Below are 144,179 nucleotides of genomic sequence, written 5' to 3' on the forward strand. Positions count from 1 at the left end.
GCAATCATCTCCTCAATTGTCCAAACCAAATTATCAAAATGTTTCATAAGCACAGCCATGTTAAATGTAACTAGAGAAGTCAATCCATCACTGCAAGCTGCAGATCTGGAAGTGGTGGTCTCACCAACTGCACAGAGGACAGGATGACCATCAGTCCAGAGGTACACGGTATCCAAGCAACAGACACGAATTTGCAACAGTTACAATGGCAGCAGCACTCATCACAGGAATAGCACTCCCATAAACCATAAGAGATAGGAGCAGAATTAGGCCATTTGGCCCATCAAGTTCGCTCTACCACTTAATCATGGCTGAGATGTTGCTCAGCACCATTCCCCTACGTTGGAAAGGCTTTCTGAACCATTCCCACCTCCAGGGTACATTCCCTGGGCTGGCTCTCCATTCCATGGGGACTCCATTGGCAGGCCATTTTGCTACCTACCTTTTCCAAAGCTCTATGTGGAAGCAATTAACTCCCATGAAATAGTGCCCCAGCAGAAAATCAGGGGACCACTGTAGCCTGACTCTCTATAGCCCAATGACAGTACAATGGTGATGGAATACCACAGCCACCTTGCTTTCACATATTGTAGAAGGGGGTTTTCTCTTCCAAACCAATTTTCTAACAGCTTCTTCAATAATTAAATCTGTGGTACAGGCAATTGTTCTTAAAGAGTTAATGTTGAAGTATCATTAGCTCCACCCAATCTGATGGCATTACACACAGTCTTTGAGTGGACACAGGAGATAGCAGATAGACAGCTGATTTTGTATGGTGATCCCAAATAATCAGGTTTGACTCATAATGTAACTTGTACTCATTGCTGTTACTCAATAAACCATCCTATGAATGAAGACCAGTGCCTTTCCTGTTTAGACTCAACAGAGCTCGATGCAGCAAATTATCATCAAACAACCTTTGTCTGAGTTTCATGATTGGAGAAATGGCAAATACCACAAGGTGCCAGGAGAAGCAATCAGGGTAAATACCACGAATACTATGTAGATATCTGACTGCACCCTTAGGGTCACCTGTGTGTCTGCTATCACAGCTCCTCTTACAACTATTGAGCCTCCAGCCTTGCAGGTCCTCCTACCATCCTTAATAGCGAGCACAGACTTGCACAATTATATGGTCATCTCCCAATGGGTTGTATCAGTGAGCACACCGATACTGTCGACAGACATGGGGTCCCTATGTATGCCACAAAGTCCATCCGATTAAACTAAAGGATTATTTTGAAGATGAGCAACAAGGTAGCCTCAGTGCTCTGGTTGATATTTAATCCCTTAGTCAACATTCCTAAACAAATTATCTCACTATTATCTCACTGCGATTTGCTGTAGACAATTGGCTGCCACATTGCCTTCATTATGACAGTGGCTGCACATCAAGAGTATTTAATTGACTGTAAAGTGCTCTTAAATATGCTGAGGCCATGAAAAGTGCTATATAAACGCAAGTCTTTCTTTACCTTTTGCTAGGCCTGAGTTTCACTTGCTGCAAGTCTTCAATAAGAAGTGATCATCTCTTGTAAAACCCAAAGTTAGTCTCTTCATCTGCTACATTCCAATGTTGGCAAGCAGTGTCATTGAACATACGATAACACTGTACTACCATAATCCAAAGCCACTACTTCATGCCAAGATGTTTTATGCATTGTCTGTACTTGCATACTCACTGTGTGAATTACAACTTGATGAGAACACTGCACAATTTGTTTACATGCAAGTCATAATTCAATCATTGCACATTCCTCATGGCTGGCTTTTAAAATCAATTCTCTAAAAGTATAATACTGTATTCAAACAGAAGAAATACACATTTTAGTGATTTATGTATGGTATGGTCTCCTGTTTGGTGAGAGATATATGTTGCATTTGATTTAATTACTTTCTAAGAACCAATGTAAAGGTCAAAACATTTGCAACTGTAATTTGTTCACAGTTATCCATTTTCCCCACTGTTTGACAATTATTTTTTTCCCACACAGCTAGAGTTACTAATTCTCCACCAAAGGACAGAAGCAAAGGAAGATGTTAAAACAGAATTGCTGGAAAAGCTCAGCAGGTCTGGCAGCATCTGTGAAGAGAAATCAGAGTTAATATTTCCAGCCTGGGGTGACCTTTTCTCAGATAAAAGGAAGATGTTGTTTGGCAATCGAACAATATGCAAGCACAGTATATAAAAATACCTCCAACAAACTATTTACAACATACATAGCAATCCCTCCCTCACTTCCAGTCTCTAACTGGGCTGGGCTGGCAAAAAGGAGGGTCATTTTTACGCTTGATAGTAACAGACATGGGAGGTAGTGGATATACCACCCATCCAAATCACCCAATTGACATAACCAGATGATCTCTTTGATTTTGTGACAAAATAGCCGATCGTGAATAGCCAGGCTCCTTTGCCTGTCTGCCCACTTTCCCTTTCACAAGATGTAAGAAGTAGGAAGGGTGTAAGTCAGGCTAGCAACTTACTATTACCTGTTTTATACCATCACAAAAAATCAAAATGATCCCACTCTGTGTGTGATTTTTCAACAATGACAATGGTTAGTCACTCCAAAGAAAATAATCATTCATAACAGGTTAACTTCACAATTCAAATCTGAATTATGTTCTTTCAATGTCTTTTTAAATTTTCTCAATTTGGAGTCTCATATCTTCACCTATTTCCTCTTCCCCTCCTTCATGCATTATTCAAGGGTACTGGCTCATAAATGGCAAAAGGCTAAGGGTCATTGATTTCATGATAAATCATTTAAGGCATTGCTTATATGCAAGATTAGGACCAACTCTTATTTTGCATGCCTCCTCTTATCCCATACCATTTACAGATTGAGTTAGGGAGAGTGAAACACATTTTCATTACAGCACTGGTGCTAAATTTGCCAAAGAATTACGAATCAGAGCTCATTTGTCTCTTCTTTGCCAACATTGTTTCTTGAGAACAGGCCTCAGTTTTCCCTATTGACTTTTAAAAATGTCACTCAAACTCAAAGGCTCAAAATAGTACACCAGGCTGAACAAGAATTTGATAAGCAACAGATGTAAAGGTTAATTAAAATGCAGCTTTGCAATGATCTTTGATAATCTTTACTACATTCTTACAACTCTTCAAGCTGAACAATGTAAGCCTCATGCAAAGACTGAGTGAAAATTGTTAAAGTGGTTACATTGTGCACCATGTATAATTTATCTTCTAAAGGTTCAGGGAGCAATGCTCCATCAAATATTAATTCTTACAACCTGAATTGGCACATTTTGGAGTAGACTTTTTCATATGTATGAAAATATTCTCTGCTGTGTATATTCATTTACAAAAGGGTACACTCCACAAAATGGGATCAAGAATTAGAACTACAAATCATACAGATTGTGCTAATTAGTTAAGAGTTGGAATGGTCCAGACTTTACTGTCAGCAACAGACAAATGTTGTTCAAAACTCATTAAAGTTCACACTTGACCACATATTTTGCATGGATGTGATGAGAGTGTTACTTTTCGGCTGGAGAGTTGGCAAAAAGTCCTGAAACATCTCCTTTGGGAAAAGCCCTCAGAAGGTAGGTGTATTGTATGTTTTGGATAGAAGTGAAATACTGTAACTACTTGTCCTTTCTGTCTTGTCAAACCCATGTGGCCCTTACCAAGAGGCACTGACTGAGGGCATGTATCTTTGGCCAATTTCAATAAAGACACAATACAGACAACAAGGTAAGCGATTGAACACATAACATAGAGTCAGCAGTGTAGCTGAGACTGAGTATTGCGTAACTGCACAGAAAAAGTGATGCGAGAATGCTCAGAGTTGTGAAAGCTGGTAAAAGCCACTTAAACACACTGACAGGGAACAAAGGAGATGGCCACAACTGAAACACTTATTGAGACACAACAATGGCTGCAACTTTCCTCACCCAGTGCTGGCTGAAATGAAAAGTGGTAGGAAACAGGACTGGCAGTTTTCCTACTTCGGATGGCAAAATTTGTAATAGATCCAATTAACACACCACAGCAGCTCTGAGTTGCGATACTCATCACACTGGGGAGGGGGAGGGGGAAGAGTCTTTCAAAAGGTATTCCACCCTAAATCTCTCTAAAGAAAAGGAAAACTGCAATGTTTGAATAAATTGTGTCCAATATTAGAGTCCAAAGTGAAAAAAAAGTCCATTAATCAATACATGACTGCATTAACAGCTCACAGAACCTTCTGCATTTGTACAACTGACAGAAGATCTAACTCAAAGCTAAAAATCACACAACCACCTGATGAAGGAGCAGCGGTCCAAAAGCTAGTGCTCCTTATTAAACCTATTGACTAAAACATGTTGTGTGATTTTTACATTTTTACACCCCAGACCAACACCGGCATCTCCAAATCATGATAACTCAAAGCAGTATTTTCAGGACACCAGGGATCCAGCAGAAAGAATACGTCTCCAGAGCAAGCAGTAATATTAGGAAAGTGATCAACATGCGTACCATGCTGAGGGTGTAAATCAGTGATTAGATCATACTCGTGACAAAACAGGCTAGCCTTTGCATTATACAGATGAACATTTCTGGCAAGAGGGCAGAACACCATAATCTTCACAGACCAGTGTGAAGTGGCTCAACACAGCAGTACAGAAATAAAACTCTTGAAAGTAAGACTGAGGCTATGCGAATTCAGCATATAAATACTGCAGAGAACATCATGCAAAAGAGAATAAGGCATATCCAGGATGCGAAAAGCAATTTTCTCATTGCAAGAAGCTGAAACAATTTGCACATGAGTGCATAGGCCAGAAGGAAGCACAAACAAAATGCAAATACAGATTGCCACTGGAGAGAAATCAGCAGAAGATTTTATCTAATTACTCTTCAACATACAGCAGGTTGACTTAGTCAGGTTGGAAGGTGATATGTGGCTCGTCAAAGTTGGAATGGTGTCTGCAGAACGTCATCTGCTCAACATAAACTGTCAGATGTATACCGCTTCATTATGCAACACCATAACCTTCACAGACCTGTGTGAAGTGGCTCAACACAGCAGTACAGAAATAAAACTCTTGAAAGTAAGACTGAGGCTGTGCAAAGCCACCAGATTTGTGCCGAGAGGACAGATTGCTGTGACAGCCCATTTCAGAAACAAGACCAAAGACGAGGAGTTCCAAATCATAGACAACAAGAAATCTCCATGTATCTCAGCTGAAGCAAGCTAACATTTGGATTAGTAACACTCAATGTGCCAAAAGAAATCTGCAATGAGCTTCAGCTCAATGAGTCATTGACCACATAACAGACTATACAGGAGTATATTGTTGTGTTAAGATGTTTAAGAAGTTTCCTGAAGAATAACATTCTGAATTTAATGAAAATGTTAGGCCAATTTAATATCTACAGAGGAATGTTCCTGCTGCCCTCAAGACCAAAGAATTTCTTTGGCAAATAGAATTAAGGAGAATCCAAAGAGTTTTTACATATAGATTAAGGACAAAAAGGCAACTAGGGAGAGAATAGGGCCCCCAAAGATCAGCAAGGCAGCCTTTGTGTGGAGCCACAGAAAATGGGGGAGGTAATAAATGAGTATATTGCATCAGCATTTACTGTGGAAAAGGATATGGAAGATATAGACTGTAGGGAAATAGGTGGTGACATCTTGCAAAATGTCCACATTACTTAGGAAGAAGTGCTAGATGTCTTGAAACGGGTAAAGGTGGATAAATCCCCAGGACCTGATCAGGTGTACCCAAGAACTCTGTGGGAAGCTAGAGAAGTGATTGCTGAGCCTCTTGCTGAGATATTTGTATTATCGATACTCACAGGTGAGGTGCCAGAAGACTGGAAGTTGGCTAACGTGGTGCCACTGTTTAAGAAGGATGGTAAGGACAAGCCAGGGAACTATAGACCAGTGAGCCTGACGTCGGTGGTGGGCAAGTTGTTGGAGGGAATCCTGAGGGACAGGATATACATGTATTTGGAAAGGCAAGGACTGATTAGAGATAGTCAACATGGCTTTGTGTGTGGGAAATCATGTCTCACAAACTTGATTGAGGTTTTTGAAGAAGTAACAAAGAGGATTGATGAGGGCAGAGCAATAGATGTGATCTGTACGGACTCCAGTAAGGCGTTCGACAAGGTTACCCATGGGAGACTGATTAGCAAGGTTAGGTCTCACGGAATACAGGGAGAACTAGCCATTTGGATACAGAACTGGCTCAAAGGAAAAGACAGAGGGTGGTGGTGGAGGGTTGTTTTTCAGACTGGAGGCCTGTGACCAGTGGAATGCCACAAGGATCGGTGCTGGGCCCTCTACTTTTTGTCATTTACATAAATTATTTGGATGCGAGCATAAGAGGTACAGTTAGTAAGGTTGCAGATGACACCAAAATTGGAGGTGTAGTAGACAGCGAAGAGGATTACCTCAGATCACAATAGGATCTGGACCAGATAGGCCAATGGGCTGAGAAGTGGCAGATGGAGTTTAATTCAGATAAATGCGAGGTGCTGCATTTTGGGAAAGCAAATCTTAGCAGGACTTATACACTTCATGGTAAGGTCCTAGGGAGTGTTGCTGAACAAAGAGACCTTGGAGTGGAGATTCATAGCTCTTTGAAAGTGGAGTCGCAGGTAGATAGGATAGTGAAGAAGGCATTAGGTATGCTTTCCTTTATTGGTCAGACTATTGAGTACAGGAGTTGGGAGGTCATGTTGCGGCTGTACAGGACATTGGTTAGGCTACTGTTGGAATATTGCATGCAATTCTGGTCTCCTTCCTATCGGAAAGATGTTGTGAAACTTGAAACATTTACAAGGATGTTGCCAGGGTTGGAGGATTTGAGCTGTAGGGAAAGGCTGAACAGGCTGGGGCTGTTTTCCCTGGAGCATCGGAGGCTGAATGGTGACCTTATAGAGGTTTACAAAATTATGAGAGGCATGTATAGGATAAATAGACAAAGTCTTTTCCCTGGGGTCAGGGAGTCCAGAACTAGAGGTCATAGGTTTAGGGTGAAGGGCAATGATATAAAAGAGACCTACGGGGCAACCTTTTCACACAGAGAGTAGTATGGAATGAGCTGCCAGAGGAAGTGGTGGAGGCTGTTACAATTGTAACATTTAAAAGGCATTTGTATGGGTTTATGAATAGGAAGGGTTTGGAGGGATATGGGCCAGGTGCTGACAGGTGGGACTAGATTGGGTTGGGATATCTGGTTGGCATGGACGGGTTGGACCGAAAGGTCTGTTTCCATGCTGTACATCTCTATGACTCTATGACCAGCCTAAAATTGTTGGAAGAGTTGAAGGAAAAGGGACTAACCAAGTCAGAGACAACCCCCAGAGAATGGATTAGCAGATTGGCAGCTGTGAAATCATGTGGAAAGCTGAGAGAATGTATTTACCTGAAGGATCTAAAAGAAAAATCTCTGAGGTCTCATTGCCCCATGCTAACCATTGAAAAAATTTTGCCATAACAGGCAAAATAAAAAGATCTCATCACCCTAGATGCAAGGATAGGTACTGGTGAATAAAGATGGGTGAAAGCAGCTACTTTCTAATTATTTTCGGGGCAATGGTTGAGAGACACAATGAATGATCTGCTTGTTTAACACTGCAGACATACAAAGGAAAAAAAAAATTGCTGAACCTGATTAAAACCTGGTTCCAAATGCTAAGCAGACATTTCCTGATGAACCTAAATCTCAACAAGAGCAATTGCAAATGGACAAGGTCACAAGTGGTGTTATCACTAGAGACCCAGGTAATATTCTGGGACTCAAGTTCAAATCGCGCCATGGCAGATGGTGGTTTTGAATTCAATAAAAGTTAAGAGTCTAATGATGACCATGAAACTATTGCCGATTGTTGGACAAAACCCATCTGATTCACTTATCTCCTTTAGGGAAATCCACCAGTCTGGCCAACATGTGTCTCCATCCTTCTGGGCAATCAGGGATGGGCAACGAATACTGGTCAGGCAAGCAATGTCTACGTCCTGTGAATGAATTAAAAAATTAAAATTATCTAAAATCACGTGCATATGTTATATACTGACATAAGAAAGTCATTGCCCAAATCCCAAAAAACTGCGTGCTGTAACGGAGATGCAGTGACTGAGAGATATAAAGAGTGCAATGATTTGTTGGATTTATCAACTGTTTATAAAATCATTGCCCAATTTGTTGTTAGCTTGCAAACCATTAGGCCAACACACTCCAAGACATAGACAGGTTTTAGTGTATGGAACAAAAAGCAGCATGCATTAAAATCAAGCAACTGGTGATTCATGATGGAAATAATGAAATGTTGAATAAAAGGCAAACAATGTGCCTGATTTTGCTGCCTGTTTAGTGGATATCTGGAGGTTAAGTACTACAACTTTATGCCTATCATATGCTTGAATGTCTCATCTCTTAGTAAGATAGTGATGTTTGTAAAACTTATGGAGGAGCTGGGCAAATAAGAAAAAAAAAGCTTTCTGATTTTCACATTTTACTGTGCACGGGTACAGTTGCCAAAACAATTGCTGTCCAGTTTATTCCTTAATAACAGTGTGTACTTTCAACTTCATTACTTTCCTGATCATGTTACTAATATAAAATCTGAGCCCAGATATATTTGCTTTTTTAACATTTGATTCTGGTTATCTTTTTATACATTTTGAGATGACCCTAGTAAGATATTTCGGAGTTAATTTTAAAAGGTTAAGCTGTCCATTAAGAATTGGACAGATAAATATGATGTGACTGTAAGAACTGTGCATTCATTTCCATTTTCAACAGTAATTTCTAGCCTTTGCTGTCAATGTGAATCATTTATAATAACAGATTTTTTAAAAAGCTTGTTATTATTTAATTATAACAATTGAGCTTTACAATATTCATTGGACAATGACTAACTATTTGACTTCATCTTTCCTTGAGCTTTTTGAGCCAGGAACTAAAATGCTTATTCAGACATTGTAAAAGAGGCAATGGTCTATTCATGTTCATCAGCATGAAACTTGCCATGCTAGAAATGATCAGCTCAGTTCTCCTTGCCTCTGAGATCATATTAATTCGGCCTCCTCATTAATAATTGACTGCTCTAAATTGGTTTCAAAATTAAAACTTTGTGGATGGATCAATACTCTGTCATTTCTTCTCAAACAAATCTGAACTGAGAATCATGTCTTTCAACAAAACTGACATGGAATGAGATGTACCTAAATCAGTAATTAAATGTCACATTTGAGCAATAGGTAAGGGTAAATTATTTTTTGCCTCAATCCAACAATCCATTGATAGGTTAGGATTATTTGGTTTGAGAGTCTGGTGGTTATTAGCAATGAACTAGTTACATAGAGGTTTGTGAAATTAATTTCTGTCATTACATCCTATGAAACTTGTAAAAATACCATTGGTTTATTAGTGTCTATTAATTTTCCTTATAAGGAAAATTCTGCAAGATGATTACGGCTCTCCCTCACTGTTAATCACCAGTTGTTTCTCCTTGACCTCATATACCAGCATTTACATTAAAGATATCATTGAACCTATTTATGATTAAATCTTCTGAATCTGAAGGCGACAGGTCCAGAGGTGTGAAGTGAATCTTGTTGAGTGCCAGAACTCCATCATCTTCCCACCATCACCTAAATTAGCTTCTGCGTAGGAAGAATAAAGCTTCACTTTCCTGCCCCCACTGCCAATTAAGGCCCTTAAGTAGGCAATTAAATGAAATTATTTCAGCTCTGGACAGGTTGAGAAAGAACCGTGTTGTGAAAAGTGATAGTTCTGAAAGGGTTAATGTTGAACTCTACTCAATCTAATGATGTCATACTGCCAGAGACCATCTTGGATCTCAAGAGCGAAGACTGAGATCCACAGGTCTCCCCACAGTCTTAGTGACAATATTTATCTTTCTAAAGTAACAGATTGCTGGAAGAGTCTGTTTTTGTTAAGACTCAGTTGGTGACAGAAAGCTACCACCATTACAACCTGCCTTTGGTCAGGCTTTCCATACCACATTTGACATCAGGGATCAGAGGTGGCCAATGATTTGAAATCCAGTAGACCCAAGAGCCGTGAATTTCAGTGGGCCCAGGAGCAGTACTGAACGTTTAACTCCCTGATAACTTTATGGCATTTAGAAATGCTAATACAGCCAGTTAGCAGCTGAAAAGTGAACCAACTGTATAGTAGAGCAGCCTGCAGAGCAAACCATGGAAAAATTAGCAAGGGCGAAAAAAGACTTACCGATGAAGACTCTATTTCAAACCTGGTAAGAAGCAGGGAAGCAAACGTGAGCTTGGTGCTAGTCACAATGGCTGTTACAGATTTTGTCAGAAATGAGAATCTGAATTTATAGGAGCAATTCTGAGCAGAGATTTCGCTAGGAAACAAATAAGCATTGGATCTCCATGTGCAAGATTAAAAATCTTTGCTGAACGTAGGGATAAACTTCTAATGAACAGAACTGAACAGCCTGAGAAGTTTATAAGTTAAAAGGTAGTACTTACAATTCATGACAAATTGTGCTGCCAAAGTGGGCAAACATTACAAAGCATGGCCACAGAGTGCAAATAAAGGGCCATGGAAGTAATTAAAATGAAGGTTGCAGCATTGGTAATGTTACATTAAAGGTAACAAGAGACTATTTAAAAGCTAAGACAGTCAGCATCTAACAGGACAAGATGGTATGAAGAATATTGACGCTGTGATAAAGGTGGGTGAGACATTAGTTAAATCATGGTTCAGGCATTATTCAGACTGTAGGCACTAGGCTATATTTTGGAAAGTCATGGAATAGGATCAGCATTGTTTTAAGGACAAGCAAGGCAAACAATTGCCTTTTTTTTGCCACGGAAAGCTGTTGCATTGATCGCAAATATGTCAGAAAACTCCGAGTGAGCAGTACGGAAGTTTAGAATTGTTCTATTGCAGAATTTTAAAGTCGGACAGGTAGGGATGATCATACAGGGTGAATTTATTGTAGGATTAAATATGTTAAAGCAAGGAAAATAAAATAGTATATACAGAATTAAAAAGCTTTGAACTTAAAATAACAAATAATCACAATAGACAGAAATAGCAGGAGAAATAATGCCTAACAGATTTAACTTCAGAGTTGGGCCAAATAAATCATAGGATTGGGCATCTTGGAATAAACTTCTTAAGATACAGAATTGTTTCGAAGATCAATACTAAATCATAAACTGGAAAAAGAAACATGACAATCTACTCAATAGGACCTGTAGTATTACAACTCACCAAAATATAAAAGGAAGGGACAGATAATTTTGTTGAAGTTCTACAAGATTTTGACAATTACTTTAATCTGAGAAAAAAAATAAGATTCATGAAGAAGCAAAATTCAACACAAGAGTTAGAACTACAGTAGAATCTGTTGATAATCTAATTAATGATCTCTACAGATTTGTGGAAAATGTGACTGTTGAGCTTTAAAATCAGAATTCATAAGAGATTGCATTATTTTGGAAATACTGATGTATCTTTAGAATAAGTAAAATAATGCAGATGCTGGAAATCAGAAACAAACACAGAGAATGCTGGATAAACTCAACAGGTCTAGCAGCATCTATGGAGAGAAAAACAGAATGAACATTTCAAGTCCAATGTGACCTCTAAGTCCGAGTTCTGAAGAAGATTCATACTGGAATCCAAATGTTAATTGTGCTTCCCTTTCCACAGATGCTGCCAGAACTGTTGAGTCTCTCCAGCATTCTCTGTGTTTGTTACTGATGTATTATTATGCAAATAAGAATGAACTTTGGAGAACTCGATTCAGATTTTGCAGGAAGGAAAAGCAGGAAGAATCACAGAGAAATCTGTAATCTGAATTTTTTCATCCCAAGTCCTAATATCAGTAGAAAACCTGCCAGCAACCAGTTAGCTACCTGATTACCAGCACCATGGGCAATTTAGCATGGCCCATTCACCTGACCTGCACAGCTTTGGCCTGCGGGAGGAAACCAGAGCACCCGGAGGAAACCTACACAGAGAGATTCAGCAAACTCCACACAGACAGTTGCCCGAGGCTGGAATCGAACCTGGGACTCTGGTGCTGTGAAGTAGCAGTGCTAACTACTGAGCCACTGTGCCACCCCTAAAAAGGCCTCTCAATGCCCTTTAACCTCTGTACCAAACCAATCTAATCAGAGCCCATCTAGTCCTCACCGGCCCACCCAAACAAATTCCCGTCCCTCCCTCCCTAATCCTGTAACTTTGCATTTCTAATGGCTAATTCATCTACCTGCACATCTTTGTGACTGTGGGAGGTTAATCTAATAGCCAAAAAAAGCTAAAATAAGTGAAGAGGGCATTCATTGGATTGCATAACTTTGTCACGATTTGTTAAAACAACATTATCATAAATCCAATGATTGTACCTTCTCAATATCTGCTTCTTTAATTCAGTAAATATCCCATGAGACACTGGGACTCTGCATTTTAGTAGACAGATTCATTGCTTCTACGTGCTATCCTGCTGATTATAATGAGCCTTTATTATTTCAAAAGCTGTAATTCTCTTCACATCGGATTTATTGAGGGCTCAGCTCTTGCTCCCATACAGCACAAGTTTCCATGTGAGTGATCTTCCAAATTGCTTGTCCAAGTGCAGGCTGATGTTGGACATCCTCCATACTTGGATGACAAGGCGTACAGCAGGCAAATGATAGCCTTGTCTTCATTTCAGCGTTGCTAACTCCATTTGTGGTCACTTTCTCTCCCAGAAACTGAAATCGATCTACTTTCAACGTGGTTACAATTGAAACAGCAAAATGTACTTACCTAAATTGCCATCAAGGCAGCTTTGCTGTTAATGCTCAATCCAGAATTCAGACTTGACCTTCTCAGATATTCAGCTACCATGTTTAGTTATTTTTGCCATTTGGATTGTGTTTTCAGTACATCAAATGTTCCAGATGTTGTGGTCATAAAAACTAGCCCCCAAGATCTTTTGGATGATTTCTCTTTTATCTTTTTTATGCCTGTGATACTTGTAAACAGTGCAAAGGCCTCTGAATTAGCCCGACACGCAGACCAAAAGCCTGAGCTGGTTTGGAGCACCACATCACTTTAATCTGGCCTATTCAAACAGGCAAATGGCGTGGTGCATGTCCTTGGAGATAAGAGAAAACTATACAATTCCAGCAAAGGAGTCAGCCAAGGCTATCTGCTTCCAGCACGATTTTCCCAGAGCTGAGCAACATACTCAACGGTAAGTAGCCAAGGCAATCATACCCTAATGAGATGCAAAGAGCTTATTGAACAGCTGCAGGAAATTAGTGGAGCCTTTAAATTAGTAAATGTGGGGAGTGAAGTAACGAAAGTAATCACTTTTAATGAGGTGCAAAGAGCTTATCTAACAGCTGGGTCTGCCCAGTATAGCTGGCTCCTTTATTACATTCGATGCAGCACCTTTGCGATTAAGTACTATGGTGATGGGATATGGTGAGTTGTAATTGTCCATCTATGAATGGTTGGTGGCCCAAAGTCTGGGTAATGTCAGTGGAGAGGATTGGATGTAAATTTGAATCATACAGAGCATATTGTGATAATGATCTGGTTGCAATATGATTGAAAGATATTGGCTGGACATTTGTTCCTCAAAGAGCATCTGAGGAAAAGGTGCCCTGTTTGACTTGAAGGGGGTGTGCGAACATAGAACATAGGACAGTACAACAAAGTACAGGCCCTTTGACCCTTCGGTGTTATGCTGCCCTCTTATCCTACTCTAAGATCAGACTAAGCTACATACCCTTCATTGTACGATCTTCCATGTGCCTATCCAAGATCTATGGACATGGACCCCAAAATCACTCTGTTCCTCCACACTGCCAAGGATCCTGCCTTTAATCCTGTATTCTGCATTCAACTTTAACCTTTCAAAGTGAATCACTACACTTTTTGAGGTTGAACTCCATCTGCCATTTCTCAGCCCAGCTCTGTATCCTGTCAATGTACCGTTGTAACCTACAACAGCACTCCAAAGCATCTACCACTTCACCAAACTTTGTGTCATCGGTAAACCTACTAACCTACTCTTTCACTTCCTCATCCCAGTTATTTATAAAAATCACAAAGAGTAGAGGTCCCAGAAGAGATCTGTGCAGAACACCACTGGTCACCGAACTCCAGGCTAAATACTTTCCATTTACTATCACCCTCTGTCTTCTATGGGCCCGACAGACAGCCAGATTTCCCTGTATCCCATACCTACCTACTGTCTGAATGAGCCTACCATGAGGAACCTTATCAAGCACCTTGCTAATATCCATGTACACCACATCCACGGCTCTACCTTCATTATTGTGTTTTGTCACATCCTCAAGGGATTCAATAAGGTTTGTGAGGCATAGACCACCCTCACAAAGCCATGCTGACTATCTATAATCAAACTATGGTTTTCCAAGTAATCATAAATTCTGTCTCAGACTCCTCTCCAATACTTTGCCCACCACAGACATGAGACTGACTGGTTTGTAATTCCCAGGATTATCCTTAGTCCCTTTCTTGAACAAGAGAATAATATTTGCTATCCTCCAATCATCTGGCACTACTCCAGTAGTCAGCAAGGATGCAAAAATCATTGCCAAAGGCACAGCAATATCTTCCCTCACTTCCTGTAGTAACCTAGGGTATTTCCCGTCTGGCCCAGATGATCTATCTCTCATTAAGATTTTCAAAGTTTTCAGCACATCCTCCTACTTAACATCAACCTTTACAAACATATCAGTCTGTTTCATACTGTCCTCACAAATGTCAAAGTCCCTTTCAACAGTGAATACTGAAGCAAAGTATTCATTAAGGACCTCCCCTACTTCCTCCAACTCCAGGCACAAGTTCCCTCCACTACCCCTAATCGGCCCTACACTCACTCTGACCATCCTCTTGTTCCTCACATAAGTGTAGAAACCTGAATAAAGTGGCTGCAGGGAATGCCAAGTTGCAAATTGGACTGTTTTAAGGCCAACCTTAGTATTCTCGCACAAGTTCCCTTTGTTTTGTTCAATATTGTTTCCCTTCATCTTCAACCTCCTATTCCATCAACTGTCTCATTCCCATGCCTTGGTGCTTTCACAAGATTCTCCAAATGTGGTGAGAAAACTAGGTCTGTGCCCAACCCAAACTTAAATGACCAGTATTGACCTGCCAATCACTCAAGATAAGCTCTGCTGGACTGAATGTGTCATAATTTGCATGACTAACACCAGAATCCCTAGCTATTTGCTCTACTTGGTTATAACTGGAGTTTCTCAGGGGGAACGGCAAAAGTATTTCAGAGATGTTCATAAAACAGCCCTGGAGATATCAAGCACCCCAGCCAACTCCTGAGATATACTGGCTTGTGACTAATCAAAATGGAGAATGCTCAATATATTGAGAGAAATGAAACTATTGCAAGACTTCATGAGAAGACAGAGGATGAAGTGAGGCATCAGAGGGACTGCCTCAGAAGAGAAGTGTGTCTGTAGGATCTGGTAATGAGCATTCATTGTAAAACAGAATTAATGAAATTCCAGGGTCAGGTAAAGAGGGAATTCAGCACCAAATTCCTCAGAGCACAGCTGATACACATTTCAAGTTTCTCCCTCCAACTTGAAATGCCACAATTTGCATTCCAGTAAGATCTGGTATTTTTTATTACACCCTTTATAGCATTGATAAGGAATACTGGTGGCACTTGGAAGAGAACGTTCCAAGGTTACGTCAGAACGTCCATTCAGCTGATCACTGGCCAGGCCCAATGGGACATGGGCTTTCGAAGGGCTTAAGAAGATGTCAGGAAAGCTGTAAAGGAAGATAAATTGATCTCAAGAAAATTGACATAGGAACATAAGAAAGAGCAGGGATAGGTCATTCAGCCCCTCAGGTCTGTCCTGCCATTCTGTACGATCATGCCTGATCTGCCTGTAGGGTATTTCTGATCATGTGAGGGTCAGTCAGGCTTGCTGGTCTCATCCATACTCACTTGTTTATAGTCAAAGGTCTGGGCTGACCTTCACGAATCATAATGAAAGATGATGAAGAATGCAATCATCTCACATTTTGAATTTTGAATTATGAGTATGTTTAATATTTATAAAGTAAATCTCAATGCGGGACAATCATTGCTAAACTAAACTGATAAATCATAACATACCATGGATTACTTCCCATTGGATGTCATTAAACTCGCATAGTTACCTATGATTTGGTCTGGACTTGAATGGCAACTTTCTACACAGTGGTAGGTTGAATATTCTGCAAGCTATGGATGAAAGATTAAACCTGTGGGATGTTGGCTGCTGAGTTGTGTGTTCTCTTTGTTAAAGTTCTTGAATCCAGACCTGTTCCTTGGATCGTACGGCTTCCTTCAGTCATGACTGTAGAGATAGACAGAGAGAGAGAAGTAGTGCTCTGGTGTACCGATCTTTTAGAATTGTGTTCCTTATATTTATTCCTTCTTTTCCCTGCAGTTTGAAGCCTTTCCTTTCTGAGGTTATCTCAGTTGTATGGCTTTCTGATGGATCTACTGTGATTGCAAAAAGATACAAAAATTGTCCTGTTTTGTTCCCTGAACAGAAAGCTTTGATTGAATGCTTATTTTTTCCCATCTCTCGTCTAGCTGGTAATGGGGAACAATGAGAACTCCTAATCTTGAATCCTATGCAGTAGTTTAAGTGCCTTTGGATGGGCTCAGTTATCTCCTTGATTCTACTTTCAAAAGCTGATTTGGGGGCAGATGTTGACAGATAAAGGGATGGGTGGAAAATGGGAAGCATTTAGAAATGAGAGAAGGAGAGTCCAGAGACAGTATGTTCCTGTTAAGGTGAAAGGAAAGACTGGTAGATTGAATGACTAGGGAAATTGAGGATTTGGCTCAGAAAAAGAAGGAAACATTTGTCAGGTATAGACAGGATAGATCGAGTGAATCCCCAGAAGAGTATAAAGGCAGTAGGTGTATGCTTAAGAGGGAAATCAGGAGAGCAAAAAGGGGCCATGGAATACCTTTGGCAAGGAGAATCCAAAGGGTTCTTGCAAATACACTAAGGACAAAAAGGTAACGAGGGAGAAAATAGGGTCCCTCAAAGATCAGCAAGGCAGCCTTTCTGTGAAACTGCAGGAGATGGGGGAGTTACTAAATGAATATTTTGCATCAGTGTTTACCATGGAGAAGGACATGGAAGATTTGGAGTATCAGGAAATAGATAGTGACATCTTGAAAAATGTCCATATTGCAGAGGAGGAAGTGTTGGATGTCTTGAAATGCATAAAGGTGGATAAATCCCCAGGGTGATCAGGTGTACCCTTGAACTCTGTGGGAAGCTAGCGAAATGATTGCCGGGCTGCTTGCTGAGATATTTGTATCATCGATAGTCACAGGTGAGGTGCTGGATGACTGGAGGTTGGCTAACATGATGCCACTATGGAAGAAAGGTGGGAAGGACGCCAGGGAACAATAGACCAGTGAGTCTGACAACGGTGGTGGACAAGTTGTTGGAGGGAATCTGATGGATAGGATGTACATGTATTTGGAAAGGCAAGGACTGATTAGAAATAGTCAACATGGCTTTGTGCATGGGAAATCATGTTTCACAAAATTGATTGAGTTCTTTGAGGAAGTAACAAAGAGGGCAGAGTGGTAGATATGATCTATATGGACTTTAGTGAAGTGTTCGACAAGGTTCCCCATGGGAGACTGGTTAGCAAGGTTAGATCTCATGGAATATAGGGAAAACTAGCCATTTGGATACAGAACTGGCTTGAAGGTAGAAGACAGAGGGTGGTGGTGGAGGTTGCTTTTCCGACTGGAGGCCTGTGACCAGTGGAGTGCCACAAGGATCGGTGCTGGGTCCACTAGTTTTTGTCATTTATATAAATGATTTGAATAAGAGCATAAGAGGTATATTTGTAAGTTTGCAGATAACAGCAAAACTGGAGGTGTAGTAGACAGCAAAGAAGGTTATCTAAGGTTACAATGGGATCTTGATGAAATGGGCCCATGGGCCGAGGAGTGACAGATGGAGTTTAATTCAGATAAATGCGAGGTGCTACATTTTGAGAAAGCAAATCAGCGCAGGACTTATTCACTTAATGGGAAGGTCCTAGGGAGTGTTGCTGAACAAAGAGACCTTGGAGTGCAGGTTCATAGCTCCTTGAAAGTAGTGTCACAGGTAGATAGGATAGTGAAGAAGGCATCTGGTATGCTTTCCCTAATTGGTCAGAGTATTGAGTATAGGAGTTGGGAGGTCATGTTGTGGCTGTAGAGGGCATTGGTTAGACCACTTTTGGAATATTGAGTGCAATTCTGATCTCCATCTTATTGGAAGGATGTTGTGAAACCTGAAAGTGTTCAGAAAAGATTTACAAGAATGTTGCCCAGGATGGAAGATTTGAGTATTAAAGAGAGAATGAATAGGCTGGGGCAGTTTTCCCTGGAGCGTAGGAGGCTAAGGGGTGACCTTATAGAGGTTTACAAAATCATGAGGGGCATGGATAGGATCAATAGACAAAGTCTTTTCCCTGGGGTAGGGAGTCCAGAATTACAGGATATAGGTTTAGGGTGAGAGGGGAAAGATATAAAAGAGACCTAAGGGGCAACGTTTTCATGCAGAGGGTCATACATGAATGGAATAAGCTGCCAGGTGAAGTGGTGGAAGCTAGCAAATCTGCAACATTGAAAAGGCACAAGCCTTGGCCAGACTCTTGCATCCACATAAAACATCAAACAATGCAGCTCTCCTCCATCAGTGCTGTTCAGAAATGCCAGTCAGCTCAGGGTCTGGGCCTTCCAGTCTCCAAGACTAATGAAGTACTGATCAATCCACATGCATTCTTTTTGAGAAGAAGTAGGGGGTCTTGTTGAAACCTATAAAATCCTAAATCTTGACATGGTAAATGCAGGAAAAATGTTCCAAATGACTGGAGAGCTCAGAACAAGGACTCACAATGTAAATATATGAGGAAGGCCATTTAGGACTGAGACAATGAGATTTTTATTCAGCCAGAGTGTGGTGAACCTGTGAAGTTCTCTGCCTTGGAAGGTGTTTGCGGTCAAAACATTGAATGTTTTCAAAAAGGAGTGAGATATAGTTCTTTGGGCTGAAACGATCAAAGAGGATAGGGTGAAAACAGGAGCAAACACTAAGTTAGAAGCTGTGGTTCTGTTCGCTGAGCTGGAAGTTTTTGTTGCAAACGTTTCGTCCCCTGGCTAGGCGACATCATCAGTGCTTGGGAGCCTCCTGCAAAGCGCTTCTTTGATGTTTCCTCCGGTGTTTATAGTGGTCTGTCCCTGCCGCTTCCGGTTGTCAGTTTCAGCTGTCCGTTGTAGTGGTTGATATATTGGGTCCAGGTCGATGTGTTTGTTGATGGAGTTTGTGGATGAATGCCATGCCTCTAGGAATTCCCTGGCTGTTCTCTGTCTGGCTTGCTCTATGATAGTAGTGTTGTCCCAGTCGAATTCATGTTGCTTGTTGTCTGTGTGTGTGGCTACTAAGGATAGCTGGTCGTGTCATTTCGTGGCTAGTTGATGTTCATGTATGCGGATTGTTAGCTGTCTTCCTGTTTGTCCTATATAGTGTTTAGTGCAGTCCTTGCATGGTATTTTGTACACTACATTCGTCTTGCTCATGTTGGGTATCGGGTCCTTCGTTCTGGTGAGTTGTTGTCTGAGCGTGGCTGTTGGTTTGTGTGCTGTTATGAGTCCTAGGGGTAAGTTAGAAGTCCTAAGTTAGAAGATCATTCATGGTCATATTGAATGCCAGAGCAAACTTGAAGGGCTGAAACGACCTAGTCTTGCTTCTATTTTCTATCTTTCAAGTGCAAATTTGCCTCATTACATTTTCTCCCCCTTTGGAAAACCTAATTTTGGGCATATGATTTTTAATCCTTATTGACACAATCATACCTACAAATGTATATTTGTTACACTCAACATCATACCCTAAACTTATTCATGGTTAACATTGAGGAAGCAAATAGCGCAGTTCAAATCTGCTTTGATGAATAATAAATCATAAAATTCACAGGACCACAAGTTAAATATATGGTAAACAAACAAATTGCAGCCAGCTTAGGGAGCCCTGGCATAGAATTATTTGCCAATCATTTAGCCTATTGTTGGTTCCATATTTTACACTTTAAAGGCATTCATTGTCCCTAAAGACATTACATTTTGCCCATACACGTGGCCCTAAAATGGAATTATACACAGCTGTAAATTTCTATGCAGCTATATTATTCTGTCTTCCTTCAATTTAGAAACCTTGACCTCTCCTTTCAAAATACTGACATAAAGCTTTTGACATACAAATTGTTTTGTTTATGATTGTGACTAGCATTTCCAATAAAGGCATAAATATTTTTCACACAAAAAAAATCACTTGTCACATTTGCTTCCAAAATGGTTGCAAATTTATATTCTGATTCACACTCCAGTCAGGCAGTTTGTTGCTGTTGAATATGATGCTGTCAGCTTTGTTTCTGACTACATAAGACCATAAGACCATAAGACATAGGAGCGGAAGTAAGGCCATTCGGCCCATCGGGTCCACTCCGCCATTCAATCATGGCTGATGGGCATTTCAACTCCACTTACCCGCATTCTCCCCGTAGCCCTTAATTCCTTGTGACATCAAGAATTTATCAATCTCTGCCTTGAAGACATTTAGCGTCCCAGCCTCCACTGCACTCCGCAGCAATGAATTCTACAGGCCCACCACTCTCTGGCTGAAGAAGTATCTCCGCATTTCTGTTCTGAATTTACCCCCTCTAATTCTAAGGCTGTGTCCACGGGTCCTATCTCCTCGCCTAACGGAAACAATTTCTGAGCGTCCACCCTCTCCAAGCCATGTATTATCTTGTAAGTTTCTATTAGATCGCCCCTTAATCTTCTAAACTCCAATGAATACAATCCCAGGATCCTCAGCCGTTCCTCATATGTTAGACCTACCATTCCAGGGATCATCCGTGTGAATCTCCGCTGGACACGCTCCAGTGCCAGTATGTCCTTCCTGAGGTGTAGGGACCAAAACTGGACACAGTACTCCAAATGGGGCCTAATCAGAGCTTTATAAAGTCTCAGTAGCACAACAGTGCTTTTATATTCCAACCCTCTTGAGATAATTGACAACATTGCATTCGCTTTCTTAATCACGGACTCAACCTGCATGTTTACCTTTAGAGAATCCTCAACTAGCACTCCCAGATCCCTCTGTAGTTTGGCTTTACGAATTTTCTCACCGTTTAGAAAGTAATCCATGCTTCTATTCTTTTTCCCAAAGTGCAAGACCTCGCATTTGCTCACATTGAATTCCATCAACCATTTCCTGGACCACTCCTCCAAACTGTCTAGATCCTTCTGCAGCCTCCCCACTTCCTCAGTACTACTTGCCTGTCCACCTAACTTCGTATCAATGACAAACTTCGCTAGAATGCCCCCAGTCCCTTCATCCAGATCATTAATATATAATGTGAACAGCTGCGGCCCCAACACTGAACCTTGCGGGACACCGCTTGTCACCGGCTGCCATTCCGAAAAAGAACCTTTTATCCCAACTCTCTGCCTTCTGTCAGACAGCCAATCCTCAATCCATACCAGTAGCTCACCTCGAACACCATGGGCCCTCACCTTGCTCAGCAGCCTCCCATATATGCAAGACAGTTAACAATTTCAGCCTGAAGTTTCATATAGAAAAAATATATTTTTTAAATGTTTCAGTAAGAACTAATGCAGGATTAAGTTTAAAAGTTAAGAGCAAAAGGTACTGAAAATCTTCAGCAGATCAGATAGGTTTAGGGAGAGAACTTGAGTTAGAAGGATGAATTTTCCCAATACATAGTGAAAGGTAGATGACAGTAAATTTCATGAAGGATTTCCATGAGGTCTGTTGACTTTTCTGACGTAATTCTTCCCTCATTAAGTTTACAGGGTGTAAATCCCACACAATCCTCAATAAGCAGATGAAGAAATGCCCACTGATGATGGGACCTTGCAGTGTTTATGCTCTGAAGCCTTATTCAAACCTGACAGAGTCACCATTTCAAACATCCTTAATGTGCTGCTAAGTAATTCTAATTGATCTAGCTATATGAGAGAGGTAAGCTGGCAACCCCTTTCGTAAACAGGGACTTGGAGATTCTAGTGAATGGGATGGTAATTTGCTTTGATTTGATTTGACTTACTCTTGTCACATGTACCAAGATACAATGAAAAGTATTGTGCACTGTCCAGACAAATCACACCTTGCATCAGTGTATCAGGGTAATAGAACAGAATGCAGAATATAATGAAACAGCTACACAGAAAGTGCAGGTTTAAAAGTGCAGAGAAATATCAACTCTAGTATATGATGGGCCATCTCTCTCCTTAGGAACACCAGAGGAGACCTTAGAGTCAGATGCTAACAGCCAAGTCTGAAGTAACCAGTGTGGTGTTGATAGTCTGGAGGAACTTCACAATGCTACCAGAAGGTTAATAACCTTTTGTTCTCTGTAAGAATAAGTGCCACATCTCTCTGCCAACTCACACTCTAATTGCAGCCACTTCCCTCCAAGGCTCATGATTTATTGCTTCACTATTCCATGCAACATCCTCCCTTCATCCACTCCACCCCTCCATTTGTCCTCCCTCTTCCACTTCCTACTTTCCAATTTGGGACACTTCACCACCTAAATTGGAGGACCAGCCCCTGACTGAACATAACCTCCTCCTTTCACTGGACTGAAGACATGGGCATTTCGTTGAAGTACATGTCATGTTTGCTGCAGGCAGATATGATAGATCTGACATTGATTTGGTATGATACTGTATGCCAACTTGTCTGCTCCTTGACTGCCCAATGCTGGCACGTTCCAATGTGCAATAATGAATTGATGAACTGCATTGTAGGTTAGTCTGAGATGCTCCACAATGATTTGAGAAGGTTGGTGATTTCCTGGCGCTGACCTCCATGGGTGGAAGGTGCAGGGGAGGTCAGAGAGTCATAGAGATGTACAGTATGGAAACAGACCCTTCGGTCCAAACGGTCCATGCCAACCAGATATCCTAACCCAATTTAGTCCCACCTGCCAGCACCTGGCCCATATCCATCCAAACCCTTCCTATTCATATACCCATCCAAATGCCTCTTAAATGTTGCAATTGTACCAGCCTCCACCACTTCTGCTGGCAGCTCATTCCATACACGCAGCACCTCTGTGTGAAAAAGTTGCCCCTTAGGTCTCTTTTATATCTTTCCCCTCTCACCCTAAACCCATGCCCTCTAGTTCTGGACACCCTCACCCCAGGGAAAAGACTTCGTCTATTTATCCTATCCATGCCCCTCATCATTTTGTAAACCTCTATAAAGTCATTCTTCAGCCTCCGACACTCCAGGGAAAACAGCCCCAGCCTGTTCAGCCTCTCCCTATAGCTCAAATCCTCCAACCTTGGCAACATCCTTATAGATCTTTTCTGATCCCTTTCAAGTTTCACAACATTTTTCCGATACTAAGGAGACCAGAACTGCATGCAATATTCCAACAGTGGCCTAACCAATGTCCTGTACGGCCGCAACATGACCTCTCAACTCCTGTACTCAATACTCTGACCAATAAAGGAAAGCATACCAAACGCCTTCTTCACTATTCTATCTACCTGCGACTCCACTTTCAAGGAGCTATGAACCTGCACTCCAAGGTTTCTTTGTTCAGCAACACTCCCTAGAACCTTACCAGGTGATGGCTTAGCTGCATTATCACTGGACTAGTCATCCAGAAACCTGGGCAATATTCTTGGGAGTGAGATTCAAATCTTGCCAAGACAGCTGGAGCAATTTGAATTCAATAAAAACCTGACTAATGTTGATCGTGACACTGTTGTTAATTGTTGAAAACTTCCTCTGGTTCACTAAGGTTCTTTCGAGAAGTTCAAGAAGTTCACTAATGTTCTTTCTGGAGTCCTACATGTGACTCCAGACCCATAGCAATGTGGTTGAGTCTTAAGTGGCCACATTAGGGATGGGCAATAAATGCTGGCCTAGTCAATGACAACCATGTCCTATGAATGAATATTAAAGGACGATTTTCCCATGGAGTGGGGCTTGAGTTGTTGGGGAATACTGGCCAGTATTAGGGAGGGGCCAGAGGTTACTGCTCGAACCTTTAATTGGAAAAGTGATACTGTCTAGCTCCTCACTGGGATCTAGGAGAGGGATGACTTACATGTAAATAAGGGGAAATTAAATGGTTATTCAATGTTAATTTCCAACAATTGCTTTTCCAACAATTCCTGGTTTTGTTTGTGTTTGAGGTTCTTATTAAAATCGTCAGGGAAAAATTTGACTTATTTTTCCCGACATCGAGAAACTCAGTTTCTCATTCTCGCCGTATTCTCCTAAGGTCGTAATTTGAAATGTCTGCTCACAGTTTCAGGTTGAGTGACCTTTTATCGAACTGGGAGAAAGAAAGAAAGAAAAGTGAGAGGAAGCTACGCAAAGACCAAAAGTGAAAGTCTGCGACAGGTCGGAGGGCAGGAGATATTGAATAATCCTGCATGATTTCAGGATAAAGTTTCTAGCAATTGTTGCCCCCCTGCTCTGCCAAAATATGCAGGAGATAGACTATGAGCTTTCTATGAGCTGAATGCTAAACCATATCTCGATGTCAACCAGCTCCATCTCTCTGTTTCCCATATCAAACAGTGCTTTTTCTTGGTGTTATAGAGTCATAGAGGCATAGGGATGTACACCACAGAAACAGATCCTTCAGTGTGGACCAAATATCCTAAATTGATCTCGTTGGTTTGCCAGAATTTAGCGTATATCCTTCTAAACTCTCCCTATTCAAGTCCCCTTCCAGTTGCCTTTTAAATGTCACTATTGTGTCAACCTCCACTACATCTTCTGGCTCATTCCATACATGCTCCACACCCTATGTGATACAGTTGCCCCTTAGATCCCTTTTAAATCTTTTCCCTCTCACCTTAAACCTATGCCATCTAGTTTTGGACTCCCCCAACCTGGGAAAAATCTTGGCTATTCACCCTATTCATGCCCCACATGATATTATAAACCTCTATAAGGTCACGCCTCAGCCTCCGAAACTCCAGGGGAAATAGCCCAGCCTATTCAGCCTCTCCCTATAGCTCAAACCTTCCAAAGCTGGCAGCATCCTTGTAGATCATTTCTGCATCCTTTCAAATTTCACAACATCTTTCAGATAGCAAGGAGACCAGATTTGCACACAGTATTCCAAAAGTGGTCTAACCAATGTCCTGTACAGATGAACAAGTTGAAAATGGTGCTACCAAACACCATTCCACACTCAAACTTTCCTGGTCATGAATCACTGTCCGAAAACCTCAAATTTGTCTGGAACTCCACAACTATCAGCTCAGTGACACACCTGTTTTTCCACTAAGACTTGTGTTCCCATTGCACTCAAATAGGATGTATAAATGTCATTCTTTGTCAGCACTGAGTTGATACATTGGTCATCTCTCATTAGCAGCACTTCATCAAGTTGACTGCAAAGATTCGTAATGGATGCAACCAACATCTTTTTAACGGCAACTTAAGCTGAGGGGTAAAGACCCCTGAAATAAAAGCAAAACACCATGGATGCTGAAAACCTGTATTACAGACAGAAAATGCTGGAGAAACTCATCCAGTATGGCAGCATCCATGGAGAAATAAAAAGAGTTAAAGCTTTGAGCCAGATTTGAATGTTAGAGAGATATCCAGCACAGAAACAGACACTTTAGTCAAACTCACCCATGCTGACCAAATATCCTATATAAATCTAGTCCCATTTGCCAGCACATGGCCCATATCCCTTTAAACACTTCCTATTCATATACCCATCCAGTTGCTTATTAAATGTTGTAATGAACCAGCCTCTACCACTTGCTCTGGCAGCTAATTTCATACATGTATTACCCTCTGCATGAAAAAGTTGCCCTTAATGTCCCTTTTAAATCTTTCCCCTCTTACCTTAAATCTATGCCCCCTTGTTTTAGACTCCCCCATCCCAGAGAAAAAGACCTTGCCTATTTACCCTATTTATGACACACATGATTTTATAAACCTCCATAAGATCACCCCTGAGCCTGTGATGCTCCAGGGAAAGTAGCCCCAGCCTATTCTGCCCTGCTCAAACCCTACAACTCTGTCAAAATCCTAGTATATCTTTTCTGAACCCTTTCAAGTTTCACAACATCCTTTCTATGGGAGGGACTCATAGAGTCACAGAGTCATAGAGATGTACAGCATGGAAACAGACCCTTCGGTCCAACCCGCCCATGCCAACCAGATATCCCAACCCAATCTAGTCCCACCTGCCAGCACCCGGCCAATATCCCTCCAAACCCTTCCTATTCATATACTCATAAATGTTGCCTTTTAAATGTTGCAATTGTACCAGCCTCCACCACTTCATCTGGCGGCTCATTCCATACACGTACCACCCTCTGCATGAAAAAGTTGCCCCTTAGGTCTCTTTTATATCTTTCCCCTCTCACCCTAAACCTATGCCCTCTAGTTCTGGACTCCCCCACCCCAGGGAAAAGATTTTGTCTCTTTATCCTAGCCATGCCTCTCATAATTTTGTAAACCTCTATAAGGTCACCCCTCAGCCTCCGATGCTCCAGGGAAAACAGCCCCAGTCTGTTCAGCATCTCCCTATAACTCAAATCCTCCAACCCTGGCAACATTCTTGTAAATCTGTTCTGAACCCTTTCAAGTTTCACAACATCTTTCCGATAGGAAGGAGACCAGAATTTCACGCAGTATTCCAACAGTAGCCTAACCAATGTCCTATACAACCGCAACATGACCTCCCAACTCCTGTACTCAATGCTCTGACCAATAAAGGAAAGCATACCAAACGCCTTCTTCACTATCCTATCTACCTGCGACTCCAATTTCAAAGTGCTATGAACTTGCACTCCAATGTTCAGCAGTATTCCCTAGGACCTTACCATTAAGTGTATAAGTCCTGCTAGGATTTGCTTTCCCAAAATACAGCACCTCATATTTATCTGAATTAAACTCCATCTGCCACATCTCAGCCCATTGGCCCATCTGATCAAGATCCTGTTGTTATCTGAGGTAATCCTCTTCGTTGTCCACTACACCTCCAATTTTGGTGTCATCTGCAAACTTATTAACTGTACCTCTTATGCTCGCATCCAAATAATTTATATCAATGACAAAAAGTAGAGGACCCAGCACTGATCCTTGTGGCACACCACCGGTCACAGGCCTCCAGTCTGTAAAAGAACCCTCCACCACCACCCTCTGTCTTCTACCTTTGAGCCAGTTCTGTATCCAAATGGCTAGTTCTGCCTGCATTCCATGAAATCTAACCTTGCTACCCAGTCTCCCATGGGGAGCCTTGTCGAACGCCTTACTGAAGTCCACATAGATCACATCTACTGCTCTGCCCTCATCAATCCTCTTTGTTGCTTCTTCAAAAAACTCAATCAAGTTTGTGAGACATGATTTCCCATACACAAAGCCATATTCACTATCCCTAATCAGTACTTGCCTTTCCAAATACGTGTACATCCTGTCCCTCAGGATTCCTTCCAACAACTTGCCCACCACTGACTTGCAATACTTCAGAAGTGGACTAACCAATGTCCTGTTCAGCCACAACATGATCTCCCAACTCCTATACTCAATGCATTGATCAATAAAGGCAAGCTTACCAAACATTTTCTTCACTATTGTGTCTAACTGTTATTCCAATTTCAAGGGACGATGAACCTGTTCTCCAAGATGTCTTTGTTCAGCAACAATCCCCCAGGACTTATCATTAAGTGTAAACATCCTGCTCTGATTTGCCTTTCTAAAATACAACACTTCATGTTTCTCTAAATTAAACTCCATCTGCCACTCCTCAGCCCATTGGCCCATCTGATCAAGGTCCTGGTGTACTTTGAGGTAACCTTCTTCGCGGTCTACTCCACATCCAATTTTAATGTCATCTGCAAACTTACTAATTATACTTCCTACTTCTTCAGAACTAGATCAGAACGTCAGAACCCTTTGTGTACTTTCAGCCAGTTCTGAAAGAGATTCATGCCAGGCTTGAAACCGGTTTCACTCTCCACAGATGCTGCCAGCCCTGCAGAATTTATCCTGAATTATCTGAGTGTGTTTGAAAAGAAATCCTGACCTTGTCAGCAACATTAATTCCCTGAAAATCTTAGAAGAACATCACAAACAACAGGTTTAGTTTAATTGATGGACATGTCCCAGATATTATGGGAAATGCGAGCATCACAGTAATGATGATGCTCGCCATACAGAGTCTCAGGTCATTTGATGGTTGGAATTTAAATTAAGTAAATCAAATCCAGATTTGAAAGTTGGTTTCTGTAATGGTAACTGTGAAACTGTCATTGATTATTGCACAATCATATTTGGTTTATCAATGCCCTTTAGAAAAGGCTATTCTTACATAAAACTGTAGATGCTGGAAATCTGAAACAAAAACAGAAATTATTGGAGAAACTCAGCAGGATTGGCAGCACTAATTCCTTGGAACTGAAAATAGCTGGTAAAGAATGGTATGTATGCTGGTACAGGAGGGGTTGGGTGGACGAGTGAATAGAATAAATGGATACAGTGCCCAGAGAGAGAGAGAGAGAATTGAATTGAATTTATTGTCATGTGTACCGAGACACAGTGAATAGCTTTGTCTCGCAAGCACTACAGGCAGATCACAGAGTTAAGAAGAATAGATAAGTAAATAATAGGTAAACACTGGCAAAAACAAAAACACAGGTACAGGTGGATGTTAAGAGTTTGTGAGTCCATTCAGTATTCTAACAACAGTATGGGAGAAACTTGTGTAAGGGAGAAACGTGTGTTCAGCCTTCTGTACCTTTTCCCCGATGGTGGAGGTTGTATAAAAACATTGCCAGGGTGGGATGGATCTCTGAGAATGCAGGCAGCCTTTCCTTAACATCGGCAAGATTAGAGTGGTGCTGGAAAAGCACAGCAGGTCAGGCAGCATCCAAGGGGGAGGAATATCAACGTTTCAGGCAAAAGCCCTTCATTTCTGATGAAGGGCTTTTGCCCGAAACATCGATTTTCGTGCTCCTCGGATGCTGCCTGACTTGCTGTGCTTTTCCATCACCACTCTAATCTTGACTCTGATTTCCAGCATCTGTAGTCCTCACTTTCACCTTTTTCCTTAACAGTGGGCCTGGTAGATGGATTCTATAGATGGGAGGTTGGCCTTTGTGATTGTCTGGGCCAAGTTCACCACCCTCTGTAACCAATCTTGAATTGCCATACCAGGTAGTGAGGCATCCAGACAGAATGCTCCCGATGGCGCACCTATAAAAGTTGGCAAGGCTAAGCGCCGTCATACCAAGTTTCCTCAGCTGAGGACAAAGAGACGTTGTTGGGCCTTTGTAACCAGTGCATCCACATGAAGAGTCCAAGAAAGCTTGTTGTGAATGACCACTCCTAGAAGCTTGCCACTCTCCACTTGTTCCACCTCTGTGCTCTTGACGTGTAGGGGGCATGAGTAACATCTTGCCGAAAGTCAATAATGAATTGGTTTTGCTAGCATTAAGGGCTAAGTTTTTCCAGGTCTTCCACCTCCCGTCTGTATCTGTTTCATCACCATCTGAGATTCGACCGACTATAGTGGTGTCATCAGTGAACTTGTAAATGGCATTAGTCTGGTATTTGGCGATGCAGTCATGAGTATTCAGTGAGTATAATAGAGGGCTGAATACGCACCCCTGGGGGCTCCAGTGTTCAGTGCTAGTGAGGATGAAATATTGTCCCCAATTTTCACTGACTGTGGCCTGTGGGTCAGGAAACTAAGGATCCCGTTGCAGAGAGTGGGGCTTAGTCTGAGATCACTAAGCTTAGTAATCAGTCTCAAGGGGATAATAGTGTTGAAGGCTGAGCTGTAGTCAATAGTAGGCTTCTTATGTTGCTGTTCTTGGTGTCAAGATGTTCTTCGGAGGAGTGAAGCGCAAGTGGCATGGCATCTGACATGGATCAGTTGGTCCGATAGGCAAATTAGAGTGAGTCAAGAGTAGTGTGGAGGCTGGAGTTGATTAATGCCATGACCAGCCTTTCAAAGCACTTAGGGTCACTGGGCAGTAGTCATTGAGACATGCTGCAGAAGACCTCTTAGGCATAGGGATGATGTTGGCCCTCTTGAAAGAGGCAGGGACAGAATCTGCTGCAGGGAAAGGTTGAAGATGTCCGAGAAGACCTCTACCAGTTGACCTGTGCATGCTCTGAGTGCACGGCCTGTACTCCATCTGGTCCCATCGCTTTTCTTGGATTCACACGAAAGAAAACTGATTTGACCTCTAATACAGTGCGATAGGTTCATCAAGATTTGTCAGAATAAGTGTTACCTTCTGCTGGAATTCTGCTCAAAGTGAGCATAGAAAACATTGATACGATCTGGGAGGGATGTGTTATCGTCTGCTATCTTGAGAGACAATGAAAATAGATAAGCAAACAAAGAGATTATTGATGATAAGCTGAGAGAGATAAATGTTGGGTAGGGTGCTGATGAGAAATGTAAATTGTTGGAAGTGGGTAATCTGTACTGGGAGCAAACCATAGAAACAAGACCTATAGGTGTGGCAGAATGGGGGAAGACTAACAAACATTGAGGGAGGCATTCACATTTTGAAATTGTTAAAGTCAATGTTGAGGGTTGTAAGGTAGCTAGACATGAGATAAGTTGTTGTTCCTCCAGCTGAACTAGTCCAAATGTGACTCCAGATCCAGAAAAATGTGATTGACTCTTAACAGCCCTTTGAAAAGGCCCAGCAATCTATTCTGTACAAGGTGACAGTTTGGCAACATCCACGGAGAGAGAAACAGCTAACGCTTCGAGACTGACATGACTTCTTCAGAATTGGGTCAGAACTTTAGAATTTTTCAAGATTGGACCATTGAATGACCATCCCTTCACCACTCCCCACCCACCGCCCACCCAGACAGGAATCAAGTCATTTCCCCGACCCTGACAAACTGCGGAAGAATAATGAGATCAATTTGAGATAGAACACAAATGTTGGCTTGAATCAAGTGCATGAAAGAGTATCCTTTGAAAGAATAATTTTTAAAAAGTTTACTCTAGTGCTAGGAGGTAAATTTGTTTGTTGAACAGTCAGCCTGTCATCTCTACGAATTCTACCTCCTTCCTATTTTTGAATGATATACATTTTCCAGCAGGAGAAGTGCTATTTTGCCAAGTTTTCCTGCATAAATAAATAAATCAAAGTAAACCGGCTGTTTCTGAATCATTAGCCCCAGAGGAATCGTGTGACAATTGGCTAGAATCCACCTTCCCTTGTAAAATGGAAAAGTACATTTCTGAACATGACATCCACTTGGACTTTTACTCAATGAAAAAAGTTGAACTCTTTATTTTTGTCATTTTCTTGTGATAAGTATATTTTCTACTGTAAATCAGCTTGAAATCAGTTTTCATTGACAAGCCCATCTCATCGTTCTCAATAAAGCTGTTTCCACTGAAATTCAGAAAAAGCGAATCACTCTGCCTGTGAGTCTCACTTCCTTACATCCACGTCCCCCCATTCCTCCTCCAGCAAGTTGGAGGAGCCATCACAAGTTGGGCTTCCCCAGATTGTCTTTGTTCAAAATACATAGATAAAATTCTCTTCATCTTGCAAATCCCTCCACCTACTACTCAAAAAACCATTACACCAGGCATGGGATGATTTTATAACTGATTGCTGTTACATATATTGTTTCCAACTGCCAATATTAAATAATTGAAGAAATGGATATAATAACAGAATGCATATTCGTCCTCTAAAATATTCATTGTGAGGAAAATGCTGCAACACAATTCTCTGTCTGTTTTAGATGACAATGTAGCAAGCTGGCATCAGCAAATCATTTATATGCTTTGTAACAAAATTAAATTAGAATTGGGCAGCTTGGTTTGGCGCAGTGTCTGTTATAGGAGCAGCTCTGAGAAAGTGATTACTTAACATAAGTAGGTTTCCTTATCTTGTCCACAGATTCAGTTTATAAAATGACTTATAAATCACCTTGTAGTGCAATAAGAAGATCCCATTAGACTGACACTGCAATATGCAAATATTTGGCATGTGGCATTTTAACCATCATTTCTTGTGGCACTGGTAGATAAGCATGTTTAAAATTAATTTGGAACTTATGATTTCAATTCAACTAAAAAAACCTAATCTTTAAACATTGCTTTCTTTTGTTACTCGAACTTTTTTTTTTGCATTTCTAAAACTAACACTTCAGATGTAATTGGATTTTGTGTCATTTTAGTATTCATTTTAACCTCCCTACCAGCAAATACAATCATGGATCTGTAAGTTCTTTCCAATAATTATAATAGATGTTAATAATCACTTTATACACATAACGTCTTCTTAACTATTTAAGAGAGAAGCACAATATTTTTTAAAATCTTTTCTTTATGCTAATATTTCCTATCAGAATTAGCAGCTCATCGAATGGTCATCGAATGTAGACACTGGAAAATAATAGGATTGCACATGTTGTTTAGTAAAGCAGTATGATAGCCGACAAATCCTATTGCTTCAGTTCCTATCACAAGATTCACTTCAGATAATCTAAAACCACTTCAAAATTCCTCAGCATTGAACTTTCTCTGTATTTCCCCCATTCTTCTAGAGTTTTGGCAGTCCCAAATAAATTACCCTCTTCCAATCCCACGTGAAGACACATTCTTTCCCGACCAGTAAAAAAATCTAATGCTTTGAGTAATGGGATGGAACAGTTATTCACTGTTTTCCTACAAGTGAGTCTGACCTAAGAGAAAGATGTTATATCCAGCCTATTGATTCACCAGCCTCTACGTCAACTCAATTCACTGTACCACTCACTCAACTGCCTAGAATCTTTGACATTCAGGTTTCTAACGCCTAATGGACATGACCTTCACCTGATCCTCATACACTGCTGCAGACCTCAAGCAATACACACTGACAGCTATTCACCTCACCCAAACACATTGCGCCATCTTTGCTGATGGGTAAATATCATGAATGGTTGGTCACTATGGCACTCCACATGTCTTGGAGCCTTCCTACTCTCTGTTTCTTGTCGACCAATTCTCAATCCTTGCCAGTATATTACCACCAAGCCCATGAATTTTGATTTTCTACAATAACTTCCCGTGTGGGGCTTTATCTGAAAATCCGAATCTAATCCACAACCAATGCTTCTCCCTCATCTATTCTACTAGTTACATCCACAAAAGAACTCCAGTAAGTTTATCTATCATAAATTTGTACTGACTTGGTGTAACATCATTGGCATTTTTTAAGTGTCAGAGGCTGAGGGGTGATCTTATAGAGGTATATAAAAACATGAGGGGCATGGATGATGTAAATAGACAAGGTCTTTTCCCTGGGGTGGAGGAGTCCAGAACTCGAGGCATAGGTTTAGGGTGAGAGGGGAAAGATATAAAAGGGACCTAAAGGGCAACTTCTTCATGCAAAGGGTGGTCTGTGTATGGAATGAGCTGCCAGAGGAAGTGGTGGAGGCTTGTACAATTACAACATTTAAAAGGCATCTGGATGGGTAAATGAATAGGAAGGGTTTTGAGAGATATGGGCCAAGTACTGGTAAATAGGACTAGCTTATGGATGAGTTGGACCGAAGCATCTGTTTCCATGCTGTACATCTCAATGACTCTATAACTATCTGCCCTACTATCATGTCTTGACTAATAGACTCGAGCATTTTCCATACTTCTGATATTAGGCTATCCAGTGCAGAATTCCTGCTTTTTCTCTCCCTTCTTTCTTTTACTTTAAACAGTAGGATTACATTTACACTGTCCAATCTGCCAGGACTGTTCCCGAAATGATAGAATCTTGAAAGATGATAACGGACACATGCATCATTTCCACATCTCTCTCCTTTAATAAGCTGGCATGTAAATTATCAGGTCCTGGGGATTTATCAACATTCAATCCCATTAATTTCTCCAGCACTATTTTTTTTTACGAAAACTAATTTCCTTCAATTCCTCTTTCCCAAAAAAACCTTTCATTCCCAAGCACTTAGAACATAGAACATAGAACATTACAGCGCAGTACAGGCCCTTCGGCCCTCAATGTTGCGCCGACCTGTCATACCAATCTGAAGCCCATCTAACCTACACTATTCCACGTACGTCCATATGCTTGTCCAATGACGACTTAAATGTACGTAAAGTTGGCCAATCTACTACCGTTGCAGGCAAAGCATTCCATACCCTTACTACTCTCTGAGTAAAGAAACTACCTCTGACATCTGTCTTATGCCTATCTCCCTGCACTTTAAAGTTGTGTCCCCTCGTGTTTGCCGTTTCCATACTTGGAAAAAGGCTCTCCCTGTCCACCCTATCTAACCCTCTGATTATCTTGTATGTCTCTATTAAGTCACCTGAGATGGAAATGTGTTGCTGGAAAAGCGCAGCAGGTCAGGCAGCATCTAGGGAACAGGAGAATCGACGTTTCGGGCATTAGCCCTTCTTCAGGAATGCCCGAAACGTCGATTCTCCTGTTCCCTAGATGCTGCCTGACCTGCTGTGCTTTTCCAGCAACACATTTCCATCTCTGATCTCCAGCATCTGCAGACCTCACTTTCTCCTCTATTAAGTCACCTCTCAACCTTCTTCTCTCTAACGAGAACAGCCTCAAGTCCCTCAGCCTTTCCTCGTAAAACATTCCTTCCATACCAAGCTAACATCCTAGTAAATCTCCTTTCCAAAGCTTCCACATCCTTCGGTGACCAGAACTGTACACAATACTCCTAGTGTGGCCGTACCAGAGCTTTGTACAGCTGCAGCATAACCTCCTGCTTTGGGAACTCAATTCCTCTATTAATAAAGGCCAAAACACTGTATGCGTTCTTAACAACCCTGAACTGAAAATGTGTTGCTGGAAAAGCACAGCAGGTCAGGCAGCATCCAGGGAACTTTTCCAGCAACACATTTTCAGCTCTGATCTCCAGCATCTGCAGACTTCACTTTCTCCTCAAAGATTTCAACCTACTGCGAATCCTCTTACAAGGATGCCTTCCTTGAAGAAGCTCTCTTCCTCCCTCTACAAAGATTTCAGTGAGTCCCTCTCTCACTGCACCCCCCAGGTCATCTCCTCTGCACAGAAGCTCTTCAGCCACATTCTCAAACAGACTCGCTACCACAGCCATATCTCCTTCCTCAGGACCTGCCTACGGAAACCTCTTTCCACCTATCACATTTCCGATGCCCCTCCCCCAAGTCCCACCTCCCTACCTTTTATCTTAGCCTGCTGGACAAACTTTCCTCATTCCTGAAGAAGGGCTTATGCCCGAAACGTCGATTCTCCTGTTCCCTGGATGCTGCCTGACCTGCTGCGCTTTTCCAGCAACACATTTTCAGCTCTGATCTCCAGCATCTGCAGACCTCACTTTCTCCTTCTTAACAACCCTGTCAATGTGGGTGACAACTTTCAGGGATCTGTGTACATGGACACCGAGATCTCTCCGCTCATCTGCACTCCCAAGAATCTTACCATTAGCCCAGTACTTTGCATTCCGATTACTTCGTCCAAAGTGTATCACCTCACACTTGTCCACATTAAACTCCATTTGCCTCCTCTCAGCCCAGCTCTGCATCCTATCTATGTCTCTCTGCAACCTACTACATCCTTCGTCACTATCCACAACTCCACCGACCTTAGTGTCATTCGCAAATTTGCTAACCCACCCTTCTAAGCCCTCATCCAGGTCATTTATAAAAATGACTAACACCGACCCTTGCGGTATGCCGCTAGTAACTGGACACCAAAATGAACATATTCCATCAACTACAACCCTCTGTTTTCTTTCAGCAAGCCAATTACTGATCCAAACTGCTATGTCTTCCACAATCCCATTCCTCCGCATTTTGTGTAATAGCCTACTGTGGGGAACCTTATCGAACACCTTGCTGAAATCCATATACACCACATCAACCGGTTTACTCTCATCTACCTACTTGGTCACTTTGTCAAAAACTCAATAAGATTCGTTAGGCACGACCTATCCTTCACAAAACCATGCTGACTGTCCCTGATCAAATTATTATTTTCTAGATGGTTATAAATCCTATCTGTTGTCTCCAACACTTTACCAACAACTGAAATAAGGCTCACTGATCTGTAATTACCAGGGTTGTCTCTACTACTCTTTTTGAACAAGGGAACCACATTTGCTATCCTCCAGTCCTCAGGCACTATTCCTGTAGACAATGATGATTTGAAGATCAATGCCAAAGGCTCGGCAATCTCTTGCCTTGCTTTCCAGAGGATCCTAGGATAGATCCCATCCAGCCCAGAGGACTTGTCTATTTTCACACTTTGTAGTATTTCTAATACCTCTTCCTTGTGAACCTCAATCTCTTCTAGTCTGGATGCAAGTACCTCTGTATCTTCCTCACCAACATTTTCATTTTCTATAGTGAACACTGTCGAAAAAAAATTATTTAGTGCTTCCCCTATCTCCTCTGACTCCACACACAACTTCCCACTATTATCCTTGATTGGCCCCAATTTAACTCTCGTAATTCTTTTATTCATGACATACCTATGGAAAGCCTTAGGGTTAACCCTGATCCTATCTGCCAACAAATTCTCATGTCTCCTCCTGGCTCTTCTGAGCTCTCTTTTTAGGTCTTTCTTAATTTCCTTGTACCCTCAAGTGCCCTGAGTTTTCACATTTTGTCCTAACATAAGCCTTCTTCTTCTTCTTGACCAGGGATTCCACTTCCTTAGTAAACCACAGCTCAAGCGTTCTATATCTTCCTCCCTGCCTGACAGGTACATACTTATCTAGGACACACAGGAGCTTTTCCTTGAATAAGTTCCATGTTTTTAATGTGCTCATCCCCTGCAGTTGTCTTCCCCATTCTATGCTTCCTAAATCTTTCCTAATTGCATCGTAATTTCCCTTCTCCCAGCTGTAACTCTTGCTCGGTGGAGTACACCTATCCCTTTCCATTACTAAAGTAAACCTGACAGAATTGTGATCGCTGTCTCCAAAGTGCTCACCTACTTCCAAATCTAACACCTGGCCAGGCTCGTTACCCAGTATTAAATCTAAAGTGGCTTCGCCCCTTGTTGACCTTGTCTACATACTGTGTCAGGAAGCCCTCCTGCACACACTGGACAAATACTGACCCATCTATAGTACTCGTACTGTAGTGATCCCAGTCAATATTTGGATAGTTGAAGTCCACCATGACAACTACACTGCCTCTCTCACTCGTATCGAGAATGATCTTTGCTATCCTTTCCTCTACATCGCTGGGACTATTCTCGGAAGTTACTTGTGTCTTCTTCTGTGAAAACTGAGCTAAAATGCATGTTGAATTGTTCATCTAATACTTCTTCTCTATTATCAATTCTCCCTTTTCAGACTATAAGGGGTCTATGTTTGTTTTCACTAAACTTTTTCTTTTCACGTTCTTATAAAAGCTCTTAGAGATTATTCTTACTTTGGATTGAAAGAAGCCAATTGTTACCTGCATCCCAAACCTGATGATGTCCTGATCATTGTTCCCTAAATTCTCCCCCACTGCCACTTGAGGTCATTCCAAAGAACCAATCCAGCAGCACCCCCTTTCTTGTCAGGGTGGACACATACTGCTGTAAGAAATTCTCCTGAACACAATCAAGGAATATTTGACCTTTGCTATTCCTGACACTACCATCACAGCTAATTAAAGACTCTCATTAAAACTGTTGTGTGATGTTTACACCTCTCTGTAATTTCCTCACAGATTTATTCCTCTTCATCTTCCCACTGGGTGGTAATCTATATATTACACCAAGCAATGGAATTGTATTTTTCTTCTTCCCTATCTTGAGCCAAATTGATTCTGTCCCTGAACTCGCTGATATATCTCTTTCTTCACTACCGCAATATTTTCCTTAACCGGAAGTGATACCCCTTTTTTCATTTCCCTTCTTATCTTCTCTAAACATTCCGTAACCAGGAATATTTGACTCCCAGAGTTGCCTTTCCATGAGCCAGATCTCTGTTATCATCAGAACATTACAATTCCACATCACAATCACCACTCCCCAATCTTATTCACTACGCTCCCTGCATTGACATCCATACAGTCAAACCCTGATTTTTCTTTATTACTTTTGCCCTTACTCTGAATCTATGTATTAATTTATTTTCTTTATTTTAGTGCTGTCTTCTTCTCCCAGCTTTTTGTGCAGCTCGTACTTACTGTCTTGCTCCCTGCTGAAATAGTTTAAACCCTTAGGTTTCAGTTTCAGTTTAACCTACAAAAATATTGCACTTAATATATAGAAGTTCAAGATGTCCAGCTCAGCAGAGTTACATCGCCTGCTCAGTCATTAATGAAGAGGGAAATAGAACTATAAAATGTGAAGAGTTGTTCTGTCTGATCTTCAACTGAATTGTTTGAAAATTTATGTCTCAAATACACCTTACAGAAATAATTAAAACAGTGGGTAAGAAAGTGAAAGGATACCCAGAATAATAACTTTTAATGCACCAGACAATTGAATAAGGTAGGTTTGGGTCAGATTCTTGGAAGCATTGCTTTGCGCTGATGGTGATAAATTGCTGGAGTACGTTGCCAGGAAATGTGGCTGAGGCCAGAGACATGGGTCTCATTTCAGAAACAGATGCTGTAATGAAAAAATGATAGCATTGATATTCCAGGAGAATGAAACATGTGGGCTGTCTTCATCCGTTACCATCTTGTGATTTTTTTGCACACATTTTCCTGCGTAGATGCTGATTATTTTCCTGGCTGTAGTAGTATCTGGAGACTGAAACAAGCACAGGGAATGCTGGAGAATCTCAGCAGATTCTGAGCAAGACTTGGAATGTTAGTGCTGTTTCTCTCTCTCCAAAGGTGCCACCAGGCCTGCTGAGTTTCTCCACCATTCTCTACATTTTTCTTTCCTCTGTCTAGAGGTGACTCTTGACAGATGAAGCTTTGGAAGAATATCAGGAATGGAAGACCAATCTGAAACAAGGAATTAATAGGACTGAAAGGGGTCATGAGATATCTTTAGCAAACAGGATTAAGGAAAATCCCAAAGCCTTTTATTCATATATAAGGAGCAAGAGGGTAATTAGAGAAAGGGTTGGTCTACTCAAGGATAAAGGTGAAAAGTTATGCATGGAGTCAGAGAAAATGGGTGAGATTCTTAACAAATATTTTGCATCGGTATTCACCGAGGAGAGGGACATGATAGCTGTTGAGGTTAGGGACAGATGTTTGATTGCTCTCGGTCAAGTAGGCATAAGGAGGGAGGAGGTGTTGGGTATTCTAAAGGCAGTAAGGTAGACAAGTACCCAGGTCCGGATGGGATCTATCCCAGCTTACTGAGGGAAGTGAGAGAGGAAATAGCTGGGGCCTTTACAGATATCTTCGCAGCATTCTTGAACATGGGTGAGGTCCCAGTGGACTGGACAATTGCAAATGATGTCCCCTTGTTTAAGAAGGGTAGCAGGTATATTATAGGCTGGTGAGCCTGACGTCAATGTTAGGGAAGCTGCTGGAGAAGATACTGAGGGATAGGATCTATTTAGATTTGGAAAAAAATGAGCTTATCAGTGATAGGCAACATTTGTGCAGGGAAGGTCATGTCCTACCAACTTCATATAATTCTTTGAGGATATGACAAGGTTGATTGATGAGGGAAGGGTTGTAGATGGCATATACATGGACTTCAGTAAGACTTCATAAGGTTCCCCATTGTAGGCTGGTGGAGAAAGTGAGGTCGCATGGGGTCCAGGGTGTACTAGCTAGAAGGATATAGAACTGGCTGGGCAACAGGAGACAGAGTAGTAGTGGAATGGAGTTTCTCAAAATGGAGAACCGTGACCAGTGGTGTTCCACAGGGATCCGTGTTGGGACCATTGTTGTTTGTGATATACATAAATGATTTGGAGTTTGCAGATGTCATTAAGATTGGTGGAGTAGCAGATAGTGAAGGGGACTGTCAGAGAATGCAGCAGAATATAGATAGATTGGAGAGTTGGGCAGAGAAATGGCAGATGGAGTTCAATCCGGGCAAATGCGAGATGATACATTTTGGAAGATCCAATTCAAGAGCAAACTATAAGTAAATGGAAAAGCCCTGGGGAATATTGATGTACAGAAAGATCTGGGTTATTCAGGTTCATTGTTCCCTGAAGGTGGTAACGCAGGTTGATAGAGTGGTCAAGAAGGCATAAGGCATGCTTTCCTTCATCGAATAGGGTATTGAGTACAAGAGTTGGCAGGTCATGTTATAGATGTATACAACTTTGGTTTGGCCACATTTGGAATACTGCATACAGTTCTGGTCACCATACTATCAAAGATGTGAATGCTTTGGAGAGGGTGCAGAGGAGGTTCACCAGGATGCTGCCTGGTATGAATGTACTAGCTATAAAGAGATGTTGAGTAGATTAGGATTATTTTTGTTAGAAAGTTGGAGATTGAGGGGGGACCCTGATTAAGGTTTACAAAATTGTAAGTGGCATAGACAGGGTAGATAGCAAGAAACTTTTTCCCAGAGTGGGGGACTCAATTACTGGGGGTCATGAGTTCAAAGTGAGAGGGGACAAGTTTAGGAGAGATATGCATGGCAAGTTCTTTACGCAGAGGGTGATGGGTGCCTGGAATGTATTGCCAGTGGAGGTGGTAGAGGGAGGAATGATAGCGTCATTTAAGATGCATCTAGACAGATACGTGAATGGGCAGGGGACAGAGGGATACAGCCCCTTCAACAGGTTTAGAAAGACGATTTGGATTGGCGCAGGTTTGGAGGGCCGTCGGGCCTGTTCCTGTGCTGTAACGTTCTTTGTTCTTTGTTCTTATTTCCAGCATCCACAGTATTTTGGTTTTATCTGGATCCTATGACCCTGGATTCAGAGCCAGCCAATCAGAAAGGCCCCCCTCCCCCCCTGTAAAGTTGCTGGGCAAGTAAGTTCAGGCTCGGTGCCTACACTTGTTTCTGATGTCGGGGGCCCCAACATCTCCTCTAAAAGCTGGAGTCATAACAAAACCACAAGCAGGCTAAATGTATTGGGTCAATAGCAGAAGGTTACATTAAATGTGTTCAATTATGTCCATCATACTGGATATGTTTATGTTAAATCCAATTAGTATGCTGCACAAGGGATGAGAAAATTAATTTAGAAGTTACTCATGTCACATGCAAATGAAACCCCATCACTTTTCTTCCAATTATTCACTATTGTTGGCATTGCGTAAGTCACATCCCTAAAAGGCATAAACCCAAATACAATTTAGTTGAATAGAAAACAACAGTATTTCCCGGAGGATGTCTAAAGAAATCAATTCTTCTCCAAGTAGCAACTTTAATTATTTCCATCAACAGAATGCTTACTAACAAGTGTTTACTGTACTGTGAACCCAATAACTCATAAAGGAAGCAGTGTAAAATGTTTCTCTAATGACTACTAGCGAATTCACGTGACCCTAGGAATAAATGATACAGGTTTAACAAACAATGGCCCAGATTTTGCAGTAGGTGGTGATCTGAGTGGTCTTGCTGTTGACCTCAAAGAAAGCATAAGAACATAACAGATAGCAGCTAAATTAGGACTTGATGGGCCAAATGGCTTGCTTCCACACTGTAGAGAGTCTATAATTCATTGAGCTTTGTGGGATCACTGCAGCAGGTCTCAGGCAGGCCTCTGAGCATGCACCTCTGTTTAGCAAGTTTCTGGATGAACTTTGACCACATTTCCTGCAATACTTCAGTATCCCTTAATTTCCTTCGTATCATAAGATCTATTGACCTGAATCTTGGATATTATAATTTCTGCGACCCGTGCTATGAAAATAATGAAATAGAAAATGCCAATCTTAAGTTTCAATGGCTGTCTCACAAGTTATTTTTTAATGGACATTAAGATGGCTGGCAGAAATATCTATGACATCAAGTTTGTCAATACCTGGATGTATCTAAACTAGATTACAAAAGGCTTTATCTGGATGACCCTAGGAATTTTCACTCTTGCTATTATCATGAAGAGAAAACAGAGTTAATATTTCAAGTCCAGTGATTATTCTTCAGAACTAGAAGAAGCTAGGAAAATGTAATAGTTGTGCTAATGTTGGGGGGAGCGGTGGAAAGGAGTGAGCAAATTAGTGGAGAGGAACCCAGAGAAAGAGAGAGAAAAGTGGTAGGCAGAAAAGGAATTATTGTTATTAGGCCAGGAAAGGAGAGAAGCTGGATAGGTGAGAAGGGGGACCATAAATGGGTTGGCTGTGCTGAGAGTAACCTATGTCATGACAGGACTGGGTTGTGGAGGTTGATAATAAACAAAGGCGGAGGTATTCATCCTCTGAAATTGTTACACTCAATGTTGAGTCCTGAAGGGTATAAAGGTGCCTAAGAGAATGATGAGGTATTGTTCCTCCAGCTTGCATTGAGCTTAGCTGGAACACTGCAGCAGGCTTAAGTCAGAAATGTTGATAGGGAATATAATGGGGAATTAAAGTGGCAGGCAAAGCAGCCATCCAGTCTGCGAGAACCCATTTTCTGATATCAACTCAATGCTATGTGGCTGAAAATCAAATGATACTTTAATTATGAGAAAATGAAGATCAAAATAAAGAACAAAATGAATTGGCTCATGATTGGGAACTGGGGTGGGTTAGGGGTTGTGTCCGTGAAGAAACCTAGTTTTATGTGATTGCCGTGATGAATTGCTTGAGACTATGACATTGCAGCTTAAAAGCCAATCACATGACAACAGCCAGATTGGTTGCCAAGAATAGAAAATGTTATGGAGCACACAGTGTAAATAATTTGGCTTCTACTTTAACAAACATAGAAAATGCTGGAGAAACTCAACAAGTCTGACAACATTTTTCTCATCCTCTCGTGGCACATGGGCATCACTGGCTGGTCAACATCTTTGCTTCTCCCTAGTTACCCTGGAGAAGATGGTGATGAGCTGCCGCTACCTTCTTGAATGACTCACGTCCTGGTGTCGGTAGTCCCACCATACCCACGGGAGAGAATCTGTAGAAAGAGGTGAAGGGAGGGAGAGAGAGATAGACAGACAGACAGACAGACAGACAGAGACAGAGACAGTTCAGGTTTCAAGTCTGATCTGGCTCTTCAGAACCAGGCTGAGCAGCATCCTCTTCAAAGAAGTGTCACATTAGACTCAAAGCTTTAACCCTGTTTCTGTCTATACAAATGCTGCCTGCTAAATTTCTCCTGCATTTTCTGTGTTTGATTCAGATTTCCAACATCTGCAGTATTTTGCATTTATTTCATTTCCACTGTGTGTTTATTGAACTGGATGTGAGATGAATACCTCCAATCAGTACCTCAGGGTAGACATTACGTGGTTATTATAGACAAAGAAATGGTAATATAATATAGAACTTCTATTCAAAACATATGAAAATAAATACATGCATTATTAATCACACTGTGAGATCCTTAAAGTGTTTACTATGCTCACAACTATTCTCATGCATGAGTAGCTTGAATTCTCATCAGCCTCTAGGTACACATTTTGCATACAGCCTTTAAATCATGCCAGCCTCTTAATGATATGCACACACATTGTCATTGGCTGTTCATCTGAGAAATGCCGAGTCTCAGTTTGTTGTTGCCATGTTATGTATTTTTATTTCATTTTTATTTCATTTGTCCTGCTATGGACATCTGGAACTGATAGTTGATCTGTGATCTTTACAGATGATGTGCTCATATCTTTTGAACTGGCAGCTGCAGTTGTGGAGCAGTGTATCCAGTTGTGTATCTGCAGCAATGGTAGATGAAGCTGTCCATATCCATGGTGTACTATCAAGATGACAACCACACTTCACAGCTTACAACTTACTACTTGGGATGATGTCTTTGAGAGTGTTGAAAGTTTGCACTCTGACTTGCTCTTTCTCTTTGGCAATGGCCTGGCAGTACTGTCAAATAAAATTTGCCCTTCTTTTTCACCTCGGCTTTATCTCTTATGCTACTTCTGGTTTCAGTAGTTTTCTTTGTGATCAGAAGGCAAGTTTGGTTGTGGTGTGACATTTGCCTTGGACTAATTTCCAAACTTCTAGATGTTCACACTCGGCCAACAAATTGGGCAAGAGTTTTGCTAAATAATTGATAAATCCAACAAATCACTGTGTTGAATGTACAACTGTAGGCTACTGCATCACTGATCCAGCTATCACCATTTGAGATCTGGGCAATGACATTTTTCTGTCAGTACATGAGCACCGAATGTCACTTCAAGCATCTTTAACAGCAACAATTTTTTGTTCAGCTTCAGGTTCACTAAATTAGTTCTCCCAGTCACACTAAATTTTAATCATGATCAACAATGGCTTCTTCTACTGTATCTGCATAAATAAACTGGCGCATCATCAGCTATCACGTCCAATCCTGCATGAGACTGTCTCATTCTACCTGCATTGATTTTCCTTTGGATTTGTGGAAACATTGAAAGGTATCTGCTTCCATCTGTATCTCCCAAATGGTGTCCAGATTGCAGTTAGGAAACTTGTTTTCATCCATCTTCTCTTCCCAGTTAACGTCCTTCACATTGAGGTGAAGAGGATTTTTTTCATCACAAATTGTGGCAAAATTCCTTCAATGGTTGGCATGGGGCAGGGAAACCTCTTCAGAGGTTTACAGCTTGTTCTGTTATCATATTCTGTTTCACCAACACAAGTTGGCTATAACGAGATTGATGAATTGTGGATACTGTTTAAATAATGGGAACTTTCGATTGAATAGGTATAGCAATTTTCCAGAGTGCTGGAACTCCATATCTTGATTCTTGTCATTGCACTTGTCCTATCTGCCTATCTTCTCATAGAACAAGTCTGATGCCATCATATTACCGCAAATTTATCTTTGTGGGCTTCAATTTTGGATTACCATGTTGAGTCATCAGACATGTCTGTGAAACTAATTATGTTGCATGATCCACCAGTGTTTATCTCACACTATATGTTGATCTGATGTTCACTTTCTGCTGTTACTATTCCAGAAGTCACAACCGTTTACCACCTAGCAACATTATGGAATAAACTTGCTTTACGGTGTAGAATGATTCATGAGAATATTTAGCTGATATCTGTGCCATGGCCATCTGTACCTGCTTATTGTGCTCCATTCTAACACTGAACATGTGCAGAACAATTTGGCTTCTTTTAGTGAGAACATTGGTTTCCCCAAGCAGTCATGTGTGACACCTTACAAAGTATTTGCATCAGCCCTTTGTCCCTGATCATTTTGCACTTTTGCCCTGGAAGGTCTGTCAGTGTAATGCTAGTTCTGTATTAGTGGTGCTGGAAGAGCACAGCAGTTCAGGCAGCATCCGAGGAGCAGTAAAATCGACATTTCGGGCAAAAGCCCTTCATCGGGAATAAAGGCAGAGAGCCTGAAGCGTGGAGAGATAAGCTAGAGGAGGGTGGGGGTGGGAGAAAGTAGCATAGAGTACAATGGGTGAGTGGGGGAGGGGATGAAGGTGATAGGTCGGGGGCGGGGGGGAGGGTGGAGTGAATAGGTGGAAAAGAAGATAGGCAGGTAGGACAAGTCATGGGGACAGTGCTGAGCTGGAAGTTTGGAACTAGGGTGAGGTGGGGGAAGGGGAAATGAGGTAACTGTTGAAGTCCACATTGATGCCCTGGGGTTGAAGTGTTCTGAGGCGGAAGATGAGGCGTTCTTCCTCCAGGCGTCTGGTGGTGAGGGAGCGGCGGTGAAGGAGGCCCAGGACCTCCATGTCCTCGGTAGACTGGGAGGGGGAGTTGAAATGTTGTGCCACAGGGCAGTGTGATTGATTGGTGTGGGTGTCCCGGAGATGTTTCCGAAAGTGCTCTGCTAGGAGGCATCCAGTCTCCCCAATGTAGAGGAGACAGCATCGGGAGCAATGGATACAATAAATGATATTGGTGGATGTGCAGGTAAAACTTTGATGGATGTGGAAAGCTCCTTTAGGGCTTTGGATGGAGGTGAGGGAGAAGGTGTGGGCGCAGGTTTTGCAGTTCCTGCGGTGGCAGGGGAAGGTGCCAGGATGGGAGGGTGGGTCGTAGGGGGGCGTGGACCTGACCAGGTAGTCATGGAGGAAACGGTCTTTGCGGAAGGCGGAAAGGGGTGGGGAGGGAAATATATCCCTGGTGGTGGGGTCTTTTTGGAGGTGGCAGAAATGTTGGCGGATGATTTGGTTTATGCGAAGGTTGTTAGGGTGGAAGGTGAGCACCAGGGGCATTCTGTCCTTGAGGAGAAAGTGAGGTCTGCAGATGCTGGAGATCAGAGATGGAAATGTGTTGCTGGAAAAGCGCAGCAGGTCAGGCAGCATCTAGGGAACAGGAGAATCGACGTTTCGGGCATTAGCCCTTCTTCTGTCCTTGTTATGGTTGGAGGGGTGGAGTCTGAGGACGGAGGTGCGGGATGTGGATGAGATGCGTTGGAGGGCATCTTTAACCACGTGGGAAGGGAAATTGTGGTCTCTAAAGAAGCAGGCCATCTGGTGTGTTCTGTGGTGGAACTGGTCCTCCTGGGAGCAGATACGACGGAGGCGGAGGAATTGGGAATACGGGATGGCATTTTTGCAAGAGGTAGGGTGGGAAGAGGTGTAATCCAGGTAGCTGTGGGAGTCAGTGGGTTTGTAAAAAAATGTCAGTGTCAAGTCGGTCGTCATTAATGGAGATGGAGAGGTCCAGGAAGGGGAGGGAGGTGTCAGAGACCTGGATTACACCTCTTCCCACCCTACCTCTTGCAAAAATGCAATCCTGTAGTCCCAATTCCTCCGCCTCCGCCATATCTGCTTATCTCTCCACGCTTCAGGCTCTCTGCCTTTATTCCTGATGAAGGGCTTTTGCCCGAAACGTCGATTTTACTGCTCCTCGGGTGCTGCCTGAACTGCTGTGCTCTTCCAGCACCACTAACCCAGAATCTGGTTTCCAGCATCTGCAGTCATTGTTTTACCCAGTGTAATGCAAGGTCTGGTCTATTCTACTTTGAAGAGTCTGTAGCTGCTGATTTGTCAGCTCATCCACATACATTGATCACTATCATCAGAGTTAGGTTTCTCTTCACTGACAAATTTCCCATGCCTAATACAATCTTTAAGTTGATCATCTCTCTGTTGTACAAATTCACAGGATTCCGTAACTGTGCATAGTGATTGACGGGTTCATTTTCAACTTAAGCCCCAACATGTGCCTCCATAAATTATGATCATTTGGAGTTCAAAGCTTGCCTTCATGGCCTTCAAAATTTCTTCTGTCTGATTTTTCTGTTCTTCAAAGAGATTTCGGATGGAATACTTTTTGAAATAGCCTCTGCCTGATGGTGATAAAAGTGTAGCTACTCATAGCTGATCTAGATTGCTTATTAAGGTAAAAACAATGACTGCAGATGCTGGAAACCAGATTCTGGATTAGTGGTGCTGGAAGAGCACAGCAGTTCAGGCAGCATCCGAGGAGCAGTAAAATCAAGTCTGTCAAAATTTTATAGCTTTGCCAAAACTGTCAGTTCTGTTTCATATCACCTTTTCTTTCTCTCAGCACCAAGGCAGGAGATGTTTCAGACATCATGCCTTACCCAGTGTATGAGGATTGGCTAGTTTAGTTGGCTTGACAGTTTGTTTGCAGTGCAGCGTAATAACAGCAGCGTAATAATAACAATTGCTGCGCTTGTTAAAGTTACCATGAAGGAGTCTCCCTCTTAACCCCTGCCCATGCCTGAGGTACAGTCACCATCAGGTTAAACCACGACCAGTTATCTGTCTCTAACAAGAGAACAACCCTATTGTCAAAAGGGACTATACCAACTTTACTATTTTTTTACTAAACAAAAAAATCCAAAAGAACCGTGGATACTGGAAATCAAAAACCGAAACATCAATTGCTGTAAAAGCTCAACTGGTCTGGCAGCACCTAGAGTCATAGAGTCATAGGGATGTACAGCATGGAAATAGACCCTTCGGTCCAACCCGTCCATGCCGACCAGAAATCCCAACCCAATCTAGTTCCACCTGCCAGCACCCGCCCCATATCCCTCCAAACCCTCCCTATTCATATACCCATCCAAATGCCTCTTAAATGTTGCAATTGTACCAGCCTCCACCACATCCTCTGGCAGCTCATTCCATACACGCACCACCCTCTCCGTGAAAAAGTTGCCCCTTAGGTCTCTTTTATATTTTTCCCCTCTCACCCTAAACCTATGCCCTCTAGTTCTGGACTTCCCGAACCCAGGGAAAAGACTTTGCCTATTTACCCTATCCATGCCCCTCATCATTTTGCAAACCTCTATAAGGTCACCCCTCAGCCTCCGACGCTCCAGGGAAAACAGCCCCAGCCTGTTCAGCCTCTCCTTGTAGCTCAGATCCTCCAACCCTGGCAACATCCTTGTAAATCTTTTCTGAACCCTTTCAAGTTTCACAACATTTTTCCGATACTAAGGAGACCAGAATTGCACGTAATATTCCAACAGTGGCCTAACCAACATCCTGTATAGCCACAACATGACCTCCCAACTCCTGTACTCAATACTCTGACCAATAATGGAAAGCATACCAAACGCCTTCTTCACTATCCTATCTACCTGCGACTCCACATTCAAGGAGCTATGAACCTGCACTCCAAGGTCTCTTTGTTCAGCAACACTCCCTAGGACCTTACCATAAAGTGTATAAGTCCTGCAAAGATTTGCTTTCCCAAAATGCAGCACCTCGCATTTATCTGAATTAAACTCCATCTGCCACTTCTCAGCTCATTGGCCCATCTGGTCCAGATCCTGTTGTAATCTGAGGTAACCCTCTTCGCTGTCCACTACACCTCCAATTTTGGTGTCATCTGCAATCTTACTAACTGTACCTCTTAAGCTCACATCCAAGTCATTTATGTAAATGACAAAAAGTAGAGGGCCCAGCACCGATCCTTGTGGCACTCCACTGGTCACAGGCCTCCAGTCTGAAAAACAACCCTCCACCACCACCCTCTGTCTTCTACCTTTGAGCCAGTTCTGTATCCAAATGGCTAGTTCTCCCTGTATTCCGTGAGACCTAACCTTGCTAATCAGTCTCCCATGGGTAACCTTGTCGAACGCCTTACTGGAGTCCGTACAGATCACATCTACTGCTCTGCCCTCATCAATCTTCTTTGTTACTTCATCAAAAAACTCAATCAAGTTTGTGAGACATGATTTCCCATGCACAACGCCATGCTGACTATCCCGAATCAGTCCTTGCCTTTCCAAATACATGTACATCCTGTCCCTCAGGATTCCCTCCAACAATTTATGGAGAAAAATCAGAGTTAACACTTTGAGTCCAGTAATCCTCCATGTGAACTCAAAGATGGAAGGCAACAGGACCCAAAATGCTAACTCTGATTTCTGTCCACAGATGCTGCCAGACCTGCTGAGGTTTTCCAGCAATTTCCATTTCTATTTTGTTTCATCCCAATGTTTCAGCTGTGACCTGCTTCTTTGTTCCTTTTCCATGACTTTAACCAACTTTCAGCTCTTCTGAGCATTACAGCATCCCTCTTTCAGTATTCTATTTAGCTCTACAATACTCAATCATAATTCCATCCTGACACCATGTTACAAGCTCACATTATGACCAGTTCAGCTTCCACTGTGTCTTTTATTGAATTAACTGTAAGATGGATGCCTCCAGTCATTGCCTCCTGGTGAAGGTCATATGACTATGGCAAGCCAGGAAGCAAACTAGCACAATCCCAAATAGAAAATGCAGAAACAGCTGCTGTAGAAAAGGAACATCACAGCTCCAGAATCATCTTGAAACATCATGACAGGTTGATACATTCCTTTCTGAAAGCTCTCTCAAATTTGCACTCTGTATTTGGCAACCCACTGGGAGCATAGCTGCTGCACTCTAAGATTTTTATAGAAAGATGTCAAACCAGCACTACCTTTCCTCGGTGAACAACCCAAATGAAATAGCCGAATGTTTAAACCGGTACCACGGATCATTTCCCTTATGAATTTTAGCCTTTACCAAATTACCTTTGATTATCCTGTAATGTTATTTGTGTGTGTGCATTGCAGAAGTCATAAGAATGTACTATACCTTTATCTGAATGAGTTTTATTTAAAAAGCTAGCCTTTAACTGATATAACTTAGAAAGGTCTCAATTGGTGGTGGGATCTGGAAGGACACCCCGGGACATCCCAACCTGAAGTAAATAGTGAAGAGACAGGAGGTAGGTGGATTCAGGTTCCACACCTTCCCATCTAACTAAGATGCCTTTCCATCTCCAAACACACCACCTCTAGAAGCACAAAATATGACCCACTGTCTCGATCTAGAAGTCCAGAAATGGGTCATCGATTGTTCAAATGTTAACACAACCTTGTCAGATAAACTGAAAGTAACTTCTAACTTTAATTAATTGTCTGAATTGCATTCACTTCAGGATTTTTAACTGTTTTCATCTCGAATTGAGTGCACATTTAACACTTTAACCTGCAGCATGAAAGTTATGTTCCTAAAACTGAAAATTATATTCCTAAAACTGAAAGTTATATTTTAAAATAGATGCCTCACAAACTAACAACACCCTTGATTGCAGTCTGAGGGAATTTCATGAATATACCGCCTAGTGCAGCCTAGAATCACTGACAACAACTTTTGCATTTCCCTGTTGGTCTACACATGTCCATTCTCCGGATGTTGCTGTCATTTTCAATGGAGTAATGATGGTGAATTCTGACAATTTCAGTGCCATTACAACTGCAAAACGAGGACTATAAATGCTCTTACAAACCATAATAGCAATCTATTTCCTACTGGCCAGTAAACAAGTAGCTTTTATCTTCCTGCTTTCAAGGAGAAAATAACTGCTCTCAGAAACCATAAGCAGTTGAACATAAGAAAGAAAAAAAGATAAAGGTTTTATTTTCCCCAAGCTGAAGATAATAATAGAACAAGCACTAAGATTACTTTGGGCAATATTACTAACAGTTTTTATTAGCCATTGTAGGAAATTACATGACACAAATGCACTTAAAAAAAAATCAACGCAACTAATTATTCACAGACAAACTCAATTGAGTGAATACACAATTTCAGATCCACTGGCTGACTTTTCCAAACAGCAGATTTTAACTTAGCCATGAGGCCTTTCAAATAATTTCTCTGTCTACATTTTGAACGTCAACAATGGTAACTTGTTTCAGAAAGAGTTAATAACTAGTGGCAGTCAGAACCCAAAGGATGCATTTAATGCCTTCAGGAGGGGAAGAGGAGGATTAGTGAAGCAAATGAGGTTGAAAAACAGGCATTATTTGGAATGCCACATTCTGTTTATCACTGGAAATGTATTAAATATTAACCTTTGTTTTTTAACTTTAAATTACAAAGCATACCTTCTGCATAATGAGATAACCTAACGAGTGAAATCTTCTTCATGGGTTGGTACTGCAGGTCAGCATTGCCTCAGCCACAGAACAAGATGCTGCACCTGAAATCACATTTAACGACCTTGGAAAAATTGATGGATACATTAATGATGCATTTTGCAATTAACCAATACTCTGGTAGATTTTGTTTTCTATTCACTCATGGGATGTGGGTATTGCTGGCTGGGCCAAAATTTATTGCCTGTCCTGACTTGCCCTTGAGAAGGCAGTGGTGAGTTGCCTTCTTGAACTGCTGCAGTCAATGTGCTTTAGGTAAACCATGAAATACATACACTGAAGTAGCCAAAGGAGAATCATAATTGCAGAAAGTGCTGAAGAAACTCAGCAGGTCTAGCAACATCTGTGAGGATTATTAAAGTTTTGAGTCCAATAAGACTGTTCTTTCAGCTGTTTCCCTCTCCACAGATGTTGTCAGACCTGCTAAGTTCTCCAGCCCTTTCTGTTTTTATTTCAGCATCTGCAGTATTTTGCCTTTATTTGAGAAAACAACAATAGACTCGGCATACTGATACCGAATTTCACCTCTTTTGCTTCTACTTCTGGGAAGGAGATAGTGAAGATCTACAACAGTGTGTTTGATGCTTAACCTTTCTTGAAAATGGCCTTGTACGCCATTCCGTTCAAGGGCAATTGACCTTGCCACCAAATAGTTAAGTTTGCACATTCTCCCTGTGTCTGCGCAGGTTTCCTCCAGGTGCTCCGGTCTCCTACCACAATCCAAATATGTGCAGGTCAGGTGAATTGGCCTTGCTAATTTGCCCATAGTGTGAGGTGCATTAGTCAGGGGTAAATGTAGAGTAATCAGGGTGGGTTACTCTTCAGAGGGTCGGTGTGGACTTGTTGGGCCAAATGGCCTGTTTACACACTGTAGGGAATCTAATCTAAGAGCAGAGACTGAGGTACAATTTGCTGGTAAGAATTTGACTGTCACCATGGTGGTATAGGTAGGGTATAAGTGGGAAATAGAGCCATGGGTAGTAAGATACAATAAAGAGAAAGTTGTGATAATATGGACCAGGTCTCAGTGAAAGCCAAGATAGCAATACATCCTACAAAAGGATATTCTGGTGTGAAACGTCCAGGGGTAGCAAATATTAATTCACAAAGTGCAAGTGAGTAATAGCAGGTTGAATAAGGTAAGATCCGAGCAGAACATCTTGGTACAAATGTGGAAAAGGGCAGCTGGGGTTACTAGACCTAAAGAGCTGTTAATGGCTGCCTCAATACTCTCCTTAAATAATACCAACCAGGTCCATTAAATTTATTAGTTTATTGGCTTTATTAGATTAGATTACTTACAGTGTGGAAACAGGCCCTTCGGCCCAACAAGTCCACACCGACCCTCCAAAGAGCAACCCACCCAGACCCATTCCCCTACACCTAACACTATGGGTAATTTAGCATGGCCAATTCACCTAACCTGCACATCTTTGGACCATGGGAAAAAACCAGAGCAAACCCACACAGACACGGGGAGAATGTGCAAACTCCACACAGACAGTTGCCTGAGGCGGGAATTGAACTCAAGTCTCTGGTGCTGTGAGGCAGCAATGCTAACCACCGTGCCACCCATATATAGGCTTGTATAGGATAGTTGGGAAGGAGTGATATGTTAGAACAGAGATGGGGGTGGGTAGTAAATATAAAAAGAGATTAAAGTTTGGTATGAACTTCCTGGTAAAATAGTGGAGGCACAAATCCAGGAATCATTCCAGATCCAGTAATGTTCTGTTACAGGGTCACATATAATTCTATGTATGGGTGACTTAGGTTGGCCGAAGAATTGATTCATCAATAATTGTATTTACCCTTCTAATAAATTCAGGACTTGATCTCACTAGTTGTTCCTTCATTCTTTTCTCAACATCATTGTTGAAATAATATGCTTTTGAACTGAATACTAGACCATCTCCAAGGGACAATTAGCATCATAGGTCTGGAGTCATGTGTAGGCCAGGACAATAGACTTTCTTCCCTGAAGGGAATTTGTAAATCAGACCAGTTATTACACCAATCAAAGAAGATTGGAATGGAGTAGCTTTATATTCTAGATTCATTAGTTGGGTTTTTAAATTGCTTCGGATGCTGTGGTGGGATTTGAAACCACATCCCCACAGCATTAGCCTGAGCTTCTAAACAACTAGATCAGTGACATTATCACTACAACAGCATCTCCACTGTATGGTAAGTGGATTGACACAATGCTCAAATGTTTTCAATTATACCACGAGACCAAAAGTCCAAAGATAATGAGTTTAAGTCCTACCTTGGCAGGCTGTGAAATTGAATTCAATACATGTAATCAATTGTACACTGATAACACAAAATAAAAATTGCCATGAAATTGCAATTGTCATAGAATCCCAACCACTTTGTTAATGCTTTTCAGGGAATAATTCATTCTTTGACAAAGGGTCAGTTAGACTCGAAACGTCAGCTCTTTTCTCTCCTTACAGATGCTGCCAGACCTGCTGAGATTTTCCAGCATTTTCTCTTTTGGTTTTACATTCTATCCTTGCCTAGTCTAACCTGCAGATGACTGCTAAATGTGTCTTAATGTTCTTAAAAGTTGTATATTGCATTAATTCTTGGTACAACAAAAGGATGGGCAATAGATACGTGAAAAATATTTTTAAATGTATCCATTTTAATGGTTTCTAAGCAACATTTTAATGCGACTGAAACAAATACATTCCCTCAATTCCCCACCCCTACCCTCCTCTAGCTTATCTCTCCAAGCTTCAGGCTCTCTGCCTTTATTCCTGATGAAGGGCTTTTGCCCAAAACGTCGATTTCGAAGCCCCTTGGATGCTGCCTGAACTGCTGTGCTCTTCCAGCACCACTGATCCAGAATCCTTACTGAATATCTGGTGACTGCCAATAACACCATAATTCTTATGTGAGTGATTTGCACCTGGTTTGGCAGAGATAGGCCAAAGACACTGGAGCACTCAGTTATAAGTGAGGTCTAGATTGACTGGCTGTTTCTTGGCATGCCATCCGTGCAAGTGCTAGTCTCTCAATTCTGGGGGACTGATCGTTATCATAATGACCCTTTTGCTAATTTTCTAATGGCTGCACCAACATAGCTGGATAATGGTCATTTACAAATGGAGCCAAAAAGCACATTTTCAAAGCAAGTAATCCTGACTGTGTAAGGTAATGCTGAAGTAGTGATTGCAGATGCATAAGATATAAAGGAAATGATATAATTCAGGTATAACAGAGTAAAAAGGGAAAGAACTGTATTTGGGTAAGTCATGATTTTATTTTTTCAAATATTTGAAAGGGGAATTAAAGAAAATATCACAAAAAGACAATTGTTAAAAAATATCTTGTAATATTACTTTCACTTGTCTCCGAAGGAAACAAATATATTTTTGAAGTTCTTTTTTCAGCATGATATAGATCTTTTTTATTTAACCAGGGTTTTTTGCTAGTAATTAATGCATTCATTCATTAATTTTATGTAAACATTATTTGACCAAATTTAATTCTTGTGCTTGAAATAATCAATTTTCCTCTATTATCAGATTGACAACATTTCAGGAGCACTTAATCAGCTGAAAAGTAATTCAGATTTCTCTAACGTGCTGTGTAAGTGTAAATGAATTTCTTTCTTTTATGAAGTCTAGCATTTTGCTTTCATTGACATTCTTGACCCCTCCCTCCTTGACTTTAGAAGAAAACTTCACCCATTTAAAATAAATGGGCTAATCTCTCAATAAAATAGCAAACACAAATTTTGATGGGATTTTGATGACATATGTGAATAATAAGATGGATCTAAAGTGCATACTCTTTATAAACTGGAATTGTGCCGCCTGCATCTCTATGTGGGCAAAACATTAGGTGTTCATGACCTGTGTCTGAACTAAGTATTAGGTCCTTTATAATGTGAATAAGCATTAGTGAACTCTTTATGGGTGCTCAATAAGTAGCCACTATAAATCACATTTATGACAATGGGGGTCAGGTTTGATAGGTGTGCCTCAGGCCTATCCATTCAGGGATCAAAATTGTACCTCTTCCTCCATCTTCCCACCTGATGTTCAGGCTCAAACTCATTTTTGTCTCACTAAGTGTTTGTCAATTGCTATCATATGCTGTAATTTTCAAGTTTTTTTTTGCTTGTGCTCTCTCCTCACACATTTCTACAAATTCTTCCGGGTAGGGGGCATTAATCAGTTAACATTTTGCAACAGTCTTTGTCTGGAAAGATGCAAATTTTCTGACTTTTGATCTTCAAATGTTGTGACAGTTGGTAATCTGTTATTTTCCATTTTATATAATTGTTGTTCTGCATTACCAGAATCTAATGTAATCATCTGGTTCAATTAGGAAATCTGTGGGGGATTGTTTTGTAAAGGAGCAGAGTAGTGGCCATTTATGTTAATAGTCTGCTGATAGAGAATTTTCACCTCAAAAAAAGATTTACTTTAATTCAGTGTAATTGAACAGCTTTGCGCTACATCATATCTTGTTCATTTTCATGAGTAACAATAGTTTAGGCTAGCAATCTGTCAAAAGGAGATTAAACAACAAAAGTAAAATGATTTTACTTTCATGCTGTACAGTAATTTGGAACTCTAAAATAAAATGCTTGGTGAGGGCATTCTGCGGCTGTAATATGCCTCATCAGGATATTTTACTAGTTATTGTTTGCAGACTGAAAAAAAAACTGATCGTCGTTTAATTCCCTGTGAGCCAACCCTGGTTTGTTTGCAAATGTATTAATCTCCATTACTGGAAGAGTTCCGAGACAGTCACAAGGCCTGATGACTCACAGGTCACTGGAACAGCTTAGATTGAAGCAAAAGGGCTATCAGTAATAGGTGCTGCTTTACTGTACAATAATTTTGTTATACAAAACAGTCTTCAAAGCAAGATTATTCTTTATAATAAAAATGCACCTTTCTAGGAATATATAATGGAACATAATAAAAGGTTAGTTTTCCTATTTATAAACATTTTTAGAATAATAGGCACCGTGCAACCCATTTAATATCTGATTCCTGTTAAGAGTGAAGTGACTCAACCTATTAGTCTCGATGCAGTTCTGTTTCAGATAAAGTCACAACCCTGTTAATCATTTCCTATCTTTCCTTACTCGCAATTTATTTTAAGCTTGCCTTTAAAAATCGCAAGTTTAGTTATTCATCACCGATACAAAAAAAATCCTCATGATGATTTTCGGGGTAAAATTGGGCTGGGAAGAAGAAGGGCTTGGAGATCAAAATGCAGGATGAGCCCAGGCGGGTTACTTCTGAACCAGGAAGTAAGCAATCTTCTGCTGCCTGCCAGGTTAAATGATTGCAGCCTACCGTTATTGGTAAGCACCCTGTTGAGTGGCTGCATGCTTAAGCAGAGGGCATAAAATCATGGGAGGTAAGCAAAAATTGAAATTAGCCTGCACCACTAAAAGTCAATTTTAAAGGGGAGCTGTACTGTGGCTAAAACGAGTGCATCAAGTTATTATGAATGTGATTTTGGTCTGTAGAATTTCATCAAATAGCCTCCAAGGTTTTCAAGGAGAAAGTGAGGTCTGCAGATGCTGGAGATCAGAGCTGAAAATGTGTTGCTGGAAAAGCGCAACAGGTCAGGCAGCATCCAGGGAACAGGAGAATCGACGTTTCGGGCATAAGCCCTTCTTCCTGAAACGTCAATTCTCCTGTTCCCTGGATGCTGCCTGACCTGCTGCGCTTTTCCAGCAACACATTTTCAGCTCCAAGGTTTTCAAACAAAGCACTAGAGGCCGTGGCACTAGATCTGGAGAATAAACCATGTTCAACAGTTAAAGTGTCAAAGAGTCCTCCACACAAATTTGGAAAGGAAACTGGGGAAGGTAGCTTTGACTGTTAATGCCAGATGTCATACCCTGAGGATCTGGATGCAGTGCAGCAGAAAGTTCAGTAAACTCTGCACTTGCTAATCAATGTCATAATGTAATGTTACCAACGGTAACATTACATTCAGGTATTGCTCAATGCACCACACCTACATCACTCAGCGAGCAATAATCTATATCAGTCATGACACAGACCTAAAATCATACCTTTGCCTCATCATCAGACAATTTGCCAGGTTTGCACCCACGCCTTACAGCTTATACATTGTTGGATATTCAGTCACACAGCAGGCATATCATTGAAACACAATTCACTATCACACAATGCATACTTTCTTGCAGGGGACCAGTTGAGTCACAACCAGAGGCATTAAGAGCTATGAGAATGGGGACAAGTGTTGTTGCACATCCTGAAGGAGATGTCAGTGCTTGCTGACATTTGAATGTTGAAAGGTAAGCTCATAGCCAGCAGGGGCATAAGAAAATAAAGAAAACAACTTTAATCTTAATTACAGTTAAGATTACTGTAATCTTAAATTACACTTAATCTTACTTATCACATCTCGTTTTCCCCTCATGCCACATCTCTTCTGAATTATAAGTTGCAGATAATGTATGCACGCTTATCTTAGTTTCCCCTCCTTTGGCTACAATACTCTGTGTCTTTCTATTTTTACTGGTCAGCCATTGGTGGAGGAGGAAGTAGACAATAATGGTGAAGCCACACATTACTCCATTTCAAATTCACAACTTCTGCCTCAGAAATTGAAACTGCACATAACACAAAGAATGTAATAAAAGTCTGATTCTGTGAGGGCAAGAGGCAAGAATTGTGCAGATGTTAAGGCAGAAGGCAAAAGGCCACACATGAGTTCTACTGCAGAGTTCTCAGATGGGGACATCATTGGCACAGGGTACATAAGATGACAAATGGATATTCCTATCACTTGGTGAGAAGGAAGCTCTTTCTCTACATCTCATTTGACCAGAACAGCCTTTCCTTTGGAAGAAAGACAAAATAATACAAATTCTGCAAATCTGTGGCAAGTACAGGGAATGCTGGAGAAACTTAGCCGGAAACTGGCAGCATCTGTGGAAAGAGAAACAGGGTTAACATTTCTCTCTCCACAGATGCAGACAGACCAGGTTATTTTCTGCAACATTCTTTGTGTTTCTTTTTCTTTTTGAAAGGAGGTGCTTACCAATTCAGTGAGTTGTTAATTTTGCACGCGCTATGACACTAAAAGACATAAGTTCTTTTAAAGGAGAGGCAAACAGTATTAATTGGACTTAAACAAAGCAGAAAATGCTGGAGAAACTTAGCAGGTGTAGCAGCATCTATAGAGAGGGAAATAGAGTTAATGTTTTGACTCCAGTGACCCTTCATCAGAAGTGAAAATAGCGAGGAAAATGTGGTATTAATGCTGATGACATGTTGGAGGAAGTGAAGAGAATACATGGAGATGTGATTCGGAGAAAGGGAGAGAGAAAAGGATAAGTGAACAAAGAGAATGCTCATGGTAGGCCAAGAGTGTGTGTGTGTGTGTGTGTGTGGAGGAAGGTGCTTATGTTCTGAAATAGTTAAAACTCACTGCTAAACCTAAAGGCAGTAAGATGGCTTTGCATAGCCAAGATGATTGCCTAATTGTGGAGGAACTGCCTCCCATTCATACTTTTCCATTTCAATGACTTTGGAATGTAGAAGGTAAATGATACAAAAGTTCAGCCATCTTTGTGGTTGCAATTTCAACTCGTGAGAATACAGCCTCAGATTTTTAAAACTTCAGTGAAAGGGTTTCCAGCCATTACATTTCAAGGAATCGCTTCTGACCAAGCCATGGTTTGATGACAATGTACACAATGAAATTCTTGGTGTATTTGCACTTCTATCAGAAAGTGTGCAACGTTTCGGAACACTGAGGCATCCAGCATTTATTTTGCATAGGGTTATGCACAGAGCTTCATCTTTCCTGAACTGCATGTATGCACTGTGGCTGTCATTTTAGATCTCCAGTAATGTTGACAAAACAGGAACTACTCATCCAAATCTTGCAGCTTTCGGATTTTATTAAGCATGCACCTTATCTCCCCTTTGGTTGTGTTGTTTTTAAGTATCGAAATGAAGACTAGTGCATATCTCTACAATTAGCGTATCACACTTATTAACCTAAGCAATAATTCCTGCATATTTTAATACTGTAAAATCAAAATTATTTTCCCCTTCTCAAATGACCCACTTTTTCTTATCTGTATTGTACAATTAGGACCAGATTTGATTTGATTTGAGACAGGGTAACTAGACCTGAAAGATGAATTGATTTCCCTTCCCAGATGCTGCTAGACCTGCTGAGCTTTTCCAGCAATTTCTGCTTGTATCTCAGTGAAAAGGACTGTTTTGTGTGCTAACCAGACAAATCATACCATACATAAGTAAATCAGAACAGAATGCAGAATATAGGGTTACAGCTGCAGAAAAGGTACAGAGAAAGACCAGTTAGTACAGAGTCATAGAAATGTGCAACATGGAAACAGACCTTTCAGTCCAACGTGTCCATGCCGACCAGATATCCTAACCTAATCTTGTCCCATTAGCCAGCTCTTGGCCCATATCACTCTAAACCCTTCCTATTCATGTACCCATCCAGATGCCTTTTAAATGCTGTAATTGTACCAGCCTCCATCACTTTCTCTGGCAGCTCATTCTATACGCACACCACCCTCTACATGAAAAAGTTGCCTCTTAGGTCCCTTTTATATGTTTCCCCTCTCACCTTATGCCTTTGCCCTCTAGTTCTGGACTCCCCCACCCCAAGGAAGAGACTTTGTCTATTTATCCTATCCATGCCCCTCATGATTTTATAAACCTCTATAAGGTCACTTCTCAGCCTCTGACGCTCCAGGGAAAACAACCCCAGCCTGTTCAGCCTTTCCCTAAAGCTCAAATCCTCCAACTCTGGTGACATCTTTGTAAATCTTTTCTGAACCCTTTCATGTTTCACGACATCTTTCCAATAGGAAGGAGACCAGAATTGCATGCAAAATTCCAAAAGTGAAATAATCAATGCCCTATACAGTTGCAACATGACCTCCCAATTCCTGTACTCAATACTCTGCCCAATAAAGGAAAGCATACCAAATGTCTTCTTCACTCCTCTATCTACCTGTGACTCTACTTTCTAGGAACTATGAACCTATACTCCAAGGTCTCTTTGTTCAGCAATATTCCCCAGGACCTTATCATTAAGTGTATGAGTCTGCGCTGATTTACTTTTCCAAAATGCAGCACCTCACATTTATCTTAATTAAACGCCATCTGCCACTCCTCAGCCCATTTGTCCATCTGATCAAGTTCCCATTGTATTCTGAAGTAACTTTCTTCACTGTCCACTACACCTCCAATTATGGTGTCATCTGCAAACTTACTAAATATATCTCCTATGTTCATATCCAATTCATTTATCTAAATGATGAAAAGTAATGGACCCAGCACCGATCCTTGTGGCACTCCACTAGTCACAGGCCTCCAGTCTGAACAGCAACCCTCCACCACCACCCTCTGTCTTCTACCTTTGAGCCAGTTCTGTATCCAAATGGTTAGTTCTCCCTGTATTCCATGAGATCTAACCAGTCTTCCATGGGAACCTTGTCGAACACCTTACTGAAGTTCACATAGATCACGTCTATTGCTCTGTCCTCATCAATCCTCTTTGTTATTTCTTCAAAAAGCTCAATCAAGTTTGTGAGACATGATTTCCCACGCACAAAGCCATGCTGACTATCCATAATCAGTCCTTGCCTTTCCAAATACATGTCAATATATGAGAGGTCCATTCATTAGTCTGAAAATAGGGCGGAAGAAGCTGTTCTTCAATCTGCTGGTAACTGCCTTCAAATTTTTGTATCTTCTGCTGATGGAAGAGGGTAGATGAGAGTATAACTAAGGTGGGAGGGATCTTTGATTATGTTGACTGCTTTCCTAAGGTAGCAGGAAGTGTAGACAGAGTCAATGAAAGGAAGGCTGGTTTTCATGATGAACTGGCTGCGTTCACAACTCTTTTTAATTTCCTATTGGAAGGATGTTGTGAAACTTGAAAGGGTTCAGAAAAGATTTACAAGGATGTTGCCAGGGTTGGAGGTTTTGAGCTACAGGAAGAGGTTGAATAGGCTGTAGCTGTTTTTCCTGGAGCGTTGGAGGCTGAGGGGTGACCTTGTAGAGGTTTATAAAATCATGAGGAGCATGGATAGGATAAGTAGACAAAGTCTTTTCCCTGGGTGGGGGAGTTCAGAACTAGAGGGCATTGGTTTAGGGTGAGAGGGGAAAGATATAAAAGAGACCTAAGGGGCAACTTTTTCACGCAGAGGGTGGTATGCATGTAGAATGAACTGCCAGAGGATGTGGTGGAGGCTAGTACAATTGCAACATTTAAAAGGCATCTGGATGGGTAAATGAATAGGAAGGGTTTGGAGGGATATGGGCCGGGTGCTGGCACCTGGGACTGGATGTGTTGGGATATCTGATTTGCATGGACGGGTTAGACCAAAAGGTCTGTTTCCATGCTGTACATCTTTATGACTATGAGTCCAGGACTCTTGTAGTCCTGGGCAGAGCAATTGCCGTACCAAGCTATGATGCTTCTGGATAGGATGCTTTCTGTGGTACATTGATAAAAATTGGTAAGATTCATTGTGGACATGCCAAATTTCCTTAGCTTTCTGAGGAGGCAGAGGTGCTTTTGTGCTTTCTTGACTTAAGCATCAACATGGATGAACCAGAATAGATTGTTGGTGATATTTACTCCTAGGAACTTGAAGCTCTTGACCACTTGTATCTTAGCATCAGTGATACAGACAGGGATGTGTCCTCCACTCTGCTTCCTGAAGTCCATGATCAGGTCCTTCATTTTGCTGACGTTGTGGGAGAGGTTATCTTTATACAATCCCACTAAGCTTCACCTACATTTCTACCTACACTTCTCAATGTCTCAGAGAAGTGAGAAATATTATCAAAAACCCCTCCCACCCAGTTATAATCTCTTCCAAACTCTTTCATCAGGCAGAAGATACAAAAGATTAAACGCACATAGCAACAGGTTCAAGAACAGCTTCTTCCCCACCGTTAGTAGACTTCTAAGTGAACCTCTCAAATTTCAAATCTAAGGTTGATCTTGTTTTTGTGCACCTTCTTCGGAGCCATAACTTTGTATTCATCGCTGTACTCAATCACTCTATGCATGTCGTATGCTATGATCTGCCTGTACTATGTGCAAAACAAAAACTTTTCACTGTACTTAGTACCTATGACAATAATAAATCAAATCAAAAGCTGTCTATCTCCTTCCTGCACTCAGTCTCATAGTTGTTTAAGATCTGACTCACTACAGTGGTGTCATCAGCAAATTTGTAAATGGAAGCAGGACTAAATTTGGCCACACTGTCATGAATGTATAGGGTGTATAAGGGGGCTGAGTATGCAGCCTTGCAGAGCATTGGTGTTAAGGATTACTGTGGAGGAGGTGTTGTCACCACATAGATTACAAATCATAGATTACAGAGTACTATTAAATGGATCCCAAGTCAGACAGTAAGGAATCCTTTTCTTGATATCCAGTTTATTTGCAATACTTATGTCTACCTTTTCCCTATTATCCCATTCTTCCAGCAGTTTAATATGTTCTCGGTACTTACTCAAACAATGTCTGTTTTTCTGTGTACTTAAACAATATTATTAGCATGCAATTACCACTTACAATCTACTAGTAAAGGCATTTCACATTGAATAAATGAACTGAAACAAAACCAATCCATGTCAGATTCACAAATTTGTTTCAATAGCTTGACTTAGAGTGTTGGCAGCTTCTGGATCTACCCAAGGAGTGGTAAAATATTCAACTTTATTAACACCAGTTGTCTTTATATCTTGGATTCAAAGCTGTAACCACTGTGAGGAAACCAGAAACATACCACGAGTGAAAAGAAATAAGACAATGTCATAGATGCACAGCAACCACTGAGTCAGCAGGAAGAGAGCACATACAGTAATTTTAACCGAATCCACAAGGTAGGAAATGGCATCATCAAATCAGCTGCTGTTGAAGTCAAATGAAAGTAAAATTTGGGCAGTGTGTGCAAAACCTCAGACCAAACCAAAAATATCACCTTATAAAGTTGTTGTCCTGGTCTCCTGAAGATAGGAGACCTTGAAATACTCTATCGGTCTGCAAAGTTCAAGCTAGAACTGAAAATTCATAAAAATCTATCTCGTAGGCACCAATTGTTCAACACAAAATCAGCATGGCTCCTCTATTTCTATGTGAGATTACTCTGACCAGCTAATAGAAAATGGCCTGAAGTTTTCCAATGATGAAAAGCCTTTTATTTTTCACCGTGAAAATGGCTCAAGCTCAAGTGAATCCAGAAACGCCAGTGCCCATCATGACACTGACAATAATCTTGGGGATGTTGGGAGTGAGAGGTGGAGGCGGGAGGGTTAAAGGAGAGAGGATTGCAGGGAGGACTTGGGGCACCTCCCAAGTTGCTCTCCTATGGTTCATGGTAGCAGCTGCCCATGTGAACTGGCAGCTCTCATGCCAAACCCCAGCCTGATTTTCACCAAACAAATTGTGCAGATTGAACCAGTGAAGTTTGTGGAGTTCCTTGATTAGGCAGTGTACCCCTTTAGCGAGAATAGGTACCTTTTCCGCTATTGTCCTGTGACACTTCTGAGGGAGGTAAACTTCCCTTTTGGATTGCTAAAATGTGTATAAAAAGTGCATAAGCTATTGGAACAGTCAAGATCATTCAAACTGTTAAAAGGAATTGTCAAAAGGAATCATCAAGCTGTCAATGCATTTAAACTCCTGCCCCTTTCATATTTGAAAATAAAATGCGTGCAGTTTTCGAAAACAAAATTAATGCTTACTATTTCATTCTGCCTGAGAGTTATCATTGCTGGATTAGTGCAGCATGACTATTCTTACAACCTTCATTTATCACAGCAGGGGTCCTCTAAGTTAACATTTGATTGACAATTCTAAGTGTTTAGTAACTCTATGGAGTACAGCCATCAAATCGAATACTTGGTTTAAAAGGGGTCTAAAGGAAGTTAAAAGGACCGAATGGACCAGAGAGACTACAAGGTCTAAAAGATGGCTTCGGGACATGGCGACATTTTGTGAACTGTCTACACCGGATCCTATTCTTGCATATTTTATTATTGTTCTGCTCTTCTAAACCTCGATTCTGGTCTATCAGAATTACTAACACTGTTCTCCTAAATCTACTTTCAGGTTTAAAGATTCTATAACCAATGGGCATCGATTACCTGATGCTGGAACATTAAGACTGGGGAACCATAGGCCAACAGGCTTCCCGTGAGCCTGAACTCCTCGTGGAAACCTGGAACTGAGGCCTGACCAATGCCAGAACAAGACCTAACCCCACAGTGACCCGACAGCAAAGAGGCCTGATGAGACCAATTGTAAGACCCTTTGGAGTGCTTGTGATCAAGACTAGTGCCCAGGACCCCACCGAACACCTTGCCAATACTGGGACTACAAATCCAGAGGCCTTCCTACTTCCCACAGGCCCAACCTCATTGAAACCCAGAACCGAGGCCTGACCAGTGCTGGAACAAGGAACATGGTGACCTGACATTGAGGAGGCCTAACTGAACCAGCCACAAGATTCCCCGTAATGTTCAAGACTGCAACAGGTAGTCAAGACCCCATTGGGAGCACACATGTTTGGAGCAGTAGACCTCACTCACCGATGTTGGGGATCAAGTAGGAGCAGCTACCTCCCAGGAAACATGGGAGATGTGCTGGACTTCAGGTGAGACTGAAACTCCCCTCAAGTCCCCCTCTCCCCAGCCTACTCTCCCCTCCCCCAACCTTACCCCAGTTCCAACCTTCCAGTTCAGCACCATCCTCATGACCTGTACTACTTGCCAATCTTCCTTCCCACCTATCCATTCCACCCTCCTCTCTGACCTATCACCTTCATCTCCACCTCCATCCACCCATTGTACTTTTGGCTACCTTCTCCCAGCCCCAACCCCTCCCATTTATCTCTCCACCCTGGAGGATCCCTGCCTTCATTCCTGCTCCTTGGATGCTGCCTGACCTTCTGTGGTTTTCTAGCACCATTCTAATCTAGACTTCAACACACCACCCTGTTCCCTGGCCAACATCTCTGTCTCAGGTTTGCTTGTGTGCTCCAGCGAAGCTCAGTACAAGCTAGAAGAACAGCACCTCATTTTCTGCTTGGGAACCTTGGACCCTTCTGGGCTTAATATCAAGTTGAACAATTTTAGGGCTTGAGCTCCTTTCCCTGTCCTTTCCCCTAACCCCCATACACCAGACTTTGTCATTACATAGGCTGGTACCAAACACTACCCATTGTCTGCCACTAATAGTACCCATGATCACTTATTCATTCCCCCAGACTGATCTTTAATCTTCGTCTGTCCAACCATTTTTCTTTCTCATTGGACTCGATCTCTACCTATCGTTTATCTACACCCACCCATCCTCTGTCTAAAAACCATCCGTTCCCTAGCTACCATCTGTTCTGAAGAAGGATCACTGGTTCTGAAATGTTAACTCTGATTTCTCTCCTGGTGCTGCCAGACCTGCTGAGATTTTCCAGCAATTTTTGCTTTTGTTTCTTAGTATTTGAGGTACGGCCTCATTGAAGCCTTGTACAATTGCAGCAAGACATCCCTGTCCCTATAGTCGAATCCTTTTGCTATGAAGACCAACATAGTTTCCCTGCTGCACCAGTGCATTGACCTTCAGTGACTGGTGTCCGAGGACATCCATGGATGACATGATGTGGAGGAGCTGGTATTGGATCTACCTGATGAAGGAGCAGTGCTCTGAAAGCAAGTGCTTCCAAATAAACCTGTTGGACTATGACCTGGTGTTTTGTGATTTTTAACTTTATCCATGGATGAGGCATTGGGAGCATATGGGGGCTGTGAGGTGTGAGGGCTGGAATGCTGTTTTATGTTTTATATCTTTTTATTAAAATTGGCAAAGTGTTGCTGCACCAAAGCAGGCTGTCCACCCAGCTCTGCCCCAGCACACTGCAGCATCTACATTCTTTCTAGGTTCACTCCCTGAGAGCCCCAATAATCTATGATCAAAAATCAGAAGTTCCAAGGCACTTTCCTCTGTATCAGGTTTGTAATCCACAAAAAGTCTATATTCCCAAATCAGGAGCAACAATTCAGATCAGGGAGACTGACCGACTTAGTTAAGATCCGCCTAGTAGTCAGTTGAATGCATATAAACAGGCAAATATAACATCTAACCTCTAAAGAATGTGTATTCGGAAATATTCACTTAAAGATTAAATTGTCAGTATTTTGATTCATGTCCACCACTTGCCAACAGACACATACTCTCTACCAGACAATGAAGATGAACGGAGACTGCAAAATGCATTTGTGAAATATGGAAGCATTTCTGAATGAAGAAAAAGCAAAAATATCCTCTGAGGAGCTATCTACTTGCATTGTTGATGTACCTGGGCAATGTGAAATATGGTATTACATTTAAGCATATACACATTTTAAGAAGAAGAAAATACATTTCAATCTAAAACTGCCTGAAATGGAGATAAATTTAGATTCTACTGAATGGATCTGAATCAGCCCAATCTGTTGGATCCATTTCTCATGCTCAACCAGTATGCCAATAGTCTGCTACTGTGATAGAGAAATACCATTGCTAAGCTTCTAATTATTAGAAGACAATTAATCTTGGTCCGAATGGGAAACTTAGCCATTTGGCAATTTATCAGCACTTTCCTGGTATCCCTAGTATTTCATGTATTGTTTCGTCGGAGCCAACAAAACCTTCAGGGACATTTAAATGATGGCCACATCTCAAAAGCTAATCAACTAAAGGCTAAACCTACTCCTGGCTAACCTTTTCTCTGATCTACGATTGTGGTATCATTTGTAAATCTGTAATACACTGATGCAAAATAAATTAAAACTCGCCCAACCCAATAGTAATGATACTAAAGGCTGGGGCTATTTTCCCTGGAGTGTCAGAGGCTGAGGGGTGACCATATAGAAGGTCCTAAAACCATGTGGGGCATGATAATGTGAATGTCTAAGGTCTTTTCCCAAGGATAGGGAGTCCAAAACTAGAGGGTATAGGTTTATGGTGGGGGGGAGGGAGGGAAGATATAAAAGGGATCTCAGGGGCAACGTTTTCATGCAGAGGATGGTGTGTGTATGGAATGAGCTGCCAGCCGAAGTGTTGGAGGCTTCTTCAATTACAACATTTAAAGTGTCTGGATGGATACATGAATAGGAAGGGTTTTGAAGGATATCAACCAAATGCTGGCAAATGGAACTAGATTAATTTAGGATATCTGGTTGGCATGGATAGATTGTATTGAAAGGTGTATTTCTGTGCTCTGTGACTTTAAATCAAAGCTCCAAAATTCAGACCAAACAGTATTTTGAAGATTTTCAGTATAAAAAGGCAGGTCATTGCTGTTACTAAGGAAATCTCTTGCCAACCAGTTTCAGGGACATTTCTCAAAATTTATTTGAGATTTGGCTCACGCATGGGTTATATTGGGTGACTAAATTGTTAAGTGCAAAATACAATAGTACAGAGAGTCACGAAAAATAATTTTCAAATGTAATAAAGTAACAAGAATAATCTTAGTGATAACCTGCTCACTGACATTTAATTCAGGTTCCACTCGGGCCACTCAGTTCCTGAGCTCACTCCTGGTGTCATAGCTAATAGTTATCAATTAACATTTCAAAAACAGATTATTATTATGGCAATACTGTTTGCTGAATCCAAATTGTGTGCCACGAATCCAAGATTTCAGCAATAACTAATAATTCAAGTGGTACCTCATTGTCTGTAAATTGTTTTGAGATACCTCGTGGGCAGGAAAGGCATTATATAAGTGCAAGACTTCTCTTTGTAAGTAGAAAAACAGTCAACTTTCTCATGCCGCTGATTGAGAGCTTAATGTTTACCAGGAGGGATTGGAATAAATGAATGTTTGATGAATAGTGCAGACTGGATGGACCAAAAATACCGAAAAATGTATTGCCAAGAGTGGACAAGGGATAATCAGTAAGGTTTTGGATCATTACCTAGTCTTCCAGTTGGTTCGAAGTCAAGCTTGCTTCCATTATTCAACAGGTAAGTCTGCAACATGGCTGATTTTAGAACAAGAATTGAGCTTGTTACACTTTATTTTAGTGTCAGATTATCCATTGTAAGTCCTTCATTCTCTCGGGTAATGTACATGTGTTTTCCATTTTCCATGCTATTGAAAGCTCTTTGACTCTCTGACAATGGAAAATTCTTCTTGAAGTATCCCAAAAGACCTTTCATACCCACTCCAACAGAATGATTGTAACATTTATTGTTCTTATCCAAAAGACAGCACACCGCACTCGTTTGGTGTTTCCCTGATGATCAATCCAGCTACGTCCAATAGCCAATGGCCCATTGCCTCAGCTGGAGTGAATGTTGCCACACATTAACCTGCTTTTTCTCCCCAGATACTGCCTCACCTGCTTCATATCTCTAGCATCTTCTGTGTTTATTTCAGTCTTCGAGCATCTGCAGTATTTTGCTTTCGCTCAATTTTATGGAGTGATGGATTGGAAGTAGATGCATTTTTATCATCAATTCTAAAGGGAGTAAAGGCCTAGATTCAATATATGGCAATAAATTAGCATTGATAGAAACTTAATTAATGGACAGGATGCAAAGAGCAGGGCATAACTGGGGCATTTTCAAACTGGCATGCAACGAGTATTGAAGTGCCATAAAGATTAATGCTGGGGCCACAGCTAGTTACAATCTATATTATTGAATTTGTTGAAGAGAAAATGATGATACAATAAGAGGTGCAAATATCAGCTGTGACGGGAACACAGAGAGGCTGATAAGAGATATAGACAAGAATCTGGGCAACAAATTGGCAGATATAAAGGGAAATGAGAAGTCTTATGGCTTTGGTCATGAAAATAGAAAAGCAGATTTCTTTTTAAAAGGCTTGCAACTATTAAGTGGTGGTGTGTGCAGAGAGTTGGGTGCACCTGTAAAAGCAACACTGAAAGTTAGCATGCAGATACAGCAAGCAATTAGGAAGATTAATGATATGCTGACCAGCTGATTATATACAGGAATAAAAAAATCTTGATTCAATTGTACAGAGTTTTGGTGAGAGCATCTGGAATACCGTTTGCAGTTTGGTCTCCATGTTTAAGGAAAGATATATTTGCATTACTGGCAGTATAACAAAGTTTCACGAAGTTGGTCCCTGGAAAAAGGGTTGTTCTATTGTAACAGGATTAAAGCACACAGAATGGGAAAACAACATACAGTTATCTTTAATTCCATTGATATCTGTGACATACTATAACTTTAACAGGTGTATTTTGTCCTGTTTTTCTTAAGAAACAAGGCTGTGACAGAGATATTGAGTGGTCTGCTCAAAGCCAGTAAAATACACAGCTTGTGAGGCTTTGGGTTTTTTTTAAAGTGGTAACAATAGAAGCAGGCTGAATGAGTGGGGTCAAGCTCCCACAGAACCAGGAGTTTTAGTTTTAGCTTTCAGCAGTTGCTGGGATCTTGAAGCTAGATGTGGCAACTCCTATTCCTCCCTCCATTACAACTAAAAGCTGGGGTTCTCTTCCCACTACTAGAATTGTATGAAGGACAATATATGTTATTGATTTTGCCTTTGCCAAGTGTGTGTTTATGGGATGTTACTTTATTGGATCAGTTAATGTAATAGCTTATTTAGATATGTTAGTTTGATAAGAATTTCAAAAGAGTTATAGTTAAGTCAAACTTTTTTTTTGTTATTTTATCTCTATTTTAATTGTAGTGCAAAAATAGCATTTGCTTTTCTTAAAGCTGAGTAGTTTGACCAATCAAATTGTATCTGGAATGCAACATCTTACATTTATCTTAAAAATAAGAAAAAGTTAGGGTTTAATCCATCTTCTTAAAATATCTTGAGATGGTTTGGTTTGATCCATAAACCATCACAGCTATAAGTGTACCTTATTCTAAAGGATAAACTATTTACAATGGACCACCATGGCCTGACCAGCTTGGTTCTAGAGTTGAGAGGTAGGAAAGATTGAGTAGACTGGCACTATACTCAATGGAAATTTGAAGAATGGGAAGGGGGTCTCTTAAAGAAAAATATAGAACCATTAAAAGAACAGATAAGATAGAAGCAGGGAGGTTTTTTCCACTGGTAGGTGAAACCAGAGCCAGGAGCCAAAGCCTCAAATTAAGGGGGGAGCAGCTTTAGGACTGTATTAAGAAGGAACGTCTTCACCCAAAGGGTTGTGAACCTTTGATATTCCTGACCCAGATAAGCAGTTGAGGATGAAGGCAAAGATAGATTTCTGAACAGTAAAGGAATTAAGGGTTATGGTGAGCAGGCAGGTAAGTGGAGCTGAGTCCACAAAAAGATCTTATTGAATGGCGGAGCAGACTTGACGGGCCAGATGGCCTACTCCTGCTCGCATTTCTTATGTTCTTATGTCTTTATGACTGTAATGAACACGGAAGCAAGATTCATTTTCAACTAGCAGGAAGAATAGTCGATAGTTTAGAGGGCTACTGCAGGCTGCAGCGCGACATAGACAGGATGCAGAGCTGGGCTAAGAAATGGCAGATGTAGTTCAACCTGGAGAAATGCGAAGTAATGCATTTTGGAAGGTTGAATTCGAATGCTGAATATAGGATTAAAGACAGGATTCTTGGCAGTGTGGAGGAACAGAGGGATCTGGGTGTGCAAGTACATAGATCCCTCATAGTTGCCACTCAAGTGGATAGGGTTGTTAAGAAAGCATATGGTGTTTTGGCTTTCATCAACAGGGGTATTGAGTTTTAGAGCTGCGAGGTTTTACTGCAGCTCTACAAGTCCCTGGTGAGACCACACTTGGAATATTGTGTCCAGTTCTGGTCACCCGACTATGGGAAAGATACAGAGGCTTTGGAGAGAGTGCAAAGAAGTTTACCAGGATGCTGCCTGGACTGGAGGGCTTGCCTTATGAAGAAAGATTCAATAAGCTCAGACTTTTCTCTCTGGAGAGGAGGAGGAAGAGAGGAGACCTGTTCGAGATGTACAAAATAATGAGAGGAATAGATAGAGTCAATAGCCAGAGACTTTTCCCGAGGACAGGATTGGCTGATACGACAAGTCATAGTTTGAAGATATTAGGAGGAAGGCATAAAGGAGATGTCAGAGGTACGTTTTTTACATGAAGAGTTGTGAATGCATGGAATGCGTTGCCAGCTAAGGTGGTGGGAGCGAAGTCAGTGGGGACATTTAAGCGACTGCTGGACATGGATAGCAGTGAGTTGAGGGGTGCGTAGGTTAAGTAACTATATTTTACATTACGATTAAGTTTCGGCACAACATCATGGGCCTAATGGCCTGTTCTGTGCTGTACTTTTCTATGTTCTATGTTCTAATAGGTAGTGATCCCAAACCTCACTGGTTGAGCCCCAGTCCCACTCTTGGTATTACATTTTTCAGTGTTTAAATTAGACTTGAAGTGCAGTAAAGAGACAAGCTGAAGAGCCTGCTCAGTTAAGGCACTCTTGTTAATCCCCCTCGAATATGTCAGGAAGATTATTATGTCATCAAGATCACAGACAGGATCTTCTGCACCTCAAGGCTTCTCAAGGCAGGATTCACCACGCAGACCTACACAGCTAAAAACGTTAGAAGTCAAGGCCCAGTGCAAAATCCCTGCTACACTGTAATAAGAAAGTGAGAGAATTGAGCCCATTTCTTCCTGAGCTTAGGAGAATGAGAGGTGATCTTATTGAAACATATAAGATTCTAAAGGGGATCGAAAGAATAGATATGCAGTGATCATTTCAAATGGAATCAAAAACACAGGGACCTAGTCTCCAGATAAGGAATTGATAATTGAGGAATGAGTTGAAGAGATATTATGTTTCTCAAAGGTTGCATTTCTGTAGAAATCTCAACTCTAGAGGGATATGGAGGTTTACAAAATTATGAGGGGCATGGATAGGATAAATAGACAAAGTATTTTCACTGGGATCGGGGAGTCCAGAACTTGAGGGCATAGGTTTAGGGTGAGAGGGGAAAGATATAAAAGAGACCTAAGGGACAACTTTTTCACGCAGAGGGTGGTACGGGTATGGAATGAGCTGCCAGAGGATGTGATGGAAGCTGGTACAATTGCAACATTTAAGAGGCATTTGGATGGGTATATGAATAGGAAGGGTTTGGAGGGATATGGGCCGGGTGCTGGCAGGTGGGACTAGATTGGGTTGGGATATCTGGTCGGCATGGATGGATTGGACCGAAGGGTCTGTTTCCATGCTGTACATCTCTATGGCTATGACTCTATGGTATTGCAGGTTGCCATTGAAAGATTTTGCAAAGCATCAGAGGATATGAGGAATGAATGAGAAATGGAATTGAAGGTAAAGAAAAGCCATGGACATATTGAACGGTGGTGCAGGCTTGACAGGTGGTACGGTCTACTGCTGCTCCTCTTTCTTGTTTTCATGTCAACGTTAGAGAAGCAGTGTGATAAGTTAGAAACAGTGGAGGAGGTGAACAGAACGGAACCTGGCATTTGGCATGAACAGATTGCAAAATCGGGCACATGACATTTAATGCCCAGTTTGTGGTGCCAGCACGTTTGTGATATCTCATTTATGGGGGCAGATGGAAGCTACAATACAGACAAGCACAAGCTTCATTTAAATGCAACTTGATAATCATATCCAATGCTAAGTTGCATGAAGTCGCACATGGGACATTACACAGCTCAGCTGAATGGATTGCGCTACTTTGGGGAAGCATTTAAAGCAAGTTGCAGTGTGTTCCATTACATGTCTTTATATTCTACCATTTTTCTTCTGATTCATTTAAAAATTTGACACATTTTTTATTCTTTTAGATTAGATCATTGTTGCTAAACCCTTTGTTGCTAAGCAACATACCTCAGCAGTCTCGGTACTGAGTTGGAAGTTTCAACCGATAATGTGAATCCCTTTGGCTATTCCTTTCGCGCTCCACAAAATAGATGAAGAGGAATTCATGAGGGGCCTATACCTTCAGAGCCATTGATACCTTAGGCAGTGTGTGTACTTCTGTTCATAAGCAAGGAGACCTATTTATAGATCCTCCCAGTCCCACCTATATTTGTCCGACTGTCTTTGCCAACTTCACTTTATTGTAAAGGCAATGACAGGAAAGCTGAAGAAATTATGTTCTTGAACTATGTAAGGACTCCACTTCTTTTAAATACCAACATTGCTCGCAGTACTCCAAGTAAATTAATGTTTGATGCTTAAGGGCAGGACAACCATTTTCGCAACTTACAAGTGATGAGTAGCAAACAAAATTAGATTCCTTTCCCCAAAATTTCTCCATCCAACCTTGCCCCAGATGAAGATTGTCTCAAGTCTTGAAAATGACTTGTTGTGCAAGGTGATGTTTGCCACTATACTTCCAACAGCAAACTGATAGCTGCGATTTAAAGATCATCAGGCAATTGCTTGGCTTGGGGTAAGACATCCATCACCACTGGGAGGAAGGCCTGCTTCCAAGAGCTGCCAGCCAAACAAATAGCTGGCAGTTCTCCAGTCACAGCACTGCCACTTGAATCGGTGGCCACTAATGGAACTGCAGGCCATTTCAATAGAAGGGACGCCATGGAATTTGCCTTAAAGGTGAGTCTGGAGTTTCACCAGGATGTCATGTCACAGTAAGGTGAAACCCACTGAGTGAATAAAAGAAGCCTGGCCCACCTCTTCGTGTATGAGTTGCTGAATTGCTGATCACCCAACATTCCTTATTGGTTCCTGTGTTCGTTGAAATTTTGAATGGTTTTCTCTCTTCAACAACTAACAATTCTCCTTCTAATCACCTGTCATCAACCACCTCCTCAAAACTCTTCACCATTCCAGCTTCGAAACCGACCACCTCCATTTCCAACCTACTTTTCCACTTCAAAATCCTGGAACATGTTGTTGCCTCCATGACTATCATCCCCCAAAAGCTCTGTGTCAAACATTTCATTTCAATCACCCAAATGTCAATGTATGTGACTGCGACAAAATTAATTTGCCTTTTCTACCTGTTTGCAGCCTTCCTAGAGTTATTGAGCTGTATGGTGTAGAAATAGACTCTTCAGTCCAACTCGTCCATGCTGACCAGATATCCTAAATTAATCTAGTCCCATTTGGTAGTATTTGGCCCATATCCCTCTAAACCATTCCTATTCATATATCCATCCAGATGCCTTTCAAATGTAATTGTACCAGCCTCCACCATGTCCTCTGGGAGCTCATTCCACACACAAACCAGACTCTGCGTGAAAACAGTTGCCTCTTAGGTCTCTATTGAATCTTTCTCCTCTCACTTTATATCTCTGCGTTCTTGTTTTGGACTGCTTTATTCTGGGGAAAAGACCTTGTCTATTACCCTATTCATGCACCCGATGATTTTATAAACCTCTATAAGGTGACCCCTCAGCCTCTGATGCTTCAGAGAAAACAGCCCCAGCCTATTCAGCCTCTCCCTATAAGCTTAAACCCTCTAACCCTGGCAACATCATCATAAATCTTTTTTGAATCCTTCCAAGTTTCACAACATCTTTCCTATAGCAGAGAGATCAGAATTAAATGCAATATTCCAAAAGTGGCCGAACCAATGTCCTGTACAGCCGCAACATGACCTCTCAATTCCTATACTCAGTGCTCTGACCAATAAAGGCAAGCATACCGAATGCCTTCTTCATTATCCTGTCTACCTGTGACTCTACTTTCAAGGAACTATGAACCTGCACTGCAAGGTCTCCTTGTTCAGCAACACTCCCCAGGGCCTCACCATTAAGTATATAAGTCCTGTCCTGATTTCCTTTCCAAAATGCAGCATCTCACATTTATCTGAAATAAACTCCATCTGCAGATTCTCAACTCACCAGCCCATCTGATCAAGATCCTGTTGTACTCTGAGGTAGTCTTCTTGGCTGTCCACTACACCTCCAACTTTGGTGTCATCTGCAATCTTGCTAACTATACCTCCTATGTTCACATAATGATGAAAAATCTTTGGACCCAGCATTGATCCTTGTGGCACACCATTGATCACAGGCTTCCGATCTGGAAAACAACTCTCCACCACCACCCTCTGTCTTCTTTCTTTGAGTCAGTTCTGTATCCAAATGGCTAGTTCTCCCTGTATTCCATGTGAGTTAACCTTGTTAACCAGTCTACCATGCAGAACCTTGTCAAATGCCTTACTGAAGTCCATATAGATTATGCCCACCCGTCTACCTTCATAGATTCTCTTTGTTACTTCTTCAAGAAACTCAATTAAGTTAGTGAGATGATTTACCACACACAAAATCATGTTGACTATCCCTAATCAGTCCTTCTCTTTCCAAATACATTAAATCCTATCCCTCAGGATCCACTCCCACCACTGATGTCAGGCTGACCTGTCTATAGTTCCCTGGTTTTTCCTTACTACCGTTTTTAAATAGTGGCACCATATCAGCCAACATCCAATCTTCCAGCACCTCTGGACTATCTGTGGTACATATATCTCGGCAAGGAGCCTAGCAATCTTTTTCCTAGCTTCCCACAGAATTCCAGGGTACGCCTGATCAGGTCCCGGGGATTTATCCAAATGTATGCATTTTAAGACATTCAACATCTCCTCCTCTGTAATATGGACATTTTTTAAGATGTCACAATTTATTTCCTCAAGTTCTCTAGCTTCCATATCCTTTTCCACAGTCATCACTGTTGGAAAATATTCATTTATTATCTGCCCTATCTCCTGCGGTTCCACACATAGGTGACCTTGCTGATTTTTAAGGAGCCCTATTCTCTCCTTCATTGCCTCTTTGTCTTTAATGCATTTGTAGAATCCCTTTGGATTCTCCTTAATCCCATTTGCCTAAGTTGTCTCATGTCCCCTTTTGGCACTCCTGATTTCCCTCTTTAGTATACTTGTATTGCCATTATACTCTTTCATGAAATCACTCATAGAACATGGAACGTAGAACATAGAACATTACAGCGAGTACAGGCCCTTCAGCTGTTGATGTTGCGCTAACCTATGAAATCAATCTGAAGCCTACCTATCTTACACTATTGCATTTTCATCCATATGTTTATCCAATGATCATTTAAGTGCCCTTAAAGTTGGCATGTCTACTACTGTAAAAAGTAGTGCTTTCCACACCATTAATACTCTCTGAGTAAAGAAACTACGTCTGATATCTGTCTTTCATCTACCACAAAATAAAATGTGCACATTCTCCCTGTGTTGGGGTGGGTTTTCTCCAGGTGCTCCGGTTTCCACCCACAGTCCAAACATGTGCAGATTAGGGTGGATTAACCATGCTACATTGTCCATAGTATCCAGGGACCTGCAGATTAGGGTGGATTGGCCATGTTAAATTGTCCCATACTGTCCAGGGACCTGCAGGTTAGGGTGGATTGGCCATGTTAAATTGTCCCATAGTGTCCAGGGACCTGCAGGTTAGGGTGGATTGGCCATGTTAAATTTTTCCATAGTGTCCAGGGACCTGCAGGTTAGAGTGGATTGGCCATGTTAAATTGTCCCATAGTGTCCAGGGACCTGCAGGTTAGAGTGGATTGGCCATGTTAAATTGTCCCATAGTGTCCAGGGACCTGCAGGTTAGAGTGGATTGGCCAGGTTAATTTGTCCCATACTGTCCAGGGACCTGCAGGTTAGGGTGGATTGGCCATGTTAAATTGTCCCATAGTGTCCAGGGACCTGCAGGTTAGGGTGGATTGGCCATGTTAAATTTTTCCATAGTGTCCAGGGACCTGCAGGTTAGAGTGGATTGGCCATGTTAAATTGTCCCATACTGTCCAGGGACCTGCAGGTTAGAGTGGATTGGCCATGTTAAATTGTCCCATACTGTCCAGGGATCTGCAGGTTAGGGTGGATTGGCCATGTTAAATTGTCCCATTGTGTCCAGGGACCTGCAGGTTAGGGTGGATTGGCCATGTTAAATTGTCCCATAGTGTCCAGGGACCTGTAGTTTAGAGTGGATTGACCATGTTAAATTGTCCCATAGTGTGCAGGTGAATGTTCGGATGGATCCCTGCTGTCTTTCCCTGATATATGCTTCCTTCTTTTCTCTTGACCAAAACCTCAATTTCTCTCATCATCCAGTATTCCCTGCACCTACCAGTCAAAATGCTTGATCACACCACCCTTTTTAATGCTTCTTCACTTTCATCCAGTAATAGCCAGAGAATTATAGTTTCCTCTGACATCCATAAGAATCTATCTCTGACCCCCTGCTATATCCTATCTATACCCAGCAATACCATCCAAAAACACAGCACTGATTTCCATGTGTATCCTGATGACACCCACCTCCATCTCACACCACCTTGCTCAATCCTTGCACTGTTTCGAAACTGTCAGACTGTTTGAGACAACTGTCTGAGGCTGAATTAGAGCTTGATTCCAAAACTGAGGTCCTGATCATGTATTCATCCCATTGTAACACCTTCATAACAATTCTACCCTGTTTAGATTGTATCGGTTTATGTGCTCTCAAACTTGCATCTGTGCCTTTGTTACCTTTAGATTTGACTATCCCATGCACTTCTGGCTGGCTTCCCGTGTCCAATGGTTGTCTAAGGTAGTTAGTGTCTGAAATGGTTAAATAATACACAGAGATAAGCTCTCCCCATCAGTATGTAAGTGACTGCTCCTGAGAACTGAAAAATGTGTTGCTGGAAAAGCACAACAGGTCAGGCAGCATCCAAGCAGCAGGAGAATTGACATTTTGGGCATAAGCCCTTCTTCAGGAATGAGGAAGGTGTGCCAAGTAGGCTAAGATAAAAGGTAGGGAGGAGGGACTTGGGGGAGGGGCATTGGGAATGTGATAGGTGGAAGGACGTTAAGGTGAGGGTGATAGGCCGGAGAGGGGGTGGGGGCGGAGAGGTCAGGAAGAAGATTGCAGGTCAAGAAGGCGGTGCTGAGTCTGAGCTTGTAGAGGGAAGAAGAGAGCTTCTTCAAGGAAGGCACCCTTGCAAGAGGATTCGCCTTGTAGAGGGAGGAAGAGAGCTTCTTCAAGGAAGGCATCCTTGCAAGAGGATTTGTCTTGTAGAGGGAGGAAGACAGCATCTGTAGTCCTCACTTTCTCCTAGTTAATTTTAACCTACTGCGAATCCTCTTGCAAGGATGCCTTCCTTGAAGAAGCTCTCTTCCTCCCTCTACAAGGTATCTCAATCCCAACCCTCGGACTCAGCACCGCCTTCTTGACCTGCAATCTTCTTCCCGACCTCTCCGTCCCCACCCCCTCTCCGGCCTATCACCCTCACCTTAACCTCCTTCCACCTATCACATTCCCAATGCCCCTCCCCCAAGTCCCTCCTCCCTACCTTTTATCTTAGCCTGCTTGGCACACCCTCCTCATTCCTGAAGAAGGGCTTATGCCCGAAACGTCGATTCTCCTGCTCCTTGGATGCTGCCTGACCTGCTGCGCTTTTCCAGCAACACATTTTTCCGCTCTGATCTCCAGCATCTGCAGCCCTCACTTTCTTCCTGCTCCTGAGAACTGTTTTCCTTTCAGTCCAGTCCTAAGTCCAGTGTTCCAGCATCAATTGTTCTGATGCGAAGTCCATGTGATTGACAGAAACATTTATTCGCTTGCAAGTTGAGTCTGTTTTTGCATAAGAGACTATCATACTTCGCGGATGTAATGTAGATAGCTATTAAGTATTATGTAATAATCTTCATTGTTCATCAAGATGGAAAATATCTTCTGCTGAAGACTTTGTGTGGCTATCCTTCCCATCGTGGTATCAGCAACTTAGGCTTATTTTTATTCACTCATGGGACATGGGTGTCGCTGGCTGGCCAGCATTATTGCCCATCCCTAGCTGCACTTAAGATGGTGGTGGTGAGCTGTCTTCATGAACTGCTGCAGTCCATGTGCTGTCAGGAGACCCACAATCTCTAGGGAAGGAACTCCAGGACTTTGGCCCAGAAACAGTGAAGAAATTGTGATATATTTTTAAATCAGGACCATGAGTGGCTCCTAGGGAACTTGCAAGTGGTGATGTTCCCATGTCTTTCGAGATGGAAGTGGTCATGGGTTTGAAAGGTGCTGTCTAAGGATCTATGGTTAATTTCTGCACTGCATCTTGGAAATGATACACATCACTACAACTGAGCATTGGTTGTGGAAGGAGTGTGTGTTTGTGGATTTGGTGCCAATCAAGCAAGTTGCTTTGTCCTGCATAGTATCAAGCTTCTTGAGCTGAATCCAAGAAGAAGGTGTGATGGCAATCAATATACCCACGACATCTCAGTGAACGAGAACACAGCATATACTATGTTTACAGTGGCAGATATCATGCCATACATATGTACAAATCACTCCTATCATTATTTGCTCTGAAGTTCTGAAGAATAGTAATATTAAACTTGAAACATTAGCTCTGTTTCTCTCTTTACAAATGCTGCCAGACATGCTGAGTTTCTCTAGCATTCTCTGTGCTTGTTTCAGATTTCCAGTATCAGCATTATATTATCATCATCATCATCATCATCAAGTATATGTTGTGATATTAGTCCCATTACTTTATGTTCTCCATTGGGTACCAACTGAATTTGAATTTTCTTTGATTTCAATGCAGCTCCCCTTTAAATGCAAGTAGCAGCCCTTCATGCACAAAAACAACCCCATATTAATATATTGCTTAGTTCCAAAACAAATATATTAGGTTGACGACTGTGTAAACACTCTTGTGTTTAATATCTGGTGGTGCTCTCCATTGTAAAATTGGCTGAAGATTTGCAGGAACATTGGAGAAGCAATGGAAGAATCCTCATGGAAATTCATGACATACAATTTAAATTTCAATCAGCCCTTTTGAAATATTGTCACGTATTGAGAGTCTACAACAGAAATAAAACTTAGGCAAGTGCACAGAATTACATTGTAATCGTAAGGGAGAAGTGATCTAAGTTATGTTTGCAACTGGCCACTGGAAATGAACTGTTGGACAACCTAATCTCTGATAAAATTGGTCCTCAGGAGGGGGAAAGCTGATTTTACATGCTCAGCTGCAGATTTTCCAATCCTGAAAGTATTGTTTCAGAGTCAGTTTGTAACGTGAGAAAATATATCATCTCCCACTAGCACTATCCCTACTTCACCAGTTTAATCTCTTGAGTTTCCGATCTCCACAGGTTAGTGTGCAAGATTCAATATCTTCATCCATCCTCGTTTCTCAGTATTTCTTCCAGAGTGTTAGTTTACAAAATTCAAAGAAAAAAGAGCAGTTCAGCACAGGAACAGGCCTGCCACGTCTGTGCAGACAGATTTAGTTTAGGTTTCTAAACTAAAAACCTCTATGTAGTCTGTATCCCTCTATTCCCTGCCTATGCATGTATCAGTCAAGGCGCCTTTTAAATGTTACTGTATCCCTTTGCAACACATCCTCTGGCAACACTTTCCAGGATTACTACCATTTGTGTAAAAGGCCTGCCTCACACATTTCCTTTAAACTTGCCCCCTTTAACCCTAAACCTGTGCCCACCTGTCACTAACATAACATTACTGCCCTGAGAAAAATAATCCATCTATCCTTGCCTCTCAAATTTGTAAATTTCAGTCAGATTGCTTCTCATCCTTGGACATTCAGGTGAAACCAGATCAAGTTTGTCCCAGTCTCTCCTCATAGCTAATACCCTCCAAACCAGATAACATCCTGTAAATTGTTTCTGTGACCTCTCCAAAGCCTCCACATCCTTCTTGCAGTGTGGTGACTAGAACTGTACACAATATTCCAAATGTGGTGTAACTAAAGTCAGATTTCTAGCATGAAAGCACTGTGTTCTGTGGAACATTGCTTATCTAATGATTATAGCCAACTCTATTAGCTCCATACTTGTTGACAGCCAAAATTTATTCAATTCCACTGCAAAGAAATAAATCCCTGTGCTTGCATTTATTTAACACTGCTTTTTGATTGCCCCAGCTGAGAAAACAAATTCTCTTCATCTGACCTATATGAAAAGGGAAGTCCTCTGATGGGGGAGGTATGAAAAAGGAAACATAACCTTAATGTTGGAGCTGGACCACCCCAGGGTGAAATCAGGATGAGTTGGCTTTGCATAAAATCTAGTGGAAAGCAGCATATAGTTCCTCCAGAGGTCATGAATGCTCAGAGAATAGAGGTTTCAAGACAAATCTTGTTCGATTATGTTCTGGCCAAGTGTTTCTAAGTGCTAGTTTAGCTCAGATGGCTAAGGTATGGTGCAGAATAACACTGACTTCATTCCCCATCGTGGCTGAGGTTGTTTCTGTAACCTACCTTCTCACCTTGCTCCTTAGTTATGTCATGCCATAAACCATGATGATCAACCCTTGGGCAATGAGAATGCTGCATGAAGAGAAGGAAAGGGTATCAGGTGATATGGAGGATTGGTCATTAAATAGAGTGCAGGTGCGGAACAACCATAACACAACTGAATTGTGAAAAAGGCTATCCTTTGCAGTTAATGCACAAATTTCATTGAGTTGTGGAGATGTACAGCACGGAAACCAAACCTTCAGTCCAACTCATCCATGCCGACCAGATATCCAAAAGTAATCTTGTACTATTTGCCAGCATTTGACCCATACCCCTCTAAACCCTTCCTACTCATGTATCCATCCAGAAGCCTTTTAAATGTTGTCATTGCACCAGCCTCCACCACTTCCTCTGGCAGCTCAGTCCATGCATGTACCACCCTCTGTGTGAAAAGCTTGTCCCTTTGGTCCCTTTTAAATCTTTCTCCTTTCACTTTAAACCTATGCCCTCTAGTTTTGGACTTCCCTACCCTGGGAAAAAAGCCTTATCTAATCGCCCTTTCCATGCTTCTCATGATTTGATAAACATCTGTAAGGTCACTCCTCAGCCTCTAACACGCCAGAGAAAATAGCCCCAGCCTACTCAACCTCTCCCTATAGCTCAAACTCTCTAATCCTGGCAACATCCTTGTAAAACTTTTCAGAATCCTATCAAGTTTTATGAATTCCTTCGTCTGGCAGGCTGACCAGAATTGAACGCAGTATTCCAAAGTAACCTAACCAATGTCCTGTACAGACAAAACATGACCTCCCAACTCCTGTACTCAATGCACTGACCAATAAAGGCAAGCATACCAAACACCATCTTCACTACCCTGTCTACCTGCAACTCCACTTTCAAGGTCCTTTGCACCACTGCTGTTAATGTTGGATAGGAAATCAGGTGCTTTTTGCTGATCAGTCACACTTTGTTGCTATAGTTTTGCTGCTATAGCAGAGGGTCCATGAGAATGTGTCAATATCCACAAGGGTGCAGATCAATACTTACATGGTCTCAGGGTATGTGTCAGTGGCCGCTAAAGTTTCTCAAAGGAAGGTTTGACAGCCACCAGTTTACATTAAGCAGCCTGTTTCTGTCACAAAGTACCAAAGCAGTCATTTGTATTGCAACATTGTCACAAATGGCTGGATCTAAAAGCTGAGTCCGTGTTCATTTATCCACTCACATGGTGTTGTTTATTTGCATTCAGGTCAAACTGAATGGAGCAAAGTACTTTTTCTGTGTTTAGGCACATGTGGGAAAAGGGCAGTTTCAGGCAGGGTTACCTCAATGCAGTGAATTTCTAAAAGCAATCCTTTTATAATGGCAAGGTCAAAAATGTCATGTCAATGTGGTATCCCTGCCTAATCAGTCTGAAATGAATACATGTGATTTAAATCAAAACTTGTAAACAAAATGATGTTGCAGTCAATAAAAGAAGGATTAGAAAGGGATAGAGATGTAAAGTGAACTTGTAATTGAAGAAACCTGTGTTTAAATAACAAAAAAGGTAATTATATCCATTAATCTAATGCCATTTTTTTTAAAAAATGAAAAACTTGCACACTTTTATTGCCAATCATGACCTCAGCACATGACAGAATATTATAGTGAATTAGGGTTTTTTGAAGTGTAGGAAATGTCTAAATGAATGGCCTTTTTGGTGTTTGTTTTACATAGTGCCTCACGCTTAATTGCACAACATTTAATCACATGCAATCATGCCGCAAATCCTCAAAGCATGTAATTAATAACAGTCATTGGGAAATACATTTGCAATGATACTGAGAAGAAAACAATAGCAATTAACACATGTTCAGATTTAATATATTGCAGATTTCCCAAAGTGTTTCTTGTTTGCCGTAGAACTCCTCGAAGTTTTACGTAAGATTTGCACACATTCTGACTGACTCTGCTAATGACCTTCTGGCTTGGAGTCAGAGACTTGATTGCTTGAGCTATCAGCCATCCTTGCACGTAGTGCAATGTGACTACTTGATTGACTACCGAAACAGCCGATATAAATTACTGATGCAATTACAGGAAATAAGTTTGGACACATGCCCATGGGTTAATCAGATAAAAATTTGATGCAAGCCACTCTATAAAAGAACAAAAAAAAACTCAACCCCTTTTAAAACTAAACCCCTTGGGGAATGGTCTTTATTTCTTGGACACTCCTAAGTCTGTAGCACTTTATTTAAAGGATGGGAATTTGTAGAAATGTCAGCCATTGAGGAAGAAACTAGAAGGTGGATCCAGTGGATTTTAAAGTGAACCATTTATCTCAGACACTATTAGTTGTCACTGGTCAAAAGGTTTGATAGGGCTCAACATACCCAGCAAAAATTCTGGAAGATGAGCCAGAAGCCTTTTGAAAGCAGGGATGCAACTTTTCAACTCTGAGAAAATGAGGACTGCAGATGCTGGGGATCAGAGTCGAGATTCCTGATGAAGAGCTTATGCCTGAAATGTCGATTCTCCTGCTCCTTGGATGCTGCCTGACCTGCTGTGCTTTTCCAGCACCACTCTCTCGACATGCAACTTTTCAAGTTCCATTCCCTCGGAAAGTTGGACAGTGGCTTTCAAGAGTCACTCATCTCTTGCATTCTGCCACCCTGCAGCTCAGTGGAAGGGAAAGCCTTAGCTTTGCATGTCATACTCTGCTGCGATGTTAGCACATTTGGTCCTTCAATCAAACCCTCCAAAACCATTAAGTGCAATCTGCTTGTCAAACCTGCCATAGTTAAGGTCAGGATAATATGAGTGAAGTTAAAGGGCCATTCATACTTTATCCTTAGCTGACTTTCTCTTCTGTTCCACTTGCTCCTTCTGGATTTATTCTGAAGTACACCCCATTACTTTTCCACCTCTCCCTTTCATATCGAAGTCTTATTGGACTTGAAACATTAACTCTGGGCTCAAAAACTGGTTAAGTACAAATTTTGGTATGCTTCATTGAGGATTATTCTCCGTGATCCCAAGGAAAGTTTCTTCCCAAACTCTCTTCATTACCCAAACACCAAGTCCATTTTCTGAATTCTCCTACCCGCCATCTGTGGAAATACAGGCCACATTTGAGATCTCCCAGAATTCCTGCTGCCAGCACCACCTTTAAAGCCATGTTGTGCACCCGGTCAAGTGCTGGCAATCCACAGGAGACTGCCCTTTTCCTATCAATTAACCCAGCCATGTCTCACAGAGGGAAATTGGCACCCTGTGTTGCTGACAGGGATCTGGAGTTCCAGGTGAACAAGGAGCGCATGTGGGCATTGCCCATGGAGCATACCCTGTGATATTGCTTACTCATATCCAAGATGATGGAGTAAGTGGAGAGCTGGAGTAAACAAGTCCTGATTCATTGGGAATTGTCATCATCATCTAGGTTCTATCAATGTATGCAAATAGACATCTCACCACTCACGAGTCAGAATCTCATCTTGCTGTTCAACACGTGGTTGGAAAAATAGACATTTTTCTCTCGATTTCAGGAATTTCTTTGATGTCGATCTTACACATTTCTCCCAACCTTCCCTCCATTGTCTGTGTCACTCAGTGGCTGGGAAGATCCCACTCTCTGCTTCTCACTCTATAGATGCTGCAAAGTTCTCCAGCATCTTTTGTTTTCATTTCAGGCTTCCAGCATCCACGGTATTCGCTTTAGTTGAAGATGTCTGTTGCTCCTTAAAATAGGAACGGACTGATGAAATCAGAGATAGTTATTTGAAACTGCTCTTCAGATACGTAGCTATTTCTGTTGGCTGCACAGCAGATTAGGTCCATTCCAGAAATAAACTCAGACAGAGTGTAAGTTATACATTGCATTCTCAAGTGACATCAATACATACCAAGATCTGCTACTCTCCTGTGTTTACAAGACCATTTCAATACTATTGCATTGGAATACATTACCAAGTGTATACAATGACATAAGTTGAAAGAGTTAAAACAATGATTCATATGCTGAATCCAGCTCCTATTTATAAGTTTTCCTTTTCAATGTATTGCTAACATCAGACTAGGAGAAAAGCTCCTGGGCAGAAGATATTTCCTCCTACTATGAGTATTTCTGTAACGTGAGGTAGATTCTAGAGCAGGCTCACACGCTGCTCTTCCCAATAAAAATATTGGGATTCTGACAGTGTTTAAAATGAACCCAGACAATTCTGTCTGGGCCCAGTAAGTGAATCCAGATTGGCACATTTAGCACCCAATTTTCTGCATGTCACAATCAGTTATCAACAGAATAAATTTAGCAGTCATATAAATAGAGTTTCGAATTTGGAACATCAAAATCAAGGTTTACTAATAGCTTAACGTTCCTCCATAGAACATAGAACATAACAGCGCAGTACAGGCCCTTCAGCGCTCCATGTTGCGCCGACCTGTCATACCAATCTGAAGCCCATCTAACCTACACTATTCCACGTACGTCCATATGCTTGTCCAATGACGACTTAAATGTGCGTAAAGTTGGCCAATCTACTACCGTTGCAAGCAAAGCATTCCATACCCTTACTACTCTCTGAGTGAAGAAACTACCTCTGACATCTGTCTTTTATCTATCACCCCTCAATTTAAAGCTAGGCTCCCTCGTGCTGTCCGTCACCATACTTGGAAAAAGGCTCTCCCTGTCCATCCTATCTAACCCTCTGATTATCTTATATGTCTCTATTAAGTCACCTCTCAACCTTCTTCTCTCTAACGAAAACAGCCTCAAGTCCCTCAGCCTTTCCTCGTAAGACCTTCCCTCCATACAGGCAACATCCTAGTAAATCTCCCTTGCAACCTTTCCAAAGCTACCACATCCTTCTTGTAATGCGGTGACTAGAACTGTACACAATACTCCAAGTGCGGCCACACCACAGTTTTGTACAGCTGCAGTATAACCTCATGGTTCCGGAACTCAGTCCCTCTATTAATAAAAGCTAAAACACCATATGCCTTCTTAACAACCCTCTCAACCTGGGTGGCAACTTTCAAGGATCTGTGTACCTGGACACCGAGATCTCTCTGCTCATCTACACTACCAGGAGTCTTACCATTAGCCCAGTACTTTGCATTCCGATTACTCCGACCAAAGTGAATCACCTCACACTTGTCCACATTAAACTCCATTTGCCACCTCTCAGCCCAACTCTGCAGCTTATCTATGTCTCTCTGTAACCTACAACATCCTTTCTCACTATCCACATCTCCACCGACCTTAGTGTCGTCTGCAAATTTGCTAACCCACCCTTCTACGCCCTCATCCAGGTCGTTTATAAAAATGACGAACAGCAGTGGACCCAACACCGACCCTTGCATACACCACTAGTAACTGGACTCCAGGATGAACATTTCCCATTAACCACCACCCTGTGTCTTCTTTCAACAAGCCAATTACTGATCCAAACTGCTATATCTGCCACAATCCCATTCTTCCGCATTTTGTACAATAGCCTACTGTGGGGAACCTTATCGAACGCCTTGCTGAAATCCATTTACACCACATCAACCGGTTTACTCTCATCTATCTGTTTGGTCACCTTTCAAAGAAATCAATAAGGTTTGTGAGGCACGACCTACCCTTCACAAAACCATGCTGACTATCCCTAATCAAATAATTCTTTTCTAGATGATTATAAATCCTATCTCTTATAACCTTTTCCAACACTTTACCAACAATTGAAGTAAGGCTCACTGGTCTATAATTACCAGGGTTGTCTCTACTCCCCTTCTTGAACAGGGGAACCACATTTGCTATCCTCCAGTCTTCTGGCGCTATTCCTGTAGACAATGACAATTTAAAGATCAATGCCAAAGGCTCGGCAATCTCCTCCCTGGCTTCCCAGAGGATCCTAGGATAAATCCCATCCGGCCCAGGGGACTTATCTATTTTCACACTCTGCAGGATTGCTAATACCTCTTCCTTGTGAACCTCAATCCCACCTAATCTAGTAGCCTGTATCTCAGTAATCTCCTCGACAACATTGTCTTTTTCTAGAGTGAATACTGTCAAAAAATATTCATTTAATGCTTCCCCTATCTCTTCTGACTCCACACACAACTTCCCACTACTATCCTTGATTGGCCCTAATCTTGCTCTTGTCATTCTTTTATTCCTTAAATACCTCTAGAAAGCCTTAGGGTTTATCCTGATCCTATCCACCAACAACTTCTCATGTCCTCCTCCTGGCTCTTCTGAGCTCTCTCTTTAGGTCTTTCCTGGCTACCTTGTAACCCTCAAGCGCCCTAACTGAGCCTGCACATCTCATCCCCTAACATAAGCCTTCTTCTTCCGCTTGAGCAGAGATTCCACTTCCTTCGTAAACCACGGCTCCCTCGCTCTATAGCTTCCTCTCTGCTTGATAGGTACATACTTACCTCGGACACACAGGAGTTTTTCCTTGAATAAGCTCCACATTTCTAATGTGCCCATCCCCTGCAGTTTCCTTCCCCATCCTATGCTTCCTAAATCTTGCCTAATCGCATCGTAATTGCCTTTCCCCCAGCTGTAACTCTTGCCCAGTTGTATGCACCTATCCCTTTCTATCACTAAAGTAAACATAACAGAATTGTGTTCGCTATCACCAAAGTGCTCACCTACTTCCAAATCTAACACCTGCCTGGGCTCATTTCCCAGTGCCAAATCTAATGTGGCTTCACCCCTTGTTGGCCTGTCTACATATTGTGTCAGGAAGCCCTCCTGCACACACTGGACAAAAACTCGTACTATCGTGTTCCCAGTCAATATTTGGAAAGTATAAGTCCCCCATGACAACTACCCTGTCTCTCTCACTCCTATCGAGAATTATCTTTGCTATCCTTTCCTCTACATCTCTGGAACTATTCGGAGGCCTATAGAAAACTCCCAACAGGGTGACCTCTCCTTTCCTGTTTCTGACCTCAGCCCATACTACCTCAGTTGACGAGTCCCCAAACATCCTTTCTGCAACTGTAACACTGTCCTTGACCAACAATGCCACATCTCCCTCTCTTTTATCGTCTTACTGCAACATCTTAATCCTGGAACCTGCAACAACCATTCCTGTCCCTGCTCTATCCATGTCTCCGAAATGGCCACAACATCAAAGTGCCAGGTACCAACCCATGCCTTGCTTGCATTCTCCAGTCACAATGCCTCACCATTGTCAGTGTGCCTTCAGCCATCTAGTCCCTGGTTTTTGAAATTCTAGAATCCCTACAGAGTGAAAACAGGCCCTTCGGCACAACAAGTCCACAACGACCCTCTGAAGAGTAACCCAACCAGACCCATTCCCCCATCGCCTATCGCCATCACCACGCCCGACCCCGCCCCCACACCGATCTCCGTCCCCGCCCCCAGACCTAACCCTGCCCCCACACTCAGCTCCAGCCCCACACCAGGTCCTAGCTCCCAGCCCTGCCGTGTTTTCACCATCCCTCCAGACCTACCCCTCTCTGAGGATGAAAGATCAGTCCTCAGCAGAGGCCTCACCTTCATTCCCCTACGCTCCCGGATTGATGAATTCATTTTAAAGATTCCTGAAGAAGGGCTAATGCCCGAAACGTCGATTCTCCTGTTCCCTAGATGCTGCCTGACCTGCTGCGCTTTTCCAGCAACACATTTTCATCCCATTCCCCCAGCCTATTATCTTATATTTACCCGTGACTTATGCAGCTAACCTCCACACCCCTGAATGGGCAATTTAGCGTGTCCAGTTCACCTTCACCTGCACATCTTTGGAGTGTGGGAGGAAACGGGAGCATCAGAAGAACCCCACGTAGACACGGGGAGAATGTGCAAACCCCACACAGACAGTGGCCTGAGGTTAGAATCAAACTGGGGTCCCTGGTGCTGTGAGGCAGCAGTGCTAACCCCTGCTGCTCCAAGTTCCCTCCTTAAGTCTCTCCACTTCTCTTTCATCCTTTAAGACCTTCCTTAAACCTGCGTCTTTGACCAAATTTTTAATCATCAGTCCTAATTTTACCCTCTTAATAATGTCTGATAATGCTCCTGTGAAGCTTCTCGGGATGCTTATTTTATACATTGTCATAAGGTGTGGGTGCCACTGAATAGGTCAGAATTTATTGCCCAACCTTCATTTACCTTCAGAAGGTGGTAGTGAGGAACCAGTCCATGTGGCATAGGGACACCCATGATGTGGTTAGATAGAGAGTTCTGGGATTTTATCTGTGTGACACTGAAAGAATGAGAACATAGTTTGAAGTCAGGATAGTGTGGGGGTTGGAGGGGATTTTATATACGTTTATAGGTGGTAGAGTTACAGGTTTGGAAGGAGCTGTCATATGACATTAAGTAAATTCCCACAGTACGTCTTACAGATGGTGAACACTGTAGTCAATGAGTGTCAATGGTGGTGGGAATGAATGTCTAACATGGTGGTTGGGATGCCAACCAAACAGGATGCTGTGTCCTGCAGAGTCCTGAGCTTCTTGTACATTGTTGGAGCTACACTCACGAAGGCAAGTGGAAAGCATTCCATCAAATTCCCTACTTATCTCTTGCAGATGATTTACCTCCTTTAGAAAATCAGGAAAACAGTTACCACACTGCAGAATTCCCAGCCTATGATCTACATATGTAGTCACAGTATGTGTATGGCTCTTTCTAGTTTAGTTTCTGGCCAAAGGTAACCCATAGGGACTTGATAGTGGGAAGGTTCAGTGATGGTAAAACTATTGAATGTTGGGGAGATTAGATGAAATTTTCTCTTCTCGGAGATAGTCTTTGTCGGCCATTTGCACGGGATGAATGTTATTTGCCACTTAGCAAACCCAGCTTGAATGCTATCCAGATCTTGGTGCACTTGTAATTGGACTTCTTCAGTATTTGAGGAATAGCAAATGGTGCTGAAAATTGTGCGATTATCAGCAAACATACTTATCTTTGACCTTATGATGGAAGAAATTTCATCAATGAAGCAGCTGAAGATGGTTGAGCCGATGATGCTCCCCTGAGGAACTCCTGCTGCAAGTGACCAGGCAGTGAGATGATTGTGTTTACGTTTTGTGCTAGGTGTGTCTCCAACCAATGGAGAGTTTCTCATGTTTCCAGTTGACCAGCTTTGCCTAGGCTCCTTGATCCCAAATTCACTCAAATTCTCTCTAGAAGTCAAAGGTGGCTACTCAAACCTCACCCCTAAGTTTAGCTTTTTTGTCCATGTTTCCATCAATGCTGTAATGGGTTGAGAAGCTGAGTGGCACTGATAGAATCCAAATTAAATTTCGGTGAGCAATTGTAAGTATCACTTGATAGCACTGTCGACAACCATTTCCTACCATTTTGCTGATGATTGCGAGTGGACTGACACACAATATTTGGCTGCGTTGTACTTATTTTGCTTTTAGTGGGCAGCTATTTGTGGAGAATTTTCCATGTTGTTGGGTCAATATCAATATTGAAGCTGTACAGGAATAGTTTGTCGAGTGGTCCAGCAAGCTCTGGAGCACAGGTATTCGGTACTGTTGTTGGAAATGTTGTTAGGACCCATAGGCTTTTCAGGATCCAATATCTTCAGTCAATCAGAGATATGGTAACATTGTGGGAATGTCAGGGGATTAGTAATCAGAGGACCGGGCTAATTTTCTGAGAACATGGCTTTAATCCAACAAATGCTAATGCAATTTTAATTTGGTTGATAAGTCTGGACTATGAAGCTGGTTTCAGTGACTAAGATATCAATCAGCATTTGACATGAAAAGCTAATCCACTGAGGTCATTTAGAGACCTGAAATCTGCCATCTTCATCAATTCTGGCCTACATATCACTCCACACCCATAGCAATGGTTGATTCCCATCTCACCTCTAAAGTGGCCCTGGGAAGCCATTCTTGTCTCGGGCAATTAAGGATGGGCAACAATTGCTGATTTTGCCAGTGATGCCCTCATCCCATGTAAGAATAAAGAGAAACAATACATAAGCTATGGAGTGAATCAAATTGACTGAAGAGTGGCACATGTGATGCTGGGAGTTGACCAAGATGGATCATTTACTCAGCACTTCTGACTGAAGATGGATGCAAATGCATCGCTCTTGTCTTTCACACCAACGTAATGAGCTCCCCGATCATTGAGGATGAGAATATTTGTAGAGCTTCCTCTGCCTTCTTCAGTTGTTTAATGGTCGACCACCATTCAAACCTGGATGTAGCACTGCTGCAGGGTTTATACCTGATCCTTTGGTGATCTGTCATTTTCCTTCGATCATCATGATATATAAAAGCAAGCTGTAGTTGTACTTTTCAGGTGTCGATCTGGGTCAACATAATTTGGCTACTGGGCTAATCTCTGTAATTGATTACATGACTCTCAAACAGAAAAGTGAACAAAAGTGAAAATCTGAAGTACAAGTCCTTGGAAAGCAGTGGACATGGGGTCAAAGGAGATTCGCAACACTGAAAATGATAGATTTTTGTTAGTGAATATATCAGATAATAGCAAGAAAAGTTTGGTTAATAAACCTGAGCAACAGATCAGTTGTGATTACATTGGAGCAGAGGATGGGACTAAAGGGCTGATCCGATCACCCGTTTGCCTCCACATTGCAAAGGTACTATTTCAAGCCCAGTGTGTGACTGGTTTCACCATCAGACCAGGTAATCAAGTGAATGCACAGCTAGAACAGCATCTTTTGTTGTTCAATTTTGTTTTTAAGTCAACTCTGATCTGAACATTGCTGTCAACATTTGTATTGTCACATATTGCTGAGCTTCACAGTTCAATTATTTGTGGGGACACCTCCCAAATTTTACCTATTGAGACAGTCCGTCAATAAATCAATTAAACGTCTTTGTTTTGAGATTACACCACGTAAACTAAATTAAAGGATGCATTAATTTAGGTGTTGATATTGTCAACTTTCATCAACAGCTACATACGCTGAAACACATGCCTAATTATGAAAGAGCATGAAGTTAATCAAGTGTCAATTTTTTTATTAGATTTGTGTCACAATCTGTTGTGATATGCTAAGCATTTTGTGAGAGAACACTGGGGATGGGTCAGTTGAGAGTGCTGTACCCAACTGTACAACAGTATGCCATTATGGATGATGTATTCCATTAAAAGCCCAAATAATTGCCATGTATTAATTGTGCTTCTATGTTTACTTATTGCCATATAGAGTCATACAACATAGAAACAGGCCCTTTTGTCCCCCATGCCAACCAAAACCACAAACAACACTAATCTCACTTACCTGCACTTGGTTGATAGCCTACTATGCCGTGGCTTTTTATATATTTATCCAGATGCTTCTTAAATGTTGTCAGAGTGTCTACCTCCACCACCATCTCACGTGGCACATTCTCTTGTGATTCATCAATTTCCATTGCTATTACACTGGTGGATGCCCTATCAGATGTGTAGACACTTGGCTCTGGAGTTTCCCCTTGGCCTGTCTCTTTCTTAGGATAATCCTTAAAATTACCTCCTTGGTACCTGTCCTGACATATCTTTTTGTGTCAGATTTTGCTCAATAACCCTGCCTGAAAATGCCAAGGAATGTCACTCTGCACAAAAGGCACTATGTAAACGCAAGTTGTCGCTTCTATCATATCAAGAGGCACCCCACATATTCTTTGTTCGTTAAAGTTACTTGTCACATGTTTTCTGTTCATATGAAATAGGAGCTAGAGTATATCATCATGCTCCTCCAGCCTGCAGTGACTCTAAGTACTACAATGTAAAATCAGGTATGAGTGACCTCAGTTTACTGGAGAGTGTCTTGGACCAGACCAAACCTCCTCAAAATAAATTAAGAAGATAGCTGAAATCCTTTTTTTTTAATGTTAAGGTAAGTGTAAGCTGTTGCATTCTCGACGCAACTTGATTGGTCAACCTTTAAGTAAAATACACTTTACTTTTACACCACAGTTAAAATACAGATAAAATAAAAATAAAACAAAAAAATTGGCTTAACTGTAATTCTATCAAAATGCTTAAAAAAGTAAGCTAATACTAATTAACTGTTCCAATACAGAAACATCAACAGACTTCTAGCAATGACAAATTCAGTAAAATAGATTATCTTGCATGCAATTCTAGCAGCAGGAAGAGAGCCCCACCTTTTAGCTATAATAAAGAGAGGAATAAGAACTTCCACATCCAGCTTCAAGACCCCAGCAACTGCTAAAAACAAAAACTGAAAATATTGGTTCTGTGGGAGCTTGATCCCACCCATTCAGGTTGCTTCTATTGTTTCAACTTAAAAAAAAACCCAAGGCCTCACAAGCTGTTTACTTTATTGGCTTTGAGCAGACTACTCAATACCTCTGTCTCAACACTTCTTTATAAAACAAAAGAGGCCAAAATACACCTGTTGAAGCCATGGTATTTTCACAAGAAACTTGGGCAAGAAAGTGTTAACATGAAGATGTGCAATAAAAATGACCCATTATGATGTCAAATTGACTTGAAGAAAAGTTTAGGAACTCAGAGGAGTGAACCTAACTCATTGAAACTTCCTCAACGACTTTGTAAGTATGTCTACCATATCAACTAAACTGCATCTAGAGCTTGAATGCAATAAACTCGTTGTTGCCTGTAAGAAACAGGAAATAGTTTCCCTCGACCATATGAGACTGAACAGGTTTGTGGTTCCTACACTTTCTGACTAGAAAGTCTCCCAAAATAACAGAAGTCTTACAGCACAGAAAGTGACCATTCGGTCCATCATGCCTGTACTGATTCTTCAAATGAGCATCATTACTGAGTGCAAGGGATGGCAAACCCCTCTTCCTTTCCAATGATGGTAAATATGATCAATAGCTTGAACATGAATGCTACTACCTGGTTGAATCTAGATAAAATTAAAATGCTTTTTGTAACAGAGTTAATATTTCAAAACCAGTGATCCTTCAGAACTTGAAACATTAACTCTGGCAGCATCTGTAAAGAGAAACAGAGCGTCTCCAGCAATTTCTGTTTCATTTGTCTCAGCTCTCCAACATCCTCAGTTCTTTGTGAAAGGTTCGATGAGAGATTGGCCTGAAATATTAACTCCACTGTTCACTCCACTGATGCTATCTGGACTGTTGCCCTTTTTTTTAATTCATTGAAGGATTAAGGCATTGCTAGCTAGGCCAGCATTTATTGCCCATCCCTAATTGCTCAGAGGACAGTTTTACGGGTTGGCTACATTGCTGCAGATCTGGAGTCACATGTCAGCCTGACCAGGTCAGGATGGCAGTTTCTTTTCCTAAAAGGCATGAGAGAATCAGATGGGTTTGTCCAACAATCAGCAAAGAATTCATGGTTATCATGAGACTCTTAATTCCAGATTTTTTTTGTTGAATTCCAATTCCATCAACTACAGTGGTGGGATTCAAACTCGGTTCCCCAGGACATTACCTGTTTCTCTGGATTAATAGTCTAATGATGATACCACTAGGCTAACACCTCCCCCAATCTCTAGCATTTTCAGACTATTTTAGACATTCTTTTAGACATTTCTAGTCTATTTCCAGCATTTTGTCTTTTGGTTTCAGGACAATCTTAATCTAGTCGACTATCGCCTGATCAGTCTCCTTTCAACTGGAAAGTGATTGAAAGTGCTATCAAGCAGCACTCACAATTGACCACTAACCTCAGTCTAGATTCTGTCAGGACCACTGAGTGGCTGACCTCAATACTGCCTTAGTCCAAAGATCGACATAAGAGCTGAATTTAAGAAGTGAGATGAGAATGACCCCCGAGTCACTGCCCATTTCACTTCCCATTCCCACTCCCTCTCCTCTATTGCCACAGACCGCGTTGAATCAGACAAATTGGAGGAACAACACTTCATCTTCTGCCTGGGCAGCCTACAGCCCAGAGGAACCAATATTGAGTTCTCCAATTTCAAGTAACCTTCCCACCCATCCCTCAACACCCCTTCCAGCCTCTCCTCCTCTCTTCCATTCCTCCTACTAACCCTTCTCTCCGGCTCCCAACTGGATTCATTCCTCCCATTGACCACCGAGGTTGTACCCACCATGTGTATTCACCTATCACTACCTCACCATTCTGCCTGTCTCCCCAACCAAAACCTTTCCTGTCTCCTCTTCATCTATAGTTCCCCATAACCCCACGTCGATTCTAGAAAAAGGGTTTTACCCGAACTTCTCCAACTCCGGATGCTGTTTGTCTTGATACGTTCTTCCAGCCTCCTAGTTGGATTCCAGCATCTGCATTTTTTTGTTTTACCTCTGTCTGTTCCAGACATCAAGTCAGCTTTTTAATCATGTGTAGCTTCAGAAAAGGTGATGGCCTCATGGTATTATTAATAGACTTTTCATCTAGGCAAACAGGTAACCTTCTAGGAACCTGAGTTTGAAGTTGACCATTGCCAATGATGGAATTTGAATTCAATTAAATTCCTGAACAATCTAATTGCCAATTGTTGGACAAACCTATCTGGTTCATTAATGCCCTTTAAGGGAAGGAAACTGCCATCCTTACTTGGTCAAGCCCACACTCCAGGCATACAGTAATGTGGTTTAGGGATGGGTAATAACTATTGTCCTAATCGGTGACACCTGCACCCACAATAAAAAAAGACCATACAAAAATGGTTGGAATAAAACTGGGCAGAAAGAAAACGGTTTTAATCATTGGAGATCATTCATCCTTAGTTTTAGGTCATTGCTGCATTAATTCCTCAGGTGTATGAGAAATTGGGAAGTTCATTATAGATCCTCAGATACTAAAGCAACCTTGCCACATATGACAAGAGTACCGTCAGCCTGACGGTACTATGACTAAAAGCCTTCCTCATCATCACTCATCGTTTTAAAGATTTACATTCAATGCATAATCATTGGATTCCCATTCCTCAGCATACATTCTGGTCTTTATTTCATCCATGAGATATTTCTTAAAGAAATTAGCCCAGCACCCCTGCTTCAGGGTTGGATTTAATAAGTGGAATATGAGCCATTTTGTTTTCTACAGTGCCACGTGATAGAGATTCGAGGAATAGGGAAAGAGAACACTTAAATGCGTGGCTACAGGGATGGTGCAGGAGGGAGGGATTCCGGTTTTTGGATAACTGGGGTTCTTTCTGGGGACGGTGGGACTTCTATAAACAGGATGGTCTACACCTGAACCTGAGGGGCACCAGTATCCTTGGGGGGAGGTTTGCTAGTGCTCTTGGGGGGGGTTTAAACTAACTCTGCAGGGGCATGGGAACCCAAATTGTAGCTTCAGGGTGCAGGGCCTGGAGTGTAGGGAGGTTAGGAACATGGCATCAATTTCGAAGGAGGGTGCCTGTAAACAGGAAAGTGGCTTGAAGTGTGTATACTTCAATGCAAGAAGTATACGAAATAAGGTAGGTGAACTTGCAGCGTGGGTTGGTACCTGGGACTTCGATGTTGTGGCTATTACGGAGACATGGCTAGAACAGGGACAGGATTGGCTGTTGCAGGTTCCAGGATTTAAATGTTTTAGTAGGGTCAGAGGTGGGGGTAAAAGAGGGGGAGGTGTGGCATTGCTTGTCAAAGATAGTATTACAGTGGTGGAAAGGACGATGGATGAGGACTTGCCATCTGAGGTAGTTTGGGCTGAGGTTAGGAATAGGAAAGGTGAGGTCACCCTGTTAGGAGTCTTTTACAGGCCTCCTAATAGTCCTAGAATCATTGAAGAAAGGATAGGGAAGGTGGTTCAGGAGATGAGTGACAGTAATAGGGTGATTGTTATGGGGGCTTTAACTTTCCTGATATTGATTGGGAAAGCTATAGCTCAAGTTCGTTAGATGGGTCAGTGTTTGTTCAATGTGTGCAGGAGAGTTTCCTGACACAATATGTAGACAGGCCAACAAGAGGTGAGGCCATACTGGATTTGGTTCTGGGTAACGAACCAGGCCAGGTGTTAGAATTAGAGGTAGGTGAGCACTTTGGGGATAGTGACCATAATTCGGTGAGTTTTACTCTCGTGATGGAGAGGGATAAGTGTGTACTACAGGGCAAGAGTTATAGCTGGGGTCAGGGAAATTATGATGCGGTGAGGCATAACTTAGGATGTGTGGCTTGGAAAAGTAGACTCCAAGGCAAGAGTGTAAATGATATGTGGAGCTTGTTCAAGGAGCAACTATTGAGTGTCCTTGATAATTATGTACCTGTCAGGCAGGGAGGAAAGGGTCGTGCGAGGGAGCCATGGTTTAATAAGGAATTGGAATCCCTTGTTAAATGGAAGAGGGCGGCCTATCTCAAGATGAGACGTGAAGGTTCAATTGGGGCGATTGAGAGTTATAGGGTAGCCAGGAAGGACCTGAAGAGAGAGCTAAGAGCAGCAAGGAGGGGACATGAAAGGTCCTTAGTCGGTAGGATTAGGGAAAACCCTAAGGCTTTCTATAGGTATGTTAGGAATAAAAGAATGACTAGGGTAGGAATAGGTCCAGTCAAGGATAGTAGTGGGAAGTTGCGTGTGGAGGCGGAAGAGATTGGGGAGACACTGAATGAATACTTTTCTTCAGTATTTACTCAGGAACAGGGCATTGTCGTCGATGTGAGTACTGAGTCACAAATAAGTAGAATGGATGGCTTTGAGGTATGTAGAGAAGAGGTGTTGGAAATCCTGGAAAAGGTGAAAATAGATAAGTCCCCTGGGCCTGATGGCATTTATCCTAGGATTCTCTGGGAAGCAAGGAAGGAGATTGCAGAGCCATTGGCCTTGATTTTTATGTCCTCTTTGTCTACAGGAGTAGTGCCAGAAGACTGGAGGATAGCAAATGTGGTTCCCTTGTTCAAAAAGGGGAGTAGGGATAACCCTAGTAACTAAATGCCGGTGAGTCTCACTTCTGTTGTGGGCAAAGTCTTAGAGAGAATTGTAAGGGATAGGATTTATGCACATCTGGATAGGAATAATGTGATCAAGGATAGTCAGCATGGTTTTGTGAAGGGCAGGTCGTGCCTCACAAACCTTATTGAATTCTTTGAAAAGGTGACGAAGGAGGTTGATGAGGGGAAAGCGGTAGATGTGGTATATATGGATTTTAGTAAGGCGTTTGATAAGGTTCCCCATGGTAGGCTACTGCAGAAAATACGGAGATATGGCATTGAGGGTGAGGAATTGGCTGGATGGAAGAAGACAGAGGGTAGTAGTTGATGGCAAAGTTTCTTCATGGAGTGCCGTCACTAGCGGTGTTCCGCAAGGATCTGTTTTGGGACCATTGCTGTTTGTCATTTTTATAAATGACCTGGAAGAGGGGTTAGAAGGTTGGGTGAGCAAGTTTGCGGATGATACGAAAGTCGGAGGAGTTGTTGACAGTGAGGAAGGATGTGGCAGGTTACAGCAGGATATAGAGAAGCTGCAGAGCTGGGCAGAAAGGTGGCAAATGGAATTCAATGTAGCTAAGTGTGAGGTGATTCACTTTGGGAAGAATAACAAAAAGATGGGGTACTGGGCTAATGGTCGGATACTTGGTAGTGTGGATGAGCAGAGGGATCTTGGTGTCCATGTACACAGATCTCTGAAAGTTGCCACCCAGGTAAATAGTGCGGTGAGGAAGGCATATGGCGTACTGGCTTTTATTGGTAGAGGAATTGAGTTCCGGAGTCCTGAGGTCATGATGCAGTTGTATAAGACTCTGGTGCGGCCGCATCTGGAATATTGTGTGCAGTTTTGGTCGCCATACTATAGGAAGGATGTGGAGGCACTGGAACGGGTGCAGAGGAGGTTTACCAGGATGTTGACTGGTATGGAAGGAAGATCGTATGAGGAAAGACTGAGGCACTTGGGGCTGTTTTCATTAGAGAAAAGAAGGTTTAGGGGTGACTTGATTGAGGTGTACAAGATGATTAGGGGGTTAGATAGGGTTGACAGCGTGAACCTTTTCCCGCGTATGGAGTCGGGTATTACAAGGGGGCAGAGCTTTAAATTAAGGGGGGGTAGATATAGGACTGAAGTTAGGGGTCGGTTCTTCACTCAGCGAGTCGTAAGTTCATGGAATGCCCTGCCAGTAGCAGTGGTGGACTCTCCCTCTTTATAGGCATTTAAGCGGGCATTGGATAGGTATATGGAGGATAGTGGGTTAGTATAGGTTAGGTGGGCTTGGATCGGCGCAACATCGAGGGCCAAAGGGCCTGTACTGCGCTGTATTCTTCTATGTTCTATGTTCTATGTTCTATGAATAATAAGCTCCCATTGGCAACAATGTAAAGAATGTAAAAAAGAACACAAGATGCAAAGTTAATAATGACTTTATGAGGGCACTGAGACGTCTTTTAAATTTAAAATGCTGTTTACACATGAATTCCGAATAGGAATTGAAGTAGACCCAGCAGTGTCTGCAATTTTCTATCATCTCTGTCTCATGTGCATGTGCGTAAATAATTTGAAAACATAAAGTAATATAAATGCTCAGCAGGTCTGGTAATACTTGCAAAGCAAGAAAAACAGATAACTTTTCACATCCATGACCTTTCATCAGTTATGGTAGAAGTTAGAAATGTAATAGTTGCTTAGCAAGGGAAAGGGGTGATGGGAAATGCTAGATAGCGAATTGCTGTTCTTGCATGCTGAATTTCTCATGAAATATCATCCAACCAAAGACCTTCCCTTTTGTTCTATGTTTACCCTGTTCCCTTTTTCTTGCTTGTAACCTACGACACTTCTTACTTTTTCAATTTTCAATGAAATAATATTGAGGTAGTTTTCAATTGTTCTGTGTTTGATTATATGAGCCTCTTTACTACTGATGCTCATTGTGCTCGATTGGTTAAGCCTGGGTGCAGACTCACAAAAAAAGTAAATAAAGGTGCTGGAAGAACTGAAAGTCAAGCACAGGTTAGAAATTTCACGCCACAATGAATAAACGGCTGTTGTACATATGGAATCATAGAATCTTTACAGTGTGAAAGCAGGCCTTTCAGCCCATTGAGTCCAAATCAACCCTCTGAAGAGCGTGCCATTTGGAACCAACACCTTACCCTATCACTGTAATCCTCACTTTCTATGTCTAACCCACCTAACCTTCACATCCCTGAACACTATGGGTAATTTAGCATTAGCCAATCCATTTAACCTGCACATCTTTGGACTCATGTCATCTCTGCATAGATCCACTAACTGAAGCATGAACTTTGCCTGTCTTTCCATAGATGCTGCGAGACCTGCTGAGCATTCAGTCAAGATTAGTGTGGTGCTGGAAATGCACAGCAGGTCAGGCAGCATCCGAGGAACAGGAAAATCAATGTTTCAGGCAGGACCCCTCCTGATGAAGAGCTCCTGCCCGAAACATCAATTTTCCTGCTCCTCGGATGCTGCCTGACCTGCTGGGCATTTCCAGCACCACACTAATCTTGACTCTAATCTCCAGCATCTGCAGTCCTCACATTCACTCTGCTGAGCATTCACACATTACTTTTATTTTGGACTTCCAGCATCTACAGAATTTTTCCTGAGTAATTCAGTGGATTCAGTTATTTAGGCCCTGGACATTGGAGACAAAGAAGATTGCTTTAAAATTAGTTGGCTGATGCACAACATTGAACTTTTTAAAAAATTATACCCCCTTTTCTCCCTTCACCACCTTCAGCTATTGTTGCATATGGTTGTATGAGCTAGCAGTTCTACATTGAAGTAGATACTTGGTATTTGTAAATAATATGCTGTTTAGTGAATGGTTATCAATGTTGGTGCTGTCCATATGCAACATATGCCCAAAGGAACTCTTCAATAGGGTCATTGTGTATTCATGGGCCATTGGAAACTAACTAATTCCTTGCCTTTCCAATCCATGTACATTAAGGTCAGTAACTGTAACATTTCACAATGTTACCTAGTTTGGAGAATGGAGGCAGAGAGCCTGAAGCGTGGAGAGATAAGCTAGAGGAGGGTGGGGGTGGGAGAGAGTGGCATGGAGTACAATAGGTCAGTGGGGAAGGAGATGAAGGTGATAGGTCAGGGAGGAGAGGGTGGAGTGGATAGGTGGAAAAGGAGCTGGGCAGGTCGGACAAGTCCGGACAGGTCAGGGGATCGAGTTTCTGGAGGTTAGAAGCTAGGATGAGGTGGGGGAAGGGGAAATGAGGAAACTGTTAAAATCCACATTGATGCCCTGGGGTTGAAGTGTTCCGAGGCGGAAGATGAGGCGTTCTTCCTCCAGGCGTCTGGTGGTGAGGGAGCGGCGGTGGAGGAGGCCCAGCACCTCCATATCCTCGGCAGAGTGGGAGGGGGAGTTGAAATGTTGAGCCACTGGGCGATGTGGTTGATTGGTGCGGGTGTCTCGGAGATGTTCCCTAAAGCGCTCTGCTAGGAGGCGTCCAGTCTCCCCAATGTAGAGGAGACCGCATCGGGAGCAACGGATACAATAGATGATATTAGTGGATGTGCAGGTAAAACTTTGATGGATGTGGAAAGCTCCTTTGGGGCCTTGGATGGAGGTGAGGGAGGAGGTGTGGGCGCAGGTTTTACAGTTCCTGCGGTGGCAGGGGAAAGTGCCAGGATGGGAGGGTGGGTCGTAGGGGGGCGTGGACCTGACCAGGTAGTCACGGAGGGAACGGTCTTTGCGGAAGGCGGAGAGGGGTGGGGAGGGAAATATATCCCTGGTGGTGGGGTCTGTTTGGAGGTGGCGGAAATGTCGGCGGATGATTTGGTTTATGCGAAGGTTGGTAGGGTGGAAGGTGAGCACCAGGGGCGTTCTGTCCTTGTTGCGGTTGGAGGGGTTGGGTCTGAGGGCGGAGGTGCGGGATGTGGATGAGATGCGTTGGAGGGCATCTTTAACCACGTGGGAAGGGAAATTGCGGTCTCTAAAGAAGGAGGCCATCTGGTGTGTTCTATGGTGGAACCGCTCCTCCTGGGAGCAGATACGGCGGAGGCGGAGGAATTGGGAATACGGGATGGCCCTAGCACTCAAATATTTCCAACATTACACCTCATTGGGTATTTATTTCCTGAGCAAAGAGAGTTCTGTTTTAGATTAGATTAGATTAGATTACTTACAGTGTGGAAACAGGCCCTTCGGCCCAACAAATCCACACCGACCCGCCGAAGCGCAACCCACCCATACCCCTACATTTACCCCTTACCTAACACTACGGGCAATTTAGCATGGCCAATTCACCTGACCTCACATCTTTGGACTGTGGGAGGAAACCGGAGCACCCGGAGGAAACCCACGCAGACACGGGGAGAATGTGCAAACTCCACACAGTCAATCGCCTGAGTCGGGAATGTATGGTTTTATTTTATTGTGGCACAAAGCAGATTTGTAAAGTCTCTTTTATATGTGAGTTTTAAGGCTCTGCAATTATTTCTCTTTACCTCGACAAGGTAGTGATTGACATTTTTGTACAAAACTGAAAATGATCAGGCCTGACAGGAACAATGATTTTAGCTCATGCTAAACATTGTACCCCCTGCAAATAAATGAAATCTAAGCCAATGCTATTAACTTTTTGGAAAGAAGATATGAATGTGCAGTGGGTTAGAACATTGCCCTTTGACCCCTGAGATCTAGGCTTAAATCCAGCTGAAATGAGTTGGACGAAAATCTCCTTTCTCTACTCACCATGACTGTCCTACAAGAAATGAATTCTCACAATGTCAACCCAGTTCAAGTTAATAGCTCAGAACTGGCAATAATTCAGTACAGTTGGTTATTTCATTGAGAGAGTTTACCAGAATAGATGAGCTGGGGAAAGGGAAACCTTACACTGAAGCAGTAGATGAAACTAGGGTTAAAACTCATTATTAGTCACAGTGCAAAAAGATCTTCATTTTATGTCTGTGTCTGCTATACCCTACCTGAGGCTGCTCAATGTTGTAATGAAGGGCTGAGTTTCCACTTACTTGCCGTTGGCAAGGTAAACTTCTGTCATCACAGACTCAAAATGTAATATTATCCCTGGCAAGCAGCTTCTGGTGCATGGACAAAGTTAAAACACCGTAAAAGCCAAGTGGGGCCAGGATCTCAAAGTCATCTTGTCCTCTTAAAGCTGTGGATTGGGTTGGTGAATTTGAAGGGTATCAGTTAAAGTCCATGCTGCTAAGTATGTAACATGTGCTAAGAGATGTCCCATGCCTATATACATCAAGATTTCCAGCTTTAAGAGGCAGAAGGGCTTCATAGAATCCCTACAGTGTGGAAACAGGCCTTTTGGTGTGGCCCATCAAGTCCACACCAACCCTCCGAAAAGCATCCTATTCAGACTCACCAGCCTCCCCTATTCCTGCATTCCCCATGGCCAGTCTATCTAACCTGCATACTATGTGGCAATTTAATATGCTGAAAAGTGTGTTGCTGGAAAAGCACAGCAGGTCAGGCGGCATCCAAGGAGCAGGAGAATCGCTGTTTCGATGCTTATGCCCGAAAAGTCGATTCTCCTACTCCTTGGATGCTGCCTGACCTGCTGCGATTTTCTAGCAACACATTTTTCAGCTCTGATCTCCAGCATCTGCAGTCCTCACTTTCTCCTCGGCAATTTAATATGGCCAATCTACCTAACCTGCACACTATGTGGCAATTTAGAATGGCCAATCTACCTAACCTGCACATCTTTGGGAGGAAACCAGAGCACCCAGAGGAAATCCATGAAGACACAGGGAGAATGTACAAACTCCACATAGACAGTTGCCCCAGGAGGGAATCGAACCCATGTTCCTGGCGCTATGTGGCAACAGTGCAACCACTGAGCCACTGTGCCATGTTTTCCTAAATTCTGTCGAAACACCTGGATAAGTGTAGTTGGAAACTTTACTTCAGTGAAAGTAATAGGCTGGAAGTCTTTGATCAACCCAACAACGTTTAGCATTGACCAAGTGAGAGGTTAATGCTCAGATGTTTGACAAATAGTTACCAACATCTTGCCTGTCGCCTCAGCTATCTTACACTTTATCTTCAGCTGTATTTTCCTGGTGTCTTCCCTCACCATTGGCATGGGAACAGCTCATACAGCTGTGTGTTGCAGCTCTGCTGAGAAGCAAGAGAAAGACCAACATCAAACTCAACACTGCTCCACAGCTACATGCCACTCCATAGTGACAGAGGGGATAGACACAGAGATCTAGCACCAAGCCGATGAGACCTCACCCTATCACATTCCAAGCACAGGGTCTACAAACAGAGCATCAACTTTCTTAACTGGTCTGAGCACCACCTCCTCAGGAGGCTCAGGTTTTCATGGCACATCATTGCTGAAACCTGCTGCCTCCGCAAACAAACCTTCTGAGTGGACCAGGTAAGTACATTTGGCATATGATCACAGGAAATCAGAGCAGAAGTAAATTGTTCAGCCTCTTGAACTTGCTTCATCATTGGCCAAGATCATGGCCAATCTGTTTATGGGTTTTGAATTCTACATTTCTATCTACCTTCAGACCTAGTGTCAATATCCATCAAGGGATCTCACTGGTGGGGTCTTTCTGGGTCACTGCCTTTCCCTGACCATGATATGCTTTTGTCTCTTTCAAGCAGAGAGTATTGACTATGAGAAACATTTAATGGGGGGAAACGGGCAAGGACATTGAGGCTTGGATATGAGAGGTCCATAGGCTATATGGGTGTAGGCTGCTCAGAGGGAGTTATGAGGTGCCCAGAGGGAGAGCAATATGTGGACCTATGTGTTATGTGTATCAGAACTTAGAACAGGAGTAGGTGATTCAACCTTTCAAATAGCATCCACCATCTGAGATCAAATGAATATCTACCTCAATGGCACATTTTCACACTATCTCCATATCTCTTGATGTCATTGGTACCTAGAAAGCTATCAATATCTGTGTTGAACTGAATGACTGGGTATCCACAGCCCTCTGAGGTAGAGAATTCCAACAACATCCCATCTTCTAAGTGAAAATATTCCTCTTCATCACCTGGTTTTGGAGCCACTGCCAGGGGGATGTCCTTCCTGAATTTAGTCTGTTCAGCCCTTTTGGGATTATTTAAGTTTCAATGAGATTGCCATTCATTCTTCTAAGCTCCAGAGAATACTGAATCAGTTTCCTCGATCTCTCCCTATAGGACAATCCAGAATTGGTCTGGTGAATGTCCACTTCAATCTCTCTGTGGGAATTAAGTATACCCTTCCTTCGGCAATGGGACCAGAACTACACACAGCACTCAAGGTGAGGTCTCACCAATGTTCCATATTATTGAAACAATACTTCTTTGCTATTATAATCTTCCTGCGATAAAAGTTAACACACCATTTCCCTTTCTAAATTGGTTGCTGTACCTGAAAGTCAGCTTTCAGTGATTTTTTTTTAAACAAGGACACTTAGGTCTCTCCATTTCACTGTTTAAGAAATATCAAACACATTTGCTCCTCCTACCAAAGTGGATATTTATCTACATTCTATTCCTTCTGCCACGATCTTGCTCATTCACCCTGTCTAAATTCTCCTGAAGCCCCTTTTGCACCCTCCTTGAAATGCACATTCCTCCCAAGTTCTTCATCATACACAAATTTGGAACCATTACAATCAGCCCACACATCCAAATTATTGACACACATTATGAACAGTGGGGTCCAGTTCTGATCCTTGAGGTACCCTGCTTCTCACAGCCTGTTGACCTCAGCTTAACCCATTTATTCCTATTTTCTGCTTTCTGCCTATTAGATAATCATCAATTCATGGTAGCATATTACCTCAAAGTACTTTAATTTGATTCCTAAGCTCCTAAATGCGACTTTGTCAAAAGCCTTCTGAAAATTCAAATATATCACATTCGCTATTCTTGTTTATCAATTCTGTTCATAACATACTCAAAAACCTCTAGTGTGTTTGTCAATGATGATTTTTCTTTATAAATCTATGTTGACAGTGTCCAAACAGACAATTACTTTAAAAATCCAGTTATCACATCCCTTATCATAGATCCTAGAATTTTCTCTACCACAGACATCAGGCTGACAACTGTGTAGTTTCCTGTTTTTTCCTCTCCCTCCTTTCTTAAACAGAAAGGTTAAATTTGCAACTTTCCAAACTGTAGGTATTTTTTTCAGAATTAATACATTTTTAAAAGATGCTCATTGATGTTGTGTCACCATAGATTTACCTGAGACAACTGGTGGTGATTTAACTTGAGGGTCACTATTCCTCAGGTGAGGAGAAAGGTTGAGAAGGAAAATCTTTCATAGTAACCTCAATGAAAATTGAACCCTTGCGATCAGTATCATACTGGTTTGCAAGCCAACTGAGCTTAACTACTCCCCAACTCATCAACACATCCACTATTGTGTTAGTCATATTTTTCGACATGCCATGGCAATGTCATCAGGTCATGGGGACTTGCTAACTTTCAATTCCATTAGTTTTTCCAGTGTTACCTTTTCCACATACTATTTTTTTTTCTGTTCCACACTCTTATTAGACTCTTGGATTTTAATTATTTAAAGGAGATATTTTGTACTTTTATCTGTGACTACAGGCACATGGGGAACATCTTATATATGGATCTGACAACATAAATAGAAAGCAGGAATTTTTAGCATTGCTTCGCCTGAGGTCCACTGAAGATGTTACCTAGTAAGGTAACGAAACGTCTGGAAATGAACCTTTCAGCTCAGCGAGCAAACCTACATCCAGAATATAGGCTGCATTAAGATGTGTGGCAGACTTTACTGACAGGTCCAATAAGGCCCATCTTGATGTTAGGAGCTTTTCAATCTCTTTTATTGTTTTTACAAGTGGTGTGACGCATTTCTTGTGAGGCAACAGCAGGATATTATTGCTTTTAAACACCTTGATGACTGCCCAACTCGCCCCAATAACATTTCTATCGTACCCAAACAGGCTAGGTGTGGAGAAAACTCAGCAAGGAAACCAAATTGGTTCCTGGTGGATTCTGCTTCCTGCTTCCTCCACGCGACTTCAGTGTTGGACATGGGGCACAAACATGACAGGACACCCTTGCACACAATCTACATCCACAGACATTGCTGTCTGAAATTTGCCAGCCTCTAAGAACCTTCACTGCACATTTTGATCCACTTATAAAACAATTCTGCAGTTCAACACTGCACCTTGAGGTTTACTAGCATGTATTGTTATGCTGCAGCAAGTACACTCAGGAATGTGCATCAGGATTGGACTAGAATGTATCTCCAGGCTATTCGTTTACTGTCAAAGCACTTTGTCCCTACTTTGGTCAGAGTCAGCATACCCTCCACATTAAGAGTGACAAACTAACTATCACGCAGCCCACCACCTGCCTTGACTTTTTTCTCCTCTACTGGGGACTACTTCCCTCCTGGGAGGAGAGACAGGCAGGTATTAAGACAAATGAAAGCAGGTGGCATGGCTGTTACCTTTGGGAATGGGCATTAACGGCTGGCTTAGCCAGCGATGCCCACATCCCATGAACGAATATAAAAGTAAATAGTACCATCCCTCTCCAAGAACCTCTGCCAAAACTGAAATGCTAGTGGATCTCTCGGTGAATACCAATATTATCCTGAGGATCTCAATTAATACTGACAAATCCGAGAGACCTCTGCAACTACTGACCTATTCTTGGGGTCCACTGCAAAAGCTGACACACACCTGAGAGTTTTTGCAAATACTTGACAGACTCCTACATGCAATGTTTTTCCCTTAAGGCACAGCCAATCATCAAAACTAAGATAATGCTGTACTACCATTGTGAACGGTTGGCAGATGGATCTCAAAGGAGTTAAATGTGAGGCCATCTATCAAAAAAAGTATAGATCTATCTGAATATTATCTAAGTGGTACTAAGCTGAGGACAGAGGTGATTCTAAGAGGTTCGTATGTCCCTGAAATGTGGTAGTCAGTAACAAAAACTTCAAAAAAGCTAGTAAAATGTTAATATTTATATCCTGAAGGTTAAGGGATGTAATTTTTTTTCCAGCTATACAAAGCTCTGATCAGTACCGTGTGCAGTTCTGGGTACTCCATTTCAGAAATGCAATGTTAGCGTTGGAAGGAGTGCAGCACAGGTTCATCAGAACATTACCAGGGCTTCAGTGGTTTCATTATGAAGATACTACATTGATTAGGCTTGACATCCTGGAATAAAGAAAGTTAAGGGGATATTTTTATTAAGGTTTTTATGAGTCTGAAGAGTTGTAAGATAACAATAAATATAATTGTTTCCAAAATCAACCCAGACCATTCAAGAGGCATTATGAGACTTCTTCATAAAAGAGTGGCAGAGCTTTAAGACAACCTTCCAGATCCAAACTCAGTAAAACACTTTAAAACTGAGGTCAATAGACCTTTACTCAACCAGACTATTAAGAAATATGGAGCGGAGACAATTGGATGGAGTTAAGATATAATCAGCCATGGTCCCATTGAATGGTGAATCGAGTTTGAAGTGTTGCTGGGTCTAATCCTGCTCTTAAGTGGAAACAGATAGTATACAAAACAACTTCCCAGAAAATCCAAAAAATTTGAAACCATGTTGAAATCAAGTGAGGTGACCCTTTGAGAATGCCCTTTGCAAACTTCCTTCTACCAGGAGTCAGGGACATATGTCATCAACTGATTAAGCATAACATTGATTTATTTCTGCAATGTAGCCCAAAGAATCAAAATAATGCTTAAGTTTTCTCACTTCTACTAGCATATACCTGCAATCTCAGTTGATAAGACATGGTGCAACTAATCTGGTGCAAGGTTTGAGGGATAATAATGTATTGTTCTTTCAAAAAATGCCATTGTGGTTCTATGGAGTTGGATATGAGCTTCTTACACGCATCCTCTTCATCCACTGGAAACAATGGCTTTGGATGATGGGCTCCTTAAAAATTCTCCAACAACTTCCTGATGAAAAACCACAATAATTTATTTATTCAGATGGTGCCCATCTTCCCAGCTTCCATCAAAGGATTGAATAGGCACACTCTAGTGTAGAGTTGCTGTTGAATAAAGTTGAGATAAATAGAAAATATTCATTCAAATACCACATAAATCACAGCAAGGCCTCCCTTGCAAGATTGTAAAATCTCACAATGAAATGCTGTCATAGCTAAAATGCTCATAATTGTTTTGGTTAAAAGACACTATTGCATTTAACAAAAGAACTCTTTCCTTTGACTTTTACATGTACATTAGAGCATTGTGTCAATGCAATGGGGAATTCTGGTATGCGGAACTGAAAAGCCATCTGATTACATTTACTCATCAAAATTCTTTTCAAGTAATGTTTTCCATCCTTTGAGAAGCAGATTGCATTAGTTTGAGTGTTTTCCCTGCCAGTTACATGCCTGAACATAACTGTCAAATGGGCCAATTGATGATCGTCAGTACCAGTTATACAGAAATAGTTGGGTCTTTTTAAATCTATTGAGATCAGTTCCTCTTTTTTTGTCAACTGAGATTGCCATCAAGTTATTGAGAAACTACTCAACAATCCTGTTTCAAGCTGGCGGAACAGTGTTTGTAGTTACCATAGCAACCACATCTAGAACTGTGATGATGATGACAAGTGTCTCAATCTTGCAGTACAACTTGCCAAATGATTTTGCTAAATTTAGATTACATTCAACCTTATGGTGCAGCTGAGATTTTGTATAAATAAAATGTCATGGTATCTTTGGATAGACTGAAATTTTAATGTACAAATACTTTCATGAGATTGAGGTTGAATGTTCCAAGCTCACAGTCACAAATCATATGTGTGCAAAGTGCATTTTCATTCATTGATAGAATGCAAACAGCCTTAATGCTGCCAGATCAGCTTTCCCCTTATGTACTTCTCGTGAAAAAAAAAGTAACTGTTAAGGCTTCAGAAGAGAAATAATGGGATAATTTTTCCCAACTTTTATTACTGTTGATGAACAGTGGGCTGCTGAATTTTACACCACCCACCTAATGCGGTTTCAAAACATCAGGTCATTCAACAACCGTCTGTAGTTAAGTAACAACTTAAATATCTAAAAATACCTTCAGGCTCTCACCTCTCAGGGTGCACTCTCGTCTCTTGAAGTAAAACGGTGGTGGGCTTGAGCCCCCCCCCCCTCACCAAGATTTGAGCACAAACATCAGGGATGAAGCACCACTGAATTACTGAGGGAGAGCTGCACTGTTGGAGGTGTCACCTTTCATCGAGTCATAGAGATGTACAGCACGGAAACAGACCCTTCCCTTTCAACTTGTCCATGCTGACCAGATATCCTAACCCAATCTAGTCCCATTTGCCAGCACTTGGCCCATATCCCTCTAAACCCTTCCTATTCATGCATCTATCCAGATGCTTTTTAAATGTTGTAATTATACCAGCCTCCACCACTTCCTCTGGAAGTTCATTCCATACACGTACCATCCTCTGCATGAAAAAGGAATTACCCTCAGTCTGTTCCTCAATCATTATTGCTCAATCAACATCACAAAAACAGATTATCTGTTCAGTATCTTATTGCTGTTTGTGGGACTTTGCTTTGTCTAAATAGGGCGCTGTGTTTCTCTCATTATTACAGTAGCTACACTTCAAAAGAACTTCACTAGCAGGTAATGTTCTTTGGCATTTCCAATGGCCATAAGAGGTACCAAATGGAAGCAACGAAAAAGGGAGGACTTATCCTTGTGAATTTTGTTCATGTAGATGAATCATGTACATTATGGATCTTGTACCTGTGAAAAGAATACCTTGATTTCCTAACATTGGAAAAATTTCCAGTCCATGCTATACTGGCTATTGGACAAGCTGCTCGATCATTTAGAGATCATGGAGAGATTAAAAGAGGTGGTGGTGAAATGGAACCAGCTGTTTCTAGTATACACATGGAAATTGAACAAATAATAGAACCATCAAGAAACTAAAGCACAGAATGAGGTCAATCAACCCACCATGTCTGTATTGGCTCAATAAAACATTCTAATTCAAAATTCCTTGCAGGTCATGGCACTTCAGGAGCAGATCCAGGCTCCTTTTAAATGAAGTGATGGTTTTCACCTCAAGCACCAAATGAGCAGAAAAGTTTGGGTGAAAAGGATTTTCCTTTTGTCCTTTCTAAACTTTCTACCAATCACCTTAAATCTGTGCCTCCAATAACTGACATCTCCGTTAGTGGAACATATCCACTTTTTCCAAGCCCCTTATTATTTACACACCCCTCAGTCTCCTCAGATTTAAGGAAAATAACCCCAACATATCCAAGCTTCCCCCATACCTACAAGTTTCAAGCCTTTGCAACAGGTTTAGAATTCTATGTGGTTTCTCTAGAACTTCCTGTAATGTACACAAACTCCAGCTGCAGTCTAACCAGTAGCTTAAATCATTCCAGCATGACATCACTGCTCTTGTATTCAATACCGTATCCAATAAAAAAACATTCTATCTGTCTTTGCTGCAACTAAATCTACTGGCTGGTCATTTTCAGAGACCTGTGGGCATGTGACGCAGTTTCATATTGTTATGGAGAAACATTTATCCATAGTGATTTGTATCATTCACAATTCTGCTTTCTTGCAAATATTAAATCTTCCAATAACCATGTCAAGTTGATCATATAAGAAAACATTACCTACTCAGTTGTCTGCAGTTTTGCAGGTCAGGGCATTGGTGCCTGCATCAAATTCAACCAGGCTGGCCTCAACATTGCACAGGGAAGCCAAAGCCAAGACTCCCCTCATCGCGGTGTGAAACATCCCTGAGTGACAGCCTGAGACTACGGCTTTTTTGGGGGGGGGGGCGGAACTACAAGGTAACTTAGGTGCAACTTCTGCAGCACTTTTCATGGTTTAGATAGAGTTTAATTTTTGACTGCAATTTACTTGAACAGCTTTAATTTTATTGCTAATAATGTGATAAATGTAATGCTTTTTTTAAAAAAAATCTTTTAAACCACTAATCTTAATGTTATTCAACAAATTCTATTTTCTTCATTCATCCATGGGATGTGGATATCAATAGCTAAGTCAGCATTTAGTCTTAATTAGCCTTCAATGCAATGGCTTATGGGCCATTTCAGGTTCATCCACACTGCCGTAGGTCTGGAGTCATATGCAGGCCAGACCAGGTAAAAATGGCAACTTTTCTTCTCTCAAGGACATTAGTGAGCCAAATAGGCTTTTACAATTGAAAGTGGGTTGTCAACAGACAAAAAGGCATAATTAATTCTTCTGATGGATTTTAAACATTCAATGTTATTTAATGATACAAAGTGAACTGAAAAGCACTCACATATTTGCACGTTGGAAGGTGACAGTGCAGCAGATTATGCAGAACTTCTCGGATGAAGATGTAAACACACTTTTGGCTGATATGGAAGCAATTCATGACTGCATCCTGGGGATGGAAAAGGCAAAACCACCGACCAAAGTGCACCAGCTGCCTGCAATGAGGTAGCCATTGCGGTAAACACAAACAGCACAATGCCAATGACTGTGGATTGATGCCAAAAGAAACTTAATGATTTGCTTTGTGCTGCCAGAATATTCATGCATTTATACACACATGCAGACATATGTCTATATATAAGCTCATTTTTGACACATTAATTTCTACTTTTTACATTGAAAATGCAGAACGATCACATGAAATATTGCTTTTGTTTGTTAATTTTACGAGGTATCATAAAATGCAGCTGCCTTGGAGTTTTTTTTTGTCATTGGTGTTATCTCTAATTAGAAAGTCCAGTGGGATATAGAGGTTGGTTGTTCCCAACAATCGTAAAGTGTGTCACAAGCGAATACTGCAAACTTTAAAAGAAAATTATTTTTCTTCCTTTTGGTGAAGATGGCCCTTAAAATCCAGCAGGGCATATTGACCAAAGGTGGGGTTTGGGTGCTGTACAGCAGAACTGGAGGACTTTGCGATGAGGCTCCTTGGCATTATTCTCCAACCCCATAATGTCTACTTAAGCCATTGGGGAGAAAGGTAAATTATGTGGAAAAAATAAGGTGATACTTTTCTTCTGTCAGATGCGCAGGTTCTTACAGACATATCAGATGGTAACAGGCAAGGAGTTACCTCCGAGCATCTGAGTTTCCTGAGAAAGGTGATCAGGAAAGAATGGAACCAAGTATATGAGACTGACTACAAGGAAGGAGGAGGGAGAGAAGTGTCAGGAGGGCGAGATGTGTGATTTTAGAGGTGATTGTTGGTGACAATCCAGTGGTAAAGTTAAAAGATAGAGTCAGTGATTGGGGGGTGAGGTGGGGTGGTTTGGGGATAGTCTATGATATTTAGGGAAGGAACAAATCTTGGGATGTAAGGATCCTACAGCATTGGCAGCATTGTCTCTGCCATTTGCATAAGCAATCAGGCAACATGACATCATGTTGGTGATGAGGAAAATGGTGCAATGTTCATGAAGCACTTCTAACAGGACAGATATTGGAGAGCACCAATTCAAACGCTTCAACAAGCTCTGATTGATTCAAAGATAGATGATATTCAGCATGCACACAGCAACAATGAGGTTCTTCATCAGATTCGGACTAAAACTGCAGCACTTGTACCAGTGGCCAGCAACAGCTCAGTGCAGAGGCTTCTGCTATTGAGCATGCCCTTGGTGCACAAGGTTGGAGTTATTTATTTATTTATTGTCACATGTAACACAATTACACTGAAGAGTGTTGTTTAGTGTTGCCACTGTCCAGCGCCATCTTGAAACACTGAAAATAAAGGCACGGTGGCACAGTGGTTAGCACTGCTGCCTCACAGCGCCAGAGACCCGGGTTCATTTCCCACCTCAGGCAACTGTCTGTGTGGAGTTTGCACATTCTCCCCGTGTCTGCGTGGGTTTCGTCCGGGTGCTTCGGTTTCCTCCCACAGTGCAAAATTGTGCAGGTTAGGTGAATTGGCCATGCTAAATCGCCTGTAGTGTTCGGAGAATGGGTCTGGGTGAGTTGCTCTTCGGAGGGTCGGTGTGGAATTGTTGGGCCAAAGGGCCTGTTTCCACACTGTAAGTAATCTAAATCTTATGCTCCTTATCTATTGTTATATTGTCAACAATATTTAATCACACACTGTGTTCTGTTACAATTGACTTCATTTGTTTGTGCCATTTGTGGATATATTATGCATTTATTTAAATTTGCTCTTCTGTATTAGATTTGTTGCTTAATTAAATCTTTGATATTTATTAAAATTTCTCTCATGTTATTATATTTAATTATTCATTATTTCTGAGGTTGAAATAACACATTTGCAATAGACTTTATCAACATTCATGTAAAAATGCTATTCAAATAAAAATAATGGAAAAAAGATACAAATCTTAATTACTTGAGAATACAATAAACTTTTACTTGAATTGGGCAGTATGATGGATCAGTGGTCAGCACTGCTGCCTCATAGCACCAGGGACTTGAGTTCAATTCCACCCTCAGGCTACTGTCTGTGTCGAGTTTGCACATTCTCCCTGTGTCTGCATGGATCTGTATTGGGTACTCTGGTTTCCTCCCACAGTCCAACAATGTTAGGTGGATTGACCATGCTAAATTGTCCATTGTGTCAGTGATGTGCAGGCTATGTGGATTAGCCATGGGAAATACAGGGTGACAGGAATAGGGTAGGGGGATGAGTCTGGGTGGGATGCTCTTCAGAGCGTTGGTGTGGACTTGATGGGCAAAATGATCTGCTTAGACACTATAGGGATTTTATCATGCCAAAACAGCTGAACTTCAAAAATCTGCCGCAATCGCTATCTCAACAGGTTTGCATGCTTTACACACTAAATAAAGTAATTTGTAATCTTTACAGCAACAGTTTCTTGGTTTATTTCAGAAGATAAAGATGGTCAGATTGGGAACTTGCAAATCCCAATATTGGAAAGTAGCAATGACGAGCTGATATATAGCTGTTTTTGCAAGGGCTGGAGTCTGGGTCTACTCACATGTTCCAGGATTCATTGTGGCACATGGTTCCATCATGCAGTGGGTGAAAAGTTAGTGCTTCCATTCAATGGAAACGTAACCTTAATGTTCTTATTGTTCTCTCCACCATCTAATGCATTGCTACATGGGTAAAGTGGTATTGTTCCTGTATTTCTTTGCTGGTTCTCTGATATATTGCTCACAATTTCTGTGGATACTGCTGATCATCCAGCAGCCATCCTGAGATTTCCACGAATACACTCATGGTCTAATGCATCCTTGAGTTCATCAGGGTGCACAAATATTTTACATTTCCCCATTGTCTCCATTTACAGTTAGTTTCTTCACTTGGACATTGCTTACAGTCATCATATTCAGCCAATGGGACTCCCTCCCTGTTGATGAAGAAAACAAACTCATTAAACAATGCCTACAATGGAGTAAGTTCATTATTAGCCCAAGAACTCAGCAAGCTAATGAAGTCTGTGGGAGGGGGATGCTCATGGTGCGCAGTGGTAGTGTTCCTACTCTGAGCCAGGAGGCCTGGGTTCAAGTCCCACCTGCTATAGAGAGTGTGTAATAACATCTCTGAAAAGATTGATTAGGAACTAACTAGGGTGTGAGGGACCTCTCCTTGATTGTCACAGGGGACATGTAGCATCACACCAGGAGGGCAACATAATCATATGGGAAATGAAAGTTGAAAAATGACAGGAAAAGATACAAAGACTAAACCCAAGAATACACCAACACTCAAGACTGCATGAGAAGAAAAAGAGAAAATGAAAGGCTCTGTAGCTGAATGCATTCACAGCAAAGTAAATGATTCTGGATTAGTGGTGCTGGAAGAGCACAGCAGTTCAGGCAGCATCCAAGGAGTAGCGAAATCGATTTTTCGGGCAAAAGCCCTTCATCAGGAATAAAGGCAGAGAGCCTGAAACGTGGAGAGATAAGCTAGAGGAGGGTGGGGGTGGGGAGAAAGTAGCATAGAGTACAATAGTTGAGTGGGGTTCCACCCTGACCTTAAATTTACCTGGACCATCTCTGACATCTCCCTCCCCTTCCTGGACCTCTCCATCTCCATTAATGATGACCGACTTGACACTGACATTTTTTACAAACCCACCGACTCCCACAGCTACCTGGATTACACTCTTCCCATCCTACCTCTTGCAAAAATGCCATCCCGTATTCCCAATTCCTCCGCCTCCGCCGTATCTGCTCCCAGGAGGACCAGTTCCACCACAGAACACACCAAATGGCCTCCTTCTTTAGAGACCGCAATTTCCCTTCCCACGTGGTTAAAGATGCCCTCCAATGCATCTTGTCCACATTCTGCACCTCCACCCTCAGACCCCACCCCTCCAACTGTAACAAGGACAGAACGCCCCTGGTGCTCACCTTCCACCCTACCAACTTTCGCATAAACCAAATCATCTGCCGACATTTCCGCCACCTCCAAAAAGACCCCACCACCAGGGATATATTTCCGTCCCCACCTCTTTCCGCCTTCCGCAAAGACCGTTCCCTCCGTGATTACTTGGTCAGGTCCACGCCCCCCTACAACCCACCCTCCCATCCTGGCACCTTCCCCTGCCACCCGCAGGAACTGTAAAACCTGTGCCCACACCTCCTCCGTCACCTCCATCCAAGACCCTAAAGGAGCCTTCGACATCCATCAAAGTTTTACCTACACATCCACTAATATCATTTATTGTATCCGTTGCTCCCGATGCGGTCTCCTTTATATTGGGGAGACTGGGCGCCTCCTAGCAGAGCGCTTTAGGGAACATCTCCGAGACACCCGCACCAATCAACCACACCGCCCCATGGCCCAATATTTCAACTCCCCCTCCCACTCTGCCGAGGACATGGAGGTCCTGGGCCTCCTTCACCGCCACTCCCTCACCACCAGATGCCTGGAGGAAGAAAGCCTCATCTTCCTGGAGTGAGCTGAATGCTCACTCACTTTGTGCCTACTTTGATGTTTACAGCATTTGTGCCTGCTTTGCTTTATTTGCACTCACCTCCCACCAAGGTCCATGTTCTACCACTTTTACTGTAAGATCTTCTTTCACTCACTCTCATCATTCACTTCCCCCCCAGATGACTAATTCCTTGTGGCCTCTGTTCCTCCTACTCACTCACTTGGGTTACCTCACTTCCTTTCCATACCTGCACCAGCACTGACAGCTGTGCCAGCCACTTTGCTCTCACTCAATTCCCTTTCTCTAATTCCAGTAGCAAAAGCTTCACAGGGCAGAAAGAACCAAAATGGGTGGTGACATGCTGAAATTCTGCTCCGCCGAGCAGGGGTTGCCACTGGGAATGGCTGACTATCGGTACCCAATCCCCTGAACTGATATCAGACAAGGCACTTGACTTAATGTGTGGGGGAATCTGTCTGTACGTTGTCTCCCTTGACTTGATTGAAGACGAACCCTTATAGACTTTGTGACATTGACATTTGGTTCAAAGACATGCATTTGGTGTATATGTCATTGGTGTATGATGAGACCCTGACAATGTGCAGTCTCATGCAGCAACACCCTTGACTGATGATCGCCAGCAACTAGGACAAACAGCCAGACTTTGTATTTCCTTTGAAAGGCAAGGTCAGAGAGCAGTACTGTGAGTCTGTTAGCTCAGCCTCATGAAGCAAAGTGCAACCAAGATGAGGTGCAGTAAATGTAAGGTAGCACAGAGAAGATAGTGACAATTACCTTGGTAAAGTGGAAAAGGTTATTGACCTTGCTACATTGCTGGGCATTCCTCTGGCCACAGTGACCCAGATAGAAATCTGAGAACAGGCTGGCAGGGTCTGGTGTCATTGCCTTCTTTGCCAGTCCTGGTGAAATAGGATGACCCTGCTATGCACCAGGCAGAGGTGGGTACTGCAGATGCTGGAGATTAGAGTCAAGATTAGAGTGGTGCTGGAAAAGCACAGCAGGTCAGGCAGTATCCGAGGAGCAGGAAAATAGACGTTTCAGGCAAAAGCCCTGAAGAAGCACCACTCTAATCCTGCTACGCACCACCCCATTCATCAGGATCTCCAGGTTCCTTTCAGCAAACCAAGTTATTATTTCTCTTTTTCTGCCAAGTCTGGGGCAAATGTCACAAACTGTGCAGGGCAATTCTGAACTGCCAAAACATGCCAATAACATTTAAGCAGCACGAATCCAAGATGCACTCTTTCTCACAGAGGGTGGTGTGTTGACGGAATGAATTGCCTGAGGTGGAGGCTGGGACAATTGCAACATTTAAAAGGCATCTGGATGGGTATATAAACAGGAAGGATTTCGAGAGATATGGGCAAAGTGCTGGCAAATGGGATTAGTTTAATTTAGGATATCTGATCGGCATGGACAAGTTGGACCGAAGGATCTGTTTCTGTGCTGTATAGTTCTATGACTCTATATGTCAGCAATGGCAAGGTCTTTATTATAGAAACATAGAAAATAGGTAAACGGGGTAGGCCATTCGGCATTGCCATTCAATATGATCATGGCTAATCATGCAATCTCAGTATCCCACTGACACCCTCTCCACATACCCCTTGATCCCTTTAGCTACAAGGGCCATATCCAGCTCCCCCTTTAGTACATTTAACAAACTGGGCCAAACAGCTTTCTGTGGGAAGAATTCCACAGGTTCACAACTTTTTGAGTGAAGAAGTTCTTCTTCATCTCAGTCCTAAATGCCTTACCCTTTATACTTATACTGTAACCCCTGTTTCTGGACTTCCCCAATATTGGGAACATTTTTTCCGCATCTAATCTGTCCAGTCCCATCAGGATTTTGTATGTTTCTGTGAGATGCTCCCTAATTGTTCTAAATTCTGGTGAGTCCAAGCCCAGACAATCCGATCTTTCTCAAGTCAGGGTAACATTGGACAAGCAGAGAATCATAGGGGTGTGATACATAGTTAATGAGGTTGAACTTAGGGCAAGTGCATGAAAACTCTCAGTCTCGCAGAGAGATAGCCTCCATGAAACTCAATAGAACTAACACTTAGCCAATTTCTGTGAAGATTCAGCCCTTCATTTGTGTAGAGTTGAAAAAAAAAGTCATCATTGTCTGAAACTATGGACCATTGGGCTGTTCTCATTTCCCCTTCCCCCACCTCACCCTAGTTCTAAACTTCCAGCTCAGCACTGTCCTCATGACTTGTCCGGACTTGTCCTACCTGCCTATCTCCTTTTCCACTTATCCACTCCACCCTCTCCTCCCTGACCTATCACCTTCATCCCCCTCCCACTCACTCACTGTACTCTATGCTACTTTCTCCCCACCCCCACCCTCCTCTAGCTTATCTCTCCACGCTTCAGGCTCACTGCCTTTATTCCTGATGAAGGGCTTTTGCCCGAAACGTCGATTTCAAAGCTCCTTGGAAGCTGCCTGAACTGTTGTACTCTTCCAGCACCACTAATCCAGAATCTGGTTTCCAGCATCTGCTCTCATTAGAGACAGATGATTGGTGGTGGTTTAACCTGAGGGCCCCCACACCTCAGGCAAGGGGAGAGGTCAAAACGTAGGAATCCTTTATAGTATCCACAGCCACTGCAGGAATTGAACCCATGCGGTCAGCATCACAATCCAGCTATCCAATCAACTAACTTAACCACCCCCCTCAGATGAGGAATAGTAAGATAAAGATGTTACTCAGAGGAGTGGTCTACAGACTCCAAATAGTAACCACAATGTAGGATGAACAACACAAGGTGAATTTTACAAGTGCTTATGTGTCATCATAAGTGATGTTGATCTACATCAAAATGAGAAAAATCAGATTGGCATTATCTGGAAGAAGAGTTCATAGAATGTCGCCAAGATAGTTTTTTAAAGCAGCGTGTTTTGGGACCAAACCAGAGTGCAAGTGATACAAGACTTGGTACTCTGTTATGTGACAAGATTAATGAATGATCTCAGAGTAAAGACACCCCTAAACAGCAGCAACCACAAAATGATGGAATGTTATGTTGTGTTTGAAAGGGAGAAGAACATATCTGATTAATGTTTTAAACTTCAATAAGGCCAACTATGTCGGCATGAAAACTGAACTACCTGAAGTCAACTGTCTAGGGATAGATCAAAAGAGAAGCTGTGGCAGACATTTAAAGGGTTATTTCGGAGTACTCAGAATAAAGCTACTCCTCCTCTAAAGAAAAATTCTAATGGGATAACCCACCATCTGTGGTTAACTAAAGAAGTTAAGAAAAGCATCAAACATAAGGAGAAAGCATATAATTGTGCAAAAATGAGTGGCAGGTCAGATTAGGGAACAGAATATAAATAATGTCAGAGAATGACTAAAAGATTAATCAGGAGAAAGAAGATTGTGCATGAAAGGAAGCTTGTTAGGAATGTAAAAACAGATAACGAGAGATTTGATAGGTATTTAAAAAGGAAAAGAGTTTATAAAGCAAATATTGGTCTTCTTGAAAATGAGAATGGGGAGTTAATAATACCTTATAATCATAAGGAATTGGCAGCAGAAATTAACAAATTTTCTTTCTGTCTTCAATATTGAACAGACATAGATTGGAATGAACATAGCAAAGGAACAGGCCCTTCGACCCACTATGTCTGTGCTGAAAAGATTTTGTTAAAAATCCAGTAATAGATAGAACATAGAACAATACAGTGCAGAACAGGCTCTTCAGCCCTCGATGTTGCGCCAACCTGTAAACTAATCTTAACCCATCCCGCTGCACTATCCCATCATCATCCATATGCTTATCCAAGGACTGTTTAAATCTCACTAATGTGGTTGAGTTAACTATATTGGCGGGCAGGGCATTCCATACCCTTACCACTCTCTGAGTAAAGAACATGCCTCTGACATCTGTCCTAAATCTATCACTCCTCAATTTGTAGCTGTACCCCCTTGTACAAGCTGACATCATCATCCTAGGGAAAAGAATTTCACTGTTTACCCTATCTAATCCTCTGATCATCTTATATGTCTCTATCAAATCCCTTTTAGCCTTTTCCTTTCCAATGAGAACCGACCCAAGTCTCTTTGACTTTCCTCATAACACCTTCCCTCCAGACCAGGCAACACACTGATATATCTCTTCTGCACCTTTTCCAATGCTTCCGCATCCTTCCTGTAATGGGGCGACCAGAACTGTACACAATATTCCAAGTGCGGCCGCATTCGCGTTTTGTATAGATGCAGCATGACATTACAGCTCCAGAACTCAATCCCTCTACCACTAAAACCTAACACACCATATGCCTTCTTAATAGCACTATCAATCTGGGTAGCAACTTTCAGGGATCTATATACATGGACTCCAAAATCCCTCTGCACATCCACGCTACCAAGAATCTTTCCAGTGACCCAGTATTCTGCCTTCCTGTTATTCTTCCCAAAGTGAATCAGCTCACATTTATCTGTACTGGACTCTATTTGCCACCTCTCAGCCCAATTCTGCAGCTTATCCAAATCTCCCTGCAATCTTCAACATTCTTCCACACTGTTCACCACTCCACCAACTTCCGTGTCATCTGCAAACTTACTAACCCATCCACCCATGCCTGTGTCTAAATCATTTATAAAAATTACAAACAGCAGTGGTCCCAAAACACATCCTTGTGGCACGCCACTAGTAATCAGACTCCAGGCTGAATATTTACCATCAACCACTACTTGCTGCCTTCTTACGGAAAGCCAGTTTCTAATCCAAACTGCTAATCCCATGCCTCTGCATTTTCTCCAACTGCCTGCCATGTGGAACCTTATCAAAGGCCTTACTTTAGATGTAAAGCAGGAAGTGAAGGGAGAGAGGAACTTAGCAAAATTACCATCACAAGGAAAGAAGATGGAGCTACAGGCTGACAAGTCCTTCAGTCCAGATGGACTTCATCTTGGGATCTAAACAAAGTGCATTGGTACTAAATTTCCATTGTATGCTTGATTCTGGAAAGATTCCGTTAGACTGAGAAACACAAATCCAACATTGCTATTCAAAAAGAGGATGAAAACAGGAAGCTACAGGAAAGTTAGCTTGGCAGTTGCAATGGGGAAGTTGGTAGAATCGATCATTAAAGCTCATCAAGAACAGTCAGCATGGGTATTTTTTGAAGGGGAAATCATGTTTAACCAATTTATTGGAGTATTTTAAAGCAGCAACACCTACTGTGGATAAAGGGGACCTCTAGGTATGTTGTATTTAGTTTTCCAGAAGATGGTTTTAAGAGGTGCCACATAAAAGTTTATTCCACAAAATAGGAGACCATGATCTAGGGGGTATCTAAATAGCATGGAAAGCGTACTTCCTGGCTGGTGAGAAACAGAGTGTACATAAATGGGTGTTGAATTGAGATGAGTGGTGACCCTGCTGGGCTGTCAACATTTTACAACTTGTATCAACGATTTAAATGCAGAGACCAAAGCCATGGTAGCTAAATTTGCGGATGATGCAAGATAAGTAGAAAACTGTATTGTGAAGAAGACATAAGAAGGATGCTCCATGTGTGGGCAAAAATCTGGCAGAAGGAGTATAATTTGAGAAAATGTGAAGTACCCCTGTAGTTCACAATGGCAGGAAAGATAAAAAACAAATCCTGAGTATTACTTAAATGGGGAACAATAGCAGCATTCGCAGGTACAAAATGGATCTGGGTATTCCAATGCTTGAGTCTGTATATAGGTATAGCAACATTAAGAAGTCTAATGGAATGCTGTTTTTCATTATGGGAGAAATTTACCATAAAGAAAGGATTGTATGCACCTGTTACTTCGGGCATTGGTGAGACCGCATCTTGAAAACTTTGTATAGTTTTAGTCTCCTTCTTGAAGAAAGGATGTAAATGCCTTGGAAGATAGTTCAGGGGTTATAATATTGATACCTGGAATGAGTGGGTTGTTTCTTATTTGCATTGGAGTTTAGAAGAGTGAGGGGTGTCTTGATTGATGTATATAAGATGCTGAATGGTCTTGGCAAGGTGAGCAAGGTGAAATGGATACTTTCTCTTCTGGATGAGTCCAGAATCACGGGGGTACTGTTTAGAAATTAAGTGTCATCCTTTTATGGCAGAGATGAGAAGAATTTGTTTCCTTTCAGAACAGTTTACAATTTGGAACTTTACCTCTGAAGGTGGTGGAAGTGGGATCATTCAATGCTTTTAAGATGGAGACAAATAGGTTCATCTCAGGCAATGGAATCTAAAATGATCAGAGTAGATGTCAAGGTGAATTCAAAACTCAAATAAATGAGGCATGATCTTATTGAATAGTGAAACAGCCTGTCATCACTCCTCGTTCATATGCTTGTATGTGGATATGAAATTAATGAAATCTAACACCTTCAAAAAATTGCCTCAGTTCCCTGGTGAATGCAGGACCTTGGAGTGCTTTGGGATATTGTTACCAGTTCCAGACTGAAATGACCCACTTTCAATTACACTGTTAAGACAGTATAGCATTTTGAATTTGGCTTCAGGTCACACTGCAATACTTCACAGTGACATACCATCACTTCCTTGTTAAAACATTGTCACCTGACTCACAATCTTCCAACAACATTTCATAGGACAGAATCTATCAGTTCAACTCAGCAAGCAGACAAGTTGCCTGACTCATCCCTGATGGTCCCTATGCCTGCATCATGCACTCATCAATTGGCACATTACAATAAGCAAATCACTAATGTGCCAGGGGTCGGTATACTTCCCACTCAAGGTTTGATTCTGGAATCGATTCCAGATTACCAGTTAAAGTTATAGCTCAAATCAGCTTGCAGGTGGTATACATGTCATTTATAACACATTGCACTTTCAAGAAACAGTTGAAAAGCTAAATTACATAAATAGACTTGTAACAGTGAATGATAAAATGCTGCAGAGTTAATGATCACATATATTTACATTTTTAAAACTTTATGAAAGGTCAACATAGCTATAAAGACACGTTTATATAACTTAAAATCACTGGTGCTTAAAGAAAGCTGATTCAGAAAGTATTGGAAATCACATTAATTTTGAAGAAGCTTATTAATGAGTTTTCAAACTTAAAACTATCATGTTGCATAATGAAAGAAATTTCAAAAGAGATAAATACTAGAATTACACAAAATTACAAATTACACAATTGTAAAATAATTTCAACCCTTTTCATACATTCTGTGGTTACAGATTGTTGGGTCATCTATTAAGCATCACATTGTGTTTTTCATCCACAGTTCAATGTTCTCTGATATAGCTGCTGCCTTTGCTCGTCAGTCTTAGTCTATCAATTAAAATCTCTGAGGAACAGTCTCCAAGTACCTTTTATCATCTGTGGCTCTAGCAGAAACCTATGCTGCGGGTTTCGTTTAAATGACTGCCATTTAAAATATTGCCAACAATCGGTCAATTTAAAAAGCTAGCTCAGTGATTTAACGTACACCTTCTGCACTTGTATGGGCCTCAAGTCTTTAGCAGTGTCCCCAGGTGCAACTCCAATATAGGCCATTGGAACGATTATCTCTATATTAGAAAATCTGGACCATTGTCCAGGTCTACTTGTAGTTATCTGACCACCTTGACATATTATTTCCCTTTGTTTTATTGTTATCTGAAACTTAAATATTTAGTTATATTTTGGGATATTTAGCAACAGTTAAGATCTCAATAATAGTAACTTCAAAAGATTCCTGAAGAAGGGCTTATGCCTGAAACGTCGATTCTCCTGTTCCTTGGATGCTGCCTGACCTGCTGCGCTTTTCCAGCAACACATTTTCAGCTAGTAACTTCAGTACTCCAGTGAATAAATCAAGTCAGTTCAAAATCACTCTCCACATTGGAACTCAACTTTTGACTTTGGTAAATTCAGTAGCTGAGCCCAAATGCTGCTACCATTTCCTTGCTCCCACAATTCCTCCACCCCTCACCTCTACACAACTGCTACCAACCTGATCACTTAATTCTTCTGATTCTGGAATCACGTACAATTCCCCTTCAGTTTACATGAACATATGGGTTCAGCTGCCTGGGGTCCATGCTCTGGAATTTCTTCATTCAACTGTTCATTAAGATCTTCCTGAGATTCCAAGATTTCGGTCACTGGGATTAGATTAGACACATCCAGTTCAATGGTCAGCAGTATACTGAGCCAAATGGACCTTTGTGGTTCCTTGATGGAGCTTGGTGCTGTGATGACTAATAGAAATTCAAGTAAAACTCCAAAAAATAGCCACCCCAGGGAATGAGTCCTTTGTGATCACATAAGTCTTAGATGAAAGCATTTCTAGACAAGAACCAGCATTCAATTTGAAGTGAAGAAAGGGAATATGGTCTGTCCATGAGTTAAACAAAGTCATCAAATATTCCAGTATTGCACCAGTCTGATACTTCCATTTCCGATTTTAATTATTATATGCCATTGACAAAACTGCCACATTGATACTGTAAAGTTGTGCCTGTTGGGAACCAATCTTAGTTGAGGTAACCAAACCAATAAAAAGAACATTGCATCTATAGGAATGAAGACATTTTCTGTCAATCTTCAAGTTAAAACTCGGCTTGGAGAGATGCAATGACCTGTTCATTCTCCTGCCTGTGCAAGTAAATATTTTGATGTTTCCTTTTGCTATTAGCACATTTGGTTTATGTTGGCCTGTGCCATTACTTGTCATGATACTCTGAAATACTAACCGCAATTCGAGAGTTCTCCATGTACTGACAAGTTAGAAAGCAGTTTCATAACTTGTACAAAGCGAATTGTCCTTCTGCATATTCTGAAGGCAAACTGAGTTGAACAGGAACAGATAAATATTATTACTGACAAGTCACTCATGTCATATCACATCCCCACAAGCAACCCCCAACTCAGAAGTTTCTTTAACTTTTCATGTCAGATAACTTTTGCTCACAACATTGATTTGTCCTCTAAGTTCTGCGATCAGTCATTTCCATCATGGGCTTAAAGTAATAAATTTATTGGTAGTGATATTAGGGAACAGGCACCCCCTTAAGAGTCAAAAGCTATAGTGCTGGGAAAGCACAGCAGATCAGGCAGCATCTGAGGAGCAGGGGAGTTGATGTTTCGGGCATTAACACTTAATTAGGAATGTGGGCTGATGAAGGGTTTATGCCTGAACTGTTGGCGCTCCTGCTCCTCGGATACTGCTTGACCTGTTATACTTTTCCAGTGATACACTTTTTGACTCTGATCTCTAGCATCTGCAGTCCTCACGTTTTCCTAACCCATTTAAGAGTGCCTTCTATGTTGAACAGGGATTTCTGTTTATTAAAGATTGATTTGATTTTATTCATTCATGGGATGTCATTGGCTCAGCCAGCATTATTTTGCCCAAACCCAGCTTCTGCTGAGAAGGGGATGGTGAACTGCCTTCTTGAACCCTCCCTTCAATGCTGTTAGGGAGGGTGTTCTATGATTTTGTGGCCACGACACTCAAGGAGTAATGATACATTTACAAATCAGAATAGTGAGTGGCTTGGAGGGGGCCTTGTAGGTGGTTGTGTTCCTATATTGCTGGTGCCCTATCTTTTTAGATGGAACTGGACATGGGTTGGAAAGGTGCTTTCTAGGAAGCTTTGGTAAATCTTTTTTGCAGTGCATCTTACAAGCTGCTGCTACTGAGCATTGTTGATTGAGAGAATGGAAGGGATGTGATGCAAATCAAGTGAACTGCTTTGTCCTGGATGGTGTCAAGTTTCATTAGTGTTGCTTGGGCTGCACTCATCCAAGTATTGTTCTCCTTTCCCTACCCAAAGGGAAGAATGAAGGCTGGCTTAGAGATTTCTCTGGGAGCTTCAACAGCAACCTTTCTTTATGTCAGATGTAAAACTCAGAATTGGGGTGTTGGTATGTGTGTAAACAAACAGCCAGTACACTGAATGCTTCTAGCAAGAGGCCATTTCAACATATAATTCAAGGTCCTAGGTATCATGTGTTCCACTGGATGCTGGTTCAATTGGTAGACACCGAAGAAAAGCTAGACATTTCTTTGCGGGGATGGAATCTGAAATGAGTATCTTATAACAACAATATTTACCTGATCCAGTTTAATTGTCTTTGTCTTTCAGGACATGCAGAATGGTCAGGCGTTTGTAATTGCTTTACTAGACCAGCAGGGGTCCGGCTTCTTGCTCAGTTTAAGTCCCACATACAGCCTCAGTTACAACTCATCTTGGGAGTTCTTGCTTTCCCTTTCCACCTCAGACTTAATTCCCTGGCTCTCTCAGTATTGGGCCCTGCTAATTTCCTTCCTCATGTACTGTCAGACTGATGGCACACAATAGGAAAGGCAGCTTATCAATGTAAATCAGACAATTACCAAGCTTGGAATCCTGTTCAACCTTGCACTGCATTTCTATCCCCACAGTGATCGACTATTTGTAATGTAAAACATCACAGTGTCCATTCGTACCTTAGTCTGATTGCTGATGAAACTTCTAGAAATTAGTTAAGACAGAAAAAACTATTTCAGTACTCTGCTAGCCTCTTATCCTCCATGTCTCATAAACTTCAACACATCCAAAACTTTGTGACCAAAGCCTACCACAGGCCAAGTCTAAGTCACCTATCTCCTCTGTGCTCCTCTGTACATTGGTTCCAGCAACCCTCAATATACGATAAATGTAGGACAGGAAATCCAACAGTAGATGTTTTTTCACTAGTCAGGCAATTGCAGCTCTGGAACCAATCAGCACCAGGTGGGACTGGCGATAGCTGCCAAGAATACAGGCTACTGCCAATGGCGACCCCTGCTGTAATTGGATGCCAAGGTAAATTTCAGGGGAGGGTAAATGTGCTTTTGCTGGTGTCAAATGGGCAGGCTCTGGCAACAGGGGTGTGGGGCTGGGGGAAGAGTTTGAGAAACTGTGAGGGGTGGGCGAGTTGGTCAGTAAGAATTCGGTGGAAGTGGTCTCCAGTGGGTGCAGTTGACCTGAGAAAGAGGTACCACCCCTTTGCAAGCACCAGTCTCAGCATCTAAAGATGCCAGTCTCCCACATAATCTGGGCTCTCCTCCCACCTGGTAAATTATCAGGTGAGTGTGATGACTCTTTTTGTTGTCATGAATTAGCAATTCAAGCGAGTCAGTTGATGAGAATCCAGGTGTGTTTCCTGAGGTCATGACTGCGACATCCCCCTACCACCTCCCCATCCCCAGGCCATATGCTGGATTTTTCAACCATCTCACCTACAAAGACACCAGTAGAAAGTGCAAAATCAACCATATGAAATCTGGGTTTTGCTGTTGTCCTCACTGGTCTATTTTACTGTCAGCATGGACAATTTCTCTCACGCTCTTTTTTTAAAATAGTGGTTGGAGGTTTTTCCTATTGACATTTCTCTCTCTCTCTCTCACACACACACACATACACATGTATTTATTTTAAAGATTCTGTGTTTGAATCTAACCATTCATACCTGGCGGCACTAGAACCATGTTGAAGCTCAGAATTTAATTACATTTAGTTGGGTAACTCATGTTGTTAGGAAATAACATGGCACTAAAATAAAGGGTTAGAAATGTGAAGAATTACTGTGATACTCTGTATGAGTAACTGCTTATCATTTGTGCTTTGTTATGTCTGCGAGCCACTCTTGGCCAAGAGCCGATTGCAAATAGGCTATCAACATTCATTGCACAAATACCTTTATTAAATAAATAGAGCTAACAAAGTGATTGATTTATCCATTTTTATAAGGAACACACTTTTCCTTCTTTACAAGAGGGCATTATGTCTATTTCTGCTGAAAAGAAAAGAAAGTTTGCCTTCAAAATGTGATTTATTCTCTGTGTGATATTATTGTGCTTTCTGACTACCACTGGGTGTTGACAATGTGCTGATCTAATTAGCAAACAGTTCTGTGTTCACTGCTATGACTGGTAAACACTAGCCTTTCATAGATTTTTTTTTACCAGTTCCTTATCAACCATATGAGTTAGACAGTAAAAATGAACAGCCGATACTATCAGCAGCCAGGAACTGCATTTCCAAGTTCTGTGTCATCACACTTAATAGGTCAAAGTATTTTTGTTGCTAATAAAAATTAATGCCTTTCTTTCCTTTTTTTTTGTTGCTCTAATTTGTCCTTATATGATACGAAAGGCTTCAATAATGATTTGGATTCCAGCTGCTATTTTAAATGTCCTCTAGTTTTCAGATAAATCATGTACTGCCCCATAAGCATTCCAATGATGTATTTACAAGCTAAAAACATCTGCTTAGGTGACTGTTTTCTGAACACATTCCTCCATGACAAAAAAATATAATTTCACATTCCCATGAAGCTAATTGCATGATGGTCCATTCATTTTATGTTAATATTTCTCTGTATTTAATTTAATCTTGAAAGCAATCTTCTTACCACAACCATGCTAATAGATCCCTTGAAAGACAGTAATTATTCATTGGTGTCCTACATGGATCCTACATTTATTCCATATCAAAACTAACCATTTTCAAAGACATAAGACTTGGCTTTTCACAGTTCACTATCCTCTGTTTGTGTGCAAGAAGGACAAAGATTACACAGTGGAGCAATGTAATGACATCACTGACCTGTTGCAATCACATTCCAGTAACATACCTCACCACTTAAATTGCTGGAAGCAGTATTGTCAGACCCTTTGCTGCAGCATTGATGTGCAAATTACCTCAACCCAATGAATTGCTTGTTTGTGGAGTGTTGTAAGGCAAATTTCCACTTAAAGAATGAAGCATATGCACGTAGCCATAGAGTTGTGCACAGGGTTGCATGATCAGCTAATCTTCACATTCCACGTTCTCTCTCGTCACGGTGCAGTACCAGATTAAGAGAGCCAATTATCCCGAGTAGCCCTCATATAAAACAATGACTGCGGATGCTGGAAATTTGAAACAAAAAAAAATTATTGGAGTGGACGGGGTGGACAAAGTTAAAAATCAAAGTTATAGTCCAACAGGTTTATTTGGAAGTCTTTTGAACTATAACCTGGTGTTATGTGATTTTTAACTTTGTCTGCCCCAGTCCAACACCGGCTCCTCCACACCTTGTTTTGTAAATGCAGTGAGTTCTAACAACACAAAGAAGCATTCCATGCTGGGCATGTATTGTTCAGTACCTGTTTGTATGCACTCAAGTTCATATCCTGTGGAGGAGGCAATTCCTTACTGATGGTGGTCCCAAAATAAAAACAATGTATTATCAATGGTAATCTTACACATGAGGTTGAAATGGTCAATCTTCCAGCATTATTTAACCAACTAACATGATCGAGAAAGCACAAAATGAGCGTTGGGAGATAGATTCAGTCTTTTTTTCAAAAAAGAGGAAAGGAAATTTCAGGGGTAGAGGTGAAGAAAGCAGAGGGAGTGTTGAGAGGAGAGGGGGAAATGAAAGCAGTGGGGGTGATGGGAGAGGGGAAAAGCAGTGGGGGTGATGGGAGAGGGGGAAAGCAGTGGGGGTGATGGGAGATGGGGAAAGCAGTGGGGGTGACGGGAGAGGGGGAAAGCAGTGGGGGCGACGGGAGAGGGGAAAAGCGGTGGGGGCGACGGGAGAGGGGAAAAGCGGTGGGGGTGACGGGAGAGGGGAAAAGCGGTGGGGGTGACGGGAGAGGGGGAAAGCGGTGGGAGTGACGGGAGAGGGGGAAAGCGGTGGGAGTGACGGGAGAGGGGAAAAGCGGTGGGGCGACGGGAGAGGGGAAAGGCAGTGGGGGCGACGAGAGAGGGGAAAAGCAGTGGGGGCGACGGGAGAGGGGAAAAGCAGTGGGGGTGACGGGAGAGGGGAAAAGCGGTGGGGGCGACGGGAGAAGGGAAAGGTGGTGGGGGCGACGGGAGAGGGGAAAGGCGGTGGGGCGACGGGAGAGGGGAAAGGCGGTGGGGCGACGGGAGAGGGGAAAAGCGGTGGGAGTGACGGGAGAGGGGGAAAGCGGTGGGAGTGACGGGAGAGGGGAAAGGCAGTGGGGGCGACGGGAGAGGGGAAAAGCAGTGGGGGTGACGGGAGAGGGGAAAGGCAGTGGGGGTGATGGGAGAGGGGAAAAGCAGTGGGGGTGACGGGAGAGGGGGAAAGCGGTGGGGGCAACGGGAGTGGGGGAAAGGCAGTGGGGTGATGGGAGAGAGGAAAAGCAGTGGGGATGATGGGGAGGGGAGAGCAGTGGAGGGGACAGGGAGGGGAGAGCTTTGGGGGTGATGGGGAGTGGGGAAAAGCAGTGGGGGTAATGGGGAGTGGGGAAAAGCAATGGGAGTGATGGAGAGGGGAAAAACAGTGGGGGTGACGGGAGAGGGGGGGAGTGGAGGCAGTGAAGATTACGGGAGAGGGTAAAAGCAGTGGGGGTGATGGGGAGTAGGGAAAAGCAGTGGGGGTGATGGGAGAGGGGAAAAACAGTGGGGGTGATGGGGACGGGGGAACAGTGGGGGTGATGGGGAGGGGAGAGCAGTGGGGGTAATGGGGAGGGGAGAGCAGTGGGGGTAATGGGGAGGGGAGAGCAGTGGGGACGACGGGGAGGGGGGAACAGTGGGGGTGATGGGGAGGGGAGAGCAGTGGGGGTGACAGGGTGGATGGAGTAGTGGGCATGATGGGGAGGGGAGAGCAGTGGGGGTAATGGAGAGGGGAGAGTAGTGGGGGTAATGGAGAGGGGAGAGTAGTGGGGGTAATGGGGAGGAGAGAGTAGTGAGGATGACAGGAAGGGGAGAGATGTGGGGGTGATGAGGAGGGGAGAGCATTGGGGGGACAGGGAGGGGAGAGCAGTGGGGGTAATGGGGATGGAAGAACAGTGGGAGTGACAGGGAGGGGAGAGCAGTGGGGGTGAGGGGGAGGGGAGAGTTGTGGGGTACAGGGAGGGGAGAGCAGTGGGGGTGATGGGGAGGACAGAGTAGTGGGGGTGATGGGGAGGGGAGAGCAGTGGGGTGATGGGGAGGGGAAAGCAATGGGAGTGATGGGGAGGAGAGTGCAGTGGAGGGGACAGGGAGGGGAGAGATGTGGGGGTGATGGGGAGGGGAGAGCAGTGGGGGGGGACAGGGAGGGGAGAGCAGTGGGGGTGATGGGGAGGGGAGAGCAGTGGAGGGGACAGGGAGGGGAGAGATGTGGGGGTGATGGGGAGGGGAGAGCAGTGGGGGGGGACAGGGAGGGGAGAGCAGTGGGGAGGGACAGGGAGGGGAGAGATGTGGGGGTGACGGGGAGGGGAGAGCAGTGGGGATGATGGGGAGGGGATAATGTGGAGGGGAGAGATGTGGGGGTGACGGGGAGGGGAGCGATGTGGGGGGACAGGGAGGGGAGAGATGTGGGGGGGATGGGGAGGGGAGAGCAGTGGGGGTGAAGGGGAGGGGAGTGCAGTGGGGGTGATGGGGAGGGGAGTGCAGTGGGGGGGATGGGGAGGGGAGTGCAGTGGGGGTGAAGGGGAGGGGAGTGCAGTGGGGTGATGGGGAGGGGAGTGCAGTGGGGGTGATGGGGAGGGGAGTGCAGTGGGGGTGAAGGGGAGGGGAGTGCAGTGGGGGTGATGGGGAGGGGAGTGCAGTGGGGGTGAAGGGGAGGGGAGTGCAGTGGGGTGATGGGGAGGGGAGTGCAGTGGGGGGGATGGGGAGGGGAGTGCAGTGGGGGGGATGGGGAGGGGAGAGCAGTGGGGGTGATGGGGAGGGGAGAGCAGTGGGGGTGATGGGGAGGGGCGAGATGTGCGGGGGACAGGGAGGGGAGAGCAGTGGGGGTGATGGTGAGGGGAGAGCAGTAGTGGGACAGGGCAGGGAGAGCTGAGCGGGTGTTAGGGTGACGCTGTGGGTGAAGTGTAGGAGATGCAGAATGCTGTGAGCAGCTGAGTTACTTCTGAAGCCACGACTACAACAGGATGAAGGAGTCCCTCTTTTGCCAAACTCTGTTGTCCTGCAGTTCAATATTTGCAGCACTTTAATAATGAACCATGTTCTTAACCATTTCTAAAGCAAGATAGAAGAAATTGAGCAATATTGTATTATTTGACAAATTTGAACATCATCATATTTGTTAGTGAGATAAACTGAGCTGAATTTTGCCAGCCTCTGAACAATGTGATGATTGGTAAGACACTTTGGAATGTAGGGCAAGATGTGAAAAATGCGATGTTGACAAAAGAAATGTTCAACTTTACCCTCAAATCTACAGCAGTGGAATGAGAATCTCGCTCGTGAGTGGTAGGAGGTCTATTGCATACATTTACATCTCATGAGTAATTAATGTCACCTAATTTACATGCAATTAACCCTTCCTGCATCAGAAACTAGACAGTGACAAATCCTGACTTGACAGTCTGCCCAGTACCTGGTAGCCACAAGATGCTTCCATGCCCCCAGTCCCCATAAGTCACTTCCACAACATCCCCCCCATTGCGTTGGACCCTGCCAACTGCCCTCAGCTGTTAGTGAGCAAATCCAGCACTGTCTGTGGCCCAGCTCTCTGACTGACCGGCAAGGTCTGTTTCTGTGCAGTACATCTCTATGACTGGTGTGACTGAAGAGTGAGCAGACCCCTGACTGATGTCTGTCCAGCTCTAATCCCCTGATTGGTCGCGCTAGACCTACAGCATTGACCAAGACCCACTCCCTGGACTCCCAATAATTCATTATCCTGACCATCCCACACAGTGGTGTCTAAGCACCTGGACTGAGATCAGACACTGCCCTGGCTGACTGTGACATTACCCACTGATGACAGTCCCTATAGACTTGACTGTGTGGGACTCCCTTAGATATTGAAATTTGGTTGAAACATAGCTAGTGTGTTTTCTGCCTCAGCTACTGGTTCAGGTTGTAAGTATGACATCGTCATAGCACAGTGCCATACAGTAACATGTCCACCCCCTTGACTAAACACTGCTGACAATCATGAAAGGCTAGGTGAAAGTGAGGACTGCAGATGCTGGAGATCAGTGTCAAGATTAGAGTGTTGCTAGAAAAGCACAGCAGGTCAGGCAGCATCCGAGGAGCAGGAAAATCGATGTTTTGGGCAAAAGCCCTTTATCAGGAATAAGACAGGGAGCCTCCGGGGTGGAGAGATAAATAGGAGGGGTGTGGAGCTGGGGAAAAGGTAGCTAAGAGTGCAATAGGTGGATGGAGGTGGGGATGAAGATGATAGGTCGGAGAGGAGGGTGGAGCGGATGGGTGAGAAGGATGATTGGCAGGTCCTGAGAATGGTACTGAGCTGACAGGTTGGAACTGGGGGAAGGTGGAAGGAGGGGAAATGAGAAAACTGATGAAGCACTACTCTAATCATGAAAAGCTGCCTGGCTTTGTATCTGTGCTACATAGCAAGGCAAAACTGAATGACTGCGAACCTTTAAGTTCTGAATGAGGTGACAAAATGCAAAAAGGGCAGGTAAGACAGAGATGCTTTCAATATCCAAGTCAGCCTGAAGCAAGTGAGTGCTAAGAGAACAAACAGCCCCGAGGTGTTCCCTGCCTGAAGATTAAGATGTGTGCCTGTCCCGTGTGTAAAATAGCCTTTCCGCAGACCCATAACGAAAGGTATAGGTCCACTCTACACTGCAGTTTTGAGGTGGATTGTTGTCTTCTAAGTGGATCAGAGATGAGGTAAGAGGATGCATTGAAGCTGGTGTGTGTCAAACGCCAACCTCCATGGACAGGGTTTCAGATCATAGAATCCCTACATTGTGGAAGCAGGTCACTTAGCACATCTAGTCCACACCAACCTTCTGAAGAGCATCCCACCCTCCTATCCTATCACTTCCCATGACTAATGCACTTTGCACCTCTTATGGCTAATCCACCTAGCTTGCACATCCCTGAACACTATGGACAATTTAGCACAGCCAATTCACCTAATCTGCTCATCTTTGGACTATGGGAGGAAACATGAGCACTGGGAGAAAAACCACGTAGAAACCGGGAGAATGAGTAAACTTCACCCGGTTAGTCAGCTCAGGCTGGGATTGAACCCGGATCCCTGGAATTGTGAGGGAGCAGTGCTAACCACTGAGCCACGATTACTGTCCATTGAACACATCCTGAGATGTTGGGGACTGCTGTCAGAGACAGAGGTCCAGAGTAGAAATCAGTGAACAGCGAGCTGCACAGAGATCAGTCAGGGGCCTGCTTATTCATCAGTTAGAGCAGTTCTTCCATGTCCAGTTAGAAAGTTTGATACAGACAGTCCTGGTCTGCTCAATAAAAGCCAAGGAGAGTTGTCAGGGTTCACCACAGTGATAGGAATGTGTTTTGCAACTACCAGGCACCCATGTAGACTTTTGTGTTAGTGAGGAAATCATCACTGGTCACTACCACTCTGGCTTCAACCGGGTGACAATGCAACACAATAGTTGTACAAAATGTTTCCTCAGACTTTTTAAAAAGACAGTCAATAAAGTAAGCGTTTGTCCTGTAGAAAATGAGTTTGTGGAATTAGTAAGGCAGCTAAAGCAAAGGCAGGTGAATTGGGCCTTGAATAGTTTGGGTCGGACGTCACTACAGAAGATCCAAGAACCAACCTGGAAATAGCTGTAAATCAGGAAGTGAAAGGGAGGAAGGAACTCAAGAAAATTACAACGAACAGGAAAGTAGTCCTGAGGAAGTTGTTGAAACTGCGAGTTGACAAGTTTCTAGGTCCTGATGGATTTCATCTTAAGGGCTTAAAATAAATAACTAGTGAGATAATTGATACATTGGCTTTAATTTCCCAAAACTCATTTGATTTGTGGAAGGTTCCTTTGGATTGTAAAATAGCCAAACCAACTCCTTTATTCAAAGAGGAAAAAAAAAACAGAAAGCAGGAAACTTTAGCTTCCTGACTCACAGGCCACAATCAGTGAAGATTGGGGACAATATTTCATCCTTACCAACACTCAACACTGGAGCCCCCCAGGGATGCATACTCAGCCCCCTATTGTACTCACTGTATACCCATGACTGCATCGCTAAATACCAGACTAATGCCATTTACAAGTTCGCTGATGACACCATCATAGTTGGTCAAATCGCAGATAGCAGCAAAACAGATACAGACGGGAGGTGGAAGACCTGGAAAAATGGTGCACTCAGAACAACCAAGGAACATATTATTGACTTTCGGCGGGATGTTACTCATGCCTCCCTACACATTAACAGCACAGAGGTGGAATGAGTGGAGAGTGTCAAACTCCTGGGAGTGGCCATCCACAACAAGCTTTCTTGGAATCTTCATGTGGACGCACTGGTTACAAAGGCCCAACAACATATCTTCTTCCTCAGGCAGCTGAGGAAGTTTGGCTTGCCAACTTTTATAAGTGCGCCATTGAGAGCATTCTGTTTGGGTATATCACTACCTGGTATAGCAACTGTACCATTCAAGATCGGAGATGGTTACAGAGAGTGGTGAACTCGGCCTGGACAATCACAAGGCCAACCTCCCATCTACAGAATCTATCTACCAGGTCCGCTGTCAAGGAAAGGCCGCCAGCATTCTTAAAGATCCATCCCACCCTGGCAATGTTTTTCTACAACCTCTACCATCGGGGAGAAGGTACAGAAGGCTGAATACACGCGCCAGCCGATTTCATAACAGGTTCTACCCTACTGTTGTTAGAATACTGAATGGACTCACAAATGTTTAATATTCGTCTGTGAATATGTTTTTGCTTTTGCCACTGTTTACCTATTATTTACTGATATATGCTACTTAACTTTGTGATCTGCCTGTATTGCCTGCAAGACAAAGCTTTTCACTGTGCCTCAGTACACGTGACAATAAATTCAATTTGAATTGCTGAAAGCAATAGTATGTTGGCCTTCATAGTGAGACGATTCGAGTGCAGGAGCAGAGATGAAGTATTGTGTGCAGTTTTGGTCTCTGAGGAAGGATGTCCTGGCTACAGAGGGAGTGCAGAAAAGATTTCCAGACTGATTCCTGGGATGACAGGATTGACGCATGAAGAGAGATTGGATAGATGGGAATAAATTCGCTGGAATTTAGAAGAATTGTGTGGGGTGGGGGGGTGGGGGAGCAGTTTCATAGACCCTAAAAATTATCACAGAACTAAATAAGGTAAAAACAGAAGGATGGTCAGGGAGTTGTGAAACAATTATCAGAGTCTAAGGATACAGAGTAGCTCCTTTATAGCTGAGATGTGGGGAAATTTCTTCACCTGGAGTGTGTGAAATTACCTGCCACAGAAAGAAATTGAGGCCAAAACATTGAATGCTTTCAAAAAGGCGTTAGATATAATTCCAGCGCAAAAGGGGTCAAAGGTTAAAGGGAGAAAGCAGCAACAAGGTATTGAGTTGGACGATCAAACTGAATGGCAGAGCACACTTGAAGGGCTGAATGGCCTACTCCTACTTTCTATGATTCTATGAAACTACGGGCCAATTAGCTTAACATCTGTCATAGAGAAAATGTTGGAGGTTACCATTAAAGACATTATATTAGGACACTTGGGTAAGTTCAAACGAATCAAACGGAGACAACATTTTTTTCAAGGGAAATCATGTTTACTCATTTATTGGAGTTATTTAAAGAATCATAGAATACCTATAGTGTGGAAGCAGGCCATTTGGAACATCGAGTTCACACATCCTTTGATGAGTATCCATCCAGACCGGCCCTATCTTTGCATTTCCCATGACTAATCCACCTAGACTGCACACCATGAGCTGTTTAGCATGGCCAATCCATCTATCCTGTATATCTTTGGACTGCGGGAGGAAACCAGAGTCTTTTTCATTCTGACAGGATGCATTGAGAAGTGTGTCACTGGGGTTGGCATTGGGGCTTCTACTCTTTACAATTTACCTGGAGCCTGGCATGATGCCTATATCCTTCAGAGTTCTCATGTACCTGCTTCATTTCATGGACCACATGTCTTAAAAAGACCAGGAGGCAAAGACTTCTCTCTACAAACATGACTGATGCCTCCGCTATTCAACCGTCCCCCCACGAGACTGAGGTCAAGCATATGCAACTCTTTCTTCCAACAGGGCCATCATGAAGCAGACAATAGGCCTCCTGAAGATGAGGTTTTGATGGTTGGATTGGTCTGTGGGGGCCTTGCAGTTTGCTGCAGACAAGCGTGTGACATATCATCCTAGCATAGCATGGAACAGGTAAAGGCAGGATGTGATTGATGTTGCAGAACTGAGCCAACAGCAGCAATCTTCTGAGGAGGAAGATGAGGACATTGAACAGGAGGAACATCATGATGGAGCACGGCAAAATCAGGCACAGTAATCCAGACAGGACTGAATTCATACCTAGTTCCAATTGATGTGAGGACTCCAAGGTTTCAAGGTAACAACCTGGAAATCCTAGATGTCCTGGGGTCTACTTATACTGCTTATGAGCACACAATAGCACAATCACGGTACCACAAAACACGGTGTGTATATGAAGAACATAAAATTCTGTGAGAAAATGTGTTAGGCCTCATGAAGGTACACCTCCCATGAACTAGTGTCAGAATTGACACGAGTTGAATTTTGACAAAATTCAGCTCCATTACTCCCACACTGACTTTCACACTGGCCATTCACTACATTCAAGAATAGAGTGTGGTAAGGCTTAAAATGTTCTTTTTTCTGCTGTCTTCACTGATTACTTAACAGTTGTCGATGAGGACAATATTGTAAAAGTAGGTCAGTAATATCACATCTCCATTTTGATGGAAGTGGACTGCTATGAAATTAGATACTCACTCCTGCCCTGTTTGACCCACATTGGCTCTTCATCTGGTGAAGGCTAGTCTTTAAATTAATTCAAGATCTTTCCTGATCTCTGAACCACCAATCAGACCCTCCTTCCTCACATCTCAGCTTCCAATTTTAATGATTTGGAGATACCGGTGTTGGACTGGGGTGTACAAAGTTAAAAATCATACAAAACCAGGTTATAGTCCAACAGGTTTAATTGGAAGCACACTAGCTTTCGGAGCGACGACAATCACCTGATGAAGGAGCATCGCTCCGAAAGCTAGTGTGCTTCCAATTAAACCTGTGATTGTGTGATTTCCAATTTTAATGACTTCCTTCGGCTCTACAACCATCCAACTTGTGTGTGCGAACCCAATTCTGCCCGCATGCACATCGTGAAATTTCCTCTCTAAACCTGTCCCCTTTCAACTGTCTCTCTTTCTTTAAATCAGCCCTTAACACCTGCTGGATCAAACCATTGTTACCTCTTTTTGTGTTTGGAAGACAAATTTGATTTGTTGGCACCCTTGTGAAGCATGATGGAATGTTAAGCTACGTTGAAGATACCAAATAAATGCGAGTTGTTGTTGTACTGACTATATCCACTTACTGAAAAATGTGTTGCTGGAAAAGCGCAGCAGGTCAGGCAGCATCCAAGGAGCAGGCATAAGCCCTTCTTCAGGAATTCCTGAAGAAGGGCTTATGCCCGAAACGTCGATTCTCCTGCTCCTTGGATGCTGCCTGACCTGCTGTGCTTTTCCAGCAACACATTTTTCAGCTCTGATCTCCAGCATCTGCAGTCCTCACTTTCTCCTATATCCACTTACTGTTGGTATACACAATCATACAGTGTATTGTGCCCTTGTTCTGGATTCATCCATCAAACGAAGCATCCTATCCATGTCCACTTTGTCAAGATTTATTCAGGATCCTGAGCATCGGAGGCTGAGGGGTGACCTTATAGAGGTTTACAAAATTATGAGGGGCATGGAGAGGATAAATAGCAAAGTCTTTTCCCTGGGGTCGGGGAATCCAGAACTAGAGGGCATAGGTTTAGGGTGAGAAGGGAAAGATATAAAAGAGACCTAAGGGGCAACTTTTTCACGCAGAGGGTGGTACGTGTATGGAATAAGCTGCCAGAGGATGTGGTGGAGGCTGGTACAATTGCAACATTTAAGAGGCATTTGGATGGGTATATGAATAGGAAGGTTTTGGAGGGATATGGGCCGGGTGCTAGCAGGTGGGACTAGATTGGGTTGGGATATCTGGTCGGCATGGACAGGTTGGACTGAAGGGTCTGTTTCCATGCTGTACATCTCTATGACTCTATGACTGTAAGTCAGCCCTCACTCTTTTAAACTTCTATAGAAGGAAGCTCAGATCGTCCAACCTTTCTCACAAGGTGGCCAGACATCAACCTAGCAAATCTTCTCCAAACATCTCCAATACGCTTACATTCATGTTTAAAGAGAGAGACCAAAATTGCACATGGATTTTAGGATAAAGTCTCACTAATGCCCTGTATAGCTGAAACAACCCATCCTTATTTTTATCTTCAAACAAGACAATGAGGTAGTCATCCTGTAAAATATGAAAGAAAGAACAAAATAATTTTACAAAGCTCCTTTTATTCTGCAATTTGTTCAGGTCATAATTGGTACAAAACATGTTTCACACATACTCTGCTATGCTTTTTGGACTAACATTGACAGCACAGTACAAGAGCAACAAAACTAAAATGCACCTTAGAAAATAGAAAAGCCAGTGAGGGTGATAATTCTTTTTCTGAAGTTGGGATTTTATGGATTTACTGCTGACTCCAGATCTATCATGCTATCCCCACTTGAAGCTGCAGTTTAATTATGAATGACCTGACCTCTGGAGACACAACATCTCCAAAAGCCCAAATTTTCATGGGTTTCACGAGCAGCCACTGAATATTTAATTAAAGCTGGATTCCGTCTCTTGCACCGATGGGGATTGCTGATTTCCAAGATTAGTCCTGGCCACTGTAGGGATGAAAAATTAAAACAGAAGAATAGCACATGGAAGTCATGTGTATTTTTTTTCAAAAACTACTTCCCTGCGGCAGTGACCTAAGACACAAAAGGCATTTTCATAATCATGGCAAGAAATTCGCAATTGACAAGCGGATAAAATCCAATTCAGTGATCACTCCAGACATACCCAAAACTGGATAATCAAATCCATAAATTGCTAATGTTCCAGTTCTGACATTTATGAGTCAGAAAAACCTGCTGAAAATTGTAAACTACAGAAGGCATTTTATGGATTTTTGTTTTCACAAGTAGTCCCTGATCAATGTGATTTTTATGGGCTGATGGTGGGAGTATGTTTATTTTGGAAGAATTTATTGGTTTTCGTTTGACTATTGTCGATGCTGCAGAGGTTGGCTGAAAAGAAACCAGTTTAATTCAGCTTCCAGGGGCACTTATGATAAAATGGCTCAGCCAAGCACGTTATCCAGAGCTGTGTCTTTAACTTGAGACATTGGAATGCAATGATTTTTCTGGTTGATAAAAAGGAAAGCAATACCATTTTGAAATAATCCGTGTTTGTACAGCTTTCCACTGATGATTGGATGACAGCATTCCTCAGCTAACTGGACAATTAAGAGCACTCTGGTTTCAATTCTTTGGACAGAATCTTACAAGGGACTGAGCAAGTTGAATTATTGCTAGATGTGCGGCAGAATCGACCAACAGGGAGGGCAAAGCCTATTCCAACATCTCGTTCCATCTTTTAAGCTTTTAATAAGCATTGTGGCGAGATTCTTGCTAGGCAGTGGTGAGAGGCCCATTGATGGGATCAACACTTGTACAATGTCTTCTGTACGGCACAACTTGACTCATTAACATTTAGCTTCCTATCCTCCTAAACTCATCAACTCAGCTAGATGTCAAGAAAGCCAGAGAGACGTCTGCTCAATGCTTGCTCCAAAGGAACTTCCAGTTAGATACCAGGCACCAGCATCTCGGGGCATGGTCCATGGGCACTGGGCACACACACCCCACATCAATGGACATTGGCTTCCAGCATGTGCCAGTTTCTAAGAACCCTCATGGCACATACTTCAATACTGCACCATGATCTGTACCAGAAATTAGCATTACAATACTGCAGCATTTACACTGTGCACTTAGGGGCATGTATGTGGTTCATGCACTGGACCAGACTGCATCTCCAGGCTGTAAACTTGCTCTCTTAGTGTACATTCACTCTAAGCCTACCTCTATGCTCACAGTCTCCTGTCTTATATTGTCTTACCTTGCCATTTCAAATAGACACAATGGAAGGAAATTTGTCATGACCATCAGCAAGCCTCAGTCACATCAAGAGAACTAGCATTCAGTTATGGTGTCCCAGCATAATAAGTCAAGGGCAGCCTCCAATGGCAGTTTAGAGGTTTAGAAACAGCTAGTCAGGCAGTCAGGGTGGTCAGAGTCAGAATGTTCTCCTCATAAGGGTCGAGGAGCTGAATATGAAGCAGCCCACCATCTGTCTTGACTCCTACTGTCCTATTGTGGGCTTTTTGCCTCCTGGAATGGGAGAATCTATTAAGGATGGTGTGACAGACAATGAAAGATGTGGCAGAACTGTTAATTTTGGCCCAGGTGGGGAGCTGCTCAAAGCATTTCAGAAGCACAGAGGGCATGCAGGGATATTGGCATTGGGGTTGGGATGGGAGAGAGTAGTTGCAGACATCAGTGAGCATGGCACACCTTCATGAGAGGCAGGTACCAGATGTGGAATACGTATAAGGTGTCAAAGAGAAGATGGTGGCAATTAAACTGGCAGGATTGAGAAGATCTTAGATCTTCTTCCTACAGTGTTGGCAATTCATCCGCCTTCAAACCAGGCTGGCATGGTCTGATGTTGAGGCCTCCACTGTTTATCCTGGGGGCAGAGGGTGTGCTGTTTCTTCACCACCATCCAGCAGGATCTCCAAGTTCCTGCTGCTGCAATCCCCCTCCCTGCCATGTCCTGGGCAAGTATCAGGAACCATGCAAGGCAACTCCAGACTGATAGTGTTTGTTCAGGTGCTCAATCGCCCCTTAAAAAATGTTTTCAGCACAAGGGTAACCAATGAATTCCATCATATCCACTGAGTAGTGAGATGGGGCCAGGACCGGACATGAGGGACACCATAGTGGTCAGTAGTTAATGAAGTGGGCTTGTGGTAAGATAAATTGAGAAAGCTCACCAGGACTTGTAGCAGGAATCCCTCTAAAAATCTCATCACAACCTGGACATAGCCAAAATAAATGTAAGATTCAGCCCTTTGTCTCACTGAGTTAGATGATGACAACAGAAGAAATCCCTGTTATTCCTATGTTCCTCCTGCCCTTAACCCTCTGCATGGTAGAGGTGGCAGGTTTGAAAGGTACTGTTGGAGGAGCATTCATTATCTCTATTGACAAATCAACACAATTTGGCAATTTTTACTCTGTGATTAAGAGGTCTCAAGGAAAAAGGAAGTGGTTGGTTGTCCATGAAAGATTGGGAAAAGAGATTAGTTGCTTGGACACAATCGAGGGAGTCTTACTGGGTAGTTTACATTTCAGTCATAACTCAAGGAGACCTGACTGTGACAATTTCTGCCTGAAGTACAGTAGTCCATCTTCCTATATCTTTTTGATGATTAAGAAGAAAATCTACCATATGCATGTCCATAAAGAATTATTGAATGCCTATAGTGTGGAAGAAGGCCATTCGGCCCTTCGAGTTCACACTTATCCTTTGAAGAACATCCCATCCAGACACACCACCTACCCTATCCTTTAACCCTGCATTTCCCATGACTAATCTATCTAGCCTACACACCGTGACACCATGGTAATTTAGCATGGCCAATCCATCTAACCTGCACATCTTTGGATTATAGGAGGAAACCCACATAGACACAGACACAGACAGAATGTGCAAAATCCACACTGATAGTTGCTTGAGGGTAGACCTGAACCTGGGTCCTTGGTGCTGTGAGGCAGCAGTGCTAACCACTGAGCCACTGTGCCATTCCATGGAGCAGTGTGAAGAAGTCCAGGATAGTGTTGAACAGTGAAATCAGATGATGGCATGGTCCAATTTAGGAAGTGCCATTTTCATATGCTGGGATATGTATAAACTGGGTAAGGGCTATGCAATAAACAAGATGCAGGAGAGATAAGCATGGCTGCTGCAATGGTGTGGAAAATCCCACAGCACGTA

This window comes from Chiloscyllium plagiosum, unplaced genomic scaffold (genome assembly GCF_037043375.1).
Source record: "Chiloscyllium plagiosum isolate Xiang-an unplaced genomic scaffold, Cpla_swu_hap1 HiC_scaffold_5, whole genome shotgun sequence".
Taxonomy (NCBI): Eukaryota; Metazoa; Chordata; class Chondrichthyes; order Orectolobiformes; family Hemiscylliidae; genus Chiloscyllium; species Chiloscyllium plagiosum.